At 39.8% G+C, this 144,179-nt stretch overlaps 1 protein-coding gene across 2 annotated transcripts; it reads left to right on the top strand.

Moving 5' to 3' along the window:
* Positions 1-41,190: 41,190 nt before the first annotated feature.
* Positions 41,191-122,932, top strand: DSE (dermatan sulfate epimerase). Of its 2 annotated transcripts, XM_068985105.1 has the most exons (6): positions 41,191-41,295; positions 68,940-69,408; positions 110,066-110,319; positions 114,558-114,797; positions 117,356-117,563; positions 120,352-122,932. In XM_068985105.1, exons 2-6 carry the CDS (start codon positions 68,993-68,995, stop codon positions 122,111-122,113), a joined length of 2,880 nt encoding a protein of 959 aa, XP_068841206.1. In that variant the 5' UTR covers positions 41,191-41,295; positions 68,940-68,992; the 3' UTR covers positions 122,114-122,932. The 2 variants fall into 2 exon arrangements, with proteins under 2 accessions (XP_068841206.1, XP_068841207.1); XM_068985106.1 differs by lacking the exons at positions 41,191-41,295; positions 68,940-69,408; positions 114,558-114,797; positions 117,356-117,563 and having other exon boundaries at positions 110,125-110,319.
* The last annotated feature ends 21,247 nt before the right edge of the window (positions 122,933-144,179 follow it).

Genomic DNA, 144,179 nt, shown 5'->3' with positions numbered 1-144,179 from the left:
AGACTGTAACCTGTCAGGCTCCTCCGTCTATGGGATTTCCCAAGCAAGAATACTGCAATGGGTTGCCATTTCTTTCTTCAGGGGATCTTCCCAATCCAGGAATCAAACTCGAGTCTTCTGGATTGACAGGCAGATTCTTTACCACTGAGTCACCAGGGAAGCCCTTCAGTTTTTCTTTTTCTTTTTTTAAGACTTGAGGGTCATGGGAACAAGTTTAAGTTTAGTTATATCATGTGTATTTTAACCATTATAGTTATCTTGTAAGGCAAACAACTATTAGTCATTCAAATAAAGGATTAGAAGAAATGTTTGGACATCTCATAGGAGTTTGGCTCAGATAGTCATTCCAGTACATTTTCTGGGCCTCCTGTAAGTTTTCAATGTTCCATCTGACTCTAAAAATGCTTTAAAATAACACTCTGGCTTAAATATATTGGGGAAATTTTCAGATTTGCTTTATTCACAAGATAGTGCTATTTTATTTGACAGAGGTTTTAATAATTATTATAATTTTGTATTAAATGCTATCAAAATACATTTTGCAGTTTACTTTTACATTTTTAATACTGTTCATGGGGTCCTCAAGGGAAGAATACTGAAGAGGTTTGCCATTCTCTTCTCCAGTGAACCACGCTTTGTCAGAACTCTCCACCATGACCTGTCTGTCTTGGATGGCCCTACATGGCATGGCTCCTAGTTTCACTGAGTTAGACAAGGCAGTGGTCCATGTGATCAGATTGGTTAGTTTCCTGTGATTGTGGTTTTCAGTCTGTCTGCCTTCTGATGGAGAAGGATAAGAGGCTTATGGAAGCTTCCTGATGGGAGAGACTGACTGAGGTGGAAACTGGGTCTTATTCTGGTGGGTGGGGCCATGCTCAGTAAATCTTTAATCCAGTTTTCTGTTGATAGGTTGGGCTGTGTTTCTTCCCTGTTATTTCAGTTCAGTTCAGTTCAGTGGCTCAGTCGTGTCCGACTCTTTGCGACCCCACAAATCACAGCACCGCAGGCTTTCCTGTCCATCACGATCTCCCGGGGTTCACTCAAACTCATGTCCATCGAGTCGGTGATGCCATCCAGCCATCTCAGCCTCTGTCGTCCCCTTTTCCTCCTCCCCCCAATCCCTCCCAGCATGAGTCTTTTCCAATGAGTCAACTGTTCGCATGAGGTGGCCAAAGTACTGGAGTTTCAGCTTTAGCATCATTCCTTCCAAAGAACACCCAGGGCTGATCTCCTTTAGAATGGACTGGTTGGATCTCCTTGCAGTCCAAGGGACTCTCAAGAGTCTTCTCCAACACCACAGTTCAAAAGCATCAATTCTTCAGTGCTCAGCTTTCTTCACAGTCCAACTCTCACACCCATACATGACCACTGGAAAAACCATAGCCTGACTAGGCGGACCTATGTTGGTAAAGTAATGTCTCTGCTTTTCAATATTTTATCTAGGTTGGTCCTAACTTTCCTTCCAAGGAGTAAGCGTCTTTTAATTTTATGGCTGCAATCACCATTTGCAGTGATTTTGGATCCCCTCAAAATAAAGTCTGACACTGTTTCCACTGTTTCCCCATCTATTTCCCATGAAGTGATGGGACCAGATGCCATGATCTTCGTTTTCTGAATGTTGAGCTTTAAGCCGACTTTTTCACTCTCCTCTTTCAATTTCATCAAGAGGCTTTTTAGTTCCTTCCTCTTTCTGCCATAAGGGTGGTATCATCTGCATATCTGAGGTTATTGATATTTCTCCTGGCAATCTTGATTCCAGCTTGTGCTTTCTCCAGCCCAGCGTTTCTCATGATGTACTCTGCATAGAAGTTAAATAAGCAGGGTGACAATATACAGCCTTGACGGACTCCTTTTCCTATTTGGAACCAGTCTGTTGTTCCATGTCCAGTTCTAACTGTTGCTTCCTGAGCTGCATTTAAGTTTCTCAAGAGACAGGTCAGGTGGTCTGGTATTCCCATCTCTTTCAGAATTTTCCACAGTATATTGTGATCCACACAGTCAAAGGCTTTGGCATAGTCAATAAAGCAGAAATAGATGTTTTTCTGGAACTTTCGTGCTTTTTTGATGATCCAGCGAATGTTGGCAATTTGATCTCTGGTTCCTCTGCCTTTTCTAAAACCAGCTTGAACATCGAAGTTCACAATTCACGTATTGCTGAAGCCTGGCTTGGAGAATTTTGAGCATTACTTTACTAGCGTGTGGGATGAGTGCAATTGTGTGGTAGTTTAAGCATTTTTTGGCATTGGCTTTCTTTGGAATTGGGATGAAAACTGACCTTTTCGAGTCCTGTGGCCACTGCTGAGTTTTACAAATTTGCTGGCAAACTGAGTGCAGCACTTTCACAGTGTCATCTTTCAGGATTTGAAACAGCTCAACTGGAATTCCATCACCTCCATTAGCTTTGTTCGTAGTGACACTTTCTAAGGCCCACTTGACTTCACATTGGAGGATGTTTGCTCTAGGTGAGTGATCACACCATCGTGATTATCTTGGTCATGAAGATATTTTTTGTACAGTTCTTCTGTGTATTCTTGCCACCTCTTCTTGATATCTTCTGCTTCTGTTAGGTCCATACCATTTCTGTCCTTTATCGAGCCTATCTTTGCATTAAATGTTCCCTTGGTATCTCTAATTTTCTTAAAGAGATCTCTAGTCTTTCCCATTCTGTTGTTTTCCTCTATTTCTTTGCATTGATCGCTGAGGAAGGCTTTCTTATCTCTTCTTGCTATTCTTTGGAATTCTGCATTCAGATGCTTATATCTTTCCTTTTCTCCTTTACTTGTTACTTCTCTTCTTTTCACAGCTATTTGTAAGGCCTACCCAGACAGCCCTTTTGCTTTTTTGCATTTCTTTTCCATGGGGATGGTCTTAATCCCTGTCTCCTGTACAATGTCACAAACCTCCCTCCATAGTTCATCAGGCACTCCATCTATCAGATCTAGGCCCTAAAATCTATTTCTCACTTCCACTGTATAATCATAAGGGATTTGATTTAGGTTGTACCTGAATGGTCTAGTGGTTTTCCCTACTTTCTTCAGTTTATGTCTGAATTTGGCAATAAGGATCTCATGATCTGAGCCACAGTCAGCTCCCAGTCTTGTTTTTGCTGACTATATAGAGCTTCTCCATCTTTGGCTGCAAAGAATATAATCAACCTGATTTCGATGTTGACCATCTGGTGATGTCCATGTGTAGAGTCTTCTCTTGTGTTATTGGAACATGGTGTTTGCTATGACCAGTGCATTCTCTTGGCAAAATTCTATTAGCCTTTGCCCTGTTTCATTCCATATTCCAAGGCCAAATTTGCCTGTGACTCCAGGTGTTTATTGACTTCCTCCTTTAGCATTCCAGTCCCCTATAATGAAAAAAGACATCTTTTTTGGGTGTTAGTTCTAAAAGGTCTTGTAGATCTTCATAGAACCATTCAACTTCAGCTTCTTCAGTGTTACTGGTTGGGGCATAGACTTGGATTACTGTGATATTGAATGGTTTGCCTTGGAAACGAACGGAGATCATTCTGTCATTTTTTAGATTGCATCCAAGTACTGCATTTCAGACTCTTTTGTTGACCACAATGGCTACTCCATTTCTTCTAAGGGATTCTTGCCCACAGGAATCCCTGTTATTTACCCATGTTATTTAGTCATGTATGGATGTGAAAGTTGGACTGTAAAGAAAGCTGAACGCCAAAGAATTGACGCTTTTTAACTGTTGTGTTGGAGAAGACTCTTGAGAGTCCCTTGAACTGCAAGGAGATCCAACCAGTCCATCCCAAAGGAGACCAGTCCTGGGTGTTCATTGAAAGGACTGATGCTGAAGCTGAAAGTCCAATACTTTGGCCACCTGATATGAAGGGCTGACTCATTTGAAAAGACTCTGATGCTGGGAAAGATTGAAGGCAGGAGAAGGGGATGACAGAGGATGAGATGGCTGGATGGCATCACCGCCTCAATGGACATGAGTTTGGGTAAACTCTGGGAGTTAGTGATGGACAAGGAGGCCTGGCATGCAGCAGTCCATGGGGTTGCAAAGAGTCAAATATCACTGAGCTACTGAACTGAACTGACTTAAATTTTTTTTCCTTAGTCATTTTTTACCTAGTCATAACGTAAATGTAGAAGAGGAGGTAGCCCCTCATAAATGACTGTTATAGAGGTACTTCGAATTGGCTGGAGCTACAAACAAGATGAGTTCCTTTAGCTCTTTATCTTTTCTATGTCCTCAGGGATGTCCAGTAAATGTTTCATTTAGCAGTGTTTGCTTCTGATGTATGGCACCAGCAAGTTCTCCATTCAGGTATAGAGGTCTGTGTCAAGAGACAGTTCTGGCTGCACTGATTTAGTATCTGTCTTCCAGCCCCAGACTGAAATTCTTCTAGGAGTGAGCTGAGAGAGGTGAAATGGGGGTAGCCTGGAGCCTGATTTGCCTCCTCTCTTAGTTACTTAGGGGGCTTCCCTCGTGGCTCAGATGATAAAGAATCTGTATACGATGCAGGAGACTGGGGTTCGATCCCTGGATTGGGAAGATTCCCTGGAGAAGGGAATGGCTGCCTGAGTTATGTAGGCAGACTCCTTCCCTCTGTGGATATCAGTTTCCTCATTGGTAAAATAAGGAAATGGCAGGTAGCATTTGTTGAACATTTTATACCAGGCACTGTTCCTGCTGCTGCTGCTACTGCTAAGTCGCTTCAGTCATGTCCGACTGTGTGTGACCCCATAGACGGCAGCCCACCAGGCTCCTCTGTCCCTGGGATTCTCCAGGCAAGAATACTGGAGTGGGTTGCCATTTCCTTCTCCAGCACTGTTCCTAGCACCTTACATTAAAAATCAGTTTAATTTTCACATACTCTCTCAATCCCCTTCCCTTGCCAAAATGTCCCTTCTCTAGAACGTAAATGTCACAGGGTAGGGATTTCCACGTGTTGTGTTCACTGGTATACCTCTAGAACCAGGTTTCCCTGGTGGCACTAGTTATAAAGAACCCACCTGTTAATGCAAGAGACAGAGGGGTGTGGGATCCTTGGGTTAAGAAGATGCCTGGAGGAGGAAATAGCAACCTACTCCACTATTCTTGCCTGGGGAATCCCATGAACAGAGGAGCCTGGTGGGCTACAGTCCATAGGATCACAAAGAGTCAGACACGACTGAAGCAACCTAGCATGCACTTCACCCTCACATTTCAGTTTAATCATAACTTCTGAGTACTGTCTGACTCTCCATCAGATTTCTTGCTCCTTTCATTATTTTTCAGAAAACCTAATGCACTGTGTTGCAACTGGGGAGAGAGATGGGCTTCTGCAAGTTAAGATGTTTATACAGCTTCTGTTTTGTCATAGTGTGACCCATGCTCTGATGCATGATACATAATTTTCTTCCGCCTTGCAGGAAAGACCACTACTCTCTGTTTTATAATTCTGCCTCCTCAAATGCCTGACCCATTTATAATTTGTTGTCTGACTTTCAGCACGCATACAGTAATTTCCCTGGCCCATCATTGTGGTAACTGCAAAAGAATCCTCATTCTGAAGGAGCTCAGAAGAGATGAAAGCAGAAGCCTGAGGAACAAGCGCTGACAGAGAAGAAAGGAAAATCTGAGGTAAGGGTCCCCTTCAACTCTCTCTGTGAAAGAAAATCCTTTCTGTTTGAAATATCTTAGGAGCTGCTCGGGCCAGTTGTGGTGAAATCTTTTGGAAGTTACTGTGATCTTCATACCTCTTTTGATCTTGCTGATAATATTTAAGTGATGCCAGCATAGCACTGTGTGACCGTCTGCAAATTCACTGCCGTGTACTTTCATCTAAGTGCTCTGGCAGTGTAGGTGTTTTTTGGCTGATGCTGACGTGGCCAAATCATGACTCACTATAGTCACAATCTGTCTCTCTCTTGCTTGGCCAAAGAAACTGTTAACATTCTCCCTTCATTTGTCAAATGCAAAGCTATTGGGTGTTCCCTTAAATTTATTGCAGATTTATAGGGCATAAATTAAAATGAAGACTTCATGAAAGGAAAAATAAATATATCTAAATCTAAATGGGGAAAACAGTTGTAAGAGCAAAATGCAGCAGAAAAATTACTAGAAAGGTGAAGAAATAAATATATTTTCCTAAATCCTCTCCAGTAGAAAAAGGGAAACCCCAAATAGAAATATAATCCTAAATAGACTGTTCAAAATGATTACAGTCAGGCAGTTAGATGTGATGATTCACATTTACTAAACTGTAGCCTTGGGATTCATGTTTGGTGTTATTTATACGATCTTCAAATATGCAGGCCTTCTATGTAGGCCTTACAACTCCAAGGAAAATAAATTGACAGGTTCTAAAGGGGATTACAGTGCAGATAGTAAGAAGAGGACAGAACAGAGAGGAATCAGGAAAAGGTGTCTTCAGCTGGTATAGTGACATCCTTCTCCAGAACAGACCCTGTTCTCCTCAGTTACCTGGTTACCCAGCACAACACAAAGGGTTATATGTTGGCCCTAAGGAGATCAGCCCTGGGTGTTCTTTGGAAGGACTGATGCTAAAACCGAAACTCCAGTACTTTGGCCACCTCATGCGAAGAGTTGACTCATTGGAAAAGACTCTGATGCTGGGAGGGATTGGGGGCAGGAGGAAAAGGGGATGACAGAGGATGAGATGTCTGGATGGCATCACCGACTTGATGGACGTGAGTTTGAGTGAACTTCGGGAGTTGGTGATGGACAAGGAGGCCTGGCACAGTGCAATTCATGGGATCGCAAAGAGTCAGACACGACTGAGCAACTGAACTGACTGACTGACTGAAGGTACTAAAAGGGGTGAGTCAAAGACTTAGGAGATTATCTTCTAGTAGAAAATTAAAATACATATTTCATGGGTTTCTCCTTTTTTCAGATCACAAGCTAAATGAAACAAGTAAGAAAGAGGAGGGTTAAGTTAAGGGACAGGGTTAGAATAAAATTTAAGCTTCCAAATGTGATCTGGAGAGCTTATAACTGACCCTGAATTATCTAGTATGATGTTGGGGTTCCAGAAAATTGAGCAATTGAGGATGTAGCAATTGCTACAGCATTTTAGGATGATAGATTTTTTTTTAATATGCATCATCAGAATCTTGGACAAATGATTTTCTGGAAGAAACATAACTGGTGTCCAAGGGATAGAAATCATTGCATTACAGGGTATTTAGAGGTTAGAACTTTGAAGCATTCTCAGAATACTTGACTCTAGAATGCTCTTAGCAAGTAGTTCTGTTATCCAAGGGCCCATTATTGGTGTATGCTTCCAATATCACTGGGTGTTTTATATATTTTTTAGAAAATGCCTTATTGGGTATTTTATCTGCCTAATTTTGAGGGTAGTTGAAATCATTATGTGTGTTACTAAGAAATTATGTTCTTACACAGGAAGCTTAAAGACACGACTGCTGAAGTCAGACTCTTGATTAGCATTTTCACTACTCTTCACAAGTTCATGTCTGTTCCTGCTCCGCAGAGGCCAGAACAGCACATTAAAGCCGGAAGTACAGCTTGTCATCAGAGTTCAGATTCTTTCCTGCTTCCCTGTGGAGGGGTCAAGAATACAAACATCCTCAATTGCTACAGCAGAAGGGAACATTAGTCCATTAGCAGAACCAAACAGGAAGCACCGATGGGCATTTCTGCTATTTATTTTCTGACTATTAAGAAACATGTAGTTTAGTTCTTTGAACAAAATTTGTCAATAAAGCATAGAACACGTAAAAGATATAGTCATTTTGGTTAAAGTCTGACTGCAAAATAATTTAATGCTGTTTTTCCAGTCATTTTACTTGCTATAACTTATGCAATACTACATTCTTCAGATGTTGAAATTTTACCATATCTTGTTATTTTTTTCTTTTTTTAAACTGTGAATCAGCAACTTACCATTTGCTGTAGCCTAGTGAGAGTCACATTATAATTCTCAAGTCTTTAATTAAATTTGCCAGGCATTTCCTCTTTAGATTAAAAAAAAATGTGCATATATTGAGCAAAATGATTTTACCTCCCTTCAGTTTGTAATAGGGTGCTAAAAAGGACAGATAAGGCAGGAAATACCTCAAATAGTACTCCAGAGGTTTGTTTGCCTTGCCAAAATTTTTAATCTTACTTTATCAGTTGGTTATCCACCCCTATTGCATCAGAGTAATTCTGCTTCTCTACTGTCAGTGACAGCTGATAAGAAATTGAGGCAGTGTAATGATTTCAACAATTTTAATGAAGGAGAAAAAGAAAGTATAATTTGTATATTTATTAATATTTCTAGAAATAACACATTATTTAATTATTCTCATAATTGTTTGGAATCACTTAATTCTAAAAGATATGTGGCCTGCTGGGGTTAAAATGAAATAAATGTTCCTTGTCATTTCCCTCAGTATTTTTTATAATCCAGCATGTGGTGTACCAAGGATGGGGTGGTGTACCAAAGATGGGATGGTGCAAGTGGCCCATCCTTAATATAGGTAATAAGGGACTGCTTTATGTGTAGAAAATTTTAAAGAGATAAAATAAAACGACAATAAAAAGCCAGTCTACCTTTTATTATCACTGTGTTGTGTGCTAAGTCACTTCAGTTGTGTCCAGCTCTTTGCAACCCTGTGGACTATAGTCCACCAGGCTCCTCTGTCCATGGGATTCTCCCTGCAAGAAAACCAGAGTGGGTTGCCATGCCCTCCTCCAGGGGATCTTCCCCACCCGGGGATTGAACCAGAATCTGTTAAGTCTGCTGCATTATCAGGCAGGTCCCTTACCACTAGCACCACCTGAAGCCCTTTATTATCACTATGCACTGACAAGTGGAAGCAATGCCAAAGGTTCTACCCCTCTCTAAAAAAAATTTTTGTAGGTCTAAGTTCTAAATAACATTTGCCGTTACTGAAATTTAATAGTATAATTATAAGCTGAAAATTTTCTTTTTTTGTGGTTACTTGCTCTTTAACAAACACTGTAGTCTACATGAAAATAAAACTAACTCCTCTGGACATGTACTCAGCTACATGTTTATTTCAAGAATAAGCAGCCAAGTTCTGTTTTTACAATTTCATAATTACTGTGCTGTAATTGTTTATTTTGAATCTATGTTTAAACACAGGATTACATAGTATCAAAGAGGTTAGAGATATGAACTGAGCCTGAAGCACATTCAAATAATTTGATACCACTACATGCTTTGAAGAATTTTACTGACTATAACATAAATTTATGATGAATTTTCTGGTGAAGGTATTTTAATGGAACTTTTTCAACTGAAGAAATGTTTTAAAGCACTAGAGCTGATCCCAAACAGCAAAGATATGGACAGTATTGCAATTTCAGGAATTTACTATGAAATGGGATTTTTATGAATCTCTGATAAACTTATCTTTATTTTAAAGCTTTCCTAGCTACTCATGTATCTATTATGTGCAAGAAGCATTTGAAATTAAAATAGATACATGTCCTTCATTCAACTATGAGTGAGGCCATATCAATTTTATTGACCACAATATGTAAAGATCAGTTTGACAAAGTCATTGACAAATTTGCAAAAGTGAAGGCTCAAAGTCAGAAACCACAGTGGGATTATTCGTTGCCATGGGGACCAATATGTAAGTATTTTTCTCCATTTTCAAAAAAGAAATCAATGTACTTAGAAATACTAAAATTTTACTGTTTTACATTATTAATTTTTTACTAGAACTATTATTTATGCATTTCTTTTCTGGACATGATAACTGTTGTTTATTTCATAATTATTCCTGAAAATATTTTTGTTATATTAATGGAGAGGTGTTAAAAATGGTTCCTTTCAGGTGTCAAATACATTAGGTGCGCTGCTACATTCATCTTTTCATTTTAACTCAAAAGAATATAACATGTTTTTAGTCTTTTTAGTACCACAACTTTGTTTTTAAAAATTATGTCAAAAAGAAGTTCATTTTAATAAGGCAAACTTTTAATAAGAAAGAGAACTACTCTTAAATGCACCTCTCATGCACCATAAATTTTGGTAATAATTACATTTCTAATAAATGTATGCTTCATGTCTTAACTATTTTGTATAAACTTCAGTTCAGTCGCTCAGTAGTGTCTGACTCTTTGTGACCTCATGGACTGCAGCACGCCAGGCTTCCCTATCCGTTACCAACTCCCGGAACCTATACGAACTCATGTCCATCGAGTCAGCGATGTCACCAAACCATCTAATCCTCTGTCGTCCTCTTCTCCTCCTGCCTTCAATCTTTCCCGGCATCAGGTCTTTTCCAGTGAGTCAGTTCTTCACATCAGGTGGCCAAAGTATTGGAGTTTCAGCTTCAGCATCAGTCCTTTCAATGAATATTCATGGTTGATTTCCTTTAGGATTGACTGGTTGGATCTCCTTGCAGTCCAAGGGACTCTCAAGAGTCTTCTCCAACACCATAGTTCAAAAGGCTTAGTAGAATGAAAAAAAAGACACACAAAAAATATACCCTGTTAAAATTTGACATGAAGAAATAGAAATTATGCATATTTCATAACAACTAAAAAAGCTGAATCCCTAATTTAAAACTCTCCAGTATAGGTCCAGAATTTCACTATGTAATTCTAGCAAATGTTTAATGAGTAAACTTCTTTATGCTTTTCAAGAAAAAAAAATTTAGGAAACACTCTCCAATTTAATTCATGAGGCTGGCATAACCCTGAAAACATGAACAGGAAATTATGAAGAAAAAATTGGTTTATTTCAAAGGTGCATGTCTTTCTGAACTCTCATTTGTGCCACTGATCTTTGTCTATTCTCACCCCCAGACTACACTATCTTAATTATTGCCCTCCTCCAGAGGATCTTCCCTACCCAGGAATTGAACCCTGGTCTTCCACATTGCCGGCAATTCTTTACCAACTGAGCCACCAGGAAAGCCCTCTTAATTATTACAGACAGACAATAAGTATTGTCAGACAATAAGTATTAATACCTAGTAGAACAAATCCTCCTCCTTTTACCCTCCTATTCAAAGAATGCCATGAACATACACATCAAAATTCTTCATTTCAGCTAACCAAATAACATGTATAAACAATAATATGTCACAAATAAGATGGGTTTGTTGTAATTATACAATGTTAGTTTAATATTAGAAAACTAATCAGTAGAATTTAGCATATTAAAAGAATAAAAAAGTCATATGACCATCTTAATAGAAAAGCAGCTGATGAAACCATCTTTTGGCAAACTAAGAATAGAAGCAAATTCCTTTAACAGAGGAAATCTACAAGACACCAATAGGCAGACACGATGGAAATACTAAAAACTTTTCTTCTGAGATCAGGAATAAGACAAGTATGAGAATTATCCCCACTTCTGGTCAGCCTTATACGATAGTCCTAATCAGTGTAGAAGGAAAGAAAAAGAATTCAAAGAAACAAAACTGCTATTATTTGTTATGATTATGTGCATAGAAAATCCCAAAGATTCTACCAATAGATATAGAATTAAATGACTTTAACAAGATTATCTTTGTGAAGCTCATTCAATTCTAATATCTACCTGTAGATTTTTTAAATTGCAGGACTATGACAAGTAGCAATAGAAAATAGAACTGAAAAATTTATAATAGTATCAAAAAATATTTAGAATCTAGGAATAGATATTGAAAAGTTGTGGGGCAAAAGCATAAAACATTCCTGAGAGACATAAAAAACAAATTAATTCAGGCTTATGTCACATTCACATATTGAAAGACCCAGCATTTTACATTTTAATTTTTCTGAAACTGAGCTTTAGTTTCAATGAAATTCCAATAAAAATCCAAGTAGCTTTATATGTGCACTTAAGTGTGTGTATGTGCATATGAGAGGGAGAGAAAGAAAAGATCATAAAATTTTTCTAAATATATATATATATGAAAATTAAAGAAGCAGGTACAGGTAAGACACTCTTCAAATAGGAGGATAAAAATAGGAGGATTTGTTCTACTAGGTATTAATACTTATTGTATATCTATAGTAATTAAGATAGTTTAGTATCGGGGTGAGAATAGACTAAAAGATCAGTGGCACAAATCAGAATACAGAAAGAGATGAATCTTTGCAATAAATCAGTTGCCTCTATATTCAACTAGATATATACCCTTGGACATAAAAGTACCAATAAAAGAAAAAGACTGATAATTGAACCATGCTAAAATTAAGAACCTCCATTTATCAAAAGACAGTTTTAATTACCTGTAGTCAAGTAATTCTGCTTCTCTACGGTCAGTGACAGCAGTTAAGAAATTGAAGCAATGTAATGATTTCAACAAGTTTAATGAAGGAGCAAAAGGAAGTATAATTTGTATATTTATAAATATTTCTAGAAATAACACATCATTTTATTATTCTCATAATTAAGAAGTTTCAATTGTGTAGTAGTCAAGTTCAAGGGTAGAGGAATATATTACATATATGAGTCTTAGATCCAGCATACATATAAAGAACATGTGCAAATCAATATTTAAGACAACCCAATGAAAAACAAGCAAGAGACCAGAAAGGCATTTCACAAAAATAGGATACCACAATTGCCAACAACTATAAGAAAAGGTCTTTAATTTCTTTAGTAGTCAGGCAAATGCATATTAAATTAAATTAAATGCAAATTAAAACCACAGTGATATACTACTAGAATTCCTCTAGAAAAGCGAAAATTACTGACAGTCTTAAGTATGGGTAAGGTTGTGAAGCAACAAGAATCCTTATTCACTGTTAAAAATTTTAGAAAGTGATAAATTGTCCATAAAAAGAGAATGGAATTAGCATGTATATATATATTATTCATACATTCAGGTGGCAAGCACTGACTTGTTGTGTCTCAACTGCCTTTCAGGATACGTACAGTATCTAGTTTACAAATAGGAAAAATGAGGCTCAGGAAAGCCAAAGATCTTTAGTGTAAGTTTACTAAGTGGAAGAGCCAGCATCTAAATCAAGTCTTTCCAACTCTCAACTCCATATTGTTTTCCCTAAGACAATGCAGTTTAGAACATCATTATTATCTGTGAAAGAAGTTCAGTTCTTTGCTATGCTGATCTCTATCCTAGTTGCCTTCTTTTTAAAAACTTTTTATTGAGTATAATTGCTTTACAATGCTGTGTTAGTTTCTACTGTACAATGAGGAAAATCAGCTGCACGTGTACATTGTCTCCTCCTTCATGGTCCTGCTCCTCGCCGCATCCCACCCCTCTAGGTCGTCACAGAGCACCAAGCTGAGCTCCTTGCACTATATAGCAGCTTCCCACCAGCTATCTGTTTTACCCATGGTAGCGCGTATATGTCAAGCCTAATCCCCCAATTCATCCCACCTTCCCTTTCCCCCTCTGTGTCCACATGTCACATGTGGACATGTTCTCTATGTCCATGGCTCTATTCCTGCCCTGAAAATAGGTTTTTCTGTACCATTTTTCTAGATTCCATATATATGGGCTAACATACAATATTTGTTTTTCTCTTTCTGACTTACTTTACTCTGCATGACAGACTCTGGGCCCATCCATTTCTCTGCAAATGACCCGATATTATCCCTTTTATGACTGAGTAATATTCCACCATATATACATACTACTTCTTCTTTATCCATTCATCTGTCATTGGACATTTAGGTTGTTTCCATGTCCTGGCGATTGCAAATAGTGCTGCAATGAACAGTGGGGTACATGTGTCATTCTGAATTATGGTTTTCTCATGGTATATGCCCAGCTGTGGGATTGCTGAGTCATATGGACAGGGAGTGGGAGAAAACGGAATCCACTTGCAGGGTTGATGATGATGCCAGTTGATAACAGCCACTGTGGAGAGCAGTATAGAGGTTCCTTAAAAAGCTAAAAATAGAACTGTCTTCTTTTAACAAATTTTTACTTAGTGAACATTATTGTACTAATTTGTTTACATGTGTCTCTTATTACTAGATTCTAATATTTTTGTGGGAAAGCTCTTATCTTTGTGTCTTTATATCCCCAGCATATCACACAAATGTCTGTTGAATGAATGGATGAACTCTTACCCTTGACATCTTGACTCACAATGGGCAAATTCCCATTTCAACTCTTTAACATTTTAACTCTTTAAAGAAAGATTGAAATCACTCTGCTTTCTTCTAGGGAAATTGAAGCCAAATCATGTTCTCAAAGAGAAATGGTTCTATTTCATCTTTCTATTTGAAGTGATTTGCAAACAATTCCACTTCTTGTTGCTCTGTTCATTCACACACTATCCAAGTTTCACAAACTATACCCAGACAATGTGTTAAAAGTTTTGTTTTCTTCTCTTCTGTGTACATTTAATCATAAACATCTCTCTCAGAATTATATTCAGCATTATAATTTGCATCCCTGCTATACATTTGCATTCATTTGTCAACTTTTTTAGAATCCAGGGAGAATTTTATTTCAGCTATACTTAGTAATTAAAAATAAATATCTGTTTTATAGGAGAAAAATCTAAAAATAGATATCTTTAGTATGTTAACAGAAAATACATTCCTGGGAGATGATATACAAGGTACAAGATGCTACATGATGTGACAGAATTGATTTTAGCCAAAGTCTTGCTCATTTGAATGTAACAGTTATAACTTCTAAAAGTTGTGTTAAAATAAGGATTATTTTAACACTAATATTAAAATGCCACCTACCTGCGTGACATGTGATCTGCTCTATTTGCTTGCAGCAAATTGTATTAGTATAATTATATTGTGCTCAAAATATCTATGTATTTTAGGTTAAGTTCATAGTCTTTGTTGCAAAAACAGTTAGTGACTCTGATATGTATAAATATTTATGACTGTAATGAGAATAGCTAATAATAATGATATACTGATAACATCTAAGTTTAGAATTTGTCTTTATTGGGTATTCCTGGTTGCTTGGTGGGTAAAGAATCTGCTTACAATGAAGACATAGGAGATGTGGTTTTGATCCCTGGGTTGGGAAAATCCCCTGGAGAAGGAAATGGCATCCCTCTCCAGTATTCTTGCCTGGGAAATCCCATGGACAGAAGGGCCTGGTGAGCTACAGTCCAGGGGGTCGCAAAGAGTCAGACATGACTGAGTGACTAAACACAACACTGATAATGTCTAAGTTTAGATTTTGTCTTTATTAATGCAATAGCCCTCGCTGTAAATACTATCATTATCTCTGTTTTACAGTAAGAAAGCTGAGGCCCACAATAAATATTTGTTCAGTGTCACACAGTTAATAAATGGTAGAGATGGTACATAAATCTAAATAATCTGACCCCACAACCCCTGCTCCCCACTGCAGTACTATGCAGTACCTCATATATATGAGGAAAGCATATATAAGAAAAGTTGCTTTGTGCAGGTTTTACTTTAGCTAAATTTTTCAATAGTACCATAATTCATCATTTAAAATCAGAAATGCTCTAATTGTAGAATTAGTCTGGAAAAAAATGAAAAGCAGCATTATTACTGATTATTATAGAGTCTTGAGGTCAAATAAAGATTTACAAAATTGTGCTTTGATGAAATCTGTGGTTTCAGATATATCATAGAAAATGGTTTTACCTACTTCCTAATGACTGTTTGTGAACTAAAATGTCCCATGTGATTTGCTCTTTTTAGAAATAGCTCTGAGGATATCAAATGTGTTAAGTTTGCTCTGATATATGGAAACTTTTTACTCCTGCATTCAATAACACCCGTAGCAATTTGGGAAGACAAAATAAAATTTGGTATAAACACGAAGATTATCTTCAGCATTTGCAGCAGAAATTTTGCACTTAACATTGATCCTGTCAGGTAAAAGAAACAAAAATAACCACAAAAGATAAACTTCATCAGTTCCTTTCTGTAACAAGAGCTTTGTTTTTCTTCACATCTCTGTTTTGTGTCCTGATTAACCTTACTTTTCTGGCTCCATTTATGTTTAATTAATATGCATCCTTTCATAGCAAAACATTTAACATTTTGATCCTATAAATTAAGAATTCATTATAATTCATAAACAGAACCAAAAACTACTTTTGGCATAAGTACAGAGAGAGTGGAAAGCGTAGCTAAGAAATTTGACCCATACCCAACCAGCATCTGCAGAGTTTTGTTACCTAATTTGCAGAATTCATGTAGCTTATTCCATTCACAAAGCCGTAGAGTGACAGAAAACTTTTTTCCATTTTCCAGCAAAATAGTGTACAGGCAGCAGCATGTTATAAAACAAAGCAGCTCTTGCCAGTTAATCAAGATTCTCCAGCTTCCCCTTGTGCCCTGACCTCTGCAGCCTTGCCCAGACATCCTTGCCTAGGACCATCAGGAACTGTAAGTTCCTCTATGGTTCCAAATAGCAAAGCTCGATATTCCAGAAATGTTTGCTCTAATCCTGACTTGTCTCACACACCCTGTGCTAGAATCTCTGTTCATCTGTATCCATTTACTAGTAATTTGCTCCTGTTCAGTAGATGAATTAGTTTTTCTTGTCTATAACTGGATGACAAAGTCCAAGAAAGAATCTTCCACCTCAGTCCTGTCCATCTGTTCACCATATCCCATGGCCATGTGTGCTGAACTTTTCATCTCCCATAGCTGATGTGGCTACTTCACGCTTCCAAAAACTTACGTAATGTTAAAACCTAGAACATTTACAAGTTGTCAGGGAACATGTACCTACCCACAAATAATAATCTTTTTTCTTGTTTTTTTTTTTTTCCGAAAAATAAACTATCCTTTTTTTAAACTTTATGATTTATTTCAGTTGAATTGAAAAATGTCTCCAAAGTTTTTTTTTCAACACTGAAATTGGGACTTGGTGAAGGGAAGTGGTACAGTTCAGAAGGGAAAGTTCTGCTAACAAACTCATATTTTTTTTTTTTTTGAGCCATGGAAACTACCATTTTGTTGTTTTAACATGGAGTGAAATGATCTGAGCTATGGTTTAGACATATTAATCTGACTACTGTGTTTTTGATGGCTTAAAGAGAACAGTCATGAAAGCCAGTTGTATGATCGATCTGAGTGAGAAAGTAATGAAATCTTCCCTTAAATAAGGAAGTAGTAGTGGAAATTAACAGGAAGAAGACAGCTGTTGTCTGTAGAATCTGGCAGGATCTAACAACTAAGTTAGGGAGAAGGAAAGTCAAAGGTAACTGAGGTTTCAGGTTGCTCACTGCCCACTCTTAGTGCTAATGCTGTTAAGAAATATGGAACAACACAAGAATGAATCCACTCTGCAGTTAGGGAGATAGTGAAATATCCAAGAAGAGGTATTGAACTAGGCAGTGGAAATACAGAATTTAGAAGATTTGAAAGTCTCTTTACCAATAGCTGTGAAAATGGATATAATTTCTGTGTGACAGTATGTAGTATAGAAAGATGAGTTGCATGGGACTTTAAGATACATTCACTGAGGAAGAAAAGGATTGATAAAGGCAAGTATGCAAGAGGAATAGTCATGAAGTTGTGGGGGGACCCATGAAAATTTGTTTATTCAGTCCCCAAGTCATGTCCAACTCTTTGTGACCCTATGGATGGCAGCATACCAGGCCTTCCTGCCCCTCACTATCTCCTGGAATCTGCCCAAGTTCATGTCCATTGAGTCAGTGATGCTATCCAACCATCTAATCCTCTGCTGCCCTCTTCTCCTTTTGCCTTCAGTCTTTCCCAGCATCAGAGTCTTTTCAAATGAGTCAGCTCTTTGTAGCAGGTGGCCAAAGTATTGGAGTTTCAGCTTCAGCATCAGTCCTTTCAATGAACACCCAGGACTGATCTCCTTTAGGATTGACTGGTTTGATTTTCTTGCTGTCCAAGGGACTCTCAAGAGTCTTCATCAGCACCACAATTCAAAAGCATCCCTTCTTTGGTGCTCAGCCTTCTTTATGGTTCAACTCCCACATCCATACATGACTACTGGTCCCATCACTTCTTGGCAAGTAAAAGGCGAAAAAGCAGAAGCAGTGACAGATTTTCTCTTCTTGGGCAACAAAATCACTGTGGATGGTGACTGCAGCCATGAGATTAGAAGACGCTTGCTTCTTGAAAGGAAAGCTATGACAAACCTAGACAGCGTATTACAAAGCAAAGACATCACTTTGATGACAAAGGTTTGTGTAGTCAAAGCTGTGATCTTTCCAGTAGTCATGTAAGTATTCATGAGGATACACAGTCACAAAAAAACCAGTGAGGAGAGCTTCTTGCAGAAGCTCTACCTGGGGTTCTTTGAGTCTCTTAGATGTACGTATTAATGTTTTTAATAAAATTTGTTATATTTTCAGTTATCATTTTTCAAATACTTTTTCTGCTGTCTTCTCTTTACCCTCTTCTTGTGGAACTCCCACTGCTAAGATACTGGGACATTTGATGTTGTCCCATGGTCTCTTCAGTTTGGATAGTTTCTACTGATCTGTCTTCAAGTTCACTGATTCTTTCTTGTGCCATCTTAAATCTGCTATTGTGGCCTTCTAGTGAATTATTTTATTTTTCAAATCAGGAATATATGCTTTGGTACTTTTCCTCTAATTTCTGTCACCCTGCTGAGAATCTCTATTTGTCAATTCATTGCTGTCATACTTCCCTTTAACTCCAGATCAGTGCTTTGAACTAAATAGCTGCTTTTTAAAAGAAGTGTTTTGTATTTTTTGTCTGTAAAATTCAACATTTGAGGACAATCAGACAATGTTTTTATTAACTGCTTTATTTCCTGAATATAGGTCACACATTCTCATCTCTTTGCACATGTCATAATCATTTTCTTGAAAACTGGATGTATTAGAAATCCAATGCTTATCCATTGCACCACAGAGCCTGACATAACTAGATATATTAGGCAATATATCTCAATGAGTCTGGATTCTGATTTTTGTTTTCACTTCTGAAGGTTATTTTTGCTGCTGATTTTGTTTGCTTGTTTAGGAATTTGCCTGGGTTAAATTTGTGAAAATTTTTTCCTCTGCCATTTGCTTGTGCTGATGTCTCTGCTCAGTTTAAAAAATATATAAAAGTAAAGACTTCCCTGATGGTCCTGTGGCTATGACTCTATATTCCTAATGCAGGGGGACTGGGTTCAATCCCTAGTCAGGGAACTAGATCCCACATGCCACAACTAAGACTTTACGTGGTCAAATAAATAAGTAAATATTAAAAATATACATATAGATATATGTAGAAACATGTGTACATTTCATAGATATACATGTACATCTATATGTATCTATACATTATATATCATATTTCTATATATGTGTATATCATTTTACACAGAATTTACAGTCTTAGAAAATAAGTCTTTATTCATTTTCTAAAAGCTACTCAAATTGGCTAATACTATTGAGACTATAGTTTGGTTTTACATTGTGGCCAGTAGAACATTTGTTTTGATTGAGTATAAATTTGGGTTTTTGCCTACTTTTCTTATAACTTTCATATAGTCAACACCATTAATAACTTTTCTAAAACAGAGACGTGAATGTTTTCTCCTTGCTGAATTCTCAGTCACATGAATCCAGTCTTAGAACCCTGATTTTAACAGAATAGTCATCTGATTTTTAGTTTGATGGTTCCATACTCGAATCTCCTGGCAGCAAGAGAGTAACCCTTCCTAGAACCATGAGAGAAAACAGTCTGTTTTGAGTATGGTAGAAGATAAGAATAAATCTGATAACTCATGTCACATTTTAAAATGTGTATTTTTTATTTAAGAAAAATGTTAATAAGTTGGCAAACTTATTAATGTTTAAATTTCTAGGAACCATTTTTATAGCTGATTATAATATGATTAAATATATTCTTATTTGCTAAATATATCACAACTACAATCTACTGTAATTTTACTATAGTAATATTTGTTATTTATTAATAACTTCATTATTTTTACCTCCTTATGAAATAGTTGCATGTATACTGAAATTTTTAATAATGTTCCACAAAAAGATAAAAAGAGTTATTGACCATCTTGGATTAATTTTCCATGAATGTGGTATCAAGTATATTCTTTTATAACCTCAGGTTTATCAATTTAATTCAAATGATCAGTCTTTGCTGACTAGTCCTCTCTGTCATCAGGTGGCCTCCAATTCTAATCTCAAGACCTTAGGAACTTTTGAGTTTGTAATCAGAAAGCTCCCTGATAAGCATGAATGAGACAAAGGCCTTGAATGTTCATCTCAATTCTGGTAGAACCCAGAGAGTTGTCTCGTACATTTTATCACACGTCTTTCTACTGACCACAGTTCTCCTATCCCAGAGCGCTGCTCCTTAGTTTATGAGAACTTTAAGTCCCATCATTAAATCTTTGCTAATTGCATGTAACCTCTTTGGTTATAATTAGTTTCCACTGGACTGTAACCAAAGCCCATTCCAGTCTCCATCTATCATCTGGGAAAAGTTACTCCAGACCTCAATTTTCTGTCTATAAATAAGTAAACTAAAAGGGTCAAACTAGATGTCTAGCTGGGATGTTTCATAATTTTATGTGTTTATGTATTTTTGGAATCAGTATCCACATACAGTCTTGCTTAATGTTACTTTGTGTGAATTGGCTATTATTAATATGTATATATCTACACAGTCTATCTACACGTAGCTTCCTAGGCACAACTAATTTTTTCAGGCTTTAACTTATCCTGTTACTATGTCCAGGTATCAGTTCATCTAAAATGATCAGTTAGAACCATTTCTTCTCTCAATCATAAAGATTCCCCAAACACAGGAGCTGCCCTGAAAGAATCTCTCAATACGTACTGAATTGACATGGGTCATTGATTCTCATTTCTAGACTCTGCATGGAGGTAGCTGTGCTGGGAATGGTGGTTCTGAAAAGCAAAAAGACTTTAAAAACCTGCAGGGTCAGTGTAGATAGGGTAGAGGCCAGTAGCTCTGAAACTAAGTAGTAGGAAATAGAGAAACAAAAAACAGGAACTTTGGGATTCTTTGAGGAGCTTTAAACCACTTTAAAACACCACAGCCCAAATGTTTGTGCTAAAGAAGTAAGAGGGCCAAGGAGAAAATATTAGTCAGATCTGGGGCTTCATTCATTCCAATAATATGCCTGGCAGAGAAATCACTATCCGTTTTGCAACATAACCTTAGGGCAAGTCTGGGCAGGCTTTGGGAGGGCAAAAAGTTGCCTTCCACAAACTGACCTGGCTTGCCAAGCAACCCACACACATGCCCCACACATGGAATCTTCCTTCTTTCCTTTTTCCTATCCTCTTTTCATTCATCCCTCATCCTTCCCTCCCTCTATTCTCTTCTTCCTCCTCTTTCTCTCTGCTCCCCTCCTCCTTCTTCACATTCTCCCTTCCTTCTCTCTCTCTCTGTGTCCTTCTCCAGAATAATCTGTGGGATTGTGGAATGTGTTTGTCAGACAAGTGCATCAGGGAAAATTAAGAATAAGACAGAGGCATGTGTCTTGTGGTCATCATAAGTGCTTGGGCTTCTATAAACCCTAATCATTTATTTTATCTAAGCACTAAAATGTTGGTCTTTAGTAATTTATAGTTCAAGTACACATATTAATAAATGTCTTTGTGTGTATGTGTGTACATGGAAGTGTATATATCTGTGGGTTTGTCCTTATACAAACACTGATGGATATTTTTCCAAATGAACTGGTGCTGACCTTTGTTTTGTGTTTAAGCAGAAGGAACTTTATGTTCTACTTTTCCTCTGCAGAGATGGAAAGACTACGAAGTGTGGTGGCGGGGGGCAGATGTGTGTGTGTGTGTATTAGGTAATATTTAATGGAAAATTTGGGGATATTTTCCTTTGTCATGGTCCAAATAAATCTGTAAATGTCATAGTTACTGGGAATAAATATCTTTCTTCATGAGGGCCTTCTTAGTTTCCAGAAAATCTTATAAATGTGTATCAGTAAAGTCTATAGAGTAGACTTTGTTTCGTTAATAATGATAGTTACCTTTGAGAATCTGCTCTGTCTGGCATTGTGTCTAACACTTTACTTCATCCTTATAAACTTGCAAGATGGGCATTAATAGCCCCAGAACACTGAGATTTGGGGATGCTGAGCAATTTTCCTGAGGCTATAGAGCTAATAAATTGTACAACTGTTACTTGAACATAGATTGACTATCTCTATCCATAGGACTTTTGCCATTATGACAGAGAGGGACTCGGGTAGATTTGGGACTTATTTTATAATTATGAGAGCTTCTCTATCAAGATGTTTGCTTTTTGTGAACTTTAATGGCCAATGGAAAATAATTTGATAATTATTATTATTTTCAGTTTAAAAAGTATTAGAAGCGATCTAAACCTAGTGATATGTTTTCTTAGATTCTTAGAAAAGGTTTTAGAGTATGCATAAGCAGCCTTCAGATACCGAATCATAATGCTTATCTGCTTTAAAAAGTGATGTATTGTCATTTTCTAGAATCTAGACTACAGATAGCTTTTAAATATATACCTTTATTTGCAGTATTATATAGAGGTAATATTTTCTGATACACAGTCCTTCTCTTAGAAAGAAGATAGTATTTGGTGTAGTCTGCACAGGAACAGCCTTCCTCATATTTGTCCTTGATAAGTTAGGGTGTGTAGCAGCACTGGGTTCCTAGGGAGAGATAATGGGCTCGGGCTGCTGGGGTCCGCCTTATTGACAACTGTGCGATGCTTAGTGAATACTGCTAGAGATCTGCAGCGGCTGCAAGGGCTCTTGGGGTCCTCAGTGACGCCTCTAGGTCGGCTGGCTAGGAACCAGGGAAGGCAGCAGTAGTAGCTGGAGCAGATGGCGTGACACAGTCGGCTGGGGGGCCGGCTGCAAGTGCCTGTGTAGTGGTGGAGTCTGGCTGCAAACACGCACATAGTGGTGGGGGTTAGGAGCCAACGACAGGTTCACTAGAATCTGCAGGGGCCCTGGCTGTTGGCCTGCTCTGCTGCGTCTCCACAGTCCCCTCTAGGTGTGCACACTTCAGGAGGCCTTTTCCGTCAGTGAAATGGAGTACTGTGGGATGTTTCACTCTGATAAGTTCTCCCAACCACTCATTGGAAGACATCTGAAGAGGAGAATATCTCAGACTGAAGGCAGCCAGCCTACAAACAAATGGTAAGCGGCTCAAAAGCAGATCTATCACCACAGCTGCAGCTCCATCAAGTCACCCGTTGGCAGAGCAGAATCTGGCCTCCTTTGTTTTGCAACATCAGCTCACTGTTTTGTTTGGTTTCTTAAATACGTTTAAACTTGAAATTGCCCTCCATAACTGAAAGCACCCTTTGCTGTCAGGATTAGTGTTGAAATCTTCCAGCTCACTTAGCAGACAAGATAGTTCTCTCTGGAGGGTCTCTGCGGGGGTTGCTAACCATAAATCACTGCTTCCCTTAGGCCAGCTACCTCTGAATAGCACGAAGCCTCAGTTAGGTCAGTAAAAAAGTTTTAAACACTGCTCTGTAGATTGGAATGAACTGGCTGCATCTCAGATTTATCTAGTGAGATTTTTAAAGATATGATCCATGCTCAAGGAATGAGATGGGCTCAGAAATATGTTTTTTTTTAAGTTCCTCTACTAATTTTGATGAATAGCCATGTTTTGGAACCATGACTCACAGCATCGAAGAGAAATGTAACTCCTACTCCTTCCTATTTGTGAACTCCACTACTGTCAACAGCAGTGTTATCCAAAATGGGAGATAGGTGCCACTAGCAACACACGGCGCTTGTGAGCACTTGATGTCACACGGCTATCTGAGATTTCAAAGGGGGTGTTGAAATAACAATATTTCGGACATACTGGCTTAAGGAAAAATTTTATAAAGCCTTATTTCACCTGTTTGTTTTGATATGTTTTAATGTAGCCACTACACATTTCAGATTACCTATGTGGCCAGCATTATATTTCTTCTGGACTATCCTTATCTAGAACGCCACAGCTACCACAGTTCAGAAATCCTGAGTCATAAAATTCTAAAGGTGAAGGGATCTTGTAGATGATAACAAGCTTTCGTTCCATGAATGAGGTTATTGGCACCCAGTTGGGTGCAGTGACTTATTCATGTCCCTCAATTGGTGATAGAGTCAGAAAGTACATACCTGGCTCTCCATCAAGTGTCTACTTGACTTTTCCCTCCCATGATGCCTGTGTTTGGCTGCAGTAGCCACACTGAGTATTTCAGGACTCCTCTAATTCTGGGGCACAGAAAGGCCTACGAGCCTCAGCCCCTGCTGCCATCTCTGCTCACCTGATCTGTCTTCATAGCTGGTTGTTGTTGTTCAGTCACTCAGTCGTGTCCGATTCTTTGGTGCTTCCAAATTCATTTCTAAAAAGACATATTTGGGCCTCAAGTTAATGTCTCCCCCTTTTATCATCTCATATTAATTACTGATTTTGACATCCACAGGGAGCTGTGGTTTTAGTAAGGTCTTGGTATCTTTTCAAAGCATGGCTCAGAAAAACAAAAACCCCAACCAACTGAGAAAAAGAAAAAGCAGAAACAAACCCCTTCCAGCTAATTGAGAAGTGTGAAACTTTGAAATTCATTATTATGTTTCCCCCCAACATTTACTACATTTTGGTTTTCTCTGGCATCCAGAAAACAATGTTACTTCTCCAGTACTAGTACACTCTTCAGAAGGATCAAGTGCTGATGGGCGGTGAGCCACTCCCTAGCTTCTGCCCTTTAGCTGTAAAAACAAATTATTTTTTACATGACATCAACATAGCCTTGCTTGTATAAGACTTTTTTTTTAAGCCAAAAATATTTTTCCTTCTTTCTCATCTGTTAATAAACTATTTGAGAATTTTAAGTAAATAGGTAGCATCCAAAATATTTCTAGAATCCATCACCCTGCAATAGGAATATCTGCTGCTCTGAATGTTACGTTCCAGGGACCCACTTTCCCAGATGATTCCAAGCCTGTTGAAGTCTACGTATGTACATGTCCCAAAATATATGAAAATTTGTTTGTGTATGTAAGTGTGTCAAAAGTCTGAAGACACAGGGAAATACCTGGCTGAAGCCTTTGCATTTTGATGTATATTCTTCTGGATTCCTTAGGTTTAAGATGAGCTGTCAAGTGCAGAATTTATAGAGTAATTAATCCAAGTCACTGATAAATTAAAATACCTCAGGCAAATAAGACTAGGTAAATAAATCTTGTTTTAGGATTTCTTAGAACTAGGTCATAAAATGCTTTCTAATTTCAGTTCATCACTATCTAGTTGAATCCCTGACACTGGCAGAAGGCAAGCAAGTTAAGTTCTCTTTCCCCGGTTCCAAGGCCCTATATCCAGTGCAGTAAAAATTTCTGATTATTATGCTATTTTCCTCAGAAGTTACAGGTGTCTTTCACTGTTGCTGCTTCTTCCTGACCATAGAGATATTCATCTTGTGAAAAGACATAAAAATAATAATCAATAGATGACTGTTTAGAGATTCTACAGTATTGACACCATCTGCAACAGCAGTCTGCAGCCTATGCTTGTATGTATACTGCTGCTGCTGCTGCTGCTGCTAAATCGCTTCAGTCGTGTCCGACTCTGTGCGACCCCATAGACGGCAGCCCACCAGGCTCCCCCGTCCCTGGGATTCTCCAGGCAAGAGTACTGGAGTGGATTGCCAGTGCCTTCTCCAATGCATGAAAGTGAAAAGTGAAAGTGAAGTCGCTCAGTCATGTCTGACTCTTAGCGACCCCGTGGACTGCAGCCCTCCAGGCTCCTCCGGCCATGGGATTCTCCAGGCAAGAGTACTGGAGTGGATTGCCAGTGCCTTCTCCATGTATGTGTATACTACCATATGATTATTTATAAATGTAGGAGGTAGAAAGAGTCTTTGACAGTCTTAACTTTGTTGAGGGAAAGAGTCTTTGCTGATAAAAAACCTGAGATGACATAATGAAGAAATAGGGCAAGACTGGGATGTGAAGTCCTTGGAAGCCTTCTTCCCAATGGCAGGAATTGATGACTCATGATCATTCAGGTGGACCTTCTCTTTGATGAACTGATTACTTCGAAGCTGTGGGAAAACTCTGGTGCCTTACAGCTCTAACAATCGCTAATTTTCTTGGTGTATTTCAAAAATGCATAATCTTCCTGTTAAAAGATCTATGTGACCCTTGGAAAAATCTTAAATGTAGTGTATTGCTTTAAAGAGAGGACTCTTGAGAGTTTCTTGGACTGCAAGGAGATCAAACCAGTCAGTCCTAAAGGAAATCAACCTTGAATATTCATTGGCAAGACTGAAGTTAAAGCTGAAGCTCCAGTCCTTTGGCCACTTGATGCAAAGAGCAGACTCATTGGAAAAGACTCTGATGCTGGGAAAGACTGAAGGCAAAAGGAGAAGATGGTGTCAGAGGATGAGATAGCATCACGGACTCAATGAACATGAACTTGAGCAAACTCCAGGAGCTAGTGGAGGAAAGGGAAGCCTGGCATGCTGTGGTCCATGGGGTCCGAGAGTTAGATATAACCAGGCGACCGAACAACAACAGCAAATTGATTTAAACCTTATCTGTGTTACTAGTCTTTCCTTCTTCTCCTGCTACTCTGAACAGACTTCTCAATATCACACGGTATCTGTTTTTAAGCAGACTTGCCTCTACTTCTCTTTCTAAAGCATCAAGGCATCTTCTTATATGTTTAACAGTTAGATTTATGTAGATTAGAAAGAATGCAGATGCCACTGTTTCAGTTTTATACTTCTGAGAGGTCTATATCTTTAAACTTTGAAAGTAAACATAAACGAGATCTCTCTCCATGTACACAGAAACCACCAGTGCAAAGTTTTTAAGCTACAAGTCGTAATCTCTTCGTGAGTTTTGAAATCTATTTAGTCAATGAAAATCTTTCTTTTTTAGTGGAACAGACTAAAATAAACTAGTTTCTGAAACTTTGTTTTATACATACCTATTTCAGTATCTTTATCATATATTATTTACCTAGCTATTATTGATATCTATTTTCTATCATCTCCTCTATCCATATTAGTTTTTAGTTTAAAAAAAAGGTTTGAGGAAAATCTGCTTTAAAGGAACTGTTAGAAATATTATTAGATTTTGTAACAATTCTTATGATTTTCTAGTAGACAAAATAGGGAACACTTCTTGTAAGTCTGCATATATAATGACATTCTCTTTTTATAACATCTTCCTCCCAGAACTCCATGTTGGATATTTTGGGGGAGTTTGGAGATTTGCGTTTTTTTTGTTTTTTTGTTTTTTTTTTGCTTTTACAAACTGTGTGTAGAAAGATGAAAAATGCTTAATGTTGAGTTTTAAAGACACCTAGATAAATTATCAGAGGCCTTTGGATCTCGGCTCAAAGCTCTCTGGGCCAGATTCAGCTCATATTCCTCCTTACTGATGCCATCTAACGGAAGAAACAGGTGGAATGTCAACTGCTCACAGTCCTTGCCTTGGTGGGCACTGTCTGTTAATGGTGCATCAGATGAAGGAGGTTATGGAAGATCAGGGACCTATTCAAATACTGTCCTTCATGTTCATACTTCATCCATGTATCAATGCTTGGAGGTCAGTAGCCAGTGAACCTTGTTTAAACTTCTGAGCAATACTGACACCAAACAGAAACAGAAATTTAAAGTGAAAACTTTATAGTGATATGAAAAGCAGAGCATAATTTCTAAAGGAGTTGACGAGAATTATTGCTTCCCTATACAGTTCTGATACTGAAGTCTTCCACTCAGACTGTAGAATCTGACACTTCTTTCATTGTCCATCCAGAATGATCGAGCTGTGATTTGTCATCTCAAAGTCTAGGCAATAGAAGTTACCTACAGAGATAGAAACTAACAATAATTTATATTTTCTTCATTTCAATTCAGTTCAGTTCAGTTGCTCAGTCATGTAGACTCTTTGCGACCCCATGGACTGCAGCACGCCAGGCCTCCCTGTCCATCATCAACTCCTGCTGCTGCTGCTAAGTCGCTTCAGTCATGTCCGACTCTGTGTGACCCCATAGACGGCAGCCCACCAGGCTTCCCTGTCCCTGGGATTCTCCAGGCAAGAACACTGGAGTGGGTTGCCATTTCCTTCTCCAACACATGAAAGTGAAAAGTGAAAGTGAAGTTGCTGGAGTTTACTTAAACTCATGTCCTTTGTGTTGGTGATTCCATCTAACCATCTCATCCTCTGTCGTCCCCTTCTCCTCCTGCCCTCAATCTTTCCCAGCATCAAGGTCTTTTCCAATGAGTCAACTCTTTGCATCAGGTGGCCAAAGTATTGAAGTTTCAGCTTCAGCATCAGTCCTTCCAATGAATATTCAAGACTGATTTCCTTTAGGATGGACTTGTTGGATCTCCTTGCAGTCCAAGGGACTCTCAAGAGTCTTCTCCAACACCACAGTTCAAAAGCATCAATTCTCTGGCACTTAGCTTTCTTCACAGTCCAACTCTCACATCCATACATGACTATTGGAAAAACTATAGCTTTAACTAGACAGACCTTTGCTGGCAAAGTAATGTCTCTGCTTTTTAATATGCTGTTTAGGTTGGCCATAGCTTTTCTTCCAAGGAGAAAGAGTCTTTTAATTTCATGGCTGTAGTCACGATCTGCAGTGATTTTGGAGCCCCTCAAAATAAAGTCTGTTACTGTTTCCATTGTTCCCCATCTATTTCCCATGAAGTGATGGGACCAGATGCCATGATCTTAGTTTTCTAAATGTTGAGTTTTAAGCCAACTTTTTTACTCTCCTCTTTCACTTTCATCAAGAGGCTCTTTAGTTCTTCTTCACTTTCTGCCATTAGTGTGAAGTCATCTACATATCTGAGGTTATTGATATTTCTCCCAGCAATCTTAATTCCAGCTTGTGTTTCATCCAGCCCAATGTTTATCGTGATGTACTCTGCGTATAAGTTAAATAAGCAGGGTGACAATATACAGTCTTGACATACTCCTTTCCTGATTTGGAACCAGTCTCTTGTTCTACGTTCAGTTCTAACTGTTGCTTCCTGACCTGCATACAGATTTCTCAAGAGGCAGGTCAGGTGCTTTATTAAAACTATTCTTCTTATTGGGGAAAGGAAGATACAGACACTGGTGTCAGTTCCTTGTAAAACTGGCAAATAAAACTTTTTAATATATTTCTGAACTGAGAAAAGAGCATAATAGTTCTAACTGACAATGCTTCTTTTAATAAAAACAAAGATTATATTTAATGTGATATTTTAGCCATTTTCTCACTGAAAATAAACAGCGTATTTTACCCAGTTTCTTAGTAATGACCTAGTTTCTTAGTAATTTAATAATGACCATTATTGTCAGAATCTTATAATTTTCAGTAGTCATTGTCAGCCATACATGATCAAATTTAAATACGTCTTTTTTTCCTATTTATAACTTTGGTTTAGCTACTATATTCATATCTTTTGTCTCCTATATATATTAAGATCATAAAGAAGGCTAAGCACCGAAGAATTGGTGCTTTTGAACTGTGGTGTTGTAGAAGACTCTTAAGAGTCCATTGCACTGCAGGGAGATCAAACCAGTCAATCCTAAAGGAAATCAACCCTGAATATTCACAGGAAGGACTGATGCTGAAGCTGAAGCTCCAAGACTTTGGCCACCTGATGTGAAGAGCTGACTCATTAGAAAAGACTCTGATGCTGGGAAAGATTGAAGGCAGGAGGAGAAGGGAATGACAGAGGATGAGGTGATTGGATGGCATCACCGACTCAGTGAATATGAATTCGAGCAAACTCCAGAAGACAGTGAAGGACAGTGAAGCCTGGTGTGCTGCAGTCCATGGGATTGCAAAGAGTTGGATTCGACTGAGCAACTGAACAACAACTATATATGGTAAACACCGTTTTAATACTTAGCAAATGCAGTTTAATACTCAATTGTGACATTAGAAAGGTTTTTGGCTTTCAGAGAATGACATCTGAAGATCAAGAACATACAAAAGTTACTATTGTTCTTTCACACTGATAAGTAGAAACTCTATAAAGAGATCTTTTATTTCAATACAGTATATACAACAGGTGATGTGGTTAAGTGGAAACAGCTGGATGTTTTGCAATATTATTACAAATCAGAATTGTCTAATGCTTCCTATTCACTGCAAGCATTTGTTAATCTCAGCTCGTTTGTAGTTTTAAGTGTTGGTATAGTTTGCTTTGTTTCATAAAATTGTACCTGTTGACTTGTGAGGCAAGATCTCTTAGGTTAGCATTCTCTCTGGTTGCTAGGTCATGGTCATTCTTACTGGTATCCAGTAAAAGCAAAAGCAATATGGCAGCATTGCTTTCAAACACTTCTCCACCAAATTATGTTTTGCTTATAAACTTGCTTACAGAGAAAGAATATTGCCATGTATCTGCATATGGAAAGAAAGTTACATCTTGACATGTTTTCTAATATTTTATTTGTAATTTCTCTTTAATGTTTTTACTTGTTGAAAGATGCAGAAAATATTTGAAAGATGCAGAAAATATTTGAAAGATGCAGGTTTTTGAAGGAGTTGTAAACAAAGGTAACACCATTATTCCACTTTGATTAGAGCATGAATTTCGGAGTGGATGTAACAATTCACTGGTAATTTTCAGGTTACTTTGTGAGTATTAGTATGGATATTGAACGTATCCATATGTTTGAAAATGTTGCCCCCTTGGCCTCATCAAAACAGAATTATAATTAAGTCAAGTGCTCAAATACTGTTCTTAATAAAGAAAGGCAATGCCAAAGAATGCTCAAACTACCGCACAATTGCACTCATCTCAAACGCTAGTAAAGTAATGCTTAAAATTCTCCAAGCCAGGCTTCAGCAATACATGAACCATGAACTTCCAGATGTTCAAGCTGGTTTTAGGAAAGGCAGAGGAACCAGGGATCAAATTGCCAACATCCGCTGGATCATGGAAAAAGCAAGAGAGTTCCAGAAAAACATCTATTTCTGCTTTATTGACTATGCCAAAGCCTTTGACTGTGTGGATCACAATAAACTGTGGAAAATTCTGAAAGAGATGAGCATACCAGACCACCTGACCTGCCTCTTGAGAAACCTGTATGCAGGTCAGGAAGCAACAGTTAGAATGGACATGGCACAACAGACTGGTTCCAAATAGGAAAAGGAGTACGTCAAGGCTGTATATTGTCACCTTGCTTATTTAACTTATATGCAGAGTACATTATGAGAAATGTGGGCTAGAGGAAGCACAAGCTGGAATCAAGATTGCCAGGAGAAATATCAATAACCTCAGATATGCAGATGACACCACCCTTATGGCAGAAAGTGAAGAAGAACTAAAGAGGCTAAAGAGCCTCTTGATGAAAAGTGAAAGAGGAGAGTGAAAAAGTCGGCTTAAAGCTCAACATTCAGAAAACGAAGATCATGGCATCTGGTCCCATCACTTCATGGCAGATAGATGGGGAAACAGTGGCTGACTTTATTTTTCTGGGCTCCAAAATCACTGCAGATGGTGACTGCAGCCATGAAATTAAAAGACGCTTACTCCTTGGAAGAAAAGCTATGGCCAACCTAAACAGCATATTAAAAAGCAGAGACATTACTTTGCCAACAAAGGTCCGTCTAGTTAAGGATATGATTTTTCCAGTAGTCATGTATGGATGTGAGAGTTGGACTATAAAGAAAGCTGAGCGCCATAGAATTGATGCTTTTGAACTGTGGTGTTGGAGAAGACTCTTGAGAGTCTCTTGGACTGCAAGGAGATCCAACTAGTCCATCCTAAAGGAGATCAGTCCTGGGTGTTCATTGGAAGGACTGACATTGAAGCTGAAACTCCAATACTCTGGCTACCTGATGCGAAGAGCTGACTCATTTGAAAAGACCCTGATGCTGGGAAAGATTGAAGGCAGGAGGAGAAGGGGACGACAGAGGATGAGATGGTTGGATGACATCATCAACTCGATGGACATGGGTTTGGGTGGACTCTGGGAGTTGGTGATGGACAGGGAGGCCTGTTGTGCTGTGGTTCATGGGGTCGCAAAGAGTCAGACACGACTGAGCAACTGAACTGAACTGAACTGAATACCTCTGCAGTTAGACTCAGTATTATTAGGAAAATTGTTAGTTTTGATTCATTAGTTACTTGTTCCTCTCTGATGAATTCAAAGTTTTTAAATAGTTCATGTGCCTGAACAGAAATGACAAAACATCGGTAGTGTTTTTCTACTTTTATGTGCTAACTTTTGTGCTGACAGAATTACAATTAAATTCATTGGTTAGAGCTCTGATTGTCTCAGATATTTTAAAATGTCAGCTTTCTACAACTACTGTTATACATTTTGAGGGGAAATGGCATCTGCCATTTTTAGCCTAGAGCCATTTATATCCTGGTATCAAAAGAGATTTTAAAATTATATAAATGAATATAAGTTTTAATACTAAGAAATACTCTTATTTCCTTTATTTATACAGTTGAATAAATTTTTCTGAGATTTATAAAATAATCACATTATGCTTGTTTTTTAGAATTACTCCTGGTCTCCAAATTTGTAAAATTCTTTTAAAATGTCTCATAATCATCTGGCTACAACCCAAACCCTCCTTTAGTTTTGTACTGTGGAAAGACATTTGACCATCAAATAGATCTATTTTTATGAAGCATAAAGTGAAAGTGAAGTCGCTCAGTTGTATCTGACTCTTTGTGACCCCATGGACAGTAGCCTGCCAGGCTCCTTCATTCACAGGGTTTTCCAGGCAAGAATACTGGAGTGGGTTGCCATTTCCTTCTCCAAGGGATCTTCCCAACCAGGGATCGAGTTTGGGTCTCCCACATTGCAGGTGGATTCTTTACTGTATGAGCCACCAGGGAATCCCCTATGAAGATATATGGTCCCCTATGAGGACCATGTATCTAGGAAAACAGTACTATCAAAATAGAAATTCTCAAAATAATTTCATGTATCATATAGTGAAGAAATGAAAAGAAACTAACAAATGTGTTTGTATGTGGAACTACAAAATAGAAAGAGCTATCTGATCACCCTCCTTTTGATGTATATTATCTAGATTATTAATATTATTTTACATATATTATATGTATGTCATTGTATTAAAATCCACACTATTTTCAAACCAAAAAGATCCTTAGAGATCTTCTGCACCAGAACTTCTCAGACTGGAGTCACCTGCAGAGCTTTAAAACTTGCTTAGAATAGGCATCTTGTAACGAATCAACATTTCTGGGATAGGGCCCCAGGCATCAAAGGTTTAAACATTTCCCAAATGATTCAATGTGCAGCCTAGTGTAAGAATAAGTGGTCGAAGCCAGTAATTCTTAAACACACTGTGCCTAAGAACCACCTGTAGAGTCTGTTAAAACATGGACTTCTGGTCCTTACTCCCAGAATCTGGGCTTGGAGCTGACTTTTTAAAAAGTCCCATGGTTCCCAGAGGAGAGGGGATAAGTAGGGAGGAGAGATAAATTGGAAGATTGGAATTGACATATATACACTGCACATATAAAATAGATAACTAATAAAGACTTACTGTATAGCACAGGGAACTCTCCTCAATGCTCTATATTGGCCTATACAGGAAAATATGCTAAATAAGAGTGGATATACATATGTATAAGAGATTCACTTTGCTATACACCAAAACTAACACAACATTGTAAATCAACTGTACCTCAATAATTAAAAAAAATTTTTTAAAGTCCCAAGTTCCATGTACTGAACGTATCCACCACCTTATATATTGAAGCCCTGACCCTATGTGACTATATTTGGAGATAGGACTTTTAAGAAGTACAGTTCTATGAAGTCATAAGTGTGGGGTGATAATCCAGTAGGACTTGTTGTAAAAGAAGAGGAAGAGAGAGAAAATTCTGTTTCTGTCTCTACACTTGCATGTGCCAAGGAAAGGCAGTGTGAGGTTATAGCGAGAAGACAGGAAGAGAGCTCTCACCAGAAACTGAATCAGCTGGCACCTTGATCTTGGACTCGCCAGTCTTCAGAACTGTGAGACATAAATTTCTGTCATGTAAGCCACCCAGTCTCTGGCATTTTGCTGTGGCAGCCCAAGCTGACTAATATACCACGTAATGCTGATGCCAGCAGTCCGTGAGCCACATTTTGAGCACTGCTAGCCTAGGCTGGATTCCGCAGAACTTGTTTTAATTTGCCTGAGGGTACTTCAGGGTGTCATTATTTTTTAACGTTTCCTGGGTGATTCTAGTGTATAGATAGAATTGAAAACCACAGACCAAGCCCAGTTTCTTCAACTTATAGCTAAGGACACGGAGACTCAAAGAGGTTGAATGATTTTGCCCAAGTTTTAAATGCTGAATTTTAAATCGCTGAATTTTTCCAAATTTATAGGAAAAAAAAAAGAAAATTTATTCTGGGGTCATACTGCTGACATCTGAAAGACTTAGTCCTAGAGCCCAGGACTCTCAGTTTCTAGTATTAACCCATTCATTTTCCCCCAGACAACATTAACATTTGTTTAATTCAGGCAGATCCACTTTCCTTTTCCATGATAGTACAATCCAAGAATGTTGTAGTCTGAGTCTGCTTAATAACAGTTGCTGTTTGTTGCCACATGCTTAAAGACTGAATAGAAAGTGAGATCATACACACACACACACACACACACACATGCACGCACACGCACACATGTGTATACGAGCTTCCCTAGTGGATCAAGCAGTAGAGAATCTGCTAGTAATGCAGGTGCCATAGGAGTTGAAGCTTCGATCCCTGGGTCAGGAAGATACCCTGGAGGAAGAAATGACATCCCACTCCAGTATTCTTCCCTAGAGAATACCATGGACAGAGGATCCTGGTGGGTACAGTCCATGGGGTTGCAGAAGTCAGACATGACTAAAGTGACTTAGCAAGCATGCATACATGTATATGAATATATATGTGGTTGACCTTCACACAATAAGATTAATTTGCTCACTGTGAACAGAAACACTGGTACTGTCCTTCTTGTATAATAGCAAGAAACAGAAAATTGACTTGTGCAATAGAAAGATGAAAAGTTTTCTGAATGCCTTAAAACCCCCAGGTATAATATGAATAAATTACCAAGATGGGTAAAAGTTTACTGAAGATTTCACCCCAAGGACAAAAGTTTGTTTTGGTAGCAATTGCAAGTATGTGGTACTGAGCTTACTTTGCCTAAATCTCAGTGGAAAATTATATCATCAGTAACCTATGGCATCAAATTTAATGATGATAAATGTGCTATTTTGAGTAGGCATTTGATTTTTCCCAAAATAAAGCTTATTTCTCCTTATACATTGACATTCTGTTAGTGGAAAAAATGAATCTTGACATTTTAAAATAAATTGCCATCAGTTCAGTTCAGTTCAGTTCAGTCGCTCAGTCGTGTCCGACTCTTTGCGACCCCATGAATTGCAGCATGCCAGGCCTCCCTGTCCATCACCAACTCCCAGAATTCACTCAGAATCACGTCCATCGAGTCAGTGATGCCATCCAGCCATCTCATCCTCTGTCATCCCCTTTTCCTCCTGCCCCTAATCCCTCCTAGCATCAGAGTCTTCTCCAATGAGTCAACTCTTCGCATGAGGTGGCCAAAGTACTGGAGTTTCAGCTTTAGCATCATTCCTTCCAAAGAACACCCAGGACTGATCTCCTTTAAAATGGACTGGTTGGATCTCCTTGCAGTCCAAGGGACTCTCAAGAGTCTTCTCCAATACCACAGTTCAAAAGCATCAATTCTTCGGCACTCAGCCTTCTTCACAGTCCAACTCTCACATCTATACATGACCACTGGAATAAACCATAGCCTTGACTAGATGGACCTTTGTTGGCAAAGTAATGTTTCTGCTTTTGAATATGCTATCTAGGTTGGTCCTAACTTTCCTTCCAAGGAGTAAGCGTCTTTTAATTTCATGGCTGCAATCACCATCTGCAGTGATTTTGGAGCCCCCCAAAATAAAGTCTGACACTGTTTCCACTGTTTCCCCATCTATTTCCCATGAAGTGATGGGACCAGAGGCCATGATCTTTGTTTTCTGAATGTTGAGCTTTAAGCCAACTTTTTCACTCTCCTCTTTCACTTTCATCAAGAGGCTTTTTAGTTCCTCTTCACTTTCTGCCATAAGGGTGGTGTCATCTGCATATCTGAGGTTATTCATATTTCTCCTGGCAATCTTGATTCCAGCTTGTGCTTCTTCCAGCCCAGCGTTTTTCATGATGTACTCTGCATATAAGTTAAATAAGCAGGGTCATAGTTCATTTGAAATATGAGGACCTCAAAAGAAAGAAGTTAAGTGTGCTTTTTGGTCAATGACGCAGCACGGAGAAGTGGGAGAAATGAAGCTTGGCTAGAAACCAGGAGGACTGAAGTCTCTTCCCATTCCTATCAGTAATTAGCACCAGGAACTGTAACAACGACCCCTTATGTTAACCTCAGTTTCTTTGTAAGATGAAAGGGTGGGTATTATTCAAAGTTTATTTTACCTTCATTGTATAGATCATAAGCACCTCTAAGGAATGCTGCTTTTCTGTCAAACTTTACTTGGGTTTTTTAATTTTGTTTCCATTTGTCCACAAAGAGTAAAAATGGCCACTCAAAATTTGCACCACTTTAAAATAAAAACTAACACAGAAGAAGAAACAATCTGTATTCTTTGGAGTCAGGTTAGAAAAAGATGTTGAAAAATACCATTGGATCACATCAGTTCAGTTCAGTCACTCATTCGTATCCGACTCTTTGCGACTCCATGAACTGTGGCACGCCAGGCCTCCCTGTCCATTACCAACTCCTGGAGTTCACTCAAACTCACGTCCATCGAGTCGGTGATGCCATCCAGCCATCTCATCCTCTGTCGTCCCCTTCTCCTCCTGCCCCCAATCCCTCCCAGCATCAGAGTCTTTTCCAATGACTCAACTCTTTGCATGAGGTGGCCAAAGTACTGGAGTTTCAGCTTCAACATCATTCCTTCCAAAGAACACCCAGGGCTGGTCTCCTTTAGAATGAATCGCATACTTAGCTTTAATATCAGTAAACTGTTAATTATTCCTCATCTAAAAGATGCGATACATGAAAAGCAGACAAGAATTTCATTGCTTCATACAGTTAATCTCACCAGCAGAAGAAAAAGCCTGAATAGCCTGGCTATTGGAATTCAGTATTTATAATACTTGGGCAGCAGAAATGTGAAATGAACATTACAATCTGAAAGCAACTTCACTAGTTCAACCAATATTGAAATCAAGTATCACTTCCCCAAACTGCATAAATGACAAATGTGTTTAGAAATAAACCTATTAGTGAACTGATATAAAGGAAACTGATCTTCACAATATTTTATATAATTATTAAACCAGGAGAAGCATGACAAACAAACTTATATTTTAAATCTAATGCTTCATTTGATTCAACTGCCCATTACCCCTGTAGAACAGTGGTTCTCAAGCTTTCTCTACACTGGAGTCATAGGGCCTTAAACACTGAGTTATTATGCTTTGATTGGTACAGGCTACAGTCTGGGCATCACAACTTCTAAAAGCGCTCCCCACCGGGTAGTTCTAAAGTACAGCTGAGGTGGGGAACCATTGTTGCAGAGTATTGGTTCTAACTTTGGCAGCATACTGGAACCATCTGGCATCTTAGAAAGAATATGGGATGCCTGGACTTCATCCTAGAAAGAATTAAATCAGAATTCTGAGAGTAAGTCTGAGCATTGGTGTGTTTTAGGTCCTCCTCTAAAACAAATAGTAGGTGATGTTAATATTCAGCCTTAGGGTGAGTTACTGCTACAGAACACTGCCTAAGTATTCCTCATGGCCTCCCAAATATGTGAGCATGAAGTCCCATAAGGTTTGTCTTCCACATTAGTGGAAACCTGGCATAAACTCAACTACTTTCAGCAGGGCTGTGAGGGGATGGGTGCATGAAGAGAGAAGTAAGGCTATTTCTTGAACCAACAGACCGTAACAATACACGGACATTGGGCAATCAAATTCCTGGGCCATGAACCTGTCCTCAGAACTTTCTTAACTAATTGTACTTCTCTAGAAAAAGCCAGAGTTTGGTAAAAAGAGGAGAATTAAGTACCACCTGAGCACCTGAATCGCCCAAATTAAAAAGTCTCAGTAAATATTTATTTTCTAATCTTCTCAGTGATACCCACATTGCTTTACATTCTCAAAAGCCATGTTCAACAGCATGCTAATGCAGGGTCAGCAGTGGCAGGCATCTGAGAATGGGAACTTGAATGCTGACATGGCCTACAGACTAAATCTGCAGAACGCAGGAAGGTGGGAGGTAGAATTATTCAATTACCTCGATGATAGCTAACATGTCAAGCTAAAGGGGCCTAACTTAACATGTGATTCTATTGAATTTTCTTGTGCAAAGTGCTGAAAAAACTATAATGGGAATAGGCTGGGAAGAAGTACTTTGGGGAAGACATGAAAAATCTTCTGCTTCAGAGTTTTAGTAGGTTACAGCATAGGAGTCAATAGGGTGACATTGCTCCCATAATAGTTCCTAGGATTTACTTGGGAAAATACGGTAATTAGAACAAAGCCATTAAACATTTGTGTTATTTGAATGAAACCTTGAATTTCATTTTTGGGGGCCAGATTTTGAAATGAGCAATGGCAAAGTAAACCACCTTCCAAGGGCTTTCCGAAAAGAGGAGGAAAAGCTGATGGAGTTGGTAGATAACCAGGCAAACTGAAGCACTCTCCCATGGAATTAAGGCTACAAGCATCCTGGAAGACTCCAGAGGGCAGGATTACAGATCTTTTGAGTCCTACTATATTGGGGGGGGGGGGGTTCCAAGAGGTAGATGTTACTCAGAAGCAGATTTCCAGGTCAATTTACAGCCAAACTGTAAATTTACAGCCCCCAGTTTTGGGAGCAAAGGGGAATAAATGACAGTGGGTACTGTCTCCTTTGAAGATTTCGTAATCCTGGTTGCACATTCTGATCACTAGGGAAGAGATTTTAAAATGCTGATACTTACATAGTTAGCCTTAGAGATTCTGATTTATTGGTCTGGTGTGGGGTCCCCATTAAAAACTATTTTATCACATCTCCCCCACTGATTTAACGTTTTGGGTTGGAGAATCACTGAGTTAGATGACTACTTATGGGGAGGTTAAATAAATCAAACCACATGCTTTTTCTAAGATCTCTTCCAAATTTGGGAAGGTAAGTAGAAACAACACTTATGGGCTACATACTACAGCTAGACACTTTCACAATTAATCTTTTCTAATAGCTGAATCAATACATGTAATTCGCTTAGCACAGCATCTGGCATGTAGCAACTCTCAAATATTTGATATTCTTCAATGGAGGTATTATACCTCTATGTTACAGTTAAGAAAACCAAGGCTCCGGGGTTAGCTTTCCAAGGACCCTTGTAGTAAATTGCAAATGAGGATTATCATTATTATTTATTTTTGGCTTCGCTGAGTCTTTGCTGCTGCACCTGGGCTTTCTCTAGTTGCTGTGAATAGGAGGCTGCCCTTCTTTGCAGTGTGCAGGGTTCTCACTGGGGTGGTTTCTCTTGTTGCCTAGCATGGGCTTTAGAGCACCGGCTCAATAGTCAGTTGCACTCGGTAGTTGTGGAGTTTAGTTGCCATGGGGCATCAAGGATCTTCCTGGACCAGGGATCAAACCTGTGTCCCCTGCATTGGCAGGCATATTCTTAACCACTAGACCACCAGGGAAGCCGCTCAAATGAGGATTTAACCAGATTAAACTAGTTTTAAGTTCTAGAGCCCCTTATCTCCTCCACCATCCGCCCCTAAAACATCTGGAAGTTTATGCAAATCAGTGGTGTACTTGAGTGAACATTTAATATATTTACCAAAACCACTCCCTCTTGACCATTTTGTAAGGAATCTCTCTTCAAATGCAATTTCTGGGAAAAAACAGCAGCAAAGTCGACATCCACATTTTTCTTTCTTTCTTTCTTTTTTTTCTAATGTGGCCTGAGGAAAACTGTAGGTCTTGAGAGCCTCTAAGGACCTGGAAAATGGATAGAGGCGGTCCTTTAGAAGTCGTAACAGCGGAGAGGCAAGGGAGTAAAGCACTCCTCTCAGGTAAAACCTCTCTAGGGCTAACGAATGAAGACCTGTCACTTCTGTACCTTGTAGCTTCGGTAGTTTAATTATAGAGGTTAAAGCGTCTGCCTCCAATGCCGGAGACCCGGGTTCGATCCCTGGGTCGGGAAGATCCCCTGGAGAAGGAAATGGTAACCCACTCCAGTATTCTTGCCTGGAGGATCCCATGGACGGAGAAGCCTGGTAGGCTACAGTCCATGGAATCGCAGAGAGTCGGACACGACTGAGCGGCTTCACTTCACTTCACTCAATACTGAGGGGAGGCGAAGTTATTAGTCCTGGGGTGATGGCTCTGGTCTTCACCTTTCTGAGGTCAGGTTGAACCAGACTGTGTGCAATGGCTGCTTCAAGAAAATGCAGGAAACTTCTCTAAAGACTGTGACTACTAAGGTTGCAGATCGTCCACCTGAAAAACTCGGATGACAGTCTCTCTCTCTTTCTCGTCCACCCAGGCTAGGAGATAGGGTAAATTAAATTTCTTCCTGTCAGCTGTATATTTCGAATGTTCTGTTCCTGACCCTTGACCTTTGACTACAATCTGTTTCGTTTGTAGAGTCCCGTGCTTTTGATTTACTGTATTTAGTTCGAACGGTTAAAGCGAGAACTGCTTCTAAATAGATGATTTCCTCCCTTCTCTCTGAAGAGAGTAAAAACCGAATCCGGGAGAAACGGAGGAGTAACAATTTTGGAAAAGGCGCGGGGAGCGGGGAAGAGTCTCCGGCGGTAAAGTTCTCTCCACGTTTTCCTCTCCCGGAGCTGTTTTGAAGCATCCGTCAGCTCCTCCCCTCAGGCCTCCTAAAGTACCCTGCGGTTGGGGCGATTCTGGAGTCGAACCCAAAGCGTGTGGGGTCATTAGAAACTAGAGCAAGTTGAAGCCAAAGAGGCCTGGCAGGGTAGGGGTGCGTGGATTCGGGCCCGAGTGGAGGCGAAGGCCGACAGCCGCGAGTCCTCGGAGTGGAGGAGGAGGGCGAGAAAGCGGGGCGGGCTGGAGGTCGGGGTCCCGCAGCGGGAAGGGGTCCCCGTTCCCCCCTCCCCTCCTCGCCGCCCGGGGCTCTGGTGACGTTGCGGTTTCCTCCTCCCTCCAGCGAGCCTCAGCGCCCGCCGCGTCCCGCCCTCCTCCCCTTTCGCCCACACCCACCCGCCCGCGCCGGCCCGGCTAGCAGTAGCGCCGCCCGAGGCTGCAGCGGCGCATCCTGTGGCGCGGCGCCCACCCGCACCCATGGCGCGGCTGGCGCGCTGAGGGTTCGGCTCCGAGGGCGCCGGGGGCCCGGGCGCCTTGCAGAGAAGGGGGCCGGGAAGGGGTTCCGGAGCCTGGGCCCAAGCTGGAGAGGCGACGCCCGAGAGGTCGAAACCGCGGCGGGGAGCGGTAAGCGGAGGGGCGCGCGAGTGGTGGGCAGCGGCGCGCGGCGGACGTCGCTCTGGACCCCGCGCCGCACGTCGCTCTGGACCCCGCGCCGCGCAGCTTTCTTCCGGAGTCTCGGGCGGGTCGTTGGCCGGGAGCCGGCGGGAGGCAAGCGGAGAGCCACGTCCCCCGGCGGGCGCCGAGCGCCGCGACCTGCGCGCCCGAGCCCAGCTCGGCTGGGGGGCGCGCGAGGCGTGAAGCTGGAGCCATGAGTTTCCCCGGCGGCGGGGCAGCTTTGAGTCCCTTTCCAACCCTTGGGCGCCCAGCGCAGAGCTGGGCGCACGGTAAGAACTCGGAGATCACTTTTCGGTGCGTCGGGTTCGGCCGGCCCAGCTGCGATTTCCCGGACTGCCGGAGGCTCCGGCTTCCCTCTGCCTGGTAGGTTGGCACAGTTTCGCGCCCTCCTTTCCCTCCGTCTCCCTGTTAATTGGGGTGGTGGTGGTCGGGTGTGCCGATCCTGGTGCTGGCAGCCCGCCTCTGCAACTGTGGAAGCCAGGCAAGCACGTCCCGAGCCTCCCTAGACGCCGGATTCCAAAGCCGCCGGGCTCCACCGACACTTGGGGAAATTGTTGGTAAACCTCACTCCCAGGCAGTCCCTGGTGGTGGGGTGGGGGGTGGGGCGTGCTTGACTCACAGGCTGGGAAGCTCTGTGAGCAATGCCACACGGGCTCTGGATCTGTCGCGGATGGAATCTAAGCTAAGTTTGTGACCTCAGAATTTTCTCATTTTCATCGCTTGTTTGAGGCATCAACCTCTGCTCAGGCTGGCGGGCATTGAAGGCTGAAACCGAATCCCATTGCTTAGAAGTAGGAGGTGAACCTCATTTACTTGGAATTCCTTAGATCAGGAAATGACACTTTTAGTTCCTAGGGATCTCCATGTTATAAGGTTCTTATTAAACATTTTTTCATTAGTCATGCTTTAGAGAGTCATGGTTTAGTTGACATTAAATTTGAGAACGGACGTTCTCACTGAGAAATAGTTTCAAAACAGTTTTCCCCCAGTATTTTATTTTTCACATAATAGACCTTAACCTTTCAGGAATTTCCTTCAGGGTTTTTTTTTTTTAATTTTGCAATAAATGATAATCTGTATGAAATGAAATAGGATATGCAATATTTTATAGAATTTTCTGACTACTTCTAAAATGAGATCCCCAAATTGTTTGCAGGATTCATGGAAGAAATAAAATATAGGATTATTTGAGTGTGTATCATGTACTACAAGGTTACCATACAGATATGTGTCCTTTTGTAAAGTGTTCAGGTAAGATGTGTTCTATAAAAATAGAGAAGAGAAAATGTGGACAGAAGGGAAATTTGCAACAGAAAACAGTATAGACCCCTTGTCACTGAAGGAATTATTAGCACCTTCCTGGGCCTGCTGGGTGGAAGGATTTTAAAGTTCCTCTCTCTGAGGTTTGGGACCTGGTTACGGGAAAGACTGTGTAAGAAGTTAGCTAGGTTTGCCACATGAAGTCAGGACCATCATAATACCTAACATTTGTGTGTCTGTCTACTTTAGGATTTATAAAGTTAGTCCACAAATTAGCTAATAACATGTTTTCAGTGAGCTTTGTTGACCAGTCCAGTATCCCACAGTGCTGCCTTGAGGGGATCTGATGGTCATCCAGAAGGAAAGGTTCTTCACTGAGGCTGTACTGCCCTTCCCAAGACCTCATTATAAAGGTTTCTTTTAATCTCTGAAAAAGTATTTTAAGATCATAGATGAAAATACATTCTGCAATTAAGCAATAAGATATTTGTTTATACATTTCTTAATATTTGTAGTTGAATATTTTGATATTTATTTCTACTTGCCTTGGATGACACTCTGTCCCATGAAAGAAATTACATGATTTCCACTCAATATTACAGTTTCAACAAATGATTGGAAAGGAATAAAGGAAGATACAGCATTTAGATTGGGGTTTAACTGTATCAATAATGTTTGTTTCCCACAGGGGTAAAGAAACTAGTAAAAGATTAGCATTTTGTAGTTGCAGTGTGTATTAAATATTACTTGCATGCATGCTAAATCGCTTCAGTCATACCCAACTCTTTGCAACCACATGGACTCCAGGCTCCTCTGTCCATGGAGTTCTCTAGGCAAGAATACTGGAGTAGATGGCCATGCCCTCCTCCAGGGATCTTCCCCACCCAGGGACTGAACCCATGTCTCTCATGATTTCTGCATTGGTGGGGGTTCTTTACCATTAGCGCCATGTGAAAAGGCCCAATATCATTAGCATGTTTGAGTCCTAAATATAGTACATGTTCTTATCCTTTTTTCACCTTCTTCCCCCATAAATTAAAAGAAAAGAAATAACTTTTTTTATGCTAGAATATGTTTGTGGCAGGCCTTTGAGGAGTTCAAGACCCTCTTGTAGAGGGAAGGTCATCATTGTAGTGGATACTTTTATTCTGTTTGCTGAGAAGCGCTGGATCTTTACTATTATGAAGGAGTGGGTAAGGTGGAGATTCCATGTCCAGCAATCCTTCTGAAAGAACGGCTCCAAGTAGAGGACAGGACAGTTCTTTTGACTATATTATAAAACGCCTTAGGATTTTCTCATCTTGGAATTACATTATCTTCACGCATGGTAATCAGGTGGCCCTAGTGGTAAAGAACCTGCCTGCCATTGCAGGAGACGTGAGAGACACACGTTCAGTCCCTAGGTAGGGAAGATTCCCTGGAAGAGGACCTGTCAGTCTACTCCAGTGTTCTTGCTTGGAGAATCCCATGGACAGAGGAGCCTGGTGGGCTACAGTCCATGGGATCACAGAGTCAGATGTGACTGAAGTGACTTAGCACGTATGCTTGTTGATTTGTAGAAAAAAAACTTGTTGGGGGTCACCAAATTAGCAGTGGATATTTGGATGACACAGTGTAATCTAAACCAAGTCAGTGCCTGACATGGGAATTAGGCAAGTGTATAAGTTCAGAGTACCAAAATGAAATTACTTCCCAGTGAAATTCATCTGATGAATTAAGGGCAGATTGGAAGTAGAGTTTAAAGTCCTAGATTTCAGTGGCACTGATCCATGCTTCTATTTGATGATGGCAGTAATTAGAAATGGATGAATTTCAAAAAGTGTGACTGATCCTAATGCCCACCTCTCACAGGAAATTATATATTTTAAAAGTGAAACCTTGCATTAAGTGGATAATATTTTTAATTGAAGTAATTTTTCTTTAAAGAAAATCTTTCTGTATATTTTAGTAAATCAATGTAGTCCCAGGTTCTTACCCGTCTAACTTTAGTGTTTCACAGCTCCTACTTGCACGTAGAAGAGTGGTTTGATTAGGGGGTGGTGGAGAGATATTACAGGAAAGAATCATACTAGAAAAAAAGGTAGTGTTGTGGACAGGATAAAAAGGAGACATTAGGGTTAATATATTCTTGCTTATGAATTCCTGTGCATTAGACAATGGAAGGAAAACGAGTCCGTGGTAGATCATACAGCTATGTGAATGCTTCTATTTAAAACTGCCTAGGGCTTCCCCATGGCTCAGTAGTAAAAAACCTTCCTGCAATGCAAGAGACACAGGAAGGGTGGGTTTGATCCCTGGGTGGGGAAGATCCCTTGGAGGAAGAAATGGCTACCCAATCCAGTATTCTTGCCTGGAGAATCCCATGGACAGAGGAGCCTGGTAGGGTACAGTCCATGGCGTGGCAAAGAGTCAGACGTGACTGAGCGTGAGCATGAGAAAGTAATTCAATATTTTTTCAAAGAATTCTAATATTTTCATTTTTTAGCCTAGTGGAAATGAAGAGTGATATAGAGCAGATGTCTTATCCTTAGTTTAGGGCTGTAGAAATGGAAATACCATGAAAAGAAGAGACTTGTCTGTCATTTACAAGTAATTAGTGGCCTATTTTACATATGAGATTAACCTAAATGGCATATTTTATTCTACTTTTCTCCTTTATGATTCCATATCCATGTTATTAAAGACTCTTACATTTCATTTTCTTACAGATCTAATTTATTATCCCATTTACTACTCATTACTGTCCGTGAAATGTCAGCTCCCTGGAATGCTCGCTTATGTGTTTTCCAGGCTTCTGTAAACTGGCTGTTTTGGGGCCCTCTTCCCACAGCACCCTCCTCTCACTCTGCTTATCTCTTATCATCCTCATCAGGGTTCCATCCTGGGGCCCCTTCTGATTCCCACAGAGCCCTGTGCTCATTGCTCAGCTCTCATTTGCTGGCTTTAAGTTTTTGGGTGTTTTACCAGTTGTGTTGCTGCCGTCTGCATGTCTCAGCAAGCTCCAGCCTATCAAGGGTATGGGTTTCGGATCCTCTGTCAGATGCCCAGAAGAGTATAAACCTGCAGGAGGCAGAGTGTTTAGAGAGTCTGTTAAATACCACAGAAAAGAAAAGGGAATGATTTTACTTTGGAAAAAGAAGAAATGATGGTTGAGACCATCTGTGTTTGTTTTTTTTTAAATTTTTTAAAATTAATTTGTTTGGAGTACAATTGCTTTTTTTAAAATTAATTTTTATTGGAGAATGATTGCTTTCCCACCCCCACCCCACCCCACCCCGTCATGCTACACAGCATGTGGGATCTTAGTTCCCAGACCAGGGATGGAACCTGCACCCCTTGGCTTTGGAAGCGTGGTGTCTTAACCACTGGACCACCAGGCAAGTTCCATCTGTTTATTTCTTGAATGGAGTTCTGTCCTTAATTCCAGATAACACTATGAATTTTAATGTGCTTTAACATTACCGCTGGATTTCCTTCTATTTGTTCCAACTCCCTCGGGGTAGTCCATAAACATGATCTTGGTAAGTGTTGTCATCAAATGTTAGTAAACAATTTCTGAAAGAACAGAATTTGCCTCTTTAGTAATATGTAGAAGCTATAAACATCCTGGTAATAGCATGATTTGTTTGGGCACTTTATATTTGAGAATAGTTATAACCATTAGGTAAGTGTAGTCCTGTTTTTAAAAATATAACAAAACACATGTGTATAATTAACTCTCAGTTATGGGTATGTCGTGTATCCATTGTAGACTGCACCCATCTGCTTTGCTCTAGACAGAGAAAATTTGCAACTGAGTGTATGTATGTGTCCACATGCGAAAAATATTTTTGGTATTATTTATGGAATTAACAGGGCCTCTCTACTTAATTAGTGGAAAATATTAGGATTATCATAGTAAAATTCCCTGTGTGTTTATTGTACATGATCATTCAGTAGAAGTTGAGTAGGTCCACAGTCATTTAAAAAGCTGTCATTTAAATCTTTCCGTTTGAAATATTCATTTCATATACACATGCCATAGGGTTGTAAATTTGTTGATTAAATTAAGGTTTTTGCATTTTTTCTCATGTGTAACAAACTTAGCTACTAAGCAAAAGGGATTTAATGCATGTAGATGTTATACCACAACAAAGCTGAGTCAGCATTTCATAACTCTTAAAAAGAATTTGTAAAGGAAATGGGCTCACCAAGCTGTGGGTCTATAATATTTTTATTGATTAAAGTACACAGGCAATGTACTGGCTTTACTGTTGGAGTCTAATGACTATTGTGAGAAAAATGGGGATATTTGTTAGCAGTTCTTGAAGTGGGAGTTAACAGCATTAGTGTAAAATGTAGTGATCAGCGGATTGCGTTGTGAACCTAGTAGAGATTACTAATTTTAAAAAATAGACTGGGAGCACGGTTGGTGAACCAGGGGATGCCAGTGATGTCCTCGATGAAGCGACAGTCCTCCCCAGCAGAAAGATCAAATGGAGCATGGTAATTGGCTGAGGGCCATGGGCCTCTTGAACAAGTCTGTTCTATTCCGGAAACCAAAAGTACCCTTCCTTATCTTTGCATACATTTTACTGTCAAATCCTCTTCTTCAGACTGTGCTGTCTCTACTTCTTAGGGATTGGAAATCCATGCTGAAGTCACTTTTCATTAGAATTTGATCATCTGCATTTGTATGAAATGGATGTAGGGATCTTTGGCAGGTGCGGGGGGCGGGGGGAATTGTCATCCCTCTGAAATACCCATTATGAAAAAAAACCAGGACAGAATGCAAAGGAAACAGAGGTAGCAGGAAAAAAGGAGCAGAGAAGAGCTGTGAACAATGCTCATTTATTTCGAATAAACATATTTTTAAAAGTGAAGAAAAAGAAATAAAAGGCTACGGATTAACCCCTTCATTTAGAGTAGTTCTGTACCTTGGAGTATTGAAAGGGTTATTGCATTTCTAAAGTAAGCTTACATCCAGAAAGTTGCGTCAGTGACAAAGGAACTCAAGAATTGCATGATAAAAATTACCAAGTAGTTTAAAAATGTTTCACGCCAGGGTGCACTCAACACCCTGACACCGGGTAGAGTGGTAGTGAAGACCGTCAGGCTGCGGGATAACACTGCTTACCTTCTTTACAGTTGTGACGGTCAGCTTTTCTTCTTGACACAGCGCTATTTTTGTTGTCTTGACTATATCTGAAGACAGACTCTAAGTAAAGGATTTCTGGAATTCCACAAATTCTGGTAAAGAAGGCCTCTTCTTGGGGCCTTGGCAGTTGGATGACAGCATCCTAGGAGGCTCGCATGGGGCCGGGCTCACCAGCCCCTTGGATAATCGGGTAGGGGCCAGCTGGATTTAGGAATCACCTGCAGTGTTTACACTTCTCCCAAGGGGGAAATGGGCCTGGCAGGAAGGAAAAAGGGGCCTGAAAGGGAATGTTGAACAGCTGTTTTCCATCTTCCCTGAAGAAAAAGGAGAGGAAATCGACTTACAGCAGGCATCAAGAGGGATTTATGCTAAATACAGGGAAGTTTTTCTGAATGTTTTAACCTTTAGAATGGATTTAGGAAGGAGGCCTTTGAGTTCGTCTCTGTTTAGAAAGGTTTAAGTGAGGTTGTCCAGGAGGGATGTTAGCATTTGTCTTCTGGGATTCTAATTTTAATCCTGCTGCTCATCTGGATTTGAAAATCTTGGAAATTAAAAGTGACTTAATTATGTGAATATAAAAGATATGGTGAGTTTTAGTGTTTGAAATAAAGTTGTCTATAGTTTCTACTCAGCATTTTTATTTATTAGAGCAAAGTATTAATATTTGCTAACTGGTTAAATATTGATCATGCATAAGATTGCTTCAGCGTTTCATTCAGATATACATTACAGTGTCTGAAAGCCCTTCTCCCCTATGCTCAATCTATTTTCTCCTCAAACGGATCACTTTCCGCTGCATTTCTTTTTTATTTTAGAAAATCTTTTTTTAAAAAGGGCTTGGCAGCAGATTGTGGTGTTCCATTTGGACTTTCAGTAATATCTTTTACATTTCTCTACCCCATTTTTATAGTAGAACTAGACTGCAACAGTGGTCACATGAATGTATGGGGCATTCATTAGCCATGTGGTCAAAACATAGAGGTTGCCCATGTCAGAAAGAGCTTGGAAACTTCGCTTGTATTCCAGACTTCTTAACAGCAGTATTTTTGGTTAAAAAGAATGGCATGTATAGAAACAGAACGTGAGCTTTGTTTCATTTTTGTTCAGGAAAATAGACTCTAGTAGAATTAATTTGTGGTTTCAGGCCAGTGGTTGTGTTTTTTCACAGTAATAAAATTAGGCAGGACTTAAGATGTAATCATCTTAAAAGCATGTTCATACTGATGCTGCTAAAGGTGTTAGAAAACAGACTCAGCCAATATTGGGTCAGTGGGTTTGGGGGGTGCCAAGAACAGGAGCCCAACAATGTCAATGTCTTAGGCAGCTGAAATGGAATGTTTCCACTTAGTTTTACAGCCCATAGTTTTAAAGCAATTTTGAAATGTTTTTCACAGTTACCTTTCTCAGAGGAAACTGATTTCTTGGAATCACTGAAAAGCCTGCAGAGTTAACCAGTTAAAGTGTCTTTGGCTGTCTCCCTTAGGTATGAGGTTGATTTCTTCTCTTTTCCTCTATTTTGAAGGTAAGTCTTTCACAAGTTAGAGCATGTTGGTTCTAATGAGAACCCAGGCGAAATAGAGAGCAGAATAATAACTGACCTATTACTTTTATCCAATAGTTCAGTTTATCATTTCTTAAACTTTAGTGCAAAAATTTAAGATCCACTTTTTTTCTCTTAAGGAAACCAGTATTGTTCAGATTGGATTCATCCTGTTAATCACATGCTCTGTTAGGGTTCCAAGCTTTTCAGCATCAATAGTTTTTAGATTTACTGTGACTTGCATAGAGTTATTCTAAATAAAATTCAAATTAACAAATGGTATTTGAGTATCTGCTGTAGGAACTTGAAAAATTCAGTTTCACCTCAACTTGTTAAATGTAACCTGGCAAGTTTTAGGGTAAGTTGGGCCACTTTCAATATCTCTTTCTTGGGGAAGAAATGTGTTGGCAGTATTTATACTACTAAATTGCCATAAAATGATAAATCCTGTGCCTAAAGAAGTTGAATGGAGCTAGCAGTATTCGGGTGGTTATGTAACAGACCCTTCTTTGTGTGCTTACACCGTTTTTTCTTGTTGGTGAAGCCACTGAAGTTTGGTTCAGTGATTGCAAGTTTTAGAAAAGATAAATCTGTGTTACCAGGAATGAATGCTTTGATATATAACTTTTTCCAGTGTACTTTTGAACCTGAGAGTCAGATGAAAGAACGTTCTACTTTAACGATAGAAATACTGAAAGGATTTAGTCATTCAGCAAGTACTTGCCAGGTACTTCATGTTTGAGGGGACGTCTGGTTGGAGCTGAAGCGGGGCAGTGTGCAAAAAGAAAAAAAAAAAAAAGACATGAATTCCAGCCTCCGGGAGCTATAAAGTCTGGTTGGAGAAGGATAACTGAGTATGAAACTTTATGAGAACAATTAAGTGTTAAACAGACAAATCCTTGCAACAGGATTGCAGGAAGAAAGATGTCTGTGAGGGTTACGTGGGCGAAGAATACTCAGCAAGGAGGGGAAAATAAACTGCACCTCAGAGGATTTTATGCCAAAAGGGGGAGGAGAGAAAGCCTTGCAAGCACAGCCACCAGCTAAGCAAAGGCGCAGGAAGAGGAGTGAGCTAAGGAGTGGGGTAGCCGCCAGGTCAAGGAGAACTTCTTAGAAAAATCATGCAAACTCCCTTATCTCCTTTCATGACAGTCTCTCTCCTATCTTCTGTACCTTCTTCATGAATTCTTTCCTTGTTTTCCACAAATCTTTTTGAAGGCCTGTGTTGCACATAATCATTCGTGCATGACACCATAGGGAAGACAAAGAAGATCTAAGGGGATCTAAGATCCCCACCTTCCAGCAGCTTATACCTGAGCAGGTGAGATCTGTCTCAGAGCCCTTTTGGATTCAGAGAGGACTGAAACAATAAATGTGAGAAAAGGAGAAAACAAGTATCTTCAAGTAGCTCAGTGTGCAGGTTATTAGTACTGAGTGTATTAATTAGTGGAGATAAAGATAGTTATAGATAGCTAGCTATAGACATTCTTCCTGATCCCTTTTTAAGACCCAGTTCAGATGCCCCTCGGTACAGCCATCCTTCTTCAACTCAGTTGGAAGTATTGATTTCTAAAAATTTCAATAGTACTTTGTAATTCTCATACAATTCTTTTTCTTTTGGCCTCAAGGATCTTAGCTCCCCAACCAGAGATCAGACCCATGCCCCTGCAGTGGCAGCTCAGAGGCCTAACTACTGCGCTGTCAGGGAATTTTCCTACTTCCTTTTTCTTTAGTGGTTTGTGTAGATATTTTCTTTGTTTTCCCATTTTATAAAAGGGCAGGTGCACTTTCTTGGTTGGCATCTTCCCTGAATTCTCAGAGTATTGAGCAATGCGTGTATGGGGCCCTAGGGGAGGGCACTTGTGGATAGAGTTGCTAGGGAATGCTTCGTAGACAGCACTGTGCTCTTTGAGAAAGGTATGAGGTTGATGTGGAGCACGTAGAGGGAACCCTCAGAGAGAGTAACAGTAGGAATCAAGGATAAAATATGAGTCGTGCTCAAGCAAGGATGAGCAGTTAAGCGTGAAGCGAGAGTTTGTGTGGGAAGGAAGTGAATGCTGATGTTGAAGAGACGGGCCAGAACTAGACTGTGGAAGCTCTTGGAGGAGAAAATTGTTATTTCTTCTGTGGGAAATAGAGGCTCTTGAGTAGGAAAGTGGTTATGATGATGGTGATTTATTTAATTTGGAAGGACCTTGATAGTTTACAAAGATAGTTATTTCATGGGTAATGCTGTCAGACTGCATGGGCTTATATCTTGCCCCCTTCACTTTCTGTGTGACCTTGACTGGTAAAGAATCTGCCCGCAATGTGGGAGACCTGGGTTCAATCTCTGGGTTGAGAAGATCCCCTGGAGAAGGGAAAAGCTACTCACTCCAGTATTCTGGCCTGGAGAATTCCATGGACTATATAGTCCATGGGGTTGCAAAGAGTCCAACACTTGGAGCGACTTCCACTTTCACTTTTCTCTTCCTTACTATTCTGCTGTGCCTCGGTTTCCTCAGCTATGAAAAGGGGACGATATTAGTATCTGTGTTACGGCATTGTGGTGAAGATTAAATGAGTTAACCCATGTGAACTACCTAGCATAGTTCCTAGTATTCGGTAAGCACTATATATGTTTATTGTTTATAGCAGCCTTTGGTGTAGATAAAATAAAAATTACGATCCCTACTTTAGAAATGGAACGAGGCCTGGAGTGCTGCAGTCCATGGGGTTGCAAAGTTGGACACAACTTAGTGAACAACAACGATTTTAGGAATGAGAACATTGTAAGACTAGGACTGCGTGTAGTTTATTAGGGCTGCTGTAACAAAGTACCTCCGCTTGAGTGGCTCCCACAACAGAAATCTACTGTCTCACAGTTCTGTGAGGCTCGAAGTCCAAAACGCAAGCATCAGCAGGATTGGCTCCTTCCACGGCCGAGAGAGCCAGCCCCATGCCTTTCTCCCAGCTTCTGGTGGTTTCTGTCCGTCTTCAGTGCCCTTGGCTTGTGGACACTTCACCCTGATCTCGTGCTGCGTCTCATCCTGGCATTCTCCCTGGTTATGCATTTCTGTCATCAGACTGCCCCTTTTTTATAAAGATAACCATCGTATTGGATTAGGAGCCCATCCTACTCCAGTAAGCCCATCTTAACATAATTATAATTGTTATATCTTAATTATATCTGTGGTTTATTTGGACCCTGTTTCCAAATAAGGTCATATTTTGAGGCCTTGGGTATTAAAACTCCAACACAGGAATTTTTGTAGGACCCAATTCCACCCATTACTGATTTCAAGTTAGACCTTTTGAGTCTACTACACTATGCCATGACATGCCTAAAGGACTGTAGAAAAGAAGAGGCCTCTGTGGATTTATATGGGAGATAAGGAATGAGCTATCCATGGCTCTTCTGCCTCCTCTTTGTCTGGACTTGCACTGTTTCCTGAACAGCAGTGGACACATTCTGCATGGTTGGCCTTGGATATTTGTGTGCTCGCTAAGTCCTGAAAAGATCTTTTTGCCTTTCTTCTATCTTTGCAGGATGGCACTCTCCATGACTTCTTTCCATTTAGAATTAGAGATAAAGATATTAAGGTAAGTTTGAAAGTGAAGTCACTCAGTCGTGTCTGACTCTTTGCAACCCGGTAGACTGCAGCCCACCAGGCTCCTGTGTCCATGGGATTCTCCAGGCAAGAATACTGGAGTGGGTTGCCATTTCCTTCTCCAGGGGATCTTCCTGACCCAGGAATCAAACCCAGGTCTCCTACACTGCAGGCAGATGCAGGCAGATGCTTTAACCTCTGAGCCACCTGGATAATTTCAATTTTCTCTGTAAATTTGGATGATATGTTACTGTCCCCAAATATAGGTGATAAAGGAAGAATTGAATACTTTTGAAAAGAGGCAAAAATCTAATGTTGCAGAATAAGGATTTTGCTGAGGATTTAATTGAAAATGAGTAAGTGAGTAGATATGCAGCTGTGAGGTAAGATAGGTGGTGCTAATGGTAAAGAATCTGCCTGCCAATGCAGGAGATGTAAGAGATGTGGGTTTGATCCCTGGGTTGGGAAGATCCCTTGGAGAAGGGAATGGCAACCCACTCCAGTATTCTTGCCTGGACAGTCCCATGGACAGAGGAGCCTGGGGGACTACAGTCCATTGGGTTGCAAAGAGTCGGACACGACTACACATGCGTGCACACAGGTTTTTAGTGTTGAGTTTCCCAAATCACTGGGAGGTTGAGAAATATTCCAAAACAATAGAAATGACCCATGAAGATTAAAAAGAGTACAGAGACAAATAATGATTGCAAGAGATGAACGTGCCAGGAGAGTCACCCCTAACGAGTCACTGAGAAAACTAAGGTGGCCCCAGGAACGGAAGAGGCTGGTTCCCATCTTGCTTGTGGGTTGGGGAGAATGGCTTTCAGCCTCCATGGAGAGCACAATAAAGGATGTGTCGCTGAAAGAGTCAAAATTACTTCACAGAATCTTTCATTTGGAGCATCTTAAGTGTCATCTCTGCCCATTTAACTCAGGAATTGACTTGGCAAATGGTCATCTAGTCTCCACATTCATGTAGGACAGAACATAAGAAGAAGGTCTAAGAAATAAAATCAGTACAAGAGGAGTTTTCTCCAGCATGGATGAAGAGAATTCCTTCAGGTTTGACCAAAAGAAATAGCTAGGTAGAATCTGGCCATGAGCAGGGATGGGGTGAATTGAGTAGGGTGGATATGAGAGGTGTTATTCCTAGTTTTAGATACAAAGAATGGAGCTACCACTACCAGAATAGAATGCCAAAGTCAGAAAAAAATGCAGTAAATTCACTGATATGAGGATATAGACACCGAGTTAAATGTTCATGACCTAGAACATACAGACACAAACATTAAATATCTGGCAGTTTCAGGCTCTGAGTTGAGCTATTTCTGGCAGGAAAATGTGTTTTGGCCTGTGAATCTGTCACCATCAGTTCAGAAATTATTGTCTTATTCTTCACAGCATGCATGGTCTCCACTGTCTAGTAACATATCTCCTCAAGAATTGTTTCTTGACTAGTAATGTTTTATAGACTGAACTATAAAAACTGTCAGAAGGAGTTTTTAGCACAAAATAATAGGAATAATGTAGGTGTGAAAGGAAGAATAATTAATTAGAAAGCACCCTTATTCTTTTGACATCTCTGCATAAAAGAAATGTTGGCAGTACAGAGGATTTTTTTTTTTTTAATTTCCAGTAGCATCGACATATATACACTATCATGTGTAAAATAGATAGCCAGTGGGAAGCTGCTGTATGGCACAGGGAGCTGAACCTGGTGCTCTATGATGGCCTAGAGGGGTGGGGTGGAAGAGAGACTCAAGAGGAAAAGAATATATATACTTAATGTTCATTCACATTGTTGTAGGGCAGAAACTAACATACATTACAGAGCAATTATCCTCCAATTTAAAATAAAATATCCAAATAATAGCAATAATAAAACCTTTATAACAAACCATTACATTATGATGATAATCTTTGGGAATGTGGTTAAAAGAAGGGACATGAAGGAAATTTAAATTTGAAACTTAAATTTCAGAACAGAAGATCCTCAGTGAAAGTCTTAGCATATGCACCCATCCTGCATGAAGGAGGCCTGGCTGGTCTGAGCTTGGAGAAAGGGAAAGAGCAGAATGTCTAATCCCATGCAAAAGGGGCTGAAAATTTTGAGGTGACATTTAGGAGAAAACTGTCAGGAAACCCATGAAAACCACTCATAGAATGTTGGGAAACAGCACGGAATCCTCAGGGAGTGGACTGTGGTCAGAAGCAGGCCAGGCACATTGACCAGGCCATGGTGGGCTTGGGGGTACAGGAGCCAACCACAGTCAAGGGTATACGTGGGGCTTTGCCTGAGTGAGGGTTGGAAGGGCGCTGGGCAGAGGGCAGCTCTCAGTCAACTCTGTCATTAATAATCACACTCAGCAGTCTTTTAAAGTTCAGGCATTGTAATACATTTTACCTCCAAAAGTTATACTCAAAAGATCTTTATTATTCTTTTTCTGTAGTTGTATTTATATAGTTATCTAACTGTATGTTTAGTTATCTCTGAGTATTTAAACTTTGCATCTTAAACACGTTCATTAAATTCATCAATTCCATAAATATTCTCTGTTTCTTAAGTGCTGGGCATGCTTAGGTGGTGGGGATATAGCAAAAAGCAAAGTGCCCTCATGGAGCTTACATTCTAGAGGGGGAAGCCAGGCACACACAAAAAATAAGTAGGTTGTACAGTAATTAGAGAGTTATAAGTGCCATGAAGGAAAATAAAACCCAGAAGGGAGTTTAGGGAGTGATGGTGGTTAAACGTGGTAAGGATGTAGCTTAGATGAGATGGTCACATCTGGCCTCACTGAGAAAGTGACATTTGAGCAAATACTTAAAGGAAGTGAGGGAGCAAGCCATGCAGATGTCTGGGGGAGGAACAGGCTCATAGGCACTGGGAAGGGAGTGCCCACATGTGTATAGGGATAGAGAGACCATGTGACTGGGAGGGAAAAGAGTGGGAGAGTTGTAGGATGTGGAGACTCCACAACAGGTCCACATAATGACTTGAGAGCTATTGGTGGTACTTTGGGACTTCCCAGGTGAGGCAATGGTAGGGAATCCTCCTGCCAATGGAGGAGACCCAGGAAATGCAAGTTCAATCCCTGGGTTGGGCAGATCCCCTGTAGGAGGAAATGACAGCCCACTCCAGTATTCTTGCCTGGCAAATCCCACAGCCACAGGAGCCTGGCAGACTATAATCCACGGGTTCTTGAAGAGTCAGACATGACCTGCGCGACTGAGCAAGCACACATGTTGGTACATGAGATGGGAAACCTTTGGAGGGTTTTAACCAGAGTGGTGACATAGTCTGAGTTATGGTTGAACAGGTCAGCTCTGGCTCCTGTGTCGAGAATGACCACTGGAGGTGAGGGCGAAGACAGGGAGACTAGTTTGGAAGCTATTGCAGTAATTTGGGCAAGACATGATGTGGCTTAGGCTGTTTCGGTGGTGGCGAAAGTGGCTGGATTCTGGATGTATTTTGAGAATGGAGCCAACAGAATTTGCTGATGGTTTGAATATGGAGACAAAGCGGGGAAGGGAAGGAAGGGAGTTTGGGCCTGAATTTCTGGCAGGATTGATTGCCAGTAATTGAGACTGAGATGGGGAAGTCTGAGACGGCAGTGCCTGCGTCTTTGGGTTAATTACATCTCTGTATCTTTGTTCTACAAACCAAGTCTGTGGTATTCTGAGTTTTGATTATGATTCATAGGAGGACATTTGGAAAGTACTCAGGGATTTTAATGCTAAGGAACTATGATCCATGAGACAAAAAGGAGGATGAGAACAAAACTACACATAAAAAAGTTTGAGAATGTGAAGACAAAAAAAAAAAAAAGAGAAGATTAAAAAATGGAAGAATGCTTAAATATAAGAGATGAAAAAGAACTGTGTATAGTGTTAAAAGCATCACTCCATACGTACCATCCAATAAGTGACATTTTAATTTTAAACAAATGAACTGGAATGGTATGTTTAGTGCCAGCAAATTACTTCCCAGTGAAAGTCTTCTAAGCTTTTCCAGCTAACATTATGTATTTCATTTTTAGACAATATCTAAAGCTTTTAAGCCGTTTAATACTAAGTCCAGTATTCTGCTGTGTCCTTTGCTTCAACAGCAACATCCTTGGACACAATCATTTTGGGGGGTTTAAAATGGAACAATATCAGAAGTTGAGTAAGGAGAAAGAGTTGGTGAAAAGTATCATGACATTTTCTTATGTAATGGGACAAAGTGCTATAGCAAGACTTTCAGAATTCTAACAGAAATTTAGATCATTGAACTAAAAAGGAGGTCAGGGAGTTCCCCAAGACCACGGTTGGGCTCAGTGATTCACTAGAAGGACTCAAAAAGCTGTTAGAATTGTGGTTATAGTTTAACACAGCCGAAGGATAGAGACTGAAATCAGTGAAGAGAAAAGGTGCACGGGGTGAAGTCTGGGAGGAACCGGGCACAGGCTTCCGTCGTCCTCTGCTAATGAAGTTTCACTCCTGGCAAGAATATGTGACAACACTCACAAAGAGTTGCCAGCCAGGGGAGCTCACTTGAGCCTTGGCATTCAGGGATTTTATTGGGGTTCAGTCGTGGAAGCTTGTAATGCCTGCATGACTAACTTTAGCTATTCAGATTCTGGTCCCCCAGAGCAAAGACAGTTCATTGTGAATCCCATTGTTAGTATAAACTGTCTGATATTAATAGTATCACATGGCCCAAGGCCTCAGGCACCCAAAAATCCTCTTATCACATAGAATATAATGAGAGCTCAGAACTCATCTCCCATGAACCAGACATGGGCCAGTCCTGTCTTAGAAATGTGTAGGATTTGAGTTAACCCTTTCCTGCATAGCTAGGTAGGGCTTTGAACATGGTATTAGTGCTTCCTAGAATCATTATCATTAGAGGGTAAATTTATAGGACCTAATGCTGAAGGAGATGATATAAGAACATATTCTAAATATGCACAGTTTTAGGTAAATAGGTAAATGAATGAACCAGAGTAGATTATGTATGAGAAGTTAAATGTATTTTGTGGTACTTTGCCTGAAAAATATATAATTGTTGTCATGACTTATCCCACAGAAGTTTGCAGATACTGGGCTAGAAAAATACAGGCACTGACCTCCAAGTATGTGGTATTGACTGGAGTCAGGAAAGAGGTAGAAAGGAGGGAGGGTAGCCTGGAAGTTGATGTTGAGGCAGAATTGACTCATGCAACTCATGCAGCTATGGAAGCGATTGTCTGTAAGCTAGAACCCAGGAAAGGTTGACAGTATAAGTTCCAGTCTAAGGGCAGGAGGAGATGATGTCTGCGCTCATCAGTAAGGCAGAGAGAAAGGGAGGGAAGAGGGGATTTCTCCCTTCCTCTGCTTTTTTGTTCTATTCAGATCCTTAGTGAATTGAACAAGACTCACCTACATTTGAAACAGCAGTCTGCTTTATTGAGTCTGCCACTTCTAATGCTAATCTCTTCAGGAAACCTTTCACAGACACAACCAGAAATAACGTTTCATCAAATATCTGAGCACTGTATGGCTGCAGTCAGATTGACACATAAAAGTAACCATCACAGGTGCTAAGAAAAGAAGTCATATATCTCAAAAATCAAAGGAGGAGATTTGGTTACAGAATTAGAGATACTTATGTCCACAAATTCAAAGAATTACATTGTTAACTGAAAATTAATATATAATACCATTTATGACTTCCCTGGTGGCTCAGACAGTAAAGCGTCTGCCTTCAATGTGGGAGACCTGGGTTCAATCCCTGGGTTGGGAAGATCTCCTGGAGAAGGAAATGGCAACTCACTCCAGTATTATTGCTGGAAAATCCCATGGACGGAGGAGCCTGGTAGGCTACAGTCCATGGGGTCGCAAAGAGTTGGACACGACTGAGTGACTTCACTTTCTTTCACTTTCATGGGAAGTAGAAAATGTATTTCAATCAAATGTAAGATTTAAAAATTTTAAGTTCAGAAGTAAATTTTTCATCTTTAAACTTCAAGACTTCTTTGTTCAGGATATTTTTCTGACTGGGTGAGCACATATACAATCAGAATGGTTTATCAGTAAGCTTTATCTCTCTGTATAAAATTTGGTTGCCAAAGAAATAGCATTAAATGTAGAAACTTATTTTCTCCTCACATGTGTTCAGTTACTTGGAATGTGTAGCCTCAAAGTTATAAATGAGCCATTGAGCAGGAAGAAAGACCAACTTCTTGGCATCAGATACTTTATATTTGTCAAAATATTTGGTATTTGTAGGCTTTTGAAGACTCTGCAAGGTTATGAATACATGGTGCATTGTACCTGTTTTAAAAATAACCCTCTGTGAGTGATGGCTTGTGAGCACTTCCTCCTGGTGTCATGGTGCGCTTTCTCTCCTGTGGACTAACCTTGGTGTTCTTATTGACAAGATGATGACAACTGCCAGCATTTGTTGAACACTTTCTAAATCCCAGTGGCCCTTTTAATGCTTGAAGCTAATTTAAGATCACAGAAACCCTGTGAGGAATGTATCATTTTATCCATTTTACAGAGGAGGAAACAGGAACATCGCAAAGGATATGGTGGTGCGGGGATTCAAACTCTTTAAGTCTGGCTCCTGCTTGTACCCTCAATCACTGATCGGGTTCTGAGGTGAATGATGAGAACTAGCGTTTTTGGGGAACCCTTACCAGAAAGTGTTAATTACTTCCTAGGTGTTATGTCATTTAATCTCCCAACCAGCCTGTGAGACAAATACGATTGTCCTCTTCATTTTAAGTAAGGGAATTGGTTTAGCTTGCCCACAGTCACACAGTGGTGAAGAAAGCCACTCTGACCCCTGGGCCAGCCTTCTTAACTGCCTCACCAGTCTGCCCTTATGAATCTGTGGCAGGAAGAAAATTTTTCCTTTAGTTTTCATGGACATCTCCTGGTTTAAGTTAACTGTTATTTGAAACTGTATGAGGTTATATTTAGCTCTTGGCTTCATTATCTTTATTCATCTTCTTTACATGCTTTATGCTTTTAGTCAGTTATGCCAGAAAATAGTATTTTCATGTTTAAAGCTATTGCTGAGAAAGTCAAAGCTAGTTTTTGAGACTCTTCTAGAAAAATCTTTGATTACGAAAAATTTTGAACACAAAAAGGATTGCTGATTTTCTTTGGGGCCAGGTACAAGAAGTTAAATAAATTGCTTTCGACTAAGGGAGAAATTTTACCTTGTAGCCTCATGCCTAATATAGTTTCTAGGTTTATGGCTGCTCAATACATAGCTGAATTAATGAATAAATACAAGAAAGTCTTACTCCCAGTATAGGTAGGGAATTGGTATTCCAATTCTGGAAAACAATACAGTGGAAAACTTAAAATACATAAGCTACCACTTTTTAAAAGATTCAGAATGCCAAAAAAGAAATGCACTTAATTATACTAAGATCTGCTGAAGAAGGGATAGGCCACCCACTTCGGTATTCTTGGGCTTCCCTGGTGACTCATCTGGTAAAGAATCCACCTGCAATGCAGGAGACCTGGGTTCGATTCCTGAGTTGGAAAGATCCCCTGGAGAAGGGAAAGGCTACCCACTCCAGTATTCTGGCCTGGAGAATTCCATGGACTGTATAGTCCATGGTGTCACAAAGAGTTGGACATGACTAAGCGACTTTCACTTTCATACTCAGCATTAGATTATTCTGAAAATAATGTAAGAATAAAAAATTCTGAAAATAGGATATTGTCGTCCCATGTCATCATTAAGAAAATCCATGAAAACTGTAACAAGTACTGATCAGAAGATATCCAACTGTTACACTGCTAGATAAACTAGAATTTACTTATAGCTTGTCTTAGAGAGTCTAAAACCATTTCATTTTCTCTTTGAGCATTTTTGCAGGTAAAATTCAGTACTCTAGTAGTCTCATCAGTGACTTTGTGGATACTTCTCTCCCCCTACTCTCCATCCTGTTCTCTCTTTGCCTCCATGAAAATTTTACTTCCTCTCTGCTTTCTGAAGGACAACCACTCTCTCAAAAACAGAATCTTAATGGTTTTTAGTTTTGTAGGAATGCGAAGCAGGCAAAACTCTCTGCCTGAATATACCTTCAGTTTGATAGCCACTAAATTACTCAAACAAAAGTCTGTGGTGCATGCAAGATGGAGATTTCAGATTTGACGCCAAAAATTTGTTTGATCATTTAAAAATATAATCCAGCTTAATTCTCCTTCTTATATAAAGAAGTTATACAGTTACTGTTGTTGATGTTGCAAAGACGTGAACTTCAGAGAAAATGTAGAATGAGAAAATGTGGAATCTTCTAAACAACTTTCCTAGAGACACGTGGAAATTTTCTTTCACTGTGCAGGGCTGCACTTAACTTACAGACCTAACCTAAAGTTTCTCCAGCATTGAGTGTGAAGGGGGTGAACACCATTATTCTATAGAGTGTGGTTTTGCTCTGTGGGTTCAGGGTTATGATTACTCCCTCAGTAGTTTGTGTAAATTCTTGGGGTTCCGTATGTTATAATTTCATATTGTGGACTTTTGTTTGGAAATGACTTTTTGGGGAGATATATTTCATTTCACCCTTAAATAAGGAAACAGTAAGCCGTCAGTAAAAAAAGAACTTTCATTTTGATTAAGAGTGCTTGGTTTTTAAATTTTTCCTTTTTGGCTGAGTCCATAGGCTTTACACATCAGGGAGTATAATTTTAGGGAATGATTGTATGGTACCAAAACCATATGTTTTCTTAGCATTTGATATATTTAAGAATAATGTTAGATTTATTTCACTACAAAAGTCTACCAAGACCTATAAGGTTTTATTTTGATATTGAGGAAAAATAATTTTTAAAATTATCCTAATGATGCATTTAATAAAATTGAAATAGAAAAGTGAGGAGAACTTTAAATATAGATGTATATTCTACTTAAAACATATGGAAATGGTGCAGTAGTATGTGTGAGACCACGGCAAGATGTTTCTCAAATACTTGGAAATAGGTTTCTTTGAGAGTCAAATCCTAAAATAGATCAGAGAAGGAAATATATAGCTCTGCTGGGAGATATTAGTGCTCTCAGACCATTGGTTTGCCTAAAACCTGACTGGAGGCCTAAGCAGGAAGGGAACTTGGGTTCAGTGGAAGCATGAAGAAGGAGCTGTAGCTGCAAACTTCTGCAAAGTCTACGCGTTTACCAGGGCATAGGGTACAATGTCAGGGGCATTCAGTTGTCTGTTTACTAGACTGTTTTAGCCCTTCATCAATAAGGGCACCTCCAGTTCTAGTGTGGGAGGGTCAGCTGTCCTAGACATATATTTGGTAGGCCAAAAAGTTTGTTCGGCTTACAAGACAACCCAAACAAACTTTTTGGCCAACACAGTATTAACTATTGGGCCTGTCCATTGGGTTGGGCAAATTAGAATGGTTACTGTTGAGCTAAGCTTAGTGGAGGTGGTGCAGGAGCTCCGGGGAGGGGTTGGTGGTGCACGTTTTACTGTTCTTTCCTAAGTAGCATTCAGTTCAGTTCAGTCGCTCAGTCGTGTCCAACTCTTTGCAACCCCATGAACCGTGGCACGCCAGGCCTCCCTGTCCATCACCATCTCCCGGAGTTCACTCAGACTCACGTCCATCGAGTCGGTGATGCCATCCAGCCATCTCTTCCTCTGTCGTCCCCTTCTCCTCCTGCCCCCAATCCCTCCCAGCATCAGATTCTTTTCCAATGAGTCAACTCTTCGCATGAGGTGGCCAAAGTACTAGAGTTTCAGCTTTAGCATCATTCCTTCCAAAGAACACCCAGGACTGATCTCCTTTAAAATGGACTGGTTGGATCTCCTTGCAGTCCAAGGGACTCTCAAGAGTCTTTTCCAACACCACAGTTCAAAAGCATCAATTCTTCGGTGCTCAGCTTTCTTCACAGTCCAACTCTCACATCCATACATGACCACAGGAAAAACCATAGCCTTGACTAGATTGACCTTTGTTGGCAAAGTAATGTCTCTGCTTTTTAATATGCTATCTAGTGTTCTTGCCTGGAGAATCCCAGGGACGGGGGAGCCTGATGGGCTGCCATCTATGGGGTCACACAGAGTCAGACACAACTGGAGTGACTTAGCAGCAGCAGCAGCAGGTTGGTCATAACTTTCCTTCCAAGGAGTAAGTGTCTTAATTTCATAGCTGCAATCACCCTATTACAATTCATTTTTTAGCATTTATTTTTAGTGGTATCCCAGGGGCATTTGTGACAGGGGCTGACAACGTAGACTCCATTCAAGTACAATATGGTGGTATTCTTGACCGTTTGAATTGCTCCAAGCCCAGGGCCCTTCCCACTGCCTTTGTTCTGATTCCTTATATACCAGGCAATTATCTAATACTTCTGCTTCCTGTGTATTTTTCTAATGAAGCCAGAAAATATTTCCCAGTCTTCTTGATCGTTGTATTTCTGAAAAATGAATGCACTGACATTCTGGCTTTACATATGCTGAGGGAGGAGGGATTTAGTTTTATTATCATAACATCAGCTTCCATCTCCTAGGATGATCAGCTGAGATGATAGTCTGAGCCAAGACCAGACCCTGGACTGAGGTGAAATCATCATCTCTGGCAATGGCAGTAGATATCTTCCAAGTACTCTTGTACTCTTTCCATGATATAAACCTGTTACTGGAAATAGCTCTCCAGCCAGAGATTGTTTTTCCCAGCACTTACTGTATCGTTGTGCCTTTCTTTCCAAAGAATACAGTAATAAGCAGTCACTTTTTGTACACCGAGAATAATTAACTGGCCTTGGAAAGCAATCAAAGTCGGTTAATAGTTCCTTTAATGTTTATACTTTTCTTTGGGGGCAAAACCCCCAACAAATTTTTGAAGAATGTTGAGGATCATATGCTTTCCTTTCCAATGAGCGTTGAGCTCACTACGAATGCTGCCTGAAAGAATCGGGAGCCTTGAGTTCTAGTTTCAGCTAAATCTCTTAACGTGTGGCGTGACCTTGCCCTAGTCAATTGGTATCTCTAGTTCTCCTTCTTTTACTTATGATACTTAATTTTTTTCAAATAAAATATTTTATGGGTAGGTTAATATTATCCTGCATGTCTGAAATGTCTTCCTTTTTGTTAAAAATAACAAATATTTATGGAGCTCTTATTTCATGTCAGGTTCTATGCTAAGTGCATTATATAATATTTATTTGCCTCAGGAAGTTGGGACCATTTTATGAATGAGAGAATGGGGGTTCTGAGAGCCGAAGTCAGTTGATCAAAACTAGTAGACAACTTATACACATGTCTGCCCAACTCCATGCCCATAATGTTAATTAGTGCTGTGTTCCTTAGACTTGGCACATATTTTAAGGGGTTTTTAAATCCATCTTAATTTGGGACATGGTTTACTTTCTATAGGGTGATTTCTTACTTCCATCTTTATACTTTCTATGTTTCTGAAACCAGAGGAACTGAAAGAACTTTTGTACTACTGTGTGTTTCATTTATAAATCACCTCAGACTGTTTGGAAGCCCACTTCATTTTTGAAAACCAACGTGCTGGTATAGTTTTCAATTCTTTTCCTTCTCGGCTTACGCTTTCTGTGCTTTCTTTGTGTAAGGACGACAAAAATGGAAACTTTTATTGTTATTGAATGTTAAACATTTGGCTAAAGGAGAGAACTTTGGTTTACGCCTTAGGAGATTCAGGTTTATTTCTGTCTCTAGATATTTATGCTGAGATTTGTGAGAGTAACTCTTAGTACTGTTTTGCCACGTTAAGTTATTAAATATGTGAAGAGCATTTCACACAAAATCGCTGTGTGTCAGCAGTCATAGTATCTGCAATGGATTGTTGGAACCAGAATTAAGCAAAATAACTTTAGGCTTATTGTTGCTTTGTGTGGACCTACTTAAGATAATTGGAATTCGGGCAGTTCGTTAAATCCTTTTCACGTTATTTGACTTGGCCTTAGCATAATGCCAGTTGAACTGCTGCAGATGTATGTGGTGCATACAAGCAGATAAATGATTATATTTCTGTCTGAATGATCTCAACTGTACTGTATTCATTGATTAGGTCTAAAGTTAGGAATGTTTTGCTCTCTGAGCTGTTCGAGTGAGATAAAAGAATGGGAAGGAAAACTGAATTAGGAAAGAGAACTGGTGGAAGAGAAGAGGAAAGAAAGGCTGTTGGAGGAAATGAGGCTAAAAAGAGTCGTTCAGAACCATTCTGAGAACTGAATTATGAGTACACTGTGCACTACTCATAGGCAGCTTCTGAGCAGAGCTCACGATTTTCCCATTTCGAGGGTGCCTTGCTCCTGAACTGGGCCAAGGGCAGCTTAAAGATTTAAGGAAATTGGTTGTGTTTTGTGTTAGAGAGAGGGGGAGGGTCACGGTTGGTCATTTTGGTAAACTCTTTAGCCTTCAGCATCTTCCAAATTTTGGTCATTCAGGCATCACCTTCAACAGCTTTTGCCTTATCCATTTGTTTTTCTTTTAAACTTACTTTTAAACTTAAATGTATTTTAAACAGGAACTTTATGTATCTGTTGAAATCTGGTTTGATATGATAGTTATAGCTTTTCCTAATGTGCACTGAAATAAGTGCACATACATGAAGTTAGCATAAAGCCTAGCCACCAGTGTCCACCTAAAATTCCCTTGAGAAATGCTCCTTTCGTCTAATTCTAGCTCTTCCCTTGGCAGAGAGGGTACATAGAACGCTGAAGGTAGATGGTTAAAGGGAAACCCCAAACCTGGATATAGGGGCTTTTCAATAAAAACCTAGACAGGTTTAAGATGGTAGATGAGAACTAGGTCTCCCTTTGGGTTACCAGCCTAAAGACTTTAGTTAAGTTTCATTTATTTTCTTCCTTCTGTTTTTTTTGGTAAACTACTGAATGTTTTTTAGGCTACAGTAGTGACTAGGCCTCATGAGTATTTTTCTCTATTTGTTTCCTCGCAGAAACTGTATCTCGAAAATTCTGAACTTGCTTTAGCTTCAAGTAAGGAGGAGTAAGATTTCTCCTTGCTCATTTTAGTGATAAGATCCCCTCTATCACTTCCTAAGCCCAGAAGTTCAGTGTCTGTGAACTGCCTTGTACATGCCAGGCACACACTGCTAACCCCTGCGATGCAAAAAGGAAGCTGTGGTCCCCTCTTTGGAGAGGTCTGGCATAAACAGCTGAAACAGTCCCATGTAATACAGCCTTCAGCCAGATGCAGGAGATGTTAACTCTTTGGGTAGATCAGCAAAGGCCTTCATAGCTGCTTGCATGTATGCCGTAAGGAGAGTAGCACAATTTGTGCCCCTGTGAGTGTCACAGTCTCTTCTCCTCCGTCTTCGTAGATGATCGTTTAGCAGAATTTCTGTGGGTTGTACCCTGGCCCACATGTATTCCAACAGGAATGTCTTCAATGTGTGGTAACTCAAGCCTTGCTGCCCTGACACCTCCACATGAATTTGAAGCAATAACTAGGGAACCTTCAGTAACAGTTGGCATATTGAGATGGCATCATTCCCAAAACAACATCTTAATGAGGTCTGTGCTTCAGGAGCAATGCTTCTAGTTTAAATTTACTCGGGCATGTCCTATGTAACTGGAAGCCATGTGGCAGAAGTGGCTGCGATCACAGCACGGTTCAGTCCTGCATTGGGAGGGTCTTACTGGAGCAGCTTCTCTAAGCTCAGTGACTCCAGACCTGGCTAGGAGGGTGCTGTACATAAAGCAGGAAAAAGAGAATATGACAAAGCAGGGACTTCTCAGTGATTAAGACTCTGCCTTCCAATGCAGAAGTGTGGGTTTGATCCCTGGTTGGGGAACTAAGATCCCACATGCTGCAGGGTGCAGCCAAAAATTTAAAAATAAAACTTTTTTTTTTCTTAGAAAAAGAGAATGTAAGAGAATAAAACACATCAGCCTTAGCCCCTTTTAGGGAATGTATGTATAGAAGAACCCTCCTGCAAGTGCAGGAGACATGAGAGACCAGGTCAATCCCTGGATCGAGAATATCCCCTGGAGGAGGGCACAGCAACCCGCTTCAATATTCTTGCCTGTAGAGTCCCATGGACAGAGGAGCCTGGTGGGCTACAGTCCATGGGGTCGCAAAGAGTCAGACATGACTGAAGCAACTTAGCATGTACAAAATCTGAGATACAGATTCTAGTCTTCACATAGCTTCCAACCCATCCCTCCATACCCCACGCCACCTGCTTACCCACCTAGAACCTGAGCTGCACATTTAAAAACCAGTAGTTCAGAGAAGATTCTCAGTTCTATCTATGTAGAGGTCGGTTAAAGAAGAAACCTCCAAGCCATCCTCACCCTGGATGCCTAAGACTCTCACAGTGCTAATTGCATTGATGGCCCCATCCAGTGGGGATTTAATATATGCAGGCTTTTTTTTTTTTTTTAATTAGCACACTTGTTCTCTTAAGAGCAGAAAATAAACGCCAGGGTGAGGGTGGTGGGGAGGGAGCTTTCAGAGCGAGCCACGTCTCTTGTGTTACCAGAGACCACAGCCCTCCTCAGTCATAACCACCGAAGACTGTTTCTGTTGGCTAGCTCTCTGACCTTGAAGGGTCCAGCCAGCCGCCTTGAAGATTTGGGTGCTAGACATAATACGGGTAGAGTCCCAAGAGTTATTTCTATTTTATATATTTTCTGTAGCTTGGCTAGATTCACTTTTTATTCGTTAAAAGTTCTGTTCTTGAAGTAAGTCTAAAATAGTTAACACACTGCCACTGACTTTTTTATATATAGGCTAACGCACATTCAGAAATATAAAGAATACTAGAGTTTATGGCAGCATCCACAAATGATGCTGTGTTGCATCACTTGGACACAGACCAAGTTAAGAGTATGGGTTGTTCTCCAATGTGTGTTAAACCCTTGGTTTTCTTTCTTCTGAATGTGATGAGGCAGATTTTCCTTGGAAAAATGGTTTGCGTTCAGCTGGGGAGATTGATTTTTTCTCCATCAGTTTCTCCCTTTAATAATTGAAAACTACTGTTCATTATTTACATAAAACTGTCTTTTTCTGGTCTGCTTTCCATAACCTTTCCCCTCTGAAGAATTTTAAGAATTCCCTGACTTGCCTCTGGGGGATTTTATGCCTGCTTTATCCCAGATGTGGGACATAGACCAGGCTGAGGGGTTTCTTTTTTTAATGTTCCAACTTTGAAAGACATTCTTTAACTAGTGAGCAAAGCTGCCACTGAAGAAAAGGATTTTCAAGAAAGTTAAGCAGTTTAAGAAAATATGTGAGCTTGGTTTAAATGTCTGACTTAACTGAATGACACCAAAATCCCTAGTGCGAAATGAAAAAAGCAGACAGTAGTTTCAAATAATAATGGGAAAATGCACACGTGTTCTTTCAGCCTTTTAAGTCTGGCATTTTATTTTCTGAATGAAGGCATGTCAGTCTCCAGTCCCAGCAGCCCCATGTCTGATCTTGCCTTGCATGCCTGCTGATGTCATCCCAGGGAACGCATGGGCTTAGCAGATGTTTACCCTGCTTCTGTTAGTCCTTGTCCCCACCTTCTGCTGACACAAAGAGGATATTCAGCCTTACTCATAATATTTTGTCTGCTCACATTCATATAGATGTATTGATCCTAATCCCTCATTCAGAATGGAGAATGTTAGAAGGAGGGGAAAACTTAAGAGTGCAGGAGGCTGTATTAAGACAGGATTTTCTGATTTTTTTCCTAACGTCCATTCAGATTCCCAGACATTTCACCACCAGCTTTTGGTTATTGTAGCCTTCATAATAATGTCCAAAAATACCATAAAATTGAAACGCTTTTGTGCAATAAAATGTGAGAAGAATGCCAGCTAGGGTTTTTCTTCTCTACTCGAGCAAATATTACACCATTTTCCCAAGTCCAAAGTTCTGTTTTCCACAATGAATATATCTGATGTATCATGTGTAATTAATTACATTATTAGGTTTTAGTTTCTTCCTAGTTCAAATGTTTGTTGCATTTTTGAAATATCTGAAAATTCTTAAGCTTAATTTTCATAGTATGCAAGGTGGCTGCCTACCATATATTTCCTGCTTCAGTGGTCCTCTGGCTGACATAACCTCCTCTCCTTTTTATTCTCCTGTAGGATCTTTCGAAGATGGTTTGGCTGCCTTGGAGATTTGGAGATCTGATGCCACGATGAGGACTCACACACGGGGGGCTCCCAGTGTGTTTTTCATATGTTTGTTTTGCTTTGTGTCAGCCTGCGTCACAGACGAGAATCCAGAAGTCATGATCCCCTTCACCAATGCCAACTACGACAGCCACCCAATGCTGTACTTCTCCAGGGCGGAGGTGGCCGAGCTCCAGCTGAGGGCTGCCAGCTCCCACGAGCACATTGCCGCCCGGCTCACTGAGGCTGTGAACACCATGCTGTCCAGCCCCTTGGAGTACCTCCCTCCTTGGGATCCCAAAGAGTACAGCGCCCGCTGGAATGAGATTTACGGCAACAACTTGGGGGCCTTAGCAATGTTCTGTGTGCTGTATCCTGAGAACATGGAAGCCCGAGATATGGCCAAAGACTACATGGAGAGGATGGCAGCTCAGCCTAGTTGGTAGATTTTTGTCTTTTTCTTCTTACTGTATTAACTCTGTGATTTAAGTAATGAATTCATAGGGAGGTGAAATCTCAGAGGCCAGATTTTCATATACTCTGTGTGTGTGTGTGTGATTGAAGGGGAAAGATTGCTTGTTATTTGTGTTGTCAGTGGCTTATGAATGGTCTCTAGTTGCAAAGATCTAGTAACTTCCATGTTTAAAGTTAGAAGAAAAATATTTATAGATACAGTCTAACCAAAGAAAAAATAATTTGCTGCCTTGAGTAAATAGTATCATCTTGATTGTTGAGATTTCTTTCCCCCTTGTTTAACACACTTGTATTACTATCATCAGATCTTAGGTTCTGACTGACCCCCAAGTAGTTAAAACCTTTTGCCAGCAAGAGATTTCCTCCAATTAAGATTTCTTTCCATTTTAGGACAATTAGGAGCTTGAAGAGCTAAAAGTAAATGTGATAGGATTAACTGGCAATTTATAAACAAGATCTTATCCAATAACCAGCAAATTGCCCAAACCTATATGAAAACCAAAGTTGTAGTATAATTATGTGAGGAATTCTAATTATGTAATAATTTACTTTCAGAAGTTCAAAATTTGAGTACAAACTTCCTGTCACTTCTTGATTAGCTTAAATTTATTTGTTTATAATTAATGTGCCTCCCTGATTCCAGAAGGTATGGGATGAATTAATTAGAGATTCTGTGTGTATTCTTATTTAAACTGTGTTTTAATACATAGTCATGGACCAATTATATTAAAACAATTGCAAACTATATGAAATATCCTTTTAAAATTATATAGGCTGTTAATTGTCCTAAGGTTAGAAAGAGCTCATTTTTAAATGATTAGAAAAATCAGTGAATGCATTTAATGTTGTGGTGAGTTACATCTCACATATCATAGGGGTGAAGAATGGTAGCTTGCAAGCTTCCTGAATTCCGCCAATACAATAAATAAATGTAATTCTTCCTAAATTTCTGCAATATTATAAAGAATGTTGTTTGCTTATAGAGTTTGAAGGATTTCCTGAAATTTCTTATTGAAAAAGATTATAGAAGCATTGGTATTACATTCATATCAGAGCTTATTTTTAAGGCTTATTGTTAGGTATGTATAATCATTTTGAAGCTTACAATATTTTAGATTGAAAAGAAAATTTTATTTGGATTGTTTCAAAGCTGAGCCATATATGCCATAGTTTCTGTTCTTGATTAACTCATTCTATTGCTGACTCCAAGAAAGAACATAAAAGATGTATGACTTCAGTTTTTATTTGCCAACCATACAGTAAAGTTTGGAAAAAAATCTTTAAATAATAAAAAAATGATATATGCAAATTGGATATTTGAACTATAAAGTTCTGTTAGCAGATATCACAGTTACTTGACATTGTACAGTTAGTTAAAAATGGCAGCCATATTTATAGTATTTGAGGAAAAAAATCTTTGTTGTCTATAAAGGTAAAGTCCTTTTTGTTTTAGATAGATAAGTGAAATCTGACAGATTAAGATACTGATAAAAATGTTCCAAAGAGCCATTCTGGAACATTAATTTCACCTCATGAAAGAGTAGGTAACTGGGAAGTACCAATTTAAAATGGAGACTTTATCAGGATAAATACAATCACATTAAGAGGCTTGCACAAGACCTGTGCAATTTTATTATAATAAAAACCATTCAGGCATGTAAACACCACCTTAAATGCTGTCATTAGAAAGGATTAAAAGGAGGAAAATAAAACTTAAAAATGATCATTTTCGTAGTTTCTGCAGGTTCAGAATTACTGGTTGATGGAGATGTGTAGAAGTATACTAGAGGACTGGTACTTTTTTTGAGGCCGTTTTGATATAAAACAGGCATAACTCTATGCCATTATCCAGTAACCCGAAAGCCAGCCTGTGATTTAAGAGAGCTGAACAGTTGAGTTCTTTCTCTTGACCTCCTGGTAGATGAAGGTCAGAAATTGAGAATTTACCTTTATATCTGCTATGTATTTCCTAAGTTATCCTAGCCTAAAAAGTCAAGCTACTAGAATATTTTTATCTTGGGAAGAACTGTTACTCGGTGGTACTTTTAAATGATTTTATGGAAATTACTAGTTTTAAGAGCAATCGCACCCAATCCCTAGACTCTTAAATTTTTAATAAATTGTAGTTGAATATAATCAGTCCCTTTTTGAAATTTAAAATACTGTTGAATGTTTTCGTAGTTCAACTATCCATATTTAAATCAACTAAATCGTACGCTCCTATTATGCCCAGAGAAAGTATTGTAGGTATTGTCACTGTCTTAGGATATAGTTCACCTATATTTGGTTTCAGGGGAAAATAAAAGACTTTTATTTATAAAAGAGATCAGTGTTTCATACTATTTAATTTTTAAAAATCTTCCTACAATGGCTTCGTTGAGCTTAATACATTTGCCATATTCCATGAAGATCCTTCCTACTCTATAAAAACCAATGAGTAAATTGTGTCCATTCACTTGTTCAATTAATAAACATTAACAAACATTTATTGAGCATCTGTTGCATGTCATGTACCATATAGATGCTGGGGACTCAGTGATGAAAAACAAATAGCTCTGTACATTTAAAATTTGCACCGAGCATAAGGGCTGCAAACACTGTATCTGAAACCGAAGCTAGGACTATATTCTCTGCTCAGAATTAAGTGTAAGGATCAGTTAATGGGGTGGGGGGGCAGTGGTCACTAGTTTTTATTCATGAATTACTTAAAGATTTGAGGAATAAAGTGGTAACGTAAAATACTTATTAGCACAGTTCCTGTCACATAGTAAGCCTTCTATAAATAAGTATGACAATGATAATTATTGTTACTGGTATTTACTTAGTATTTAGATCTTGTTTAGTTTATAATTTGGTGTATATAGGCTGTAAGGAAATAGTATTTGTTTGGGATTTATTTGGAGACTTTGCTTATCTTTGTTCAAATTGCTCTCAAAACTAGAACATCTGTTTAACGTATAATATGTTCCTTTTGGCATTATTCCATTAAAACTTTCAGTGTTGCTCTCTTGGGCCCTTTTTGTTAGCAGATAAGAATCTGATGGTAGCACCAATTGTGACGGCTTAGGGGAAAGGAACAATGATGTGTCTTTTGTCTGGTATTAAAAAAAAGTACATCTGACATATATATATGCATACAGATTTATTAATGTAGTTCATTTAATTTGAATATTTTTTAAGTAAAGTCACAGCTGTAGATTTACTTATATAATAGTCTAAGGCCATTGGAAAAGTTAAATGGAAAATATTATCTAGCTATATACTGATCTTATTATGTGTTCATCTGATAAAAGTAGAAAGGGATCTCATAGATTGATAATGATGTTGGTGATTAAAAAATAACCACATGCAGTACTATCATCTTTTAACATTATAATTTTGTGTGTCAGTGAGTACGCAAAGATGAGACGTGTCTATGTCCTGTATCTGTTTTTGTGGAGATGTCCATATTCTCTTTCAGAAGCTCTCTCTGCTTTGTTCTTCTACCTTTTGTTAAGGTCATGCATTCTTCATAACATTCTCCGTAACAGTAAAAGTAACAAGGTAATTGAATTGTTCTTAACTTGGTTGTAAAAATCAAATTTTTAAAGATGTTACTTTAACCTATATATAAAATGGCACATCATTTTCAGCATCACCAATAATGTCTTTGACCTTTAAATTAAGCCTTTTTTCCTCTATAGATCTCCTCTTCCAGATGAGAGCTAGGATTTGGGTTACAGTTGTCCCTGTGTTATATAAAAGAGTGATTAGAACTTCATTATACAACTGCTTTAAGAATAATGTGCTGAGATCATAAATCTAGACCTGGTAACAATAGAAAATGTGTTCTATTACAGTTAAAGTCATTTCTTTTTTTATATATCATCTAATCACCAGAGCAAGTTCTATATATGTCAGATGGCATATGGGGAAATTCTCTTTTATAAATGGTTGATTTCTGCATTCAATCCTTACCTAATTAAAAAAGGAACACTGTTGGATGGCAAAAAGTGAAAAATTTTCCATCAGTTTTTTTTCCTCAAGAACTTAAAGGTGAGAAAATAATAAAAACAGGTCTTGTCAAGATTTAAGGTATTTCTAAAGAGTCAGTTTTTGAAGTTTTGGAATAAGCACATATTGCTCAGTTTTCCTAAAATTTTCATGTGTGTGTATATTTTTGTTTACTTATCTTTACTTTTTTCTACTGTACCTTTCTTCCCAAAGATTAAGGAAACAAAATATAATACTCAAATAAGAGCTAGCTGAGAAACAAAAGAGGAAGGGAAAAGATTAAGAGTATCAGCTGGACTAGCAAGGAAGCAGTTGCTGAAATGCATCTTATGTCCGATGGGTGAATGGGCCACAGGTGGGCCCTAAATTCTTTTAAAAGTAAAGAAAGTAGGTTCAGTTAGTTTTGAAGTATAGTGTCCATGGGATTAAAAACAGATCAGATACTCCAACTACTACTCTTGACTCAAGGATCAGAAAGAAAGTTCTCCTGAAATTTTCATGAAAAACTCTCATGGTAGTTTCATGAACATCCTTCCAGTGCATGTGTGATGAATTGCACAGTGTTGTCTTTTTTATACTATACTAGACTAGACTGAGGTCAGGACTGGATCTGTTTTGCTCATACATACCTCTGTCATCTCCTAACAGTATCAGGTCTGTTTTTGCCCAATGAATGAATGCTCTAGTATCCTTGGATGAAGGTTCTTCAAAGTGAAATTGACTAAAACTAGAGTGGAGGTAGAGGGGAATGGACGTATGGTTTAGTCCCAGGCTACTCTACTTTTCTTTCCTAGTCTAGCTTAGTCCTTCAGTAGAATTTTGCTCCTGCAGAAAAGTGAGATGATGTATACCTGTCAGGTGGCCTCTCTATACATTGTGTGTCTCAGCTGAGCTTATGATAGATGCGTTCTCCGAGCTTGGTATTTCACTACTCTGCCTGTTCTTACAGTAATCTTCTATACCTAAAAACAAACAAAAAACTCACTTAAATGATCATCGGAAATCACGCCACACCTGAGTCACTTAAGAAAGATACAGATAAGTTGACCATATCGCACCTACTATGAAGAAATGAATGCATTGCATAGAGATTTAAAATAGAATTGTAACAAAAGATTTGTTGTTCAAGCTCTACTGACAGCATATAGTTATCCCATGTGCATTTCTGAGCAACGGGCTTTTCAAGGCTTTTGTCTAAACGTTGTAAAGCCTGAGGAAGGGGCCAAGCATAGCAGTCCTCGGATGCAGAGCTGCACTTGTGTCTTGACTCTATTTTATTAGCCTTTAGCAGGTTTGTTTTTTTTTTTTAACGTCTATAAAACCCCAGTGTCTTTGTCTTTAAAATGTGGATTGATTCTTCCCATGCAAGCAATGTTGTTCCAAGGGTTAAATGAGATAATGCATGTAAAGCTCTTAGCATTATGTGCCTGATACATATTTTACTAAAAAGTTTATTTTTACTATACAAAATAGATATGATCATGTAGCTTTATTCTTGACACACAGGACTTCATTTTACCTGCTCACTCTGGAGTTGTGTTTTTGAGAAGTACTCATTTTGCATCATTTTCTTCCCTTTCTTTATAGTATTTTTGCTTACTTATCATCAGAAAATAAATCACAGAGGAAAGAAATTACTTCACTCTTGCACGGGTGCCAGTTAGCTACAAGAATTCAGAACTGGTGAGGGAAACAAAGGAAGTTGAACTTTTGGACAGAGGAGTAATTATCATTTTATTTGCAACAGACAGTGTATTAAATTCCTTGCTTGTGCAATGCAAACTTCTGGAGAGTGACATCTGAGGGCCTGTTTGCAAAATAAAATACAAAAAAATAATAAAGTAAAAAAATGCCCTTGGTATATCATAGTGAACCAATCAGTTTTATTCCTGTATGTTCCACAATGAAGGGTGAGCACGGCACTCAGCATGGTGTGCTGGGCTTCAAATGCAGTTCCCTACAGCTGTCTCTCAGGCTTTTTACTTCTCTAAGTTGCACAGTAAAGCTGGGGCTCAAAGTAGGGCAGGATGTAGAGCCACAGCACCCTAAGTAAAAAGATCGGGTTTTCCTCTCATGACCTTACAGTGGTGAAGACCTGGAGGCGTAGCCCATAGTGCACCTGGAATCCATTCAAGGAAACAAATCCAGTGGACTCAACTGCAGGGTCTCTATTAACCCGGCCCCCAAGTCCCCTCGGAGAAGGCAGTGGCAACCCACTCCGGTACCCTTGCCTGGAAAATCCCATGGACGGAGGAGCCTGGTGGGCTGCAGTCCATGGGGTCACTAGGAGTCGGACACGACTGAGCGACTTCACTTTCACTTTCATGCATTGGAGAAGGAAATGGCAACCCACTCCAGTGTTCTTGCCTGGAGAATCCCATGGACGGAGGAGCCTGGTGGGCTGCAGTCCATGGGGTTGCTAGGAGTTGGACATGACTGAGCGACTTCACTTTCACTTTCATGCATTGGAGAAGGAAATGGCAACCCACTCCAGTGTTCTTGCCTGGAGAATCCCAGGGATGGGGGAGCCTGGTGGGCTGCCGTCTCGGGTTGCACAGAGTCAGACACAACTAAAGCAACTTAGCAGCAGCAGCAGCAGCCAGGTCCCCTGGCTCTTTCTCCTTCATGCTTTCCCTCCCTTCTGCTGTTCCTCCTCTTTCCCCTTCTGCCTCTCTTTTTCTCTCTGTTCCATTCATTCAGTGATCTAAAGAAAGACACTGCTTTTACCCTGCTATAAATCCTTGCAAACAGAAGTCTAAAACTGATGACAAGTCTTTTTATGATGATCAGATTCTTTAATATTTACAGAAACACGTTTTAGGAACCTGGCCATTGGCAATTCCCTTCCAGTATCATTTAATAAACAGGTTTTTGCCAGCATCTTTCCAGGTGAGGGCAGTGGGCAAGGACTGGTGTTGTGAGACCTGTGGCAGGAGGAAGCAGTGAGGAATTGCTCAGGGAGGGGCCAAATCAGGTGTTAAGGTTAGCTGAGCATCTCAGTGCTGGTTTTCATACACAACAAGGAGATTCTTCTCCATTCAGATGAAGTGAGGTTAAAATAGTTTAATAATGCTTCTTCCTAACAACAAATGTGAGACATTTTATATCATCTCTGTTGTTGTTTTTCAACTGCTAAGTCGTGTCTGACTCTTTGGGTCCCATGAACTGCAGCATGCCAGGCTTCCCTGTCCTTCACTATCTCCTGGAGTTTGCTCAGACTCATGTCCACTGAGTCGATGATGCCATTCAACCATCTTATCCTTTGTCTCTCCCTTCTCCTCTTGCCCTCAATCTTTCCCAGCATCAGGGTCTTTTCCAGTGAGCCAGCTCTTAGCATCAGGCAGCCAAAGTATTGGAGCTTCAGCTTCAGTATCAGTCCTTCCAATGAATATTCAGGATTGATTTCCTTTAGGATTGACTGGTTTGATCTCTTTGCTGTTGAAGGGACTCTCAAGAGTCTTCTCCAGGCACCACAGTTTGAAAGCATCAATTCTTTGGCACTCAGCCTTCTTATGGTCCAGCTCTCACATCTGTACACGACTACTGAAAAAACCATACTTTTGACTATATGGACCTTTGTCAGTAAAGTGATGTCTCTGCTTTTTAATATGCTGTCTAGGTTGGTCATAGCTTTTCTTGCAAGGAGCAAGCATCTTTTAATTTCATGGCTGCAGTCATAGTCTACAGTGATCTTGGAGCCTGAGAAAAGAAAATCTGTCACTGTTTCCACTTTTTCCCCATCTATTTTCCATGAGGTGATGGGATCAGATGCCATGATCTCAGTTTTTTGAATGTTGAGTTTTAAGCCAGCTTTTTTACTCTCTTCTTTTCATCTTCATTAAGAGGCTCTTTAGTTCCTCTTTGCTTTCTGCTGTTAAGAGTGGTATCATCTGCATATCTGAGGTTGTTATTTCTCCTGGCAATCTTGATTTCAGCTTGTGATTCATGCAGCCCGGCATTTCACATGATGTGCTCTGCACGTAATTTGAATAAGCAGGGTGACAATATACAGCTTTGACGTACATCTTTCCCAATCTTGAACCAGTCCGTTGTTCCATGTCCCATTCTAACTTTTGCTTCCTGTCCTGCATGCATGCATGCTAAGTCGCTTTAGTTGTGTCCAACTCTTCGCAACCCCATGGGCTGCAGCCTACTCAACTCCTCTGTCCATGGGATATTCCAGGCAAGAATACTGAAGTGGGTTGCCATGCCCTGCTCCACGATCTTCCTGACCCAGGGATCAAACCCAGGTGTCCTGCATTGCAGGCAGATTCTTTACCACTGAGCCACTGGGGGGGCCCTTTGTGTCTCGCATACACCTCTACACATAGCCAGTTGGGAAGAAATCCTGAGTTAGTTTTCCTGTGGGATCTGTTTGTTGTTTGAGGGTAACCTTCAGTATTGGTGCAACCCTCAACTGTCTCCATGATGAGTCACGCTCTCTCCTACCCCCTGCTCTTTTAGTGTCACTTGTTGCTTTTTTAATAAAAAAAATTCACCGTGGGCTTTTAGAGTTGTCCTAGGGAGCTGTGCTTAAGGCCAGAGGAATCCTCATCCTTCTTCTGAAGGGCTTCTAAAGCTGTGCTGCTCACCCCATATATACAACAAAGATGCAGATGTGGTAAGTTCCACACCATCTTTACAATCTGGCTCTCACATTTATCTAATATTAAAACTTGCCAAGTATGTTGTTTTAATTTTATGCATTCCTTGCCCTGTATCTTGAGAGATTTGAGTTAGCAAGTGCTACATATATACATATATATGTATATGTATATTTATTCTATTTCAGTATTGCTTTATAATCTTTTTTTAAAGTTGCCTTTAGTAAGTGAAATCGTTAGTACTAGTACCACTTAAGATGTAGGGCCTTGCTGACATTAAGTTCTCACTAATAGTGTGTGAAGAGATATTTATAACTACTGGAGAATAGCAGTAACATGAGTATGTCTGTGCAGTCTTTGATAAAGCTGGCTGGTTCTTTTACCATAGTTATCTTCAGAATGGCTCTTTCCTTTTTCATCTTCTGCTGTTATCTGTCAAGAGAGCGTGTTTTAGCTGTGTTTAACACAGTCTCTTTCCGCCATCCTTCCTTTTTCATTGCAATGTCAACATGCTGGTTTTGGATAGCAGGAGAAACCATAATCAGGAGACAGATCATTACGCTTCTCACGTAAGCCTACAGTTTAGAAGCTTTGTGTGTGGATGGCTTTGAGGAGAGGAATCAGGCGGAAGGGAACTAGATGGAAGCTTAGGGAGGAAGTGAAGATCACAGCTAAACCAGAGAGAATAGGAACAAGAAGGAATGAATTTAAGGGACATTTAAGACAGAGAATCTACAAAGAGATTGATTGGATATGGGACACTGTTTCTCAAATTATGGTTCCTTCATCAGAATCATACAGGTGTTCTTAAAAACAGAGCTTCCCGGAACTGGCCCAGACTCAGGGAAACACGATCATTTGGAGTAGGCCAAAAAACTTTTCCTTTTAACAAGTTCCCCCCTATGGTTCTAAGGCACCTAAAAATTAAATAGTGAAGGGAAGGGAGGTAGAAAGCTTGGGACTTGGTTTTTGTCTTGGGCAAATGGGTGCACAGTGATGCAGACAGGAGATGGAATGTAGAGTGGGTGTGTGGGAGAGAAAAGATAGTTTGCTTTTAAAAATATATATTTATTAATTTTTTGGCTGCACCAGGTCCTCATTGCCAGTGCATGCTTTTCTCTGGTTTTGGCGAGTGGGGGCTGCTCTCCAGATGCGGTGCTGGGCTGCTCACTGCACTGGCTTCTCTTGTGAAGCACAGGTCCTAAGGGGCGCCGGACTCAGTAATTGTGGTGCATGGGCTTAGTAGCTGTGGTGCTTAGACTCAGTTACTCCTCAGCACGTGGGATCTTCCCAGACCAAGGATCAAACCCGTGTCCCCTGCATTGGCAGCCAGATTCCCAACCACTGAACTACCAGGGAAGTCCCTAGTTCACTTTTTTGCACGACTTTTCTCTCCACTTTAATGGTCTCACTTTGTTGGTATCACCAACTGTGTGGAGAGATGAATTTCAAAGCCCTCTGTCCCTGGAATCATTACAAGTGCTCATAGATTGTCTTGGCAAATACTTTGGTATCTATTTATTAGTATAATTTTAAAGACTTGTGGGCCATATCCATTCATTTTTACACATTCATCACCTACCACTTTCTCTGTTCTGTGGCTGCCACACTCCTTACCTCTAGCTGTTTTTCTCCTTCCTCCCCTTTATTCAGTGCTTCACTCTCACTGCTCTGAATACATCTTGCTGTTGGTGGTGGTGGCGTCACTGTTGGATATGGGTGAGCTCTTCAGGAAGAATTATCTTTAGGCGGTTAAAAAAGATCAGCCTGTCATCATTCCTGTAAAACATGCCCCCATCCAGAGCTTTCGGATTCTTGAAATCTTTTTATTTCCTAGACGGCTGTGATTTTAGTGTTTTAAGCTTTTCACGGGCAGGCATTGATGTGCATCCTCAGGGATTCACTGGGCCATGTGTACTGACAGTTTCAACTCTGCCTCAGTCTGGGTGGTAACAAGTTTACAGACCAGCCCTGAGCTGAGCTTTCTGTCTGCAGGGATCCAGACTCATCACCCCTTTCCTTCCTCCTTTACCCCAACTCGATGTAGACGTCAGGATCCTATTTAACTTCTCCTTCTTCCATAACATTTTCTCTAGCCCCTTATCCATCTCACTTCTCATAGGTATTATTTTTCATGTGACTTGTTGGTTTTACAGTAGTAACAGGGTTTCTTACCTCGTTCTCTGATGAGGAGTGTGTGTCTTCAAGATGCGGCTTAAAGAAACTTCTTTGTAAAAACCTTTTAAACGCCAGTTTCTACCCTGCCCTGGCCAGTGTAATTCAGGTGTGCGAAGGAACCCCTGCAAAACTCTTACAGGCTGTTTCGCCTACACTGTCATTGTATGGATTCTACCGTTTGTTTGCCTCTGGCACGTAAGCTTATTGAGAGGAGCACCATCATCGTGTTTTACGTCTGTCCCGAGAGTTGAACATGCTGTAGGGGCCACAGGCACACTAATAATAAATGGAATGAATGAATGATCATATTTTGATGAGTAGTCTAGGCTTGCCATGAGCAGGAGTCCAAGATCTGTTTTCAGTTTCAAATCTGATTTGGTGCCTTGTGCACTGTGGATGGTCATACTTACTTGGCCTCACTCTCACTCTGAGGACCTGCCTGCTGTTCATCTGTAATCAGAGGTGTTGCACCTTTGGCCCACTCAGAGGCTGGTAGTGGGTATGTCAGGATTTGACATCTCTGTGTCTAGTTCCCCAGGGAGTCTCAGATTCCCTGCTCTTTGAAGCACTTCTCCTGCACCTGGTATTCTCTCCTGCCTAATCTCTTGAACTTTGGTGTCCATCATCTTAACTTCCACATAATATTCATGGGTACTCCTGGTCAGGTAACCCCAATCAAATTTTGTTTTTATTTTAAAGCCACCTGCTTCAGTATTTGGAATGAATGGTAGTGATATTAGGTGGTGGGAGTGATACTTTATTAGAATTAAGATCAAGGACTGTGGAGTCAGACTTCCATGTTCTAATCCCATTTGTGAACCATATGACATGGAACATGTTACTTGATTTCTTAATGACTCAGTTTCCTCATCTATAAATTGGTGATAAACATTATATAATACTTACCTCGTAGTGTTTAGAGGGTTAAATGAATTAATGAAACAGTAACTGGCATAAGGTGTTAGCTATTATTTTTATCTTTATTGCTTTGCTTTTATTTTGTGTTCTTATACTTTGATGTCAGTAAAGGTAGTTTTCATTTATAAACAAATATATGCATATAATTCATTTTATGGAAGGGTATTGTGTACTTACTCTGTTCTAGATGTTGTACCTAGGTATTGGGATATAAAAATTTGGCACAAGTTATACATCTTGCCTAGAGTTGTTGATCTAAGGAAAATATGAACTAATAGACAATATTAAAGCAGATGATAAGGCTGTGATTGAGAAAGTACAGTGTGCAGTGGAAGACAGAGAGGGAATTAATACTTCAGCATGCCCAGCATTGGAGTGTTGGGAAGGCTTTCCTCCAGGAGCCTGAAGGACAAATAGGAATCAGCCAGCCAACCTTATGCCAGAAACTGAAGAGGAACTAAAGAGCCTCTTAATGAAAGTGAAAGAGGAGAGTGAAAAAGTTGGCTTAAAGCTCAACATTCAGAAAATGAAGATCATGGCATCCGGTCCCATCACTTCATGGGAAATAGATGGGGAAACAGTGAAGACAGTGTCAGACTTTATTTTTGGGGGCTCCAAAATCACTGCAGATGGTGATTGCAGCCATGAAATTAAAAGACGCTTACTCCTTGGAAGGAAAGTTAGGACCAACCTAGATAGTGTATTCAAAAGCAGAGACATTGCCAACAAAGGTCTGTCTAGTCAAGGCTATGGTTTTTCCTGTGGTCATATATGGATGTAAGAGTTGGACTATAAAGAAAGCTGAGTGCTGAAGAATTGATGCTTTTGAACTGTGATGTTGGAGAAGACTCTTGAGAGTCCCTTGGACTGCAAGGAGATCCAACCAGTCCATTCTAAAGGAGATCAGTCCTGTATATTCATTGGAATGACTGATGCTGAAACTGAAACTCTAGTACTTTGGCCACCTCATGTGAAGAGTTGACTCATTGGAAAAGACTCTTATGCTGGGAGGGATTGGGGGCAGGAGGAGAAGGGGACGACAGAGGATGAGATGGCTGGATAGCATCACCGACTCAATGGACATGAGTTTGAGTGAGCTCTAGGAGTTGGTGATGGACAGGGAGGCCTGGCGTGCTGCGATTCATGGGGTCGCAAAGAGTCGGACTCAACTGAACTGAACTGAACTGAACTGAAAGGGAAAGAGCATGTTTCAAAGTTCTAAGCAGAAGTAACTGATGTTCAGAGACTGTGACATAAGGAAGCACAGTGCTTTTGAGGAACTGAAAATTTAATGTAGGGTGGAGATAAACAAGCATCGAAGCTTAAGTGGACAGCCAGATGCTGCAAGACCTTGTCCACCCTGTGAAGAAGTTTGGACTTTTTCTTATAAGAACTGTGAGGCCACTGAAGGGTTTTGACAGGGTAAGAACGTGGTCAGATCTGTGTGTGTGTGTGTGGGTGTGTGTGACTTTTTCATTGTAAAATAAAAGTGGAACAGCATAGGAACAAATGTGTGGCTTAGTAAAGTATTTTAAAGCCTACGCCCTGGTAACCACAGCCCAGCTCCAGAAATAGAACTTTGCCAGCCACCCTTGGAAGCCCCTGGTTGGCCCCCTAGTCACAGCTCCCTCTGCCTCCTACAGAGACGCCCGCGACTTGCAGGGTCATCAATCACGTCCTATGTTTCTTTATAGTTCATTCAAGTGTGCATCCCTAGGCATAAGTTTAGTCTTGCTCATTTTTAAAAATGTTTTTTAAGTCTTTATCTGCAGTTTCCCCTCCATCCCTTTATTTTTGTTACAATTTATCTGTGGAAGAACTTGGACCCTTTGACCTGTTCAGCATCCTGCAGTCTGGATGTTGATTGCAGCCTCAAGGTGCAGTGTAGTGAGTTCCTCCACCCTTGGTGTTTCCTAGAAACTGACAGCTATCACTTTAACGCAAGTGTAGGTGGTGGCTGTTCTCTCATCAGGAGACACAAACAGGCTGCCAGTTTCTCCATGTGAAGGACTTGTGTGTTAGGAAGAATCTCTGATCACATGGGAAGAGTAGATTGCAGAGGTCAAACCAGGAAGACCGGTTAGGCCTTTAGTGTTTATCCAGATGACAGCCTGGATTAGGGGTTCTGAGAAGGGAAAGAAATGATGGGTTCCAGAAAGGTCTAAGGCTTCGCATGTATGTGCTGTGTATGCTAAGTTGGTTCAGTCATGTCTGACTCTTTGTGACCCTATGGATGGTAGCACACCAGGCTCCTCTGTCCAGGGTATTCTCCAGGCAAGAATACTGGAGTGGGTTGCTGTGCCCTCCTCCAGGGGATCTTCCCGACCCAGGGATCAAACCCATATCTCTTGCGTCTCCTGCATTGGCAGGCAGGTTCTTTACCACTGGTGCCACCTGGGAAGCCCCTTAGCATGTATGAGACTTGACAATTATATTTGAGGACAAGAAGGACAAGAAACGTTGTGTATGGGATGCTGAGAGGATGGTGGGACCTTTCAGTGAGATAGCAACACTTGGAACTCTTGGAGAATACTAATAGAGGGTTTGGTTTGGGATCAGCAAAGTTTGAAGAGCCTATGGGCCCAAGGGGAGATGTTGAGTTCATGTCTCTCCAGCATTATTTTTAGCTGCCTCCTGTTTGCTGGAAGTATACTGTGACTTTAAAAAATGTCATTAGGGAAAGAAAAATGATTTTATCCAATAAAAAATTTGCTTCTAAATACAGTGGCCTTAGTTTCTGTTGATGATAGGAAAGTTCAGAGCAGGTCAGATTTAATTAAAGTAGGCTTACCACAATAAATAAATGAATAACAACAAGAAGAATGAGAAGGCAAGATAACGTGCTAAAAGAACATTACAGCCACTTGGGTGTCCTCAAATCACTTTCTGGATGTGAAGCCGAGATGAGACATCATGCAGGCGGCACTCCAGGAGGGAAGTGTCCACTTGAGTGAATCATGCTATTTTTCTGACGTTGAGGGGAAAAAAAGAAAAAAAGATTCTTGATGAGGTATGGATGGCAATTTGGGCTTCTAACAATTTAATGTGCAGCTTTTAGTTTGCTTCAGGGAATTCACTCTTCTTAGAAAAAACCTAGGGAAAGGGAGAGATGAGAATAAATCCACACATATTGCTTAAATTTTGTATCAACTTTAATATCTTCCCACCCTAGACTTTGAGCCATTATTTTGAAAAATCATATGAAGTTTACTATTTTACTTTCTTTGGAGAACCTGTTGACATGGGAAAGATTTGACACTATTATTAAAGCCAGTTTGAATCATCCACTCTTTGCTTTTCTGTCATAGCCTATTGCTTGGTTAAAGCAGATGTGGTTACATTCAGCCTTTGGGGAGGCTAATGGGTTAATGTGCCCAGTTGTTTCTGACCGTGTGGCCCCATGGACTGGAGCTCACCAGGCCACTCGGTCTATGGGATTTTACAAGCAAGAATACTGGAGTGGGTTGCCATTTCACTTTTATTTTCAGTATAACAGATAACTCTGGATAACCCTGGATCTAAAACTTGGGGATGTGTTTAGTGCCCATGGCATGTTGAAATGGCTTACAAGTTTGGCTCATTATTTAATCTAAATTTACTTTACCCATTAATTCTGTTTTATGGCAAATAGCACATCTTCCAAATTTTTTATGATTCACAAAGAAAAATCCTAAACTGGCTTTTTCCACTTTGTTGCCAGATGACTTTTTAAGACGGACTCTTTAAAATTGTGTCCCCGGGACAAGAATAAGATAAACATTATTGGACAGGGTGCTGTTCATAAGTATTATTTCATTATCTCTCTTAAAAATAAATGACTTCAAATCCAAACAGATTGTTTGAGGGGGTGAGAAATGTTTTTTTTTTGTTGTTGTTTTTCTACATGGTCACAAATTATTTTTCGTTCTTGAATTGACTGTGTGGACCCATTTGCTGTTTTACACCTGCCTCCATTGTACCATCTTCGGCCCTCTTTGAACATTCTGAGCTTCTCTGGTGGTCTGGGTTCCTTCCCAGTGAACTCTCAGTGGGTTTTCCCATTTGGCTAGCTCCAGATCCTCTGCTGGAAAGTGCTCGGGGCAACCTGCCCTGGACCTGGATCCGAGCACAGAAGCCAGCCCTGGGTCCTCTCTGCCTACAGGATGCATCTGACGTGGCACATTTATCCTCTAAGACAGTGACTTTCAAACCTTTTTTGACTCTGACCTGCAGTAAGAAGGAAAACTGACATCATAACCCAGTATACACATAACTCTTCATATGTAAATGTGTACGTAGAACCAGGCTTTGCATTTAAGTTATGCTCTACACTCTATTTTCTATTCCACGCCATTCAATTCCACTAGAAATATGCTGGTCACAGCCCCTTATATTCATTCCACAGTCTATTAATAGCTCGTGATTTATATTTTGAAATCTCCTTCTAACATTCTGATAGACACGTTCCCTTTCAGAGAGTCCCTTGTTAGTATCCCTCTTCTTGAAGATCTCCAGTGAGGGCACTGCTTCACTCTTTGAGGTGGCTTCTTTATTCCATAATTCTAGTGTTCAGAATATTTGTTCCTAAGATATATTATTAAGCATCTTTTTTTCATTAGGAAACAGTGCAAGTCTGTGATTAATGATTACATTTCAGGTTTCCAGGGCTGAGTGGAATAAATTCTGCAGCACATTACTTCCAGTTGGCACCTAGCATAAAATCAACCACAGTTCATTCACTGTTTTAAAAAGGCAACTTCAGCAAAACCTTGAAAAAGCATATTGTAAAAGAGGAAAATTCTGATAAAGCATAAAAAAGTAGTAATCTTGGGTAAATATTAACCTTATTGAGGAAACCATAATAGAAAGTAAAATATTGTTTCACGTATCCTAGCACCTTAGGGTCGGCCTCATTTTGAGTTTGATATTTTGCTGCCATCGGGGTGGCAAGACTTAGCAATTTGAGTGCCATTTTTGCCATTGTCCCTCACTTCTTCTAATGTGTTTTTTTAGTTAATTTTTATTGGAGTGTAATTGCTTTGCAGTGTTGTGTTAGTTTCTGATGTATAGCAAAGTGAATCAGCTATATGTATACATATATCCCCTCTTTTTTGGATTTCTTTCCCATTTACGTCCCCACAGAGCTTTGAACAGAGTTCCCTGTGCTAAACAGTAGGTTATCATTAGTTACCTATTTTACACATAATATCAATAGTGTATATATGCCAATCCCAATCTCTCAATTCATCCCACCCTCCCCTTCCCCCTTAAAGTATCTCTCTCAGTTTTTAAACTCAATATCACAGGTAACTATTTGCCCTTTTGCATGTGGTGATGTCAGAATATAAGAGGATTGCTTTAAAATAAGTAGGAGTCACCACGTGTTCAGACAGCAGTGGCAAGGTGGAAGATGGTGCATGCGGATGGCAGTGATGACAAGTCAGATTCTGTAAGGTCGTGCCTTATTCTTAGGGTAACTGTAACAAAGTACCACAGACTAGGTGGCTGAAAACAAACAGAAGTTGATTTTCTCACGGTTCTGTATACTAGACATCTGCAGTCAAGGTGTCAGCAGGGTTGGTTCCTTCGGGAGGCGCTGAGGAAGAACTGTCTTTTTTTTTTTTTTTTACTTTACAATATTGTATTGGTTTTGCCATACATCAACATGAATCTGCCACGGATGTACACGTGTTCCTCATCCTGAACCCCCCTCCCACCTCCCTCCCCGTACCATCCGTCTGGGTCATCCCAGTGCACCAGCCCCAAGCATCCTGTATCCTGCATCGAACCTGGACTGGCGATTCGTTTCACATGTGATATTATACATGTTTCAGTGCCAGGAAGAACTGTCTTACGCCACTGTCCTAGCTTCGGGGGGTTGTAGGCAAGCCTTGGCATCCTTTGGCTTGTAGCTGAGTCACTCATCATGTCTCGCACATACCATCTCCCATAAACACATACACACTTCTTGTCCCTCCAGCTTTCCAATGTAGATGTGTTGTGATTTTAATAGAATGAATATTGTGTTTGCATATTTTAATGAAGCAAAAGCTATTGACAGCTGAGCCATATCTTATACTGTGATTACTTTCAATTTGTGTACAACTTTTTGTTTTCTCTAGGATTACTTATAGCCTTTTTGCTTTATTTGCTTAGTTTCCTATGCTTTTATCACCAGTTGCCAACCAGACTCTCATGTGGTTATGTAAATCTCTTAACCCATTCCAACAAGATATTTTTAATAAGGCGTTCTTAACAGTTCGTCTTCTTGAAGAGGAAACTGCCACACCGTTTAACTGGTTATAATCTAGACCTGCTGTGTAGCAGTTGACTTACTCTTCTTTCCTCTTGTGTGGTGAATCCCCTGTGCCAAGAATCTTGTGTTGTCTTCTCCTTGGTATATATCCTAATTTGGGTGGAGAAATTAAATTCTCCACTGGTTTCCAGAGGAAGTATTCATAAGAGGTAAATTTTGAAACCTTGGTTGTCTTTTTACATTGTGTATCTATTAAAAATTATTATTAAAAAAAATTTACTCTATGACTGTACCAGGTCTTAGTTGCCGCACACGGAATCTCTTAGTTGCAGGTTACAAAATCTTAGCTGTGGCATGTGGGATCTAGTTCCCTGACCGGGGATAAACCCGGCCCCCTGCATTGGGAGTGCAGAGTCTTAGCCACTAGACCACCAGGGAAGTCCCTAATAATCATTATTATATAGTTACTTTTTTAATGCAGCCTTCTTTTAACTTTTATACTAGAGTTATAAGTGATTTACCCACCACTGTTACACTACTACTCTGCATTTAAGTGTTTATTTACTTTTACCATTGAATTTTATACTTTCATGTGTTTTCATGTTACTAATTGGTGTCCTTTGATTTCAGTTGGAAGAACTCCCTTTAACATTTCTTGTAAGGCCAGTTAGTAGTGATAAACTTCTTCAGCATATGTTTATCTGGAAAACTTTTTATCTTTCCTTCAATTCTGAGAGACAGTTTTACTTGGTTATTTTTGATCCACAGTTGATTTTTTTTCTTTCAACACTGTGAATATATCATCTCACTTTATAAAACTCTACTGATAGTATTATGGGAGTTCCCTTGAATATAATAAGTTGTTCTTGTCTTTCTGTTTTTAAAATTTAATTATGTATCTTGCTGTGGGCCTCTTTAGAGGCATCTTTTTGATACTGTAGGCTACCTCTATCTGAGTGTCTGTTTTTTTCCCCTCAGGCTAGGGAAGTTTTCAATCATTATATCTTTGCATAAACTTCTCTTTCTTCTTCTCTCTACTTCTTACCCCTATAATGTGTATACTGGTCTTAATGGTGTCCCAAAAGTCCCTTCTCTTGGACTGCAAAGAGATCCAACCAGTCCATCCTAAAGGAAATCAGTCCTGAATATTCATTGGAAGGACTGATGCTGAAGCTGAAACTCCAGTACTTTGGCCACCTGATGCAAAGAGCTGACTCATTTGAAAAGACCCTGATGCTGGGAAAGATTGAAGGCGGGAGGAGAATGGGACGGCAGAGGATGAGATGGTTGGATGGCATCACCGACTCGGTGGACATGAGTTTGAGTAAACTCTGGGAGTTGGTGATGGACAGGGAGGCCTGGCGTGCTGCAGTCCATGGGGTCTCAAAGAGTCAGACACAACTGAACTGAACTGATAAGTCTCTTATGCTATCTTCCCTGGGTTTTTTGTTGTTCTTTTCCCTTTTTTCTCCTCTGACTGGATAAATTCCACTGACCTCTCTTTAAGTTCACTGATCCTTTTTTTTTCCCACTTAATGTAGTCTGCAGTTGAATCCTTTTGAATTTAGTTCAGTGCTATGACACTACAATGCTTGGTGCTTTTTAATATTTTCTCTTTCTGTTGAAGCGCTCTCTTTGTTCATGCATTGCTCTCCTAACTTTGAGCACGTTTATGACTGTTGTTTTGACTCTATCAGATAATCATTCATCTCCATTTTGTTAAGATTGATTTTTAGAGATTTATCTTATTCATTTGTTTGTAACATATTTGATTTCTAGAGATTTATCTTGTTGTTTTGTTTGGAACATATTCTCATATTTGTTCTTTTTATATTGAATCAAATCCCAAGTGTATCATTTCATTTCAATGTTTATTTCTGACTTATGTTTAATTTTAAACATCTGAAATATTTACATGGTTCACAATTTACCATGTTAGGATCATATTACAAATAATGCCATGATAAATAACCTTATGCATATATGGTTTTCTGTTTATGATATTACTGGGTCAAAATACAAAATCCTTATAAAGTTTGTTGCCAAACTCTACCCGATAGGATTTATACTATTCTGCATCCCTGACAGCATTTTTAAGAGTGTTTCTATGTCTCCACAGCTTTTACTGGAGTGTTTATCATACTTGATTTTTTTTCACTGATTAGATTAGTTACAGATTTAATTTAAATTTCTTTTATAATAAGTGGAGATGAAAATTTTGAATGAGAGATGTTTGCCTTTTTGTTGTTGTTGTTAACTGTCTTGTTTGTCATTTGCTCATTTTTCCAATGAGATTTTTTTTTCTTACTTTTAGGAGCCTTTTGGTATATTAGGATAAGTCTAACTATATTTAAGATACATGATTAAAATATTTTTCCCAGTTTATTCGTGTTTATTTGTGGTCTTTTTTTTTTTCCTATGCAAAAGTTTTTTGGGTTATTTTTGATTCATTTCATTTATATATGGCCAAAATTGTCACTCTTTTTCTTCTGTTGCTCCTTGTTTTTGAATCTTAGTTGGAAAGGCTTTCCCTTCTGGTCACAAGGGAATTCATCTATGTTTTGCTTTAAGATTTATATTTCTTACTTTACATTTAGATGCCTGATTGATTTAGAATTTATTTTCTAATGTTCTGTGAGGTTTGAATTCAGTTTTCTTTTTTCTTCAAATGACTATCTAATTGTTCCAATGTAACCTGTTAAAAGGTACTTCATTTCACTGTTGATTTTTGATCACATACCTTTATCATATACCAAGTTTCCATATGTTTTTGCATCTATTTCTGAATTTTCTGTTTGGTTCCATTGGTATGTATGTCTATTCATATGTTAGTACCACCCTGTTCCGATGAGTGAAGTTTTGAAGTGTGTTTTCTTCTCTGGCAGAGCTAGTCACCCTCCATCACTGTTATTCTCGTTGACTTCCCAGGCTCTTCTTGCATGTTATAATTTTTTCTTAAAATGAAATTGTCTACTTCTAGGCATTTTTTCTCACATAATCACTGGATGCTTGCATAGTCATTGACTAAAGTGATGACATCTATGAATTGTTGAACTGAAACGTTTAGAAATGTTTTACATATATAAATATAAAGCATGCTAAACATATAAAATACCAAGCTACTTTTTAAATGGCCAAAAGTCATTTTATTAAGCTTTTCTGAGCGGTACAGGAAAATCTGTGTTATTCTGTCCTACACCTTTTCAAGTTTCAGAAATTTCTCTGTTATAGCTGATTCTTTCATAATTCATTATTAGAATTTGATAGGTAAGCCTGTTTTAAACTCTAGTCCTTTGAGCTCTGCCATTCTTACAGAACAGAGGTCTTGTTATCAAATTTGAATCATCTTACTTACAGTGTTTCTCCTACTTACCTTTTTAGGCTAGGCAATAGCCCAAAGCACACTTGGCCAGCAAAAATGGATTACAATTATGAATGCTGTTTGGTTCCATTTATGTAGATTATACTTGGATAGCGTAAATTGAGTATTTGGGTAAAAAGACTTTGTGTCAGTAAATTAAACATTGGAATAATGACACGGCAGTGCCATTTCCCTTTAACAACACTCTGCTATGTTTTATTTATATTAACTTGGTATGTTTTGACATTCAAACTAATTCATTTTCTCTGTAAACCATATAGAATACTTTTTAAGTAAAAAGTATATTCTTTTTAGTTTCTGCTTTTGCATAATTGACTCCTCAATATTCTTGAGTAGGGCCAGACTGACCTAAACTATTGTATTTTAGAATGTAATATTTGCAATATTAAATGTGGAGCTTTAAAATGAAGTTAAGAGGTAGTGCTCTATATTGAATCCAGTGATTTCATGAATATAGAAATGAAGACTGTGGAAGAAAATGATCTTTTTTAGTTCTGAGTTGATACATCATTTTCCCCAAAGATGTCTTTGAAGTGAAGTGAAGTGCTCAGTCGTGTCCGACTCTTTGCGACCCCATGGACTGTAGCCTACCAGGCTCCTCCATCCATGGGATTTTCCAGGCAAGAGTACTGGAGTGCGTTGCCATTTCCTTCTCCAGAGGATCTTCCCGACCCAGGGATCGAACCCAGGTCTCCCACGTTGTACACAGACGCTTTACCATCTGAGCCACAAGGGAAGTCCATAAAGACGTCTTTATATACAGTCAATTCTAGTTCTGTCCTTCTGCTATCCTCCTAGCGGCCATTTTCAAGTGGGCTTCCCAGGTGGGTCAGCAGATAAAGAATCCACCTGCCAATGCAGGAGACACAGGAGACGCAGTTTCAATCCCTGGGTCAGGAAGATCCCCTGGAGAAGGAAATGGAAACCTTCGCCAGTATTCTCGCGTGGGAAATCCCTTGGACAGAGGAGCCTGGCAGGTGGCAGTACATAGAGTTACAGAGTTGGACATGACTGAACGACTAAGTACACACACAGGGTGCAAAGTAGAAGTTCAAAAAGGAAAACTCATTGTCTATTTCTGTGTCTCTAGTCTTGGCTAGCTTAAGGAGTTGAAGATTCTCAGCATGCAGGTTTAAGCCCAACAGCCCCTGGACCAGCCGTCCCTGGAACAGTACATTAGGAGCCTCAGACTCACCAGAGGTCTGCAGGGAGAAGAATTGTTTCAGGAATGTTTTGTGGTTGGAATCAAATGTTCCTTGGGTGGACCCTGAAGAACCGTGTGATCACACTGTCATTTCTCATGTCTGCCCCTTTCTCCACATCTTGTACCTTACTTATCTCCTGAACATGGTGGGACTTTGGAACCCTGTGTTGTATTTCAGTGTAAGTGCCCTTCTGCCTAGTTAGCTCTTGATAGGTTTGCTGACTAGCTCTTTCTTCTGGCTGGGTTCTTATACAAAATTGGTGACTTTCTTTAAAAGCACAGTACTTCCCTCCAAGAAGAAGTAAAAATTCTAGATTCAGATAGTCCTGGATTCCGTTCATGACTCATCATTTAACTTGACTATGTGATCTTCAATTAATAATTTTCCTGTCCAAATACCAATTTTACAGTCCATGAAATGGGGATATTACATTTAATGTGAGTTTTGAAGATTAAGTGAAATAAGTGTAAAGGGTGTGGTACACACTATGTGCTTAATTAACATGAAGCATAAATTTCTCTTTCCTCCCAACTATACTTAATTTTGCTTCAAGATGCAAATACCTCCCCTTAGCCTCCTGATCAAACACTTGGAATATGGACTACACGCCAGGCCAGAGTTGAGTTGAACATGCCCCTTAGGTAGCTCGCTGCCTGCTCAGAGGCACCCAGATCAAGTTTCTCTGTATTCCAGGCTTACTTGGCTCTTGTTGGCAGTTCACAATTCACAGTTCTTAGGGTCTCACTGTGCTTCAACAGACACGGCCAGGTTAGAAATCCACTTCCTTTGGCTAAATGTTGTAGGAATTACTTACAAAATGTAACATATTACTGACATTTAACATTTATGGCTAGTTTTTATGTTTAACTTAGCGGAAAAAAAGATGAATCACAACTGCCATTAGTCATATTTTTAAAAGCCTTGGTAACACAGAACTCTCCTAACTTACAGGAGTTTGTTTCCAAGCATACAGAGGCATTTGGATGAAAAATGGAATGACTGTCTATCTGGTGACTGTCTTTAGGACACTTTTGGAATGAATGAATTGATTTACATTTAAAAATAGAACTGGCTTTATATTAGCGTGTTTTGTTGGTGTGACCAAGTACATGCTGTAGGCAAAGGTGTGGCTTAGATGCAATAGACATAGCTTTAGTGAAGCTGGCAAATGTGAAGTTGGTGCTGCTCTGCTCTGTAAAGTTCTGTTTGGGAATTTCTGAAGAGTTCCTTGCTATGTTCTACATTCAAATTCTTAATTCCTTTAAAGCTTACTTCATTTTGTCTTAAATTTATATTCACATAAACATCTACTGTCTAAAATAAACCAGATTTTCAAATATGAGTCTTCTACTTTGTGAATTTACTATATAAATATATTATAGATTATAAAACTATGTGTTATCTCAAAATGAAAAAAAAAGAAGGATCGAGTTCCGCCTTTTGGAAAGGTTTAATAAACAGTGGAACCTCATTCAGACGTACCTGTGAAAACACATAAACTTACTATATCATGAATCAATGAAATCATGACCTTCAAAATGTAGTTATATATGAAAAACCTGGTATAAAATTGTCAAGCTGTAAAAAGTGCCCAGAAACAGAACTGATAATCAAAATATTATAAAGGGAGTTACATTATCTCATTGTTTCTAGTATTTTTAAAAATAAATTATTGATGCATTTAAATAAATATCAGTGATTTCTTGACAGCTCTTAGATCTTTAAATATAGAACCTCTATTACTCCAAATATTCACTTCAACAGTATTTGTCAATGAAATAGTATAAAAATTTAAATGATATTATACAGAGTATTCTGCAAACATTATAGTGCCTAAGGTTAATCTTAGATATGTAAGTATTAATCTTTTCACAGATAATGATTTTCTACAGACTATGTTTCTACTAAGACTATATGAAAAAGTTTTTAATATAATTATTTGATCATTTAAAACTCAAATCTTTGCAAATGAAAGTAGATGCCAACATTGTTACTATGTTGACTATTTTATTATTTCATCAAGTAGGCTGTCAAGCTTTTAAGTAATAGGCTCCTTAGAGTGCCTATTTTTGTACTCTTTACATAGTAGTTCAAAAGCATTTTTGATAATAGAAGCAATCTGTCTTCATAAAATTATAAAAATTCTGATTAATGAAGCTACTAATTTTGGAAAGGTTACTATGACTCTTCCTTTTACAGTCATAACTTGATTTATGGCAACAGCACATCATGGTAAATTCTATGCCTTTCCCTATCAATACTGAGCGTTCCAACCCGGGCAGTTCATAGTTTCTATGTTCACATCATTCTTTTTCACATAAATTCACTTAAATTCACCTTTGGAAATATTCTAGGCAGCAGATTTTAAAAACGTTGGACTCAGAATTCTTTTACACTGTTAAAAATTAATGACACTGAACATCAAAGAGCTTTGTTTATGTGGGCTATGCCTATTAAAAGTTACTGTACTAGAAACTAAATCTAAGAAATTAAAAAAAATATTTATTCATTCATTTGAAAAAAAGATGTCCATTTCATATTAACATAGGTAACATATTTTTAGGAAAAAATAGCTAGATTTTTGGAAACAAAATATTCAGTGTGAAAGATGTCATTGTTTTACACTGTTGCAAATCATATCTGCTTATGTATTCAGTTGGTTGCAATGTAGTATTTTTTTTTTTTTTAATTTTTTTTTTTTATTAAATTTTAAAATCTTTAATTCTTACATGTGTACCCAAACATGAAACCCCCTCCCACCTCCCTCCCCATAACATCTCTGTGGGTGATCCCCATGCACCAGCCCCAATCATGCTGTATCCTGCGTCAGACATAGACTGGCGATTCAATTCTTACATGATAGTATACATGATAGAATGCCATTCTCCCAAATCATCCCGCCCTCTCCCTCTCTCTCTGAGTCCAAAAGTCCGTTATACACAGCTGTGTCTTTTTTCCTGTCTTGCATACAGGGTCGTCATTGCCATCTTTCTAAATTCCATATATATGTGTTAGTATACTGTATTGGTGTTTTTCTTTCTGGCTTACTTCACTCTGTATAATCGGCTCCAGTTTCATCCATCTCATCAGAACTGATTCAAATGAATTCTTTTTAACGGCTGAGTAATACTCCATCGTGTATATGTACCAAAGCTTCCTTATCCATTCATCTGCTGATGGACATCTAGGTTGTTTCCATGTCCTGGCTATTATAAACAGTGCTGCGATGAACATTGGGGTACATGTGTCTCTTTCAATTCTGGTTTCCTCGGTGTGTATACCCAGCAGTGGGATTGCTGGGTCATAAGGTAGTTCTATTTGCAATTTTTTAAGGAATCTCCACACTGTTCTCCATAGTGGCTGTACTAGTTTGCATTCCCACCAACAGTGTAGGAGGGTTCCCTTTTCTCCACACCCTCTCCAGCATTTGTTGCTTGCAGATTTTTGGATCGCAGCCATTCTGACTGGTGTGAAGTGGTACCTCATTGTGGTTTTGATTTGCATTTCTCTGATAATGAGTGATGTTGAGCATCTTTTCATGTGTTTGTTAGCCATCCGTATGTCTTCTTTGGAGAAATGTCTATTTAGTTCTTTGGCCCATTTTTTGATTGGGTCGTTTATTTTTCTGGAATTGAGCTGCATAAGTTGCTTGTATATTTTTGAGATTAGTTGTTTGTCAGTTGCTTCATTTGCTATTATTTTCTCCCATTCAGAAGGCTGTCTTTTCACCTTGCTTATAGTTTCCTTTGTTGTGCAGAAGCTTTTAATTTTAATTAGATCCCATTTGTTTATTTTTGCTTTTATTTCCAGAATTCTGGGAGGTGGGTCATAGAGGATCCTGCTGTGATTTATGTCTGAGAGTGTTTTGCCTATATTCTCCTCTAGGAGTTTTATAGTTTCTGGTCTTACATTTAGATCTTTAATCCATTTTGAGTTTATTTTTGTGTGCGGTGTTAGAAAGTGATCTAGTTTCATTCTTTTACAAGTGGTTGACCAGTTTTCCCAGCACCACTTGTTAAAGAGATTGTCTTTACTCCATTGTATATTCTTGCCTCCTTTGTCAAAGATAAGGTGTCCATATGTGTGTGGATTTATCTCTGGGCTTTCTATTTTGTTCCATTGATCTATATGTCTGTCTTTGTGCCAGTACCATACTGTTTTGATGACTGTGGCTTTGTAGTAGAGCCTGAAGTCAGGCAAGTTGATTCCTCCAGTTCCATTCTTCTTTCTCAAGATTGCTTTGGCTATTCGAGGTTTTTTGTATTTCCATACAAATCTTGAAATTATTTGTTCTAGTTCTGTGAAAAATATGGCTGGTAGCTTGATAGGGATTGCGTTGAATTTGTAAATTGCTTTGGGTAGTATACTCATTTTCACTATATTGATTCTTCCAATCCATGAACATGGTATATTTCTCCATCTATTAGTGTCCTCTTTGATTTCTTTCATCAGTGTTTTATAGTTTTCTATATATAGGTCTTTAGTTTCTTTGGGTAGATATATTCCTAAGTATTTTATTCTTTTTGTTGCAATGGTGAATGGAATTGTTTCCTTAATTTCTTTTTCTACTTTCTCATTATTAGTGTATAGGAATGCAAGGGATTTCTGTGTGTTGATTTTATATCCTGCAACTTTACTATATTCATTGATGAGCTCTAGTAATTTTCTGGTGGAGTCTTTAGGGTTTTCCATGTAGAGGATCATGTCATCTGCAAACAGTGAGAGTTTTACTTCTTCTTTTCCAATTTGGATTCCTTTTATTTCTTTTTCTGCTCTGATTGCTGTGGCCAAAACTTCCAGAACTATGTTGAATAGTAGCGGTGAAAGTGGACACCCTTGTCTTGTTCCTGACTTTAGGGGAAATGCTTTCAATTTTTCACCATTAAGGATAATGTTTGCTGTGGGTTTGTCATATATAGCTTTTATTATGTTGAGGTATGTTCCTTCTATTCCTGCTTTCTGGAGAGTTTTTATCATAAATGGATGTTGAATTTTGTCAAAGGCCTTCTCTGCATCTATTGAGATAATCATATGGTTTTTATTTTTCAATTTGTTAATGTGGTGAATTACATTGATTGATTTGCGGATATTGAAGAATCCTTGCATCCCTGGGATAAAGCCCACTTGGTCATGGTGTATGATCTTTTTAATATGTTGTTGGATTCTGATTGCTAGAATTTTGTTGAGGATTTTTGCATCTATGTTCATCAGTGATATTGGCCTGTAGTTTTCTTTTTTTGTGACATCTTTGTCAGGTTTTGGTATTAGGGTGATGGTGGCCTCATAGAATGAGTTTGGAAGTTTACCTTCCTCTGCAATTTTCTGGAAGAGTTTGAGTAGGATAGGTGTTAGCTCTTCTCGAAATTTTTGGTAGAATTCAGCTGTGAAGCCGTCTGGACCTGGGCTTTTGTTTGCTGGAAGATTTCTGATTACAGTTTCAATTTCCGTGCTGGTGATGGGTCTGTTAAGATTTTCTATTTCTTCCTGGTTCAGTTTTGGAAAATTGTACTTTTCTAAGAATTTGTCCATTTCTTCCACATTGTCCATTTTATTGGCATACAACTGCTGATAGTGGTCTCTTATGATCTTTTGTATTTCTGTGTCGTCTGTTGTGATCTCTCCATTTTCATTTCTAATTTTATTGATTTGATTTTTCTCTCTTTGCTTCTTGATGAGTCTGGCTAGTGGTTTGTCAATTTTATTTATCCTTTCAAAGAACCAGCTTTTGGCCTTGTTGATTTTTGCTATGGTCTCTTTTGTTTCTTTAGCATTTATTTCTGCCCTAATTTTTAAGATTTCTTTCCTTCTACTAACTCTGGGGTTCTCCAATTCTTCCTTTTCTAGTTGCTTTAGTTGTAGAGTTAGGTTATTTATTTGACTTTTTTCTTGTTTCTTGAGGTATGCCTGTATTGCTATGAACTTTCCTCTTAGCACTGCTTTTATAGTGTCCCACAGGTTTTGGGTTGTTGTGTTTTCATTTTCATTAGTTTCTATGCATATTTTGATTTCTTTTTTGATTTCTTCTGTGATTTGTTGGTTATTCAGAAGTGTGTTGTTCAACCTCCATATGTTGGAATTTTTAGTAGTTTTTCTCCTGTAATTGAGATCTAATCTTAATGCATTATGGTCAGAAAAGATGCTTGGAATGATTTCGATTTTTTTGAATTTATCAAGTTTAGATTTATGGCCCAGGATGTGATCTATCCTGGAGAAGGTTCCATGAGCACTTGAAAAAAAGGTGAAATTCATTGTTTTGGGGTGAAATGTCCTATAGATATCAATTAGGTCTAATTGATCTAATGTATCATTTAAAGTTTGCGTTTCTTTGTTAATTTTCTGTTTAGTTGATCTGTCCATAGGTGTGAGTGGGGTATTAAAGTCTCCCACTATTATTGTGTTATTGTTGATTTCCCCTTTCATACTTGTTAGCATTTGTCTTACATATTGCGGTGCTCCTATATTGGGTGCATATATATTTATAATTGTTATATCTTCTTCTTGGATTGATCCTTTGATCATTATGTAGTGGCCTTCTTTGTCTCTTTTCACAGCCTTTGTTTTAAAGTCTATTTTATCAGATATGAGTATTGCCACTCCTGCTTTCTTTTGGTCTCTATTTGCGTGGTATATCTTATTCCAGCCCTTCACTTTCAGTCTATATGTGTCCCTTGTTTTGAGGTGGGTCTCTTGTAAGCAACATATAGAGGGGTCTTGTTTTTGTATCCATTCGGCCAGTCTTTGCCTTTTGGTTGGGGCGTTCAACCCATTTACGTTTAAGGTAATTATTGATAAGTATGATCCCGTTACCATTTACTTTATTGTTTTGGGTTCGGGTTTATACACCCTTTTCGGTTTCCTGTCTAGAGAATATCCTTTAGAATTTGTTGGAGAGCTGGTTTGGTGGTGCTGAATTCTCTCAGCTTTTGCTTGTCTGTAAAGCTTTTGATTTCTCCTTCGTATTTGAATGAGATCCTTGCTGGGTACAGTAATCTGGGCTGTAGGTTATTGTCTTTCATCACTTTAAGTATGTCTTGCCATTCCCTCCTGGCCTGAAGAGTTTCTATTGAAAGATCAGCTGTTATCCTTATGGGAATCCCCTTGTGTGTTATTTGTTGTTTTTCCCTTGCTGCTTTTAATATTTGTTCTTTGTGTTTGACCTTTGTTAATTTAATTAATATGTGTCTTGGGGTGTTTCGCCTTGGGTTTATCCTATTTGGAACTCTCTGTGTTTCTTGGACTTGGGTGATTATTTCCTTCCCCATTTTAGGGAAGTTTTCAACTATTATCTCCTCAAGGATTTTCTCATGATCTTTCTTTCTGTCTTCTTCTTCTGGGACTCCTATAATTCGAATGTTGGAGCGTTTCATATTGTCCTGGAGGTCTCTGAGATTGTCCTCGTTTCTTTTAATTCGTATTTCTTGTTTCCTCTCTGATTCATTTATTTCTACCATTCTATCTTCTATTTCACTAATCCTATCTTCTGCCTCCGTTATTCTACTATTTGTTGCCTCCAGAGTGTTTCTGATCTCATTTATTGCATTATTCATTATATTTTGACTCTTTTTTATTTCTTCTAGGTCCTTGTTAAACCTTTCTTGCATCTTCTCAATCCTTGTCTCTAGGCTATTTATCTGTGATTCCATTTTGATTTCAAGATTTTGGATCATTTTCACTATCAATATTCAGAATTCCTTCTCAGGTAGATTCCCTACTTCTTCCTCTTTTGTTTGGTTTGGTGGGCAACTCTCCTGTTCCTTTACCTGCTGAGTATTCCTCTGTCTCTTCATCTTGGTTATATTGCTGCGTTTGGGGTGGTCTTTTTATATTCTGGTGATTTGTGGAGTTCTCTTTATTATGGAGCTTCCTCACTGTGGGTGGGGTTCTATCAGTGGCTTGTCAAGGTTTCCTGGTTAGGGAGGCTTATCTTGGAGTTCCGGTGGGTGGAGCTGGGTTTCTTCTCTCTGGAGTGCAGTGGAGTGACCAGTGATGGGTTATGAGACATCAAAGGTTTTGGAATAATTTTGAGCTGCCTGTATATTCAAGCTCAGGGGAGTGTTCCTGTGTTGCTGGAGAATTTGAGTGATATGTCTTGTTTTGGAACTTGTTGGCCCTTGGGTGGAGCTTGGTTTCAGTGTAAGTATGAAGGCATTTGATGAGCTCCTATTGCTTAATGTTCCCTGAATTCAAGAGTTCTCTAATGTTTTCAGGTTTTGTATTTAAGCCTCCTGCTTCTGGTCTTCAGTTTTTACAGTAGCCTCTAGACTTCTCCATCTATACAGCACCGATGATAAAACATCTAGGTTAAAGATGAAAAGTTTCTCCACATTGAGGGACACTCAGAGAGGTTCACTGAGTTACAAGGAGAAGAGAAGATGGAGGGGGTAGTTAGAGGTAACTGGAATGAGATGCGGTGAGATCAAAAGAGGAGAGAGCAAGCTAGGCAGTAGTCACTTCCTTATGTGCGCTCTATAGTCTGGCCCGCTCAGGTATTTACGGAGTTATACGGGGAAGAGGAGAGGGAGGAAGTAGACAGAGGTGACCAGGAGGATAAGAGAGAGGAATGAGAAGGAGAGAGACAAATCCTGCCAGTAACCAGTTCCTTAGGTGTTCTCCACTGTCTGGAACACACAGAGATTCACAGAGTTGGATAGAGAAGAGATGGGGGAGAAAAGAGACAGAGGCCACCTGGTGGAGAAAAAGGAGAGTCTATAGGAGAAGAGAGTGGTCAAGCCAGTAATCTCGCTCTCAGGTAAACTTGGGTCGTGAAGTTTGGATTTTTAAATGAACATAATTGACAACAAAAACCTAAGAGCAAAGGTTAAAAATCTAGAGTAGAGGTTGGATTTTCAAAAATACAATATTAAAGAAAAGAAGCAGAAGGAAAAAGCAGGAAAGAAAGAAAGAAAAAAAAACCAAGAATTATTAAAAAAAAAACAAGCAAACAAAAAAAAACAAAACAAACAAACAAACAAACAAAAACCCCACCAACAACCATCCAAAGGCTATATATGGTGTTTGCCTTAAAAAAAAAAAAAAAAGTCTTTTTTTTTTTTTAAAAATAGTAATAATAGGTTATAGTAATAAAAATTAGAGGAGAAATAGAAGATTTAACAATTAAAAAAAAAAGGTTAGGAAAAAAAAAGAGAAAAAAAAAAAAGAAAGAAAAAAAAAAAAGGAATGATTTTTAAAATAGTAAAAATATATCTGGCTCTTCTCTGATGTTTTGGGCCGTGTGGGATCACTTCCAAGGTGGTTCCCTCTGTTTAACTTCTTCCGTTTGCTGGTTTTTCAGGCTCACTAGTTCAGTCGCGCTGTGGGGAGGGGGAATGCCGCAAACTAATAGCGCTGTCGTGTGCTCTCAGTGTCACAGCCCCGCTTGACCTGTCCCTTCTCGCGGCGCACAAACCGCTCCGGCTCTACGATGCACAGCCGGGAACCGTCTGGGGCTGGCCCTAGGCTGCGTGCACTTCCCGGTCCAAGCCGCTCATGTTTGGCGCTCAGGCAGCCCTCAGAGGCACAGATTCGGCTGGGACTGCGCTTTGTGCCCTTCCCAGGTCCGAGTAGCTCAGGAGTTTGGCGAGCGTGATCGCCGCGGCTTGTCACCTTTTCTGTCGCTGCTGCTCAACTTTCTGGGTGGACCGCTGGCGTCCCCCGTGAGGCAGATTGTGACTGTCCAGCACCCCCAGAAGTCTTAGCAAAGAAGCCCGCTTGCAGTTAGGTAAGTAAAGTCTCTCCGGGTCTGCAATTGCCCCTTTCCAGTCCTTACGGCTCTGGCTGCCTGTCCCCGGCGGGGGATGGTCTGCAGCCGGCTTTTTCGTTCCGTCCTTTGTTCTGTGCTCGGTCCTGGCGGCGTCTTATGTTCGAGCTTTTCGTGCTGTAGCTATCCCACAGTCTGGTTTGCTAGCGCAAGTTAGATCGTTCTGGTTGCGCGTGGGGCGTTCCTGCCCGATTCTTACAAAGCACTGCAGCCCGCGCCTCCCGCGCGTCCCTGCCCTGCCCCCACTTCCCAATGGCGGATGCAGGCGTCTGTGCTGCTTTTCCGCTGGGGGAGTTACTGTTGGGCTTGTAATCTCTTGGTTTTAATTATTTCTTTATTTTTCCTTCCTGTTACGTTGCCCTCTGGGTTTCCAAGACTCGCCACAGACTCGGCAGGGAGAGTGTTTCCTGGTGTTTGGAAACCTCTCTTCTTAAAATTCCCTTCCCGGGACGGGCTTCCCTTCCCGGGACGGGCTTCCCTTCCCGGGACGGAGTTCCCTCCCCACCTCCTTTGTCTCCTTTTTCGTCGTTTATATTTTTCCCTACCTGTTTTTGAAGACAATGGTCTGCTTTTCTGGTTGCCTGCTGTCCTCTGCCAGCCTACAGAGGTTATTTTGTGGAGTTTGCTCAGCGTTGAAATGTTCTTTTGAGGAATTAGTGAGGGAGAGAGTGGTCTTCCCGTCCTATTCCTCCGCCATCTTTATGCTCCTCCTCCGCAATGTAGTATTTAGGTTGAAATACATGAAGAAAATCCAGCTTCATACAGACACGTGACTAAAAACGGAGGGGTATTTGAGGAGTCTTTTCAGATAATTATGGATAGCTTCTTTGATACCATACTAGAACTTGACATATGATAGTTTTGTATAAGTTAGTTTTATGTGGAATCTGGATTTTAAAAGTTAGTTTCAATGTGGATTCTGAAATTATGTTAGTTAATAAGCTTCTTATATATTTTAACTGGTAAAAAGTCCATTGCTATGTTTTGCACTTAAAATGAATCTTTTATCTTTGCATGCTTTTGTAATCTCATGCCTGTTTATTTGAATGTTTATTCTCTGAGTTATTCCCATCTCTGAAATGTTGACATGTTTGTATATGCATGCTAAGCTGCTTCAGTCGTGTCTGACTCTGCAGACCTGTGGACCATATCCTGCCAGGCTCCTCTGTCCATGGGGTTCTCCAGGCAAGAATACTGGAGCGGGTTGCCATTTCTTTCTCCAGGTGATCTTCCCAACCCAGGGATTGAACCTGCGTCTCTTATATCTCCTGCACATTTGTTATCACTGACCTCATCAAGAAAAGTCTTATTAAAATATTGTTAAACTTTTAAGTTCATGGTAACAAGTTTTCCGAAATTCTTTTTTTTTTTTAATTGAAATCTCAGATTTTGTCACTGTCAACAAAAACCTTTCCCTTGAACTGGAAGGCTTCCTTGTTTCAAGAGAACTTCCACTTAAATACCCAAGTCTAAAAAACTGAAATTTGTCAGTTAGTCATTCTCTCATGTAAAAATGATATTTCATAAAAAAACAAAGAGCTGGTTCCTCTCTCAACTCAATACACAATTTCTTCTCCTCATGACAGTTATTTACTTTGCTACCCACAGTGCTTTATACAAAACTTTCCATTTCATCACTCAGTATATTAGAAAGATATGTACTAAAAAGATTGATATTTTATAAAATCAATCATTTTTACCACTTTATTAAGGATATTCTTGAATGAAACTGGGTTTATTAATGATATTATTAAGTGCAATTGGTTTTCTTTAGAACTTAGAGTGCACGGCAGTGTGCAGAATCTTACAAGGATTACTTGAGCAGTTCAGTGCGCCCACCTGGATTCTTGCTGAGATGCCAACATTTTTAACCCACTAGTGCTTCTGCTCCATCAGTGTGAATATCAATATATAACATCTTTATACTATTATGTGAGTAATTTTTATTCATGAATCTCCTGAAAGAGTCTCAAGGGACCCCAGGGGTTCATGGACTACTGTTACTTCAAGAACAGCTCTCTAAACAGGTCAAAGTACAGCTTATAAAAAGAGGAATACAGTAAAAATTTTCCTAACTAACCTCTTAACTTCTTTAATTTTCTTAACTAACCACCTCTTAACTGAATTGCCAATGAAATTAACCTCCATCCCTTGTGTAACAGGCGGCAGCCCTCAGAGATTGCTGAATGTCAAGGCTGCTGGGCCACCTTCTATTGTGTCTGTTCATTTCTGTTGCCACCAGTAGGATTATGTGCTTAGCGAGTATCAGTTGTATATGTTCTCAAATCCGTTTATGCCACTTTCACTAATACATTGTTGTTGTTCAGTCATTCAGTCATGTCTGACTCTTTGCGACCCCAGGACTGCAGCACACCAGGCTACCCTGTCCTTCACCATCTCCACAAGCTTGCTCAAACTCATGTCCATTGGTGATGCCATCCAACCATCTCATCCTCTGTCGCCCCCCTCTCCTCCTGCCTTCAGTCTTTCCCAGCATCAGGTTATTTTCTAATGAGTCAGTTCTTCCCATCAGGTGGCCAAAGTATTAGAACTTCAGCTTCAGCATCAGTGCTTCCAATGAATATTCAGGACTGATTTCCTTTAGAATGGACTGGCTTGATCTTGTAGTCCAAGGGACTTTCAAGAGTCTTCTTCAGCATCACAGTTTAAAGCGTCAGTTCTTTGACACTCAGCTTTCTTTATGGTCCAACTCTCATGTCCATACATGACTACTGGAAAAACCATAGCTTTGACTAGACAGACCTTTGTTGGCAAAGTAATGTCTCTGCTTTTTAATATGCTATCTAGGTTGGTCATAGCTTTTCTTCCAAGGAGCAAGTGTCTTTTAATTTCATGGCTGTAGTTACCATCTGCAGTGATTTTGGAGCCCGAGAAAATAAAGCCTCTCACTGTTTCCATTGTTTCCCCATCTATTTGTCATGAAGTTATGGGACCAGATGCCAAGATCTTAGTTTTTGAATGTTGAATTTTAAGCCAACTTTTTCACTCTCCTCTTTCACCTTCACCAAGAAGCTCTTTAATTCCTCTTCACTCTTTGCCATACTTGGCTGTCCGGTGGCTCAGACAGTAAAGCATCTGCCTACAGTGAGGGAGACCTAGTTTGATCCCTGGGTTTGGAAGATCCCCTGGAGAAGGAAATTGCAACCCACTCCAGTACTCTTGCCTGGAAAATCCCATGGATGGAGGATCTTGGTAGGCTACAGTCCATGGGGTCACAAAGAAACACGACTGAGCAACTTCGCTTTTCTTTTTCCTTTCTCTGCCATAAGGGTGGTGTCATCTGCATTTGGCTTATTGATATTTCTCACAGCAATCTTGATTTCGGCTTGTGCTTCCTCCAGCCTGACATTTCACATGATGTACTCTGCATATAACTTAAATAAGCAGGGTGACAATATACAGCATTGATGTACTCCTTTCTGAATTTGGAACCAGTCCGTTGTTCATGTCCGGTTCTAACTGTTGCTTCTTGACCTGCATTCAGGTTTTGCAGGAGGCAGTTAAGGTGGTCTGGTATAAGAATTTTCCACCGTTTGTTGTGATCCACACAGTCAAAGGCTTTAGTGTAGTCAGTGAAGCAGAAGTAGATGTTTTTCTGGAATTCTCTTGCTTTTTCTATGATCCAGTGGGATGTTGGCAATTTGATCTCTGGTTCCTTTGCCTTTGCTAAACTCAGCTTGAACATCTGGAAGTTCTTGGTTCACATACTGTTCAAGCCTAGCTTGAAGAATTTTGAGCATTACTTTGCAAGTATGTGAAATGAGCGAATTGTGTGGTAGTGTAAACATTCTTCGGCATTACCTTTCTTTGGGATTGGAATGAAAACTGACCCTTCCAGTCCTGTGGCCACTGCTGAGTTTTCCAAATTTACTATCACATTGAGTGCAGCACTTTTAACAGCATCATCTTCTAGGATTTGAAATACCTCAAGTGGAATTCTGTCCCCTTCACTAGTTTTGTTTGTAGTGATGCTTCCTAAGGCCCACTTGACTTCAAATTCTAGGATGTCTGGCTCTAGGTGAGTGATCACACCATCGTGGTTATCTGGGTCATGAAGATCTTTTTTGTGTAGTTCTTCTGTGTATTCTTGCCACCTCTTACTAATATCTTCTGCTTCAGTTAGGTCCATACCGCTCTGTCCTTTATTCTGCCCATGAAATGTTGCATGAAATGTTCCATTGGTATCACTGATATTCTTGAAAAGATCTCTAGACTTTCCCATTCTATTGTTTTCCTCTACTTCTTTGCACTGATCACTGAGGAAGGCTTCCTTTTCTCTCTTTGCTATTCTTTGGAAATCTGCATTCAGATGGGTATATCTTTCCTAATACATATAATCACTAATACATTTAATTGCACAGTTTTAATAATCTACAAATAGAATAAGTGTAAGTTTAAAAAAAGAATGTTTCTAAATGCTTAAATGCTTTGGAATGACTTACTATAAAAAACTTCCATCATAATTTAATATGGATGAGATTAGAAAAAGTTTAGGGAAAAACTCAAAATTCTGGAAGGATTCTATATTCCTTCACAAATATCTTTAATTTCTTCCTATATTAGAGAAACCAAGGCTGAAAATTGTGTTGTTATGTGTTCTTTGCAGGGAAAAATAATGACACTGATCCATAGACCCACATTCAAAGAGAAGGCTTTTGGCTCCCCTTCAAAAGATTGGAGGATATGTATATATAGATATTTTAAACTGAGATAAAATTCATAAATTAATATCTATCTTTTTTTATGATTCACCTCTTAACGTGATTCTTTAGTATAAACCTACTAACTGATGGTCTGGATGACATTGAGGAAGATATATCCTTTACTGCCATTCATGAGCTGGAAGCAAATTTCCTTTGGTTTCCATGATAGTAAAATATAGGAACTTTTTTTTAAGATTTTTAAATTACATAATTTAAAGGTTTTTTTTTTTTTATGAAGCATTGACTTACAGTGAGGAACTTTAAAAAGTCAGTGTACTAGGGTTTTGTTAAATTGGAAACTGCTTGGAATAAGCAACTGTATGTGGGAGCTTGGAAATTGTTTTTTATCTGTAAAAGTAAGTTCACTGGTAAGTTCATTGGTGTATCATCCATGTCAGCCTGCAGGAGGTGGTCGCAGCTCATTGATGTCCGCTTTATCACAGCTGTGCGCGTGTGCTGTCATTTATAGATGACGTGGTTGCAGAGACACAGGGCTGGGGGAATCCTCTGTCTGGCTCCACGGTCACCATGAATCAGTGAAGACTGTGTTTCTAACTCCCTGGCAGTGAGCCTGCAGTGTGAGTTGTTTTCTTTCCTAGAAATAGGGAATTAATTCACCCTCCTCACAGTCTGTTTACAACCAGTACACACACTGGCAAGCTGACTGGCAGGCTGGCTTTGTCCGTGGCCAACTGGTTAAGAAGCTCATCAACTTCAGTCATTTTAGCACCAGGCTGTATCATTAGCACAGCTAACCAAACACTGAGATTATTGTTAAATACCAAGCGATTCTTCCAAACTGCTGATTTCTTAATCATCACATATTCACTGTCAACAGTGTGGCCTACAGACTTGTTCCTTCTTTTTTTTTCTTTCTTCCCCAAAAGATTTATTGAAAGTCTGCTGTGTGCCAGTCACTGTTATGGGATTGGAATCCAGCAGTGAAAACAGCAGAGGAGAAAAGATAACCCTGCCTTTTAGAACTTCAGTTGTGGTAGAGGATATGTACACAGAAACCTGGGCTTCCTTGCTGGCTCAGACAATAAAGAATCTGCCTGCAACGTAGGAGACCTGGGTTCAATCCCTGGGTTGGGAATATCCCCTGAAGAAGAAAGTGGTAACCCACTCCAGTATTCTTCCTGAAGAATTCCATGGACAAAGGAGCCTGGCGGGCTACAGTCCATGAAGGTCACAAAGAGCTGGACACAACTGAGCACACACGTGTCTATTGTGTGTTACCTGCTCAGTCATGTCCAGCTCTTTGTGATGCTATGGACTTATAACCCACCAGGCTCCTCTGTCTATAGAATTGTCCAGGCAAGAGTACTGGAGTGGGTTGCCATCTCCTTCTGCAAGGGATCTTCCAAACCCAGGGATCAAACCTACGTCTCTGGCTTCTCCTGCATTGACAGGTGCGTTCTTTACCACTGCGCCACCTGAGACACCCACACATAGACAGATGTACTTAAATGCCAGGAGGACAAAGAAACAAAGAAGATGAATGAAATGCTGTGGGTTGAGGAGTAACACTGAAATTCTGACAGAGTGGGCAGAGAAGGCCTCACTAAGATGATCAGGTCTTTAGTATTGGGTTCGCCGAAAGGCTTGTTCGGGGTTTTCCATTATGGAAATGGAAATGATCCTATTGGCCAACCTGATACAAACTCCTAGAGGAGAAACACAGTCTACAAGAAGTAGTCTCTCAGTTCAGTTCAGTTCAGTTCAGTCGCTCAGTCGTGTCTGACTCTTTGCGACCCCATGAATCGCAACACGCCAGGCCTCCCTGTCCATCACCAACTCCCGGAGTTCACCCAGACTCGCGTCCGTCAAGTCAGTGATGCCATCCTCTGTTGTCCCCTTCTCCTCTTGCCCCCAATCCCTCCCAGCATCAAAGTCTTTTCCAATGAGTCAACTCTTCTCATGAGGTGGCCAAAGTACTGGAGTTTCAGCTTTAGCATCATTCCTTCCAAAGAAATCCCAGGGCTGATCTCCTTCAGAATGGACTGGTTGAATCTCCTTGCAGTCCAAAGGACTCTCAAGAGTCTTCTCCAACACCACAGTTCAAAAGCATCAATTCTTCGGCACTAGGCCTTCTTCACAGTCCAACTCTTGCATCCATACGTGACCACTGGAAAAACCATAGCCTTGACTAGGCGGACCTTAGTCGGCAAAGTAATGTCTCTGAACTTGTTTTCTTCATCTGTGTCTGTGGGGTTTGTATGAGAGAAGTATTACATCTGAATTTTCACTGTGCCTGAAATTTTATCGTCTCTTCTAAGTCGTGTATCTGGATAACCAACTATAGCAATCTGAGAACCTGTGTCTCTGTCACAGATATTTTCCTATCATACAGTTACTGTATACATCTCAAAATATTATGTATATTCATCACTACTTACAAATTACCATAGTTACTATCCTAGCCATTAAATCTTGAATTTTAATATCTTAATAAGGAAGCACATCTATCACAGTTTTTAAAAAATATCTGTACTGATCATTATATTTCAAAATAATACATTTCCTGGTACCCCTGTGTATTATATGTTAGGAGTTTTAAAACATATTGAGAAAGAGGCTGAGGCTTTACTAGTTTGCCAAAAAGAGGCTCTGGCATAGAAATGTTAAGCTTTCATTTAATCCCTAATTGAGAGCTGTCTTCCACCTCCCACAAGTACAGTATACCCTTCATTTGTTTCCCTCTTTGAGAGATTACTCAAATACATCCTGAACAGATGGGGAGGTTTCCTGGATCATTCCATAGAACTGTGATTGTGAAAGATCCTTTTTAGCTTCCTGTTTCCTGTCGCCACATACTATTAATGTATTGGGTTGGCCAAAAAAGTTTATTCAGGTGTTTTTTTTGCCAACCCAATATTGCAGAATTACGTAGCAAGTCAAGCAGACATGTAGCTTGCTAGAAAAGGACAGTTTTAATACTTCATGGATTAGCTTTTAGACTTCCCTTAAAAAGTACTTGAAGATTCTTGAAATCAGTGCAGTTCACTCTGAGAAAAAATGAGATGCAGAAATCTGAGTTGGAATTGGCTCACTTTACTTACTTACACCAGCTTTTTAGCTACTCTCCTCGTCATGACGTTGACCAAGTGGATCTGCCTAGATTGAGAGGACCTAGACTATATACCATGGTACCTTCACCTGGATCAGCCTATGGGAAATAAGATGGGATATATAAACGCTTTTAACTGTTTTAGCATGACCGTCGTAGAATAGAGCCAAGAACTCTACTGCAGGTAGAAAGGGGAGGGTGAGCACTAGTTAATGGGTTAGTCCAGAGAGTTTTGCTCTGTCACTACATATTATGTACTTTCAATCCCTCAAGAATATAAATATACTCTATCTCTCATCAAGAGTTAAAAACCTAAAAATTAACATTTTAATGTTGCCAGAAACTGGAAAGAGAAAATGTTGAGTCTGTAATTTTCACATTAGGCAGTCTTTTATGCTTGTGTCTTATGTGGAGGGAAATCTGGTTTTTACGTCATTAAACCTTCTGGACTGCACCTTCACTTGTGTCCTTTGTTGTTCTGGGAAGTAGATACTTGAAAAGTGTGATGAGACCTCTGAGCCGTGTAGCACTCATTCGCATGGTCTCTTTTCCTTTATAGGTTGGTGAAAGATGCTCCTTGGGATGAAGTCCCACTTGCTCACTCCCTGGTTGGTTTTGCCACTGCCTATGACTTCTTGTACAACTACCTGAGCAAGACACAACAGGAGAAGTTTCTTGAAGTGATTGCCAATGCCTCGGGGTATATGTATGAGACTTCATACAGGAGAGGATGGGGATTTCAATACCTGCACAATCATCAACCCACCAACTGCATGGCCTTGCTCACGGGAAGCCTGGTTCTGATGAATCAAGGTGTGTACAGCCGAGAAATGCCTTGAGCTGACGTTGGTCACAGTTACCACACTGTGAACCAAACATTTCTATAACTAGTCTAAGTACATGTTCACACTTGGCTCCTAACTAAGTCCAGACGATGATAATACCTCAGGCACTGCTTGGAGAGTTGAGAGACCTCTCTTTCCTCATTTCTGCTTGTTACGTTAGCCTGCTTGTTATTTTAGTATGCTGTCTTATTGTCCCAAGTCATATCCTTACACACAGGATCAGTGGTGAATACTCCTTTTTCCAATTTTTGACAGTGAAGGCAATCAGCCTAGATAGAGTTTATAAAAGCTAAACAGGTGGTTTATTATTTGAACTGAATATTCCTCACATACAGGTTGTGTGTCAATATATTGCTTCTTTTTTCCCCCTCTAAAGACTTTAAAAGAATCTATCTAAGGACTTCCCTATTGCTTCTTTGTTTCCCCTCTAAAGACTTTAAAAGAATCTATCTAAGGACTTCCCTGGTGGTCCAGTGGTTCAGACTTTGCCTTCGAATGCAGGGCATCCTGGTTCGATCCCTAGTTGAGGAGGTAAGATCCCACACACCTCGGGGCCACAAAACCAAATATAAAACAGAAGCAGTATTGTAACAGATTCAATAAAGACTTTAAAAATGGTCCACATCAAAAAAAATCTTTAAAAATAAAATCAGTTAATCTAGATCATTCAGGTCAAATTTACAGTTGCCTTTTATGGACCATATAGCTGCTTTGCCTTATTGTATTATATAATTGCTAATATCACATTTTCTTTTTTATAATTAAATTTACTTTTAATTGAAGAATAATTGCTTTATAATAATTGTGTTGGTTTCTGCCATCACATTTTCTTTGTTCTTGTAATTCTGACTTAATTACAACTCCTGTTGAGAGACATCTGTAAATAACTAACTAAGGTCATGTTTAAGAAAAATGATCCTTGGTTCACAGTGAATTATTAGAATATTAAATATATACTAATAACTGGAAAATCTAAAAGAGTTTAACTCAAAAAAATTTTTTTAATTAAAAAAATTAAAAGAGTTTAACTCTTGATTATTTTCCCCATAAGACTTAGTAAGCATTTTATAGATTATCCAGCATCAGATTTTACCCAAGCCTAAGTTTCTCCCTTGTCATATCAACCATCACTTTAAATTAGGTCTTAGAGGAAAGGAAACTAAAATTAATGGAGCATATGGCATGTGTTAATCCTTGCCCATATTTTATTTAATTCTCACGTCAACTGTATAAGGTAGCTGGGCTTTGGACCCAATTCTAGCCAAATTCAAACTTCATTGTCTTTCCACTACATTTTGTTGCCTTTCTGAAAATAAAAATTCAGTTCACAGTAACTTAAGGAAAGCTTAACTAAGAGTGTAAATTTTTGCCCCCCACTCTCACGAATACAAACCAAATTTTAAAAGTCAAAAAGCCAGCCACGTGAACCTACCATCAGACCATTTATAAATCCTCAGGCCTGTGGAAAGACAGCATCATGAATTGGTGGAAAGAACCCTAGAGTGAGCTGGATGGTAGCCCAGGGCCTTGGATTTTAGTCTAGTACAGTTTAATTCCCTTAGATAAAGTTTTAGTTCTTTACCAGCAGGAATAGAGCTTATTTCTTCATTCTCCACAGTAGATAAGATTGTTCCAGATGATAAACAGGCACCTAAAATACTGGCTCACATTGGATCACAATTTGTATTTGGCCTTGGCAGGAGGTTTTGCATGCATTTGTTTTCTGAATAAAGTCATGGTTTGCTCTGGGACGCAGTCTTCCAGGGCTTCTCCACAAGCAGCGCCACACTGACGAGAAGAGGGAACAGAGAAAGGAGTGGAACCCCGGTCCTTCACATCTCTGTTAATCATCAGGCTTACAGCCCTCGCTTTCTCAGCTGCCTCGCTCTCACTCTAGGAGCTACCTTGGCCACTCTGCACTGATAATTCCATGTGCTGAGAGCAGCCTTGTAGATCCTGACTGTGGTAGCTTCGACAGGTGTGGCTCCCACTGAATTCACATGACATCTCAGCAGTGGGAGAATTAGGATTTGGTGGCTCAGTTGGTAAGGAATCCACCTACAGTGCAGGAGACCTGGATCCAATCCCTGGGTGGAGATCTCCTGGAGAAGGGAGTGCTACCCACTCCAGTATTCTTGTCTGGGGAATTCCACAGATAGAAGAGTCTGGCGGGCTACAGTCCATTTGGTGACAGAGTCGGACACGACTTAAATGAACTAACACTTTCACTTTCTGTTCTGCTAACCCAGTCTGAGGCTTGGCACAGAGGGCCCACAGGATCACATGTATGCAGTTTACAAATCAACTGGAAAGAAGACAGAAATGAAATGTTTAAATGATTACACCATACTTGTAATAAGACCAGGGAATGAGACAAAGAGTATCATGAAGTTATGATTAAATATCAAATGAGTGTATTAAGTTTGCATTCAGCAGAACAAGTTTAGATGATGGTTCATAGAACTTTGAAGGATACATAGGATATGGATAAGTGAAAATAAGGAGAAATCCAGGCAAGATATATGGGTGATGGAAAAAATACAGGGCAGACCATTAGTAACAATATTTGTACCTCGTATGGATAGATTTGAAATTTACAAAGGTAGACATTACCTCATCTCTCCTGGATAAAGTGTTTTAGAAGGAAAAAATAAAGAAAATCAGGTAATGAGGAGCAGTGAAATAGCAGTCCTGATTTTAAACATCAGTCACATTGGTGTCTGGCTGGAGATGGAGGATACAGATGAGGAAAAGATGAAGATGATTGGGATTTAAACCCTAATAATTGGAAAATGGACATTAAAACCTATCCAGAAAGCTGGTATGTCAGGTGTGGAGCTGGATGGGAGAAGGGGCCAGTGCACAGCAGAGCCTGAGAATGGTGTTCCCCCCATGAGATGAGATCTGGGACTTACTTAGGCTGGGACTTCAGCTTTAGGCTTGGACACACCTGGTGGTACCTGGGCCTCTGGAAGCCCGCATCCCCTTGGCACATCTAGTAGGCCAAGGTAGAAGGTTCAGCATGGAAACTATGCACATGTCTATGGGAAAGAAATAACAAGTCTACTCACATTAGGAGACTGGGAGCTTAATTTGATCCTTTGGGGTTGTGTATTTTAAGTACAAGCAAACAAAACAAACTTTAAATCTAAAGACCTAGGTTCAGATCAAAGCTCTGTTCACTTTTAGTCGTATGCCAGAGAACAAGTCAACCTCTCTGTAATTTTAGAGAAATAGTGCATAATTGGGTTGTTAAAAGGATTAAGTAAGGTTATGTTTGGTACTATGTAACTTCTAAATGCTACAGAATGTGAGGAATTGTTATTGTTGCCTAAATGCTGGTTTCACAAAAATGATAGAAACATAGCATTTCTGAGTGAAAAGGATTTTATAAAATATTTTAGACCTTTAATTCTCAGTTGGGGAAAATGAAAACAGTGGCAGGTGAAGAAGTACTTGAACAAAATCATGTAGCTCATTTTTGGCAGACTTGGGACTCCCAGTTGATTTTTGTCACCTTTAGACTACTCCAAGGGTCTCTCCACCCCACTGTGCTGCCTTGTCTGATGCTGTGACATCTAAAAGTTATGGGGAGGGAGGTTGGAAGGGGGTTCCTGTTTGGGAATGCATGTAATAATTAAAGATTTTAAAATTAAAAAAATAAAAAACTAAAAAAAAAAAATAAAAGCACATAAAGGACGAGATACTGTCTGCTAAGAACAGGATAAGTTGGAGACTGTTCATTTAGCAGTTCTAGAATTTGCAGCTTATTACAGATTCTGTAAAATAATGGCAACAGTTGTGAAGTGGAAAACTTCAAAAATATTTTCAGTTGGTGATTTTTAGAGAAATTGAATAAAAGTCTCAATATACAAGATCTTTTCTTGCAGGCATGAAGTATGTCAATTTGTAACCTCAGATGTGGTGTGATTTCAATTTATTAATGATTATTAAATTACTGATACTTATTGAAAGGTTTGCCTTTAATTAATAAATGACCTGTATCAAGAACTTCTTAACTTAAATCATGGACTCGTCATAAACCTGGATTAGCAAGATGCTGTTTATAACATTGAAAAGTGAGAGTTTTACAAAGCAGAATTTGCATAAAGTAGTCAGATAACCAAGAGGGTTTAATTTGGCCACATTTTTGTTTCTGCTTTGTTACATCCTTAGTCATTGTTTCCATGTGTTTTCATCCTTTAGGGTACCTGCAGGAAGCTTACTTATGGACCAAACAAGTTCTGACCATCATGGAGAAGTCTCTGGTCTTGCTCCGAGAGGTGACAGATGGCTCCCTCTATGAAGGAGTTGCGTATGGCAGCTACACCACCAGATCACTCTTCCAGTATATGTTTCTTGTTCAAAGGCACTTTGACATCAACCACTTTGGCCACCCATGGCTTAAACAACACTTTGCATTTATGTATAGAACCATTCTGCCAGGTACAGTAAAGACTTGGAAGTGAAAAAAACTTTTAACTATTTTAATTTTTTCTGATTATGAAGATGGGCTAGATTAAGAAATGTGGGATTTGAGCCATATTGAGGTTAAAGGGATTTTTTTTTAATCAAAGAATTTAAGAGTTGTATATAGCCAAGAATATTCTGGATGTTAATGTGAGGATTTCTGATTTAAATATTATAAAATGTGGAATATAACAGATCAAGTATAATTTGTAGTCCCATGGTACTTTTATTTTTGTGTGTATACAGACTTGGGTACATATACAAACTCTTTTTCATGAATCTAAAAATATAAATATTTATGATTTTATGTTATTTTCCTTTATGTATAAACCCTAATTAATCCTTTTTTTTTTTTTTTAGTTTAAAATTTTTTCTTCTAAACTATACAGACATAATTCAAAATAGAGATTACACTTGGAGGTTTAGTATTCTCTTTAAATATTTTTGGGTTTGATCCCTGGGTCGGGAAGATCCCCTAGAGAAGAGAATGGCTATCCACGCCAATATTCTTGCCTGGGGAATTCCGTGGACAGAGGAGCCTGGTGGGCAATAGTCCATATTGAAATAAATGGTATAAAATATAGAAAGCTAACCAAAAAATGAATATCTATGAAACCTCTAATTTCTTGTTGTTATGTGGTAAGCTTTTAAGTAAGCATTTTAAGAGAACTGGCTTTTAAGAGAGAAGCCTTTTATTCTCACTAAATTCATTTCTAGGACAGACTATAACTCTGCTTACTTCTAAACAGGAGTAAATTTTCATCAGGCTGGATTCTTCCCCAGTGAAATGCAGTTTTTAGTTGAGTGATTCTAGACCTACAGCAAACAATCCAGGTTTTAAATCTTTTTGCTCTGGCTATATACTCATGGATTGGATAGAACCTCCATTATTGCATTGTTATCAAAAAAATACTACAGAGCCCCCAGAAGAACCATGTTGTGATTTGGTTTAGACTCACATTCAGAACCCTATTGTTTTATTGCTCATCCTTGCACATTCAGGAGCAGCCTCTTGTTTCTTTGTTTATCTTGGTAAATACAGGCCATCTAAAGCAAGGGGGGCCTTTAAGGAGCCTCAAAGCTTTGTAATTTGATCAGAGATCTAATAATCTGCCACACTGGGGCTTTGACTTGCTGTGAACTGTGTATATGGCTACTTCCTAAGGTGGAAAAGACAATATAATCACCTTAAAGTGGAGAACTCATGTGTTTGTTTCAGTTAGTGAAACAACCTTTATTGAACATTGATGTGCCAGGCACTGTCATAGGCAAGGGATTCAAAGAGTAATAAGACATACAATCTGCTTTTAAAATACTCACAGATTAGCAAAAGATTCAGAAAGTCACAATTTATAATAAGATTTACTTGGACAAGCATTTACTAAACTGGCAGGAGCAAAAACATTAGCTATAAATTATGTAACTACAATCATGCATGCATTTTTAGAAGGGATTCTGCGTTGTCAATCTGTTCTCAACAACATTTTTTTTTTCCTCTACACTATCTGTTCTAGTAACAATTATCCCTGTCTGAACCAGAGTTTTCTCCCATTATTCTTTTTCAAGGATGCCTGGAGTATATCTGTTCTTACTTGCTTCTGTTTTTCTGACCTATTCCAGTATGATCTTTGCATTTTTTTCTCTTTTCTTCAACTTCTGACAGTACATGTGGGCAGGATCTTCTCTGGGAATGGTTTTGTTTTCTTCCTTCAGATACTCAGTTTCTCCCCTAAACCTTCTAATTTCCACCGTTGTTCCTGTTCATTCGCTAAGTCATGGACTCTTTGTGACTCCATGGACTGCAGCAAGCCAGGATTCCCCATCCTTCATTATCTCCTGGAGTTTGCTCAGGTTCATGTCCGTTGAGTCGGTGATGCCATCCAACCATGTCATCCTCTGCCACTGTCTTCTCCTTTTGCCCTCAATCTTTCCGAGCATCATGGTCTTCTCCAGTGAGTTGGCTCATGGCATCAGGTGGCCAAAGTACTGGAGCTTCAACTTCAACAGCAGTCCTTCCAGTGAATATTCAGGGTTGATTTCCTTTAGGATTATCAACTGGTTTGATCTACTTGCAGTCCAAGAGACTCTCAAGAGTCTTCTCCACTTCTACTGTATTGAATGCCAAATTGAAACACTTTATGTTATTATCTTGGCCTGGGATGTGTTGGTGGAAAATCTAGTGCTCCTTCCAGGTGCAGGGACTCACCATGCACAAGAGGATAGATAGCCCATGTATCCATGCAAGTATAATTGCATATGGCATGGACACTGGAAAATGAGGAAGCTGAGCAACATACGTAAGCATTCCGTTACCAATGACAAGTTGCCACATAACAACACAAGGTTGTTGGAAGACCTTTGAAAGGATTCTGATTAATTGGGGTAGAGCAAAGGGATCATGGTTCTGTTTCTTATTTTTATACTAGAAGACAGTTGATTCCAGTTTGCAACAAGGATTCAGAATCATTGTTGGGGGCGTTATGGAAGTATGTAGTTTTAAATTTATCTTAATTCTGTCAAACGTCTTTCCTCAGGGTTTCAAAGAACTGTGGCTATTGCAGACTCAAATTACAACTGGTTTTATGGTCCGGAAAGCCAATTAGTGTTCCTGGATAAATTTGTCATGCGTAACGGCAGTGGCAACTGGTTGGCTGACCAGATCAGAAGGAACCGTGTGGTGGAAGGTCCAGGGACGCCGTCCAAAGGGCAACGCTGGTGTACTCTTCACACGGAATTTCTCTGGTATGCTACATTGTACTGGCTTGAAAGAGAAATTGTACCCAGGGGCACTGTGTGTTAAATTTTTTTGCATTAAAAAAGAAAAACTCATCTCTTCATGCCACTGACGCACTCACAGCTTCTGTTCAGTTCATATTGCAGTTTTGAGACTCTGTTAGAAATATTTCCTTCCATTTAAGATCTAATTACTGTTTGCTGTTTTTGCTTTTCTTGTATTAGAGATATCCTTGGCTCACACTGTTTCATAGATATGCATGTTTTGATTTACATCATTTTTGAAATCAGCTAAAGAGAAAAACCGCAAAATTTAGACCTAGTTTTTCTGATAATCACACCGAAGGAAAAAAAAAAGGTAGTAAAATGTTTTGTTTTGGTAAATGGAGCATTATAATCTTCTAATAGCAAAGCTGTTACTAAATTTTCAAAACTATTTAAAAGTGTTTGACAGTATTTGACAGTTTTACTTTGATAATAAAAGAACCATGTAATTTTTTTTGCCTTAATCTTTTAAGCCTAGAAAGAGCAGCCAGGGTCTCCTTTTTTAAAGTACTGCCAAATACATTGTTGGCACCCAATAAATTAAAGTTAAAATAAAAGTTACAGAGAATTGGTTAATCGTTAATCCCTGATGTCTTTTCAAGCTATTGGAATTTGCATTCAACTACAAAGTAAGTCAAAAGTAAGTAAGTAAGCTTGCAAGGTTTGATTGCTTCTTTTCATTAAAAAAAAAAAACCCAAGAGGAAGAAAAATGTTAGTAGGGTGATAACTGTCATAGTTTAACCATCATTTTTAAAAACAATCTTCACAGATGAACTACATATATTAATAAGTAGCCATTCCTGACTCCATTTAGGGGTATGAAGTAATTACTTAATAGTGTCTTCACTTACTCATAAATAAACAACCAAGAGAATTCTATAAAGCTGCCTCTAGGAGTCAGATTAATGGTAAGTCTAACTTGGTTCAGAATGTGCCTTTATGGGAATATGAAAACTGACTCAGGGATTTCCCTGGTGGTCTTAGTGGTTGAGGAAGTAAGATCCCGCATGCCGTGTGGCCAAAAAAAAAAAGAGAGAGGGAGAGAAATAAATGGTAAATACCTGAAAAAATGACCAAAACCTGAGAGAAGGATGGCCAGTTTGCTTATATCTGGATTTGTTAAATCGCGATAATTAAGCCAACCCTCTACTCAAAGTAGAGATTTTTGATGTCCTGAAACAAACTCCAAAACAGCCCAAATCGAGTACCAATAAGCCGAACCCTACCACAGCTGACCGATTCACTTTAGAGACCTATCTAAGAGCCAGCATATGTCTGCCTTCCCTCCCTTGAGCAGCAGATCACATGAACCTGCCAAGGCTGTTGTCTGAAGTCACCAAAAGCAAAAAGTCATCTTCATTATTATTTTTACTGCCTTTCTGAATCAAGACCTGTGTTTTTAACCTGTGTTAATTAAGTAATGTTAATTATTGTCTTACTTTGATAATAAACCTGTATCATAAATTAAGATAAGAAATGTATTATTGAAAAAGCATGCAGATTAAAACAAAACAAAACCTTTGGATTTTTGTCTGGACTGAACAATGGGAGGAACAATCATAAATCCCCCCCACTAAGATTTTTTCCTGAATTTCATGCATTTATATTCTTAGATATTGCATTGGCAGTAAATTTTATCTGATATGTGGAATTCGACTGTATTTAAATTTATTCTTTTAGAGGGGAGGAAAGTACCAAATTTGAATTTCAGTTTTTTGCAGAACAGTACTTGCTTATCACTAAGTGATTGTGCTGTGCTGTGCTTAGTCACTCAGTCGTGTTCGACGCTGTGACTCCCTGGACTGCAGTACGCCAGGCTCCTCTGTCCCTGGGGATTCTCCAGGCAGCAGTGCTGGAGTGGGTTGCCATGCCCTCCTCCAGCAGGTCTTCCCGACACAGGGATTGAACCCAGGTCTCCCACATTGCAGGCAGATTCTTTACCAACTGAGCCACCATGGAAGCCCAAGAACACCAGAGTGGGTAGCCTGTTCCTTCTCTGGGGGATCGTCCCAACCCAGGAATTGAACCGGGGTCTCCTGCATTGCAGGCGAACTCTTTTACCAGCTGAGCTACCAGAGAGGGCCACTCAAGGATTGCTAGAGTCTAAATATTTTTTTAAAGATTTTTTTTTTTTGATGTGGCCCATTTTTAAAGTTTGTTTAAAATTAAAAGTTTGTTTTAAAAATTTAACAAATTTTATTGAATGTGTTACAGTATGGCTTCTGTTTTATGTTTTGCTTTCTTGTTCACGAGGCATATGGGATCTTTGCTCTCCAACCAGGGACTGAACCTGAACTCCCTGCATAGGAAGGTGAGGTCTTAACCACTGGACCACCAGGGAGGTCCCTAGAGTCTAAATCTTAGTGTGTGGTTTCCTAGAATAGGAGCCCCTCAACTAGAGGTTTGGGTGAGCTGCTTAATTCTATGAGCCCCAGTCTCATTTGGGTGGCAGTTCTGAAATCATTAAGTGAGGCAGGTCCGTGTAGAGATGATCAGCAGCGGTCACTTCAGGCTCACACCCTTCACAGATGTAAAGGTACACTTGTCTCCCATTCGTCAGGGACATTCCTCTACACGCTGATTGTGCATGGGTGTTTTCAGAAAAGTCCATAATGCAATCTACACGCCAGCTCTGGGTAGCATTTGTGTGTTGTTTCCTCTAGCCACGTTGCCGTGTGGCATCACTGTGCTGATATGTCCTTTCACTTCTATCAGAAAATCATGTAATTTTTTTAAAATTAATTCTTTCAGGTACGATGCCAGCTTGAAATCTGTCCCCCCTCCCGATTTCGGCACCCCGACATTGCATTATTTTGAAGATTGGGGCGTTGTGACTTACGGAAGTGCACTGCCTGCAGAAATCAATAGATCTTTCCTTTCCTTCAAGTCAGGAAAACTAGGGGGACGTGCAATATATGACATTGTCCACAGAAACAAATACAAAGACTGGATCAAAGGCTGGAGGAATTTTAACGCGGGGCATGAACATCCTGATCAAAACTCGTTTACCTTCGCTCCCAATGGTGTGCCTTTCATTACTGAGGCTCTCTACGGGCCGAAGTACACCTTCTTCAACAATGTTTTGATGTTTTCCCCAGCTGCCTCCAAGAGTTGCTTTTCTCCCTGGGAGGGCCAGGTCACAGAAGACTGTTCATCAAAATGGTCTAAATATAAGCACGACCCAGCAGCTAGCTGTCAGGGGAGAGTGGTTGCCGCAGTGGAGAAAAATGGGGTGGTTTTCATCCGAGGAGAGGGTGTGGGTGCTTATAACCCCCAGCTTCACCTGAGGAACGTTCAGAGAAATCTGATCCTCCTGCATCCGCAGCTTCTCCTCCTTGTGGATCAGATACACCTGGGAGAGGACAGCCCCTTGGAGAGGGCAGCAAGCTTCTTTCACAATGTGGATTTTCCTTTCGAGGAGACGGTGGTAGATGGGGTCCATGGAGCTCTCATTAGGCAGCGAGATGGCCTCTATAAAATGTACTGGATGGATGATACTGGCTACAGTGAGAAAGGAACCTTTGCCTCAGTGACATACCCTCGCGGCTATCCCTACAACGGTACAAACTACGTGAATGTCACCACGCACCTCCGAAGTCCCGTCACCAGGGCAGCTTACCTCTTCATAGGGCCATCCGTCGATGTTCAGAGCTTCAGCATCCACGGAGACGCTCAGCAACTGGATGTGTTTGTGGCCACCAGCGAGCATGCCTACGCCACTTACCTGTGGACAGGAGAGACCGCAGGGCAGTCGGCCTTTGCGCAGGTCATTGCTGACCGGCAGAAAATTCTGTTTGACCGGAGTTCAGCCATCAGGAGCAGCATTGTCCCAGAGGTGAAGGACTATGCGGCTCTGGTGGAACAGAACCTGCAGCATTTTAAGCCCGTGTTCCAGTTGCTGGAGAAGCAGATCCTGTCCCGCGTCCGGAACACAGCCAGCTTCAGGAAGACTGCTGAGCGCCTGCTAAGATTTTCAGATAAGAGACAGACCGAGGAGGCCATTGACAGGATTTTTGCCATATCACAGCAGCAGCAGCAGCGGCAGAGCAAGTCCAAGAAGAACCGAAGGGGAGGCAAGCGCTATAAATTCGTGGATGCTGTCCCTGATATTTTTGCACAGATTGAAGTCAATGAAAGAAAGGTTCGTCAGAAAGCTCAGATCTTAGCACAGAAAGAACTGCCCATAGATGAAGATGAAGAAATGAAAGACCTTTTAGATTTCGCAGACATAACATACGAGAAACACAAAAACGGTGATGTGATGAATGGCCGGTTTGGCCAGGCTCGGATGGTGACAACGACTCACAGCAGAGCCCCAGCGCTGTCCGCCTCATACACCAGACTGTTTCTGATTCTCAACATTGCTATTTTCTTTGTCATGTTGGCAATGCAACTGACTTATTTCCAGAGGGCTCAGAGTCTTCATGGCCAAAGATGTCTCTATGCAGTCCTTCTAATAGATAGCTGTATTTTATTATGGTTGTATTCTTCTTGTTCCCAATCACAGTGTTAGTATTAAAACTATAAGTGGCTTGATTGTTTTGTGGTCACAAGTCTATGCAAAAAGAAAAGAAAAATTCATTGCCCTAGTTTATTACTGGATTTTTTTTTTTTCAGATTCTTTTAACAAATTAAGGGGAAGGTACTTCCACACAAGGAATCAGGGACATGGAGAACTCAGTATGCAGAGAGGCAAAGAATTAGAAATAAGGGTAGCTTGATTGCCACATGGTGTTTCTGGAAATGTTTGGCTTGGCTGAATTAGGAATCCATATAATACTACTCTTAAAAGAACAAAAAGTCTGGTTTTAAGTACTGTTTCTTCTTAAGAGAAAGAGACTTAGATAGAATTGGATTTTATTAATATTAATTTAATGCTATTAGCACTCTCCAGATACTATTTTATGGAAAGACTGAGGCACACAATTCTGAAAAATACAGAAAGTTTTTTTAATGTTGTAATCATATTAAAAATAAGTGTTGGTAAGTCCTGGTTATGATGGTGTCAACTTCCTTGGAGAAAATCATGTGAATAACAGTGTCTGCATATTGGGTTACTGTTTAGATAACATGGTAAAATAATGGCAAAAGGTTGTTAAAAACTTGAGATATATCTCTAGGAGAAAACATATATTAGTGAATGAACGTTTCCTTGATGATGTTGATTTATGCATACACATAATTGACTGCTTTTATACATCCGTTGTTTGTTCAATAAGTAAAACAATTACAGGTAACTTAGTTTCCTATTTTCCTTCTATGGAAAACTGTTACAGACCCAATGACTAACTACAAAATAAAATATTTAATATTTGACTGTTGATTTCAATACCAAAGAAGATGGGGAAGCTAAAATTTGAATATAATTCTCATGTTTTTTTTTAATAGAAAACTTTCTCTAAGTTTATTTTGCTAAATAAACATCATAATTGTGACTTTTCTGCAGTGTCTTTCTTTTTTCCATTCCATTCCATTTCCATTCCATTCAACATGTATTCAAGAGTTTTGAAATCTTTGAAGAAAACTGTTTATTTGAACTTGCGTTAATTAAGCATAAGTTGGAATAAGCAAAATAAGTTGCTTATTTTCTTTTTTGTTGTTTAAACATATTTTAAACAGCTAAACAAAAGCCAAATTCTGATATTTAGGTAATATCAAACTTTCAAAAACTATTTTAAAAATTTTATTTGATTAAATAAGAGCAAAGGCTGCTCTCTGGTTGCTGTGTGCGGGCTTCTCATCGTGGTGGCTTCTCCTGTTGCAGAGCAGAGGCTCTAGGGCCCTCAGGCCTCTGTCGTTGTGGTGCACGGGCTTAGTTGCCCCGAAGCATATGGAATCTTCCCAGACCTGGGATCGAACCAATGTCCCCTGCACTCCAAGATGTATTCTTAACCAGTGGACCACCAGGGAATCCCAGTACCAAACTTTTTTTTTTTTTTTTTTTTTTTTAATTTTTTAAATTAAATTTTAAAATCTTTAATTCTTACATGTGTTCCCAAACATGAAACCCCCTCCCACCTCCCTCCCCATAACATCTCTGTGGGTGATCCCCATGCACCAGCCCCAAGCATGCTGTATCCTGCGTCAGACATAGACTGGCGATTCAATTCTTACATGATAGTATACATGATAGAATGCCATTCTCCCAAATCATCCCGCCCTCTCCCTCTCTCTCTGAGTCCAAAAGTCCGTTATACACAGCTGTGTCTTTTTTCCTGTCTTGCATACAGGGTCGTCATTGCCATCTTTCTAAATTCCATATATATGTGTTAGTATACTGTATTGGTGTTTTTCTTTCTGGCTTACTTCACTCTGTATAATCGGCTCCAGTTTCATCCATCTCATCAGAACTGATTCAAATGAATTCTTTTTAACGGCTGAGTAATACTCCATTGTGTACATGTACCAAAGCTTTCTTATCCATTCATCTGCTGATGGACATCTAGGTTGTTTCCATGTCCTGGCTATTATAAACAGTGCTGCGATGAACATTGGGGTACATGTGTCTCTTTCAATTCTGGTTTCCTCGGTGTGTATACCCAGCAGTGGGATTGCTGGGTCATAAGGTAGTTCTATTTGCAATTTTTTAAGGAATCTCCACACTGTACATAAAATTTTCGAATTGTGATTAAGTCCTCAGGAGGTAATAGCAGTACTGACTACCGGATATGTATTCCACAGGTTGTTATTTCAGCATAAGAAAATGATATACTTAAAAGGAACTTGAGTGGATTGTCTTACATTTAGCATATTTGAGTCTTCTATATTTCTCCCTCGAAAACAGAGAATATGTTTGGCTCAAGTTTATAATAAGAATACATTTGCTGATACAAATCTAAGGTAATAATGACCACCTTTTCCTTGTACATGTCCTTTTGGATCATGGAAATACTAATAAGTAACAGAAAACAAGAACGTGGAGAAACTTATGAGCCCCTTTTCTCAGTTTTAATTTTGAATCTTCTTACACTAAAAAAAACCACAAGTCTGACTTTTCACTGTGCTTCACTCATACTGGAAATCTAGAAAATGACTTCTGAGGAAGTTTTTTTTTTTTTTCCTTTCATGGAAGAAATCTCTGGGGAGGATGTCATTACACACTGTTTGAAAGAATAATGTTTTCAAAAGAATAATGCTTCCGTTTGTCCTGCATGGATGCTGTTACAGGGTTTTAAACTTGCTTTATGTGACAGATTCTACGTTTACTTAACCTCATTCGACATTCCTCTCTTCTACTCTTTCTCATTCAGAAAGGATGAATTGTCTGAAATGATCAAAAGCAAATTTTGAAAAAGAGGGTAAATTGCTCTTTGAGGCTACCAAGCAAACCTGATCTCAGACCCAAAAACTCAGGCATACTTTCTCATAGAGATGAAAAGTGCTTTCCTTTTGTTTTCACTAGTTTAGGGCAGGCAGTGAATTTGTCCCCGTAGCATGATCCAGTGTAATACATTAGCTCACTTATAAAGCAACTTTTAAAAATGCAGTAATTCCATATCTTGAAAACAAAATTACAGGATTTGTTTTCCTTCTAGTGGATCTTGTATTTATTTTAATTGAAAAGAAATTTCCACAGTCAGTGACTTAAGTGGCAAAGCAAGAAAAAAAATGCTAAGACAGATCACAGCTCTTCATAATGAGACATGCTTTATATCAGGGATACTGCATATTTGAATAAAACTAAGGAACTCTGTATCTTCCAGAAAAACAAGCGATGTTAAATCTCTTGAAACTGAGTAATTCATTATGAAATCTGTTTCAGCACTGCTCACTGTGAAAGGAGTATTTCAGGCTTACTGGATCACATGGGAACTTTCTTCAGAGGATTGGCAGGACTTGGTGTTCTCACCCTAAAGAAAATTTGGGCATCTTGAGCCTGCAGAGCTTGTCTGTGTAGTGGAAGAAGCATGTTTCCTGGTTGGTAACTGATTAGGTTCTTAACAGCCATAATGATGGATGAGACCTATTTGCTGAGAGAAGTCTTTTGAGATCCTTGTTATAACTGTTAATAAAGTCAACTGGAAGACATTCTTAAACTGTTTTAATAGAATCTATTATGTCACCTAGAATATTGAATTTAATTCTGCCGCAAAGATTTTAGTCATAGTTTTTAAGAAGTACCAACTGTTCCCAGGTTACTAGAAAATAGTTTTAACATACACACTGTTTAATTTTTTAAGAAGAAAAATTTATATTACAACTTAACCTGCTTTAAAAAAAATTTTGACAGTTCACAAACCGCCACAAAAGAATTGGAAATTTCTCCAAATTTTTGAGAGCAAACAAGTTATGAAATGCTTGTATTTTTGTTACTTAATAAAAAGTAAATGCATGTTGTTCATTAGAAATATAAATCAAGATCAACTGGGCACTTCTGAGAGTTAAAAGAGAAGCAGACAAGATTCCAAGACTGTTCTAGGAAAATTAGGACATATGGTCATCTGTGTCTTAGAGTAATTCAGGAAATAAAAGGGGCAAGGAGTGTATACGAAGACCTGAGTTCAGTGCTTTAAAAAGAAGCTTGAGATGATCTTGTTAACTACAAATGGGCACTTGCCACTGCCTTACCTACTTATCTGCTTCTACAAGGATTAAATCATGTGCTACTGCAGCTGCTGATTTTCAACAGCCCCTGAAAGGAGTTCAGGGTGGAGAGAGAAAAGAGGCACTCCATACTTGGAAAAAATTGGCAAGACAAGTCTTCAGATAGTTAGATATTTTCAGGAGCTGATTTTAGGAACCCAATTCTTAGATCTCCCCACATCTAGAAAAGCACTAAAATCCTTCGTGGTAATGACTGTTCCTCATGACTAGCTAAGCTTCATGAGAGTAGCAGAAATCTGGAAAAATATGTGCTTGATGGCAAGTATCCCCCTTCATCAAAATCACATATATACTGATCTTCCCCCACCTGCCTCTTGGGAGCAGTTTCTCAGAGTTCTCTGGGGTGCCATCTCCCCGACTGTGGTCCTCACGTTGCCCCCATTAAAACTTAACTCACAACTCTCACGTTTGACATTTTCTTAAAGTCACCAATCGGATTGAGCCTCCAGCTGCAGACACAAACTCAAGCAAAGGGAGGTTTTATCTACTTATTCCTGTACTTAACATCACTTCCGTTGGCAAATCACTTGAGTTTTCCTCTTTATGTTCGCATAGAGAATAATTGTTTCTGCAGCTTATTTAGCTTATTGGCATAGATAACTTGTTTTTCCAGCAATGTTTCAGCTAGATATGTGCTTTACACTATATAACATTAGTGAAGTACTGAAGAGTTTTCAGTAAATGACAGAGAAATCATGCATTCCAATACATGGTCTAAATATTTAAATTTCAGTCATCAATTATTTTACAGGTCAAAACCCTATTAACCAAGATGTAATTGCCATGCAAGATAAAAGTTGATGAAATTACATTATGACTTTCCTGTTCTTGGCAGTGCAGTTTCTTTCGGGGGGGGGGGTTTCCTTTCTGTTTGTGTTTTCTGTAAGTTATAAGCACACATGATTGGAAAAGTAAAATAGCACTAGAAGGCTTGTATTTTTAAAAGCCTCCTGCCCTCTCTCTTTTCACTCTAGATTCCTGCTTCCTGGAAGTAACCAATTTCAGACCATCTTAGCTGTTGGGTTCATTACATCCTTGTTTGTGTTAAAGTCTAAAATTTCCTACCAATGAAAAGAGGGTTTAGCTTTTTCACTCATCTCCCCTTTCTTCACACTTATTTCATGCACCACCTTTCTTCTCACAGAGCTATCATAACTTCTGGCCCACTCTGTCAGGAATTTATTTTACTGACAGTATTTGCATATTCAGTTCAGTTCAGTCACTCACTTGTGTCTAACTCTTTGTGATCCCATGAATTGCAGCACGCCAGGCCTCCCTGTACATCACCAACTCCTGGAGTTCACTCAGACTCATGTCCCTTGAGTTGGTGATGCCATCCAGCCATCTCATCCTCTGTCGTCCCCTTCTCCTCCTGCCCCCAATCCCTTCCAGCATCAGAGTCTTTTCCAATGAGTCAACTCTTCACATGAGGTGGCCAAAATATTGGAGTTTCAGCTTTAGCATCAGTCCTTCCAATGAACACCCAGGACTGATTTCCTTTAGGATGGACTGGTTGGACCTCCTTGCAGTTCAAGAGACTCTCAAGAGTCTTCTCCAATACCACAGTTCAAAAGCATCAGTTCTTCGGTGCTCAGCTTTTCTTCACAGTCCAACTCTCACATCCATACATGACCACGGGAAAAACCATAGCTTAAGTAGACAGCAAAGTAATGTCTCTGCTTTTGAATATGCTGTCTAGGTTGCTCCTAACTTTCCTTCCAAAGAGTAAGTGTCTTTTAATTTCATGGCTGGAATCACCATCTGCAGTGATTTGGAAGCCCCCCAAAATAAAGTCTGACACTGTTTCAACTGTTCCCCCATTTATTTCCCAAGAAGTGATGGGATCAGATGCCATGATCTTAGTTTTCTGAATGTTGAGTTTTAAAACAAATTTTTCACTCCTCGTTCACTTTTATCAAGAGGCTTTTTAGTTCCTCTTCACTTTCTGCCATAAGGGTGGTGTCATCTGCGTATCTGAGCTTATTGATATTTCTCCCAGCAATCTTGATTCCAGCTTGTGCTTCTTCCAGCCCAGCATTTCTCATGATGTACTCTGCATAGAAGTTAAATAAGCAGGGTGACAATAAACAGCCTTGATGCACTCCTATTCCTATTTGGAACCAGTCTGTTGCTCCATGTCCAATTCTAACTGTTGCTTCCTGACCTGCATACAGGTTTCTCAAGAGACAGGTCAGGTGGTCTGGTATTCCCATCTCTTTCAGAATTTTCCACAGTTTATTGTGATCCACACAGTCAAAGGCTTTGGCATAGTCAATAAAGCAGAAATAGATGTTTTTCTGGAACTCTCTTGCTTTTTCCATGATCCAGCGGATGTTGGCAATTTGATCTCTGGTTCCTTTGCCTTTTCTAAAACCAGCTTGAACATCTGGAATTTCATGGCTCACGTATTGCTGAAGCCTGGCTTGGATAATTTTGAGCATTACTTTACTCTCATGTGAGATGAGTGCAATTGTGTGGTAGTTTGAGCATTCTTTGGCATCGCCTTTCTTTGGGATTGGAATGAAAACTGACCTTTTCCAGTCCTGTGGCCACTGCTGAGTTTTCCAAATTTGCTGGCATATTGAGTGCAGCACTTTCACAGCATCATCTTTCAGGATTTGAAATAGCTCCACTGGAATTCCATCACCTCCTCTAGCTTTGTTTGTAGTGATGCTTTCTAAGGGCCACTTGACTTCACATTCCAAGGTGTCTGGCTCTAGGTAGGTGATCACACCATTGTGATTATCGGGGTCATGAAGATATCTTTTGTACAGTTCTGTGTATTCTTGCCACCTCTTCTTAATATCTACTGCTTCTGTTAGGTCCAGACCATTTCTGTCCTTTATCGAGCCCATCTTTGCATGAAATGTCCCCTTGGTATCTCTAATTTTCTTGAAGAGATCTCTAGTCTTTCCCATTCTGTTGTTTTCCTCTATATCCTTGCATTGATCACTGAGGAAGGCTTTCTTATCTCTCCTTGCTATTCTTAGGATCTCTGCATTCAGATGCTTATATCTTTCCTTTTCTCTTCTGCTTTTCACTTCTCTTCTTTTCACAGCTATTTGTAAGGCCTCCTCAGACAGCCATTTTGCTTTTTTGCACTTCTTTTCCATGGGGATGGTCTTGATCCCTGTCTTTTGTACAATGTCACGAACCTCCGTCCATAGTCCATCAGGCACTCTGTCTATCAGATCTAGTCCCTTAAATCTATTTCTCACTTCCACTGTATAATCATAAGGGATTTGATTTAGGTCATACCTGAATGGTCTAGCGGTTTTCACTACTTTCTTCAATTTAAGTCTGAATTTGGCAATAAGGAGTTCATAATCTGAGCCACAGTCAGCTCCCGGTCTTGTTTTTGCTGACTGTATAGAGCTTCTCCATCTTTGACTGCAAATATAATCAATCTGATTTTGGTGTTGACCATCTGGTGATGTCCATATGTAGAGTCTTCTCTTATGTTGTTGGAAGAGGGTGTTTGCTATGACCAGTGTGTTCTCTTGGCAAAACTCTATTAGCCTTTGCCCTGCTTCATTCTGTAGTCAAAGGCCAAATTTGCCTGTTACTCCAGGTGTTTCTTGACTTCCTACTTTTGCATTCCAGTCCCCTATAATGAAAAGGACATATTTTTGGGGTGTTAGTTCTAAAAAGTCTTGTAGGTCTTCATAGAACCATTCAACTTCAGCTTCTTCAGTGTTACTGGTTGGGGCATAGGCAAAAGTATATAAATATGACTTAAGGGCTGGCCATGTTCTTACTTCCTTTGATATACAACTTTGGTTTTCCCAGAGTTAATGATTATTTCTTTTTTTTTTTTTCTTACATTTGCTTAGTCATCAAGCAATGTCATTTTATCTCCAGACTTCCCAGTGTAAACATGCATCTTATTCTGTTCAATCACATCTAAGTCATCTGGCAGTTCTTCTTGTTCCTGGGACCATCCTTGAATGATGGTTGTCGTCAAACATTTCTCCATGATTCTGAGGATTCTCTGCACCTCTTTTCTGTGTATATCTTTTGTTTTCTGGGCCCCGTGTTTCCTTTTTCTCTATTAATATCTTGTTGAGGTAGTAATATCTCAAAATATTATCTCAGGTAGGATAGATGTCATATCTTACTTGAGATTCCTGAGAAAGGAGGTGTGAGGAATAAAGTTTTGTCTCCTTCCATTTCTGAACAATTATTTATTCCCTCCTTCACTTGATTAATCACTTTGCCAGCAATTTATTCTGGAAATAACTTAGAGTTGTGAAGGCATGGGTCCATGACTTTCCAGTTTCTTGCTGTTGCCATTGCAAAGTCGGTTACTGAGTTTTCTTTTGGACATAAGTTTTAACTAGAGACAAAGTCTCTCACCTCCTCTCTGGTTAGTTCAGTGGAGAGATGTTGGAGGAGGGAGTCACTTAATAGGCCTAACTGTTGTTTTCTCAAAGTCAAGCAGAGAAAGGGGCTAGAGTCTCAGTGTTCAGTAAGTAGACAAGTATTCTATAAGCACATGCCTCCCCTCAGTTTTGCTGTGTCTTTAAACCACAATCCTCTTCTCAGTCCCTCTAGCGAGCAAAGCCTCATCTTCCACTGGCGTCCAGGTGAACTCTGCCTGCTGTGGTTCCATTTTCCACTCCCTTGCATTCCCATACCCACAGGCACCAATTCCTGAGCATACTTACTGTTTTGCTGAGTGAATTGGCTTGTTTCTGTCAACTCAAATCCCATTTTCTTGCTTGTGTGGATTTTAGCCTCCTGTTTAGTTACCATTCACCCATCTACCCTCAGCTCCCACTGAGGGTATTCTTCACTCATTCACTCTGAAAATATTTTTGAGTACCCACTAATTATGAGGCACTGTTCTAGTGCTTAGAATACTCCATCTGTGAGTAAAATAAAGAAACATCCCTGTCTTCTTGGTACTTACTTTCTAGGAATGGGTCTGACAAGTTTGCATAATTCATAAGTAAATTTTATAATCTATTAAAAGCTAATAGGTGCTGTGAGGGGAAGGGAAAGACAGGATAAGGAAATGGGAGAAGGGAAGGGTGTAATGCGTAGTCAGAATTGTCTTTATTGACGTCCTCATTCCTAGTCTCTTTTTCATTTTTAAAATCCCTTAAGTGGATTGCATAGAGTTTCAGTAAGGATTATAAATTCGTTCATATCCAGTATGTGTAATTAGAAGCCCCACATCCCCTTTCAGGTGAGTTGACAAGAATGACAGTGATGTGTGTTTATTGGGTACCTACGCCATGCCAGGTACTGCTTGAGGAAGTGGAGGTTTGGTAGAGAACACCAACAAAACAAAACATGGTCCTCGTGTAGCTGATGATTTGAATGAGTGGGTGGGTGGGAGGAGCAAAGAGCAACAATCACAACAAAAATACATTCTGTCAAGTAGTGCTGAGTATTGTGGCGAACAGTCTAGATAGGAGATAATCAACTCCCTTGACTAAGTCTAGAGAGGGAATATTTAAGGCCCAGCTCATAGGCAAAACATCTGACCAAAGAAGTGTCTGTTCTGTGGGAGCATGTTGATAAAACATGATGAATCAAGGGGCCCTGAGGATATTTGTCGGACACGACTGAGCGACTGAACTGAACTGAACTGAACTGAGGATATTTGTCTCTGAGTCTCATTTACTATAGAAAAGCAGGCTGCCTGCCTTGGCTCTGCCCCAATCACCTGACTGTCCCTTAATAAACAGAAAATTGTCCAAATTTTCCTGCCATTTCTATTTTCAGCCTTCTTGTCTAAGGAACTTCACCCAGACTGATGTGCCTGGAGTGCAGGGTGAGTAATAATAGAAGGTGATGGGAAACAAGACTGAGAAGGTAAAAGCAGGGTTATGGAGGAGATGCTCCTTTCTTCTCTTTCCATTTAATTTTTAAAAATAACACCAGTTGGGACTTCTGTGGTGGTCCAGTGGTTGACTCCACACTTTCAATGCAGTGGGGTGAGGATTTGATCTTCGGCTGGATCTCACGTGCCCACTGCATGGCCTAAAAATATTTTTTTAATTAAAAAAATTAACACCAATTGTATGAACATTTTGAATAATCTAGGCAGTTGCAGTACCTTCTAAATGAGAAAAGCTGAAGTACTGCTTCTTCTACGTGTCTGGGAAGCCTCTGTTACAGGAGAATCATACGATTTCAACGGTGAATCTCAAAGGAAACATCGATGATCGGGGATGGGCTTTTGAGGTTTTGGTTGAAGGCAGACTTCAAGGCATGAGCTTCCAAAAACACTTCAATCAGCCCATCACTTTCCACATCAAACAATGAAAAGTGATTTTAGTATATATTTATGAATTAGTTTCTGAGCAAGAGTTGGCAGTGGTTTAGGTACCTTCTTTTCCTTTCAAAGAAGTGGTAATAGCAGGATACTGGAAATACCTTTCTGTCTGAGGGGAACATCTTGTAAATTTCCCCTACTTTCCATTTTTTCCCCATTTTTCAGCATTTATTATTTACCACTTTTACAATTTTGTCCAGGATAAGAGACAACAGGTGAAAGAAAAGAAATCCCCATGTATTGCCTTCCTGTGAGATATTCTTGATTTCTTAGCTCCCTCACCCCACTCTTTGAGGAATTTATTTTACTGACAGAAGAACGGATCCATGATATTTGTTAGGGTTCTGAGGAGAATTCTTAGAGCCCTGTGTATATTTAAAGCTCTGTTCTTAATACAAAAAATAATGTGAAGAGAGGAAAATATGATTATTTTGAAAGATGAATTTATAGAACTTTTTGTCAAAGTTGAAAACAAATTCCAATAATAATTTAAAACATTGCTGTTATTGAATACTGCCCTTGAGTCACACTTAAGAGACATAAAGAGATCATTAAAATTGCTACTCCATCTGTCTTCCTCCCTGGACTACACTCGGACTACACTCTCTTGCTTATTGTATATACGTGGTTCTAACACAGTACCTGGCACATACATGGTACCTAGAAGATACTTGATGAATTGATTGACTGAATACATGACTGGAGCACAGAAGACTGCAGCCTCCCAAGACCTTCACATACAAAGCTCCAGCTGTTACTGTGAGCTGATATCATTAACCTCCCACACATTAGATCCATGTAACACTCTGCGTTACGTGGTGGCACTAAAAAGCAATCTTCAGGACAGGGTACATGAGAAAGACAGATGTGAACAAGATACACTTGCAGCTGCTGTATGGCCATTACATATACGGTGGTCCCACATGGGATTGAAAGCCCAGATGTCAAAGCACAACTTGAAATAACACACCATTAGTGTGGGATGTTGTAAACCATCAGTAATCAGCAGCCTCTTGCTAAGCTTCAGCTATTATCTATGAGAATGCCTTTTGAGTTCATGTCATTGTGCAATCTAGGGAGCGAGGCTATGCCAGCACAGCTGACTTCCTAGAGAACATAGGACAATGTGGCGTGGGCACCAGGAATGTGGGCAGGCAGTGTGGCTGCAAGCGTGGGTTATTCATCTGGCTTTACAGCCACACCTACACCATGGAGAGTCGCACCTTGGCACCTCGGGGTACACCCGACTTCCTGAAAAAGACTCTGGCAAGGGGAGGATCTTGTATAAGTTTTTGGATGTTTTCCTCTATTTCTAAATAGAGTTTCTGTGTTGCCTAGTGGATGTTTTAAGAACCTTATAGATGATGAGAGGACCTTTGTGAATTCACTGCTGAGGAGAGGTAATTTCTTATTTAAAAAAATAATTTAGATGCCAGAAGAAGAAATAGGGAATGAAAGAGTATTTGATAGTTCTGTAAAACAAATTTTGTGGGTTTTTTTTTTAATAGGAAATGGCACCCCACTCCAGTACTCTTGCCTGGAACATCTCATGGACAGAGGAGCCTGCAGAGGCGGGCTGCAGTCCATGGGGTTGCTAAGAGTCGGACACAACTGAGCGACTTCACTTTCACTTTTCACTTTCATGCATTGGAGAAGGAAATGGCAGCCCACTCCAGTGTTCTTGCCTGGAGAATCCCAGGGATGGGAGAGCCTGGTGGGCTGCCGTCTATGGGGTCACACATAGTCGGACACGACTGAAGCGACTTAGCAGCAAAGAGCCCACGCGCTAGGCTTATTTTATAAAATGTGCTAAGATTCTTGAAAACATTGCCTAGTCCATGTTTATACTGCTATTATATTAAAGCATATGGATAGCAGTGATGATAATAGGCAAGAACTCTGCACACATCTGCACGCTGATTCTGTAAGGACGGAAGGAAGATGCTAGCTACAGCCCCGTCTTATAAAGTAGAAAGCTAGGCCCAGAGAGGTTAAGGAATGTGACCAGAGCCATACAGCTTGCAATTTTCATGGGCTAGTGCATGAAGTTCAATATAAAACAATGTTTTACTATTTGCCTTTAATTATTTGGAATGTTCAAAATGTCACATTATAGTTGTTTAAACTATTAATTATCAGTATAGTTATATCAAACATATTTTGATATACAAATTTTTTACCTTTAATCTTATGAAACTGAAGAGTAAGCAAATTTTTTTTGTCAAAGTAGATTTTTTTAAAAATAAGACAGACTGAAGGACATCTCTATAATTTATTTAAAAAAATAAGCTGGTAATATTTCTACATCCAATGTCATTATTCCTTCATCACTCTGCCCTCATTTTAGAAAAGAGAAAACTGGAACTCAAATCTTCAAATAATAATGAAGAACATCCCCATAATTTAGAAATCACTACAACTCTGTCATAGTGCAGGACCCTGCAGGATGGTTTACAGAGAGTATAAGCTATACAATCAACTCAAAATCAGACTTTTATTTTTTATTTCTAGTCTCATCCTGCACTCGAACTATGAGTTATTTTGATTCTTCCAAAGTAGAAGAGTTTTATAAACATAAAAAAATTATTTACCAATTTCTTCACTTCCATCTTTAATTCAATATTGTTTCCTGGATTTTTACTTTAATCATAGATGCTTGTGGTTTTTCAGGTGGTTGAAATCAATAAAGTCATTGTAAAACTAGTGCTTTTGGTTGGCTGGCCTCTACAATATAAACCACCTTTTCCTAAAGATGACAAAGATTTGCTATTGTCAATAGTGGAGATATAGAAGAAGCTGAAAAACCTCTCTTTCACAAACAATACATCTCTTAGACTTCCAGTCCTTTGTCACATTGATTTTTTTTTAAATCTCAGCCTTATATAGAAGAAGAAAAATGGAACTTTTGTCTTCTGTTTTGACAGATTCTCAGAATTCTGTTTTTCACTGTTGATTGAATTTTGTCACTTCTTGAGTGTTTGTATATTTGGAGACCATGACTGTTTCTTTAAAAGGCTAGAATTGTGTGTTATAGCATGTTAGAGTTAAAAGGGACCCCAAAGATGGTCTAGTCCAGCCCTCCCATTTTGTTGAGGAAACACCTTGCTTGGCATGTCTTCACTTCAGCACAGGTGAAGGCACTAAGTCATCATTGCTTATTTTGACTTTTCTACTGCTAGTTGGACCATCCCCAGGCTAGGGATATAGGTTTATGATGCCATCAATATGACTGTTGGATTGTTCTTCCCCTAAATACTCTCAAGTGAGTTATAGACTTACATTTTTTAATTATATTATCTCTTTGAATAAAGACGGCTGATAGTTTGCTTACTAAATATCTGATTCTTCCTTCGGTTCTTGTTTAGAAGAGTTAGTGAAAGTTGCTCAGTCGTGTCCGACTCTTTGTGAGCCCATAGACATCCATGGAATTCTCCAGGCCAGAATACTGGGGTGGGTAGCCTTTCCCTAGTCCAGGGGATCTTCCCAAACCAGGGATCAAACCCAGGTCTCCCGCATTCTTTACCAGCTGAGTCACAAGGGAAGCCCTTAGATAAGTTAAAAATGAAGTCGCTCAGTCGTGTCCAACTCTTTGCGACCCCATGGACTGTAGCCTACCAGGCTCCTCTGTCCGTGGGATTTTCCAGGCGACAGTACTGGAGTGGATTGCCATTTCCTTCTCCACTTAGAGGAGTTAAGTCAAGTGTAAATGCCGGTAGAGCACAATAAACCTATTATGTGGTGAATTAGCGCCCTCTAGCCCAAGTCTGAGTCACCACTGTTAAAAAGTCTTTTACAAAGTGTAATTGGTGAAACTAAAATGTTCTAAATGCTGTGCTGGGTTCTTTACACTATCCCATTTTATTTTTTAATACAAGCATTGTGTGACAAAGGTTGAGACAGCTCTGTAAGGAGATGAAGCACATATGCAATGCGGTGAGGGCTAGCTCAGGTGTGAGGGGAGAGTTGTCGATAGGGAATGATGATTTATTGAAGGAGGCAGTGATGATTAGGGGAGGAATTCTGGGAGCTCTCAGGTTAGTAGCAGAGACAGAACTCTGGAAGGGACTGTTGTAATAACCACATTAATTAAGAATGATCGCAGAACTGTCTTATATAGAGTGGGAGCAAAGAAACATTACCACTAAACTCTTGACGTTCTGAAGGTAGTTTCAATGAAGAGATGACATCGGGCTGAGTATTAAAGAAGAGGAGTTTGTCAGGTGAAGAACTGGCAAATGCCGTTTAAGGCAGCAAGTAAGAAGGCAGAGAATTAAAGAAGACCGTGTCATGTAAGTACAGGAATGTTGGGGGGCCAGTGCTGTCGGAAACTGAGGTACATGGGGTGAAGTGGGGCAGAGATGGCTGGAGCAAGACTTGGAAGAGCCTCTGTGCTAACACGGGGAGTATGCAACTTATCCTGACAACTGGGAGCACTGTGCGTTTTCAACTGGAAAATAACGTAATTAGATTTCTTTCTTTCCCTGACTTACAAGTTGAGAAATATAATCTATGGTCAGAAGACTACTAAATCAAACATACCTTGTAAACATAATCATAAAGCAGAAATTTTTGTAACCTGTATTCTGGTACAGAAATAGAACCTTGGAAACACCCTACCCCATCTCCCAACCCTAGCCATAATCCCTCTCAAGCCCTCAAGACAACAACAACCTTTCTTGTGATTCTTTTTTTTTTTTAAGACCTTACTTCCCTGATGGCTTTCAGGGAAGGGTTTCTGTTTTGTTTTCTTTTAAATGCAGTATCTTAAATTTTATTTATTAGTTTATTTTTGGCTATGCTGGGTCTTCATTGCTGCATGGGGCTTTTCTCTGGTTGCTGTGAGCGGGGGCTACTCTCTAGCTGCGATGAGCAGCCTTCTCACTGCAGTAGCTTCTCTTGCTGTGGAGCTTGCTCTAGAGTGTTCAGACTTCAGTAGTTGCAGTCTGTGGGCTCCGCAGTTGTGGTTACCAGGCTCTAGAGCACAGGTTCACACACTACGGCACAAGGCCTTAGTTGTTTCAAGGCATGTGGGATCTCTCAGGACCAGGGATCGACCCCTTGTCTTCTGCACTGGCAGGCAGATTCTTTACCACTGTGCCAGCAGGGAAGCTCTCCTTGTGATTCTTAATCACCTCTTTTTCTCTTTAGTCACTTGTATATACATCTTCAGAAAGTGAAGCTTCTGTTTCTGAACTTTTTATGAATGGAATCATACTGAATATATTCTTTGTGTTTGATTTCTATTGTTCAACATTATGTTTTTAAGATTCATCCTTGTTGATTGTTGCTATAGGAGTATCTTTCTACAAAGCCTCTTGATGAAAGTGAAAGAGGAGAGTGAAAAAGTTGGCTTAAAGCTCAACATTCAGAAAATGAAGATCATGGCATCTGGTCCCATCACTTCATGGGAAATAGATGGGGAAACAGTAGAAACAGCGTCAGACTTTATTTTTTTGGGCTCCAAAATCACTGCAGATGGTGACTGCAGCCATGAAATTAAAAGACGCTTACTCCTTGAAAGAAAAGTTATGACCAACCTAGATAGCGTATTCAAAAGCAGAGACATTACTTTGCCGACTAAGGTCCGCCTAGTCAAGGCTAGGGTTTTTCCAGTAGTCATGTATGGATGTGAGAGTTGGACTGTGAAGAAGGCTGAGCACTGAAGAACTGATGCTTTTGAACTGCAGTGTAGGAGAAGACTCTTGAGAGTCCCTTGGACTGCAAGGAGATCCAACCAGTCCATTCTGAAGGAGATCAGACCTGGGTGTTCTTTGGAAGGACTGATGCTAAAGCTGAAGCTCCAGTACTTTGGCCACCTCATGTGAAGAGTTGACTCATTGGAAAAGACTCTGATGCTGGGAGGGATTGGGGGCAGGAGGAGAAGGGGACAACCGAGGATGAGATGGTTGGATGGCATCACGGACTCGAGTGAACTCCGGGAGATAGTGATGGACAGGGAGGCCTGGCGTGCTGCGATTCATGAGGTCGCAAAGAGTCGGACGCGACTGAGCGACTGAACTGAACTGAACTTCTACATTGCCATACAGTATTCTTGTTTGAATATTTCAGTTTATCTCGTCTGCTGTTGTTTGATATTTGTTCTTTGATTTTTTAACCAGTTTTTGCATAATATGAACAGTAGTACTATGATTCTTTTTTTTTTTAATTTTAAAATCTTTAATTCTTACATGTGTTCCCAAACATGAACCCCCTTCCCACCTCCCTTCCCATAACATCTCTCTGGGTCATCCCCATGCACCAGCCCCAAGCATGCTGTATCCTGCGTCAGACATAGACTGGCGATTCAATTCTTACATGATAGTATACATGATAGAATGCCATTCTCCAAAATCATCCCACCCTCTCCCTCTCCCTCTGAGTCCAAAAGTCCGTTATACACAGCTGTGTCTTTTTTCCTGTCTTGCATACAGGGTCGTCATTGCCATCTTTCTAAATTCCATATATATGTGTTAGTATACTGTATTGGTGTTTTTCTTTCTGGCTTACTTCACTCTGAAATAATCGGCTCCAGTTTCATCCATCTCATCAGAACTGATTCAAATGAATTCTTTTTAACGGCTGAGTAATACTCCATTGTGTACATGTACCACAGCTTTCTTATCCATTCATCTGCTGATGGACATCTAGGTTGTTTCCATGTCCTGGCTATTATAAACAGTGCTGTGATGAACATTGGGGTACATGTGTCTCTCAATTCTGGTTTCCTCGGTGTGTATGCCAACTCTATTCACAAGTGCATAACAGTTTCCAGATTATATTCAGATTCCTTTTTCAGGAAGTTAACTCTACCAGGATTGTGTGGCAGAAACTAGAATGGGATGAGGTATAAGGGCCTGTCCACTTTCAAGGATGATGAAGAGGTCCAGTGCGAGAAATAGTCCTCAGGAAGAATGGAGCTGCACAGGAGATGGAGTGGCACCCACAGCTGACCCTGAGTTTTCTAGCTTGAAAGACTGATAGCCTCAAAACTCTGGAGGAGAAATAAGTCTTAGGGAAAAGTGAATTCTGTTTTGGATTGGAGTCGACTGCTGGACCTCTAAGTGAAAATATCCACTAGGCAATCAGAAATGCCTATCCAGAACTTAGGAAAAGAAGGGGCAGGGGATGAAGATTTTGGAAATGGTAAAACACAGTTGGGATTGTCACGGTCAAGTGAAAGGAGAATAAGGATAATGGACAACACTTTTTGAGCATTTGCTAGGTGCCAGGCACTGTTCTGGGCTTCCCTGGTGGCTCAGAGGGTAAAGTGTCTGCCTGCAATGCAGGAGACCTGGGTTTGATCCCTGGGTTTGGAAGATCCCCTGGAGAAGGAAATGGCATCCCACGCCAATACTCTTGCCTAGAGAATCCCATGGACGGAGGAGCCTGGCAGGCTACAGTCCATGGGGTCTCAAAGAATCGGACAGGACTGAGCGACTTCACTTTCACTTTAGGCACTGTTCTAAGAATGTTAGTTGTAACGACCCACTTTATCTACCCAATAACCCACTCAGGCAGGTAATGTTATTATTTTCATTTTACAGATGAGAGATATGTAGTTAGTGGTGGCACCAAGAGGGGATTACACAGGAACTTTGTGCAGAAAGGAGTGAACTTCAGTGAGGACTGATATGCTGGTTGGGAGGTGGAGGAGCCTGGGAAGGAGACTCAGATGAAGTCATCGAGTTAGGAGGAGAGCCAGAAGAGTATAATAGTCAGACTTAACTTAATTAGGGAAGTACTGCAGGTGCCTGTCACTGCTGGGAGAGGTCAAGGTAGTGTGCCAAAGCAGAGTCAAGCTCTGAGTCCAGGTGTCAAGGAAACCTACTCAGGTTTGGTTCATTGCTTCCAAGAAAGGATTCCTTTAAGGAACCTAACAATAGAATAGGGGGGAAAAAAAGTTATTTGCCTTTGGTTGCTGACTACAGCTAAATTACAAAGAAAAATCCCTCCTCTAAGTAATTCACTGATGCATGTGTATGGGAGGGGCTTCCCAGGTGGCATAGTGGTAAAGAACCTGCTTACCAATGCAGGAGATGCAGAGGACTCGGGTTCTATCCCTGGGTCAGGAAGTTCCCCTGGAGGAGGAAATGGCAACCCACGCCAGGATTCTTGCCTGGAGAATTCCACGGACAGGGGAGACTGGCGGCTACAGTCCACAGGCTTGCAAAGAGTCAGACACGACAGTTACCGAACATAAGCATGACCATAGGTATGAGACAATGGTGCAGAAATGGGGCAGATAGTGGGAAAGTTAACCACTACATCCTAGAGAACTCTGCTGAGTAAACAAACTGAGCTGGGCAGGAAGGAGGGCAGCAGGAAGTCATGGGAAAGTCCCTGCTCCGCCAAGACCTGCAGCCCTACCAGCCCTCACTGTGGTTTGGAGACTCTGAGGAAAGAGGGTGGGAGTGGGTGTTCAGGCAGCCCTACAACTGTATCGGGACCTGCCCCGGTTTGGCCTTGTCTTCTTCCTGGTGTTGCCTTGCTCCTATCTGGATAGACTTATGTACTGTCTGTCAGAACGTTGGCAATTCATGGATCTTTATGTTATTCTGAGCTGAATGACATGCACAGAAGGAATCAAGTTCTGAACTGAATAAAGCAGGCGTGGTGCTGACTTTGCAGTGAGAACAGAGACATCAAAGTCTGCTTCTCATCCATTCACTCACAGATTCACCCATTAGTACCACAAATATTTATTGAACACTGATAATGTTCTGAGTACTACACTAAGACCATTGTAAACAGATAGGGATTAAATCAAGCATGGTCCTTGCCCTCATGAAATGGATAATCTAGTTGGGGATTTGAAAGACATCAGTTCAGTTCAGTTCAATTCAGTTGCTCAGTCGTGTCCGACTCTTTGTGACCCCATGAATTGCAGCACGCCAGGCCTCCCTGTCCATTGCCAAAGACATAGCAAGCAGCAAATAAGAGGTTACAAAACTGTCATGTGTAACAAGGAAACGAATATGAGGCTAAAAATAGTCAAGGGATGGGTGAGGGAATTGAGAGTCTAGTCATGGAAGATCTGGTAGACGTGTCCCATGTTCAATTCTCTTCGCCTCTAAGGCCTGGGAGAAGATGATACATATTCTTTCCCTTGCAGTTAGGTAAAGCTTTGTGTCTGGTTCTGATCAGATGTTGCTACCAGAACAGGGCATTTCCATAATAAAAATCATCTTTTTTCATCCTCGCTATTTGTCCCATTTCTCCACCTTCCTCTCATATTCAACCATAAGTGAATTACTTAAGGGAGGGATTCTCTTTGTAGCTTAGCTGGAGGCAGCATCTAAAGGGAAAGAACTATTTTCCTTTATTCTATAATTAGATTCTTTAAAGAAGTTTCAGTAGTCATGTATGGATGTGAGAATAGGACTATAAAGAAAGCCAAGCACCAAGGAATTGATGCTTTTGAACTGTGGTGTTGGAGAAGACTCTTGAGAGTCCCTTGGACTGCAAGGAGATCCATCCTAAAGGAGATCAGCCTTGGGTGTTCATTGGAAGGACTGATGTTGAAGCTGAAACTCCAGTACTTTGGCCACTTGATGTGAAGAGCTGACTCATTTGAAAAGACCTTGATGCTGGGAAAGATTGAGGGCAGAAGGAGAAGCGGACGACAGGATGAGATGGTTGGATGGCATCACTGACTCAATGGACATGAGTTTGGATAAACTCTGGGAGTTGGTGGTGGACAGGGAGACCTGGTGTGCTGCAGTTCATGGGGTTGCAAAGAGTCAGACACGACTGAGCGACTGAACTGAACTGAAAGAAGTTTCAGTTCCTTTCCTAAAATATGTGGCAATAACATAGCAGTCTAGTGGTGGACAGACAGAATGTAAACTGATAATGCAGGCTAGAGAGATGGTGATGCGTCTTATATGGCTGTTGATAAAAGTGACTCCTGTATTAACTTGGAAAGATTATGTAGCTTACAAAATGTGACTCTGGGGGAAATGACTGGAAAACTGTTTCTAGGGTGCTGGTTGCTACTGGATATGTTTTGGCAAGGCTTTATAACCTCAAAAAAGAAATTGGCTGATTTGTAAGCAGAAATTAAAAGGAAAAGGGATATTTCACAAAACTGAACTTTGAAAAATTGGAAAACCTGATTGGTAACAGTCTCCATGTACTAAGAGAAAAATTGAGGAAACCTCAAAAGACAAAGTCCATTAAAATAGATCTGGGGAAAGGCCAAACTGAATGGTCTCCACATCTATTGATAACACCTCTCAGTAAATTAAGCAACTCCAAGGCAAAGATAAAACTAAGATATTCAACAGGATAAAGAGCCGGGACAAACATCAAAGAACAATTTTTCTCTAAAAAACATAGTCTCATGTTTATTCAGGGTACCTATAATGGCAAGAAAGAGACAGCTTGTATCTATATCTATAGTCTATACCTTTGTCTATTTCTAGAGAGAGAATGGAACAAGAAAGCAAAAAACTATAGTAGATGTGAAAAACATGTTTTTAAAACAACTATGAGCATAGGTATTGACAAATATATATAGTTTACTGAATTAAAAAAAAAAGAAGCTTCTGAAAATTTGAAAGACCTTTGAGCCAGAGGGACACAATCCCAACTGGACCTTTGGTCTTCCAACATTGTACAAGCAACACATGAACTAAGAATTCCAACATTGTACAAGGAGCACATGAACTGAGAAAACTACTCAGCCATCAAGGGCAAATGCCCACTAAGTATTTAGCTGAAGACAATGACAGACAGCCTCTCAGAGAGTCAAGTCTTGAAAATGAAATAGCATTTTACAGTTCCCAGGGTAGGGACCTTTATGGTGTTCGGTGGTGGTTTAGTCATCAAGTCACCAGGTCGTGTCCGACTCTCGCTTCCTCATGGCCTGTAGCCTGCCAGGCTCCTTTGTCCATGGGATTCTCCAGGCAAGAACACTGGGGTGGGTTGCCACTTCCTTCTCCAGGGGATCTTCCTGACCCAGGGATCGAAGCCGAGTCTCCTGCATTGCAGGTGGATTCTTCACTGACTGGGCTACCCGGGAAGACCTAGTTCTTGCCCAGAGGTAATTAAGAATTAAAACAACAGGTCAGTTGGTGGCTGCTGCTCACTTCCATTTTGCCCTTTCAGAATGGTGCATTTCCTGCTGTTGTCCTGACCTTGTTCCTTCACTAGGCATTGACTATGGGAAACAGGTTAATCTATTTAGTTCACAGTCTGAGGACCAAAGGGGTCACATGAAGACCTGATGTAGAGATTGTCACACACTACCCAGAGATTCTGGATTGTGAGCTCCATGTCATGACTGGTTTGGACTTTCAGTTTTTTGGGGGGTGGGGGTGGGGAAGAAGGTTAGTGAGTTTCAGCCACCCACTCGCCTCCTTTCCTCTCCACCCACTTTTCCCGCCTGCCTTGTCTCTGTCCCAACAGTGGGCACAAAGAAGACTCTACAGAGCACAGCTGGAGCCTTGTCTGAATGAGGCAGATGGCTCTTTCCCTTCTGTATCCCCCAGGGCCGCACAGACGCCACCCAATCCCATCTTCACCAGGTCTTTTCCTTTTACCCTCCTACTGATTTCTGACATTTTTCAATTCTCAAATACTCAGTTCTTCATCTTCCATATTCTTGCATCACAGTCAGTTTCTCACTAGGATTTATTACTTTGGGCAATAAGAGGTGAGTTATTAGGATTCCAGGTTCAGGGATCAG

Source organism: Capricornis sumatraensis, chromosome 13 (genome assembly GCF_032405125.1).
Source record: "Capricornis sumatraensis isolate serow.1 chromosome 13, serow.2, whole genome shotgun sequence".
Classification (NCBI taxonomy): Eukaryota; Metazoa; Chordata; class Mammalia; order Artiodactyla; family Bovidae; genus Capricornis; species Capricornis sumatraensis.
Note: the sequence above shows the minus strand (reverse complement) of the source record. Positions and strands in the feature narration are given on the sequence as shown.

Excerpts from the sequence above, each read along its gene's own strand:
- DSE (XM_068985105.1), top strand. The coding sequence starts at position 68,993 with ATGAGGACTCACACACGGGGGGCTCCCAGTGTGTTTTTCATATGTTTG. Across the intron at positions 69,409-110,065 it reads ATGGCAGCTCAGCCTAGTTG|GTTGGTGAAAGATGCTCCTT; the intron begins GTAGATTTTTGT and ends TTTCCTTTATAG. Across the intron at positions 117,564-120,351 it reads CTTCACACGGAATTTCTCTG|GTACGATGCCAGCTTGAAAT; the intron begins GTATGCTACATT and ends TAATTCTTTCAG.